The following is a 114,887-nucleotide window of genomic DNA, read 5'->3' as shown; positions in this document are numbered from 1 at the left end:
GCGGCACCACCATCCGCCGTTTGTTATAGTGCAGGCGGAGGTATCTGCGGACCCTTTCAAAGGCCCGCAATTTCACCTCGTTAGAGATGTATCTTCCCTCGGGCATGTTGTCCATGCCTTCCGTCAGAGCCCGCAGTTCTCTCCTCGCAAACACGGCAGCCCTCATGTGCTCTGCCTGTGACAGATCACATGATCGCAGGGGGAATGATTCCTCCACCCCTGCGATCGGATCCTGGTGCCTGGCTGTCACGGTGACAGCCAGGCTGAAGACAGAATAGCGGAGACCAGCGGCGGGCCCCAGGTAAGTATGTGTTGCTCATGGGGGGGCGCTCATGGGGGGGGGGCGCTCATGGGGGGGGGCCCGTACTGGGCCCGATTTTTTCTGAAGGCGGCCCTGTATGTATATATATATATATATATATATATACATATATACAGGTGTAAAATATATATATATATATATAGATATATGATATATATATATATATATATGATAGAACCAGCATTTCGAAATTAAGGTGCATGTGCTTGCAAACTAGGTTGGAGTCTGAGGAATGCATTCTTTAGTTAAAGTATACAATAAAGTAAATTAAGGGGGTGGGGTTGTCAAAATTCCAAACTTTAACATGACTGTTTGATTTGCCAATGAACACACTCCATTTCTATTCTAGGTAACTATGTCTGACGCAGGGCCAAGCTCGGAGGCCGCGCCGGGTGTGAGAAACTGGCGGTGCCACAATTTTTCTGACCGTCAAGTGAGAATGAAATTGTTCCCTCATAGTGCTATTATGTCTAACACTTTGAAAGTACTTGTGACACATCACATTTAGACACATGTTGAAGCAGGCATTGGTCTTACTATGGCACGAAGTATTCGCACATATTAATTACACACACACTGACAGATCCTACTTGCAGATATTCCCAGCCTGAGTCTGGTTTAAGGCTAATGTTTGTTTCCTGGAACCAACTGAAAACTGCATGCTATTGCAAAATAATGTTAACATCAGACAACAATATCCCATATGAACATGTGAGTTTACATCTATACTACTTGTCTGCAAGATTTGACAAACCAATCCCCCCACCCCCCAAAAAAGCCAGGTGTGTGCAGGATAATAATCTGTGTCTTCATCAATATTTTATCTTGTTTCTAAGTGTGTACATGTGTGTGGCTGGAATGGAACATTGCATGCCTGGGGCAAAATAAATAAAAAATGCTGGTTAGTATGTCAAAACTAGCTTAGGTAGGCGGACAAATATGAAAGGGGTGGGTAGTGTCATTGTTTAACTGCAGGGCCAAACCGGATTTTAGGGGAATGTTGATAAGTAATCCAACAGATGCTGAACTTGCATCTGACACCAAGGCGTTGGACTGGATTGTGTGGAGTTAGTGTTTTGCATTTGGCTGTGGTCAAAAATCCAAGCGAAGTGGTGATTCTGTCTGCAGTGTATTTTTGACTTTGTGGTTTTAACATGTACTAACCTATGAAGTGTTGTTGGCCACGATTCTAACATTTATGGACCCTACTTTGACAACATATACAGCGTTTACTAAATATCAAAATCTAAATAAGGTCACATAACATCTTGATCTAGAGCAATAAAAACTCCTAAAAAGGGGACCATGAAAAGAGAGCATACATAGTAAACACACAAATATATCTAATCTTAAAAACTTCAAAAACACTAAATAGAGAGTGTCATTTAAGGGGACGGCCTGTATGTGGCTTATGTTCAAATAAGCAAGGATCATTACAATCCATGGTACATGTCTACATGTCCTGAAATGGGCCACAAAGGACTATGTAGTGATTGTTGTGTATACTTCTTTGTCACAGATTGCTGACACTAATGCAGGGTCAGATTTGTTAGGAACAGACATTATTAAATATTTGAAGCACAATACATAGCAAGTAAGACAGTGGTCTTGGAGAGAAAGTTCCTTGGATGATGAGTAAACAATCAGGCCCATCTGAAGAAACACATAGGCAGGGTTGTAGCATTGGATAAATACTTCAGCGTGTAAGAAGACACGCAATTCAGAACTCCAAAAGGCGGGGCAGCTTTGCCTGTTGAATGTCAAGGCAAAAAATTATTCAGCAATATTAGCACGCATGTAACTTTAATGCATGTACTTAGTTTATGCCTTGGTGCACATGAAGGTGCCCGCTGTAATGTAACTTGCAAAGTGTCTTGTAAAGCTCAATACAGTACTCTCTGTAATAGCGGCTTGTGGGTTTTAGCTATATCTTGGTTTCCGAGTATGGTTTGTGTTGATTTTGTCTGTCTTTGGGCAGCACGGTGGTGTAGTGGTTAGCACTTCTGCCTCACAGCACTGGGGTCATGAGTTCAATTCCCAACCATGGCCTTATCTGTGAGGAGTTTGTATGTTCTCCCCGTGTTTGCGTGGGTTTCCTCCCACACTTCAAAAACATACTAGTAGGTTAATTAGCTGCTAAAAAAATTGACCCTAGTCTACCTGTAATGTCGGTGTTTGTCTGTCTCTATCTGTGTGTGTGTGTTAGTGACTTTAGACTGTAAGCCCCAATGGGACAGGGATGGATGTGAGCGAGTTCTCTGTACAGCGCTGAGGAATTAGCGGCACTATATAAATAAATGGTGATGATGAAAGTACACCAAAAACCCTCAGTTATTAAGATTGTGAATTGCCTAACATGGCCTAGGCAGACTCACAAATCTAGTGGTTCTTAACAGCAATATTGTACGCAGCTCCCACACTTGAGAATTACATATCCAAATTGCATTGTTTGTTATAAGAAACGTTGATGATTTCCTTCTAGTCAATTTCATGCACATACTGTTACACCTTGAACATCGGCGTAGTATTTAAAGAATACACTTTTCCTCCGTGGGTGCCTGATTTTGATGCTTGCCCCATTTTGTGGAATATGGCTAAATGGTTTTAAATTGTGTGCAGCTACAACACAAAGAAGCAGCTGTTCCAAATAATTTGCTTGCAAACACTTAGGAAATTTTCCCAGATGAAAGTCCCAAAAAACTAAGTGGGCCCAAAACCCCCCCAAAAAAGACAATCAATTGGAAGTCTTAGGGCTAGATTTACTAAACTGCCGGGTTGAAAAAGAGAAGATGTTGCCTATAGCAACCAATCAGATTCTAGCTGTCATTTATTTAGTGCACTTTACAAAATGACAACTAGAATTTGGCAGCTGGAATGGATGGGGAATGCACTCAGCAAGCCATTTTGGCTGCCGGAATGGATGGGGAATGCACTCAGTAATCCATTCCGGCTGCCGGAATGGATGGGGAATGCACTCAGTAAGCCATTCCGGTATACATTACGGCAGGTAGAGAAGATAACTTGAATATATAGGTGGGATCTCCAATATATATGCACTCAGCAATCCATTTTGGCTGCCAGAATGGATGGGGAATGAACTCAGCAACCCACTCCGGCTGCCGGAATGGATGGGGAATGAACTCAGCAATCCTTTCCGGCAGCCAGAATGGATGGGGAATGCACTCAGCAATCCATTTTGGCTGCCGGAATGGATGGGGAATGAACTCAGCAACCCACTCCGGCTGCCGGAATGGATGGGGAATGAACTCAGCAACCCACTCCGGCTGCCGGAATGGATGGGGAATGAACTCAGCAATCCTTTCCGGCAGCCGGAATGGATGGGGAATGCACTCGGTAATCCATTTTGGCTGCTGGAATGGATGGGGAATGCACTCAGTAAGCCATTCCGGCATACATTACGGCAGGTAGAGAAGATAACTTGAATATATAGGTGGAATCTCCAATATATATATATATATCTATGCAATATTCTAATATGTGTCCTAGTTGTTCCACATATTCCAGAGAACATATCTGTATAGCATAAGAGAATGCACTATCATCATCATCATCATCATTTATTTATATAGCGCCACTAATTCCGCAGCGCTGTACAGAGAACTCACTCACATCATTCCCTGCCCCATTGGAGCTTACAGTCTAAATTCCCTAATATAGACACAGACTCACACACAGACACAGACAGACAGAGAGGGAGAGAGGGAGAGACTAGGGTCAATTTTTGATAGCAGCCAATTAACCTACCAGTATGTTTTTGGAGTCATAGATAACACAGCAAGCTTTACTCAAGACACACCAAGCAGCAGAGGGCGCTATAGTAAGCTGACTCATTCCGGCATTGAAGGCAGTTCCGACTTTAACCACAACCCCAAATCTCTGCACCTACCTGTTGACACATCAACCACTTTACATTGCAATTTGTTACAATGTTTGGTTGTGAGTTAAAGGAGGGTGGGTTTTTAAAAAAGTGTAGGTCAATGTTTAATGTTTGATATATCTCACAAATAAATTTGAAAAGCCTCTCCCCAAAAAATAGTGAAGTGTATTAAGAGATGTATGTATGTAGTGCATAATAAGATTAGATTGTGAATACTGGCAGATGCAAAGCCTAAATACGCGTGTATAATACGGAACGCGGGTTGCGCTCAGAGTACGCACCTTGATTAATCAGATCCACTAATCACTTCAATGTGACCTCTAACCAGGTTCATGGAAAGGTAAATATTTGTGTATTAGATACTTGTTAAAAAATGTAAGGTATTTCCTCATAACCAGCATAAGAAAGTAGGAGTGGTTCGCTTCTAACAAACTTAACAATCTGTTCTCAGAATTTAAAATAACGCAGGTTCTTGACAAAAAATGCTTCTAATACCTCCATGAGTGTTATTATTAAATGCAAGAAGCCTAAATTATCATGAGATATGAAGGAATGCTTGCTTAGTGTGTACAGCAAGAGATGTATCCGAAGGCATGACTGTCGTACGAAGCTCTGGTAGAGATGCAGCGGACGTACACGCTGGATCTGCGCAGCAAAGAGTCTTGTTTTTACCCTGATGGTCTAGATCAGTGTTTCTCAACTCCAGTCCTGAGGACCCACTAACAGTGCAGGATTGCCAGGTGACCAGTGAAATAATTATACCACCTGCTACAATGTGTCAGTCAGTAATGAATACACCTGTGCTCCAGCAAGGACATATGGAAAACATGTACTGCTAGGGGGTCCTGAGGACTGGAGTTGAGAAACACTAGTCTAGATGGTCCACCCTGTGCACATCAAGGTATACGCCTACCTTCAGATCTTGAAATGAAAAAATATTGAATACATATAAAGACATCTGATTTGCTGTCAGTCCAGAATTCATTACCGATTGAGCCTACAACCATTGGATATTTGCACTATACCCTGTTTATATCATTTGTCCTTTGATCTTCCGTTACAATACGCTAATTGCCCATATCCACTTATCTGCCATACTAGACCCTTAGCACTCGCCTTTCTTTCTCCTCCTGCAATTGAGCGCTTTGTGTACCATTTCTTTGACTGTTTCATAGAGGAGTGTGGTTGACCCCCTTTCACTCAGCAGCTCGTGCAGTCTCTATCCTGATTGCTTATGTGCATCCACCATCAGGGCCATCTTAACAACATTATGGGCCCCCGGGCAAAGCAGTGCACCGGGGCCCCTAGATATAGATATAGATATATAGATGTATACAGATACAGATATAGATATATAGTGATAGATAGATGTACTTGCTCAGTGACCCTTGAAGGTTTTTTTTGCAGGTTTTTTCTTTTACAGGATTATTTATTCTCATTAAGAGCTGTGCCTATGGGGCCCCCTTGCCCGTGGGGCCCCTGGGCAGCTGCCCATCGTGCCCAATGGAAAAGATGGCCCTGTCCACCATACCCAGGAATTATATTACACATATTCCTGTGTGTATCCTGCAGTCCGTACTGTGGGTCTAACACGTAACGTTTAGGCAGAGAGTACTTACACCCAGATTCAAATGGAAACGTATCTTGAGATCCACTTGTGTTTGAATATGGTCGGAACTACGCGCAAGTTCCGTGCTTGTTTTTTAAACCGTAACGTGGGAGTTTTCTGCTTCTCTCCTAAAATACCTCTAAGTTTATCCTCAATTGTAAGAGTTATGTCCTCCTAGACATGTGCTTCTCCACCCAAGTGTAACTGGAAGGCAATAAATGCAGTTTATGCAGAGTTGCCACTCTGTGTTACTTAAAAATCTCAAAGTGAAATCTTGTTTTTGCACTGTTCCACAAAACCAGGTTATCATTCCACCCACTTCCCCATATTGTCTTGCGTTCTGCAGACACCACAATCTTGCTCCATAAACCTATGGACGCTGGCAGAAATCTGGGAGCGATGCATTAACAAAGAGGATTTTGCGCTGCTTCCTGGCCATTTCATGCATCGTAAATGCGGTTCACTGAGTGCAGTTCAGAAATTATTTTATTTTCAGACCTCTTGTTACAGCACATTGCCCTTATTGTAAATTGAGACTGTAGAAAACATGTATTTAAAGCAAGGATCATTTGCAAAGATGCAGCCACGCATTTTGTGATCTCATGCGCCTATTTTGGTGCAAATATGCCCATTTGTATGGAAAGTGCATAGATTAATGCGGGATAGCCGTAAATACTGTGAGTCCCTTGTAAAACAAGATTACATTTTGCTGGAGAAGAAGATATTCAAATGAGATTGAAGGGGCGGAGAGAGCACGGTTAGGTTTCGTGTTCCTGGTTGAGCAAGTGGCTGCAGGGGCTTTACACAGGTGCCCTGGTGGTGCTGGAAACTGGGCGTTACCCTATACGTCCAATAGAAAGTACTTTCTTGTGCAGGGGGTGGAGTCTTAGTGATGGGATTTGCATCATTAAGCCTGCCCATGCAAGGATGTCATTCACATCATCTCGCAGTAGTTGGAGGGGCCTGATGAGGCAAATTGTATCATCGTTAACCCACCACCCACTGCGTGATGATGCAAATCATCCCTCCACACTTGCCCTTTGAATCTCCCATAGGGGCGGTCCAAAATTTAGCCAAGTATGTGTAATGGAGACATTACAATTTTAAAAAAGTGACCTGATAAAGCCAGTCTTACCGTCCTCTTTCATCACTAATATAAAGTGTAGACAAAACTTGTACAAGTAGTATTTTTTGATAAAAAATAGGGATTATAAAATTTTGCAAAGAAACCAAGAAATGCTGTAACCTACAAAAACCAAACAGTATTTATCAGACTAGTGTAACCCGACCAATGACAGCTAACATCTGATTGCTATGGGTTTACGTACATATGTCCTAATTACATTATTTTATTAAATAAGGGCTATTGTATCCCTAAAGTCAAGTCAAAAACATGCTAATGAATTATGACCCTTTTAAATAATTCTAATGTTCAAATATTAGATTTCTGGCAAAATGCTTGGTCGGCTGTGACAGTTGTCTATCGTATCCGGATCCAGGAATTCCTGACACAGTAATAGAAAATGTACTCTTCCTAAGCCTGCTTTACTGACTAAAAGGGGATTGAGAGGCTAAATTCATTAACGTATACATCTCTTAATGCATTATCTCATCTTAACTGCTGATAAGCGGAATTTAAAGTCAAAGTCTAAATTGTCAGTCAGATTATTGTTGACATCTAACCAAGTGAAGCTCAGAACTCAGCAGAATGTTCGTTTCCACATGGAAAAGCTTAAAGAGATATAATACCAATTTTTTTTTATGTAGAGTTTATGTTGTGACTCTAAGGATAGAACTTGCAGCTAACAGCATACCTCTGGCAATTGTAAGTACTGGGGATTTTGTATCTATGGGGGGGTGACACACACACCGAAAGATGTATGGATGTGATAGAAAGAGAGATTGTCCCACTGGAATACACTGAGTGCAGCACGGTGGCTCAGTGGTTAGCACTTCTGCCTCACAGCACTAGGGTCATGTGTTTGATTCCCAATTCTGGCCTTATCTGTGTGGAGTTTGTATGTTCTCCACATGTTTGCATGGGTTTCCTATGGGTGCTCTGGTTTCCTTCCACACTCCAAAAACATACTAGTAGGTCAACTGGCTGCTATTAAACATTGACCTTAGTCTCTGTGTGTGTGTGTGTGTGTGTGTGTCTGTCTGTCTGGGTGTATTAGGGAATTTAGACTGTAAGCTCCAATGGGGCAGGGACTGATGTGAGTGAGTTCTCTGTACAGTGCTGTGGAATTAGTGGCGCTATATAGATGATGATGATGATGATGTGTTTGGCACTGTAGACAAAATGAGCTATGTACACGAAGTGTGGGGGTTTGGTAATGTACAATGGAGTATACAGTTTGTAGGCACGGCTGGTGTAGCGTGTACTTTGGTATACAAAGGTGTTGGCGTTAGTTGGACAACGCCTAGCGTGCAATAAGGTACACAGAGGTTTTGGCACTGGTTGAACAGCTTATAGCAGTGTTGGCTAACCTGTGACACTCCAGGTGTTGTGAAACTACAAGTCCCAGTATGCTTTGCCAATATATAGCACCTTATTGCTGGAAGGGTATGCTGGGACTTGTAGTTTCACAACATCTGGAGTGTCACAGGTTAGCCAACACTGGCTTATAGGGTGTAATGAGGTACACGGATGTGTTGGCACTGTTTGAACAGCAGCATGTGTCATTTGTCCAGATTCCCCAAAATCAAAAGTTGTGAGGTATATAAACGTAATATAACTCATCATAAAACCTAAAAAACATATTTTGGCATTGCATTGTATACCATTCAAGGGCTGGCTGGCAGACTTTAGCCCGGGGGGCAAGCACACAGGACTGGCCCATAAGTAGCAGCCCATCCTTAAAGGGTGGTTTTTGGTACAATATATATTTATCAAAATAAAAAGAAGCTATTTTAGTGTTGCTTAAACCAGTGATGCTTTATTATTTTGAATGATAAATCTTAAATAATGAACACAAATAATGCAACAAAAAACAAACCTCACTTTATATTGCATTTTATTGACTTATTTATATATTTCTTTTATTTTCATACCTGGCTGATTATAATGGGGTGTATGTCATAGTATATCAATAGATTATTTAATAATGTTCTATTACAGTACTGAACACATGTGCTGATTTATCAAGATGCAAAAAGCCCTTTTACTTCAAAAACTAGAAGTTTTTGCCAGCAAAAGGTTTGTTTTTGCCTCGCCCTATATTCTATTAGGGTTATTATTTGTTTTAGTTTTAACCTAAAACAAAAAATATGAGGTGTGGTACTGGTAGGAGGAGCAGAGCACTAGGTGTCAATCTGACACCCTGGCCCAGAGCTGGATTAAGGCTCTTGTAGGGCACAGGGAATTATAGACAGGGGGGCCCCTATGATTTAAGATGGTTATCATTTTAGACAACTATACAGGCACTACTGTTAGGTGCACACAGCTCTGCCTGTACAAGCAGTTCAGTGTGAGCGGGACATACCTCCCAACTGTCCTTGTAGTCGGACCAAATCCTGACTAAGCGAGAAAGTCACCCAAATTCGGGACTGTCCCACCAGATTCAGGACAGTTGGCAAAATGTCCGCTCTCTCCTCCTGTTGTTGTCACATTTACCACCTGTGGCTGCTGGTGTCATTAGCTCAGTTGCTGCTTGTCTTGATCCTTGGAGGCCCCATTTGGTAAAAAAATAGGTACATGAAATTTAGCTTCAACCATCCCCGGCATTAAATCAGTATATCACCAACGTTTTATAATTAGGCCCCCCTCAAGCCCTGACATTAAAATAATCTTATTCACATTTGATAAATAGATCTAGTTCCCTACAACTAGCCTGAATATTAAATTTATAGTATTCCCTTTTAATAAATAAACCTATTTCCCTTTAACCAAACAGCCACAGCAATAAATTAAATAGCATTTTCGTTTAATAAATATAACCATTTTCCACAACCATCCCCTGCATTAAAAAAATTCATATACACATTTAATAAATAGCACTCCTCCCCAAACTCAGCACCATATTCAATTAATAGCCCCAAACCGCCCCAGCATTAAATGAAAATTCCTGTCACCTCACTTTAAACTAATAGGCCCCACTACTAAAAGCAGTGCACCATGGCCCATATATATATATATATATATATATATATATATATATATATACACACAAGTTAACCCATGCATGATACTCATGCATTCTAGTCAAATCAAGCTACTTGAGGTGTTAAAAAGGTTCTTGTCATGCATTTGGGCCATAGCCCAGGCCTCAATCACCAACCACTCCCCACTGTCACCCCCGGCAACCACCAACCACTCCTAACTGTCACTTCTCCTTCAAGAAATATATATATATTTTTTTTAAATCTTTCTAAACACTTTTAACAATTAACAAATTAAAAACATCTTAGTATACCAAATTTCAGCCCTTTCTGAATTTTTTCCCCCACACACACTAAGAATTTAGTAGGTCAGTGTATAACTCTGGCCAGCAGGTGGCGCTGCAGCTTGGTTTTATTTTTTCCACACACAGACAGACTAACACACGCCACTGGACATTTATATTATATATATATATATATATATATATATATATATATATATATATATATATATATATATAAAATGTGTGTGTAAAACAAAAAAGGTGATATATACACAAATATATATATATATATACACATATATATCACTTTTTTTTCAAATCCCCCCTAACTTACCTTTCAATCGCCTTGTTCTCCGAGTCTGACCCCCATCTCTTCGTCATCGCTGTTGCTGTCCTGTGCTCGCTGTGAATGTCGGGCGTGATGATGTCATCATGCCAACATTCACTGCAAGCTCAGCACGGAAGAGGGGACCAGGGAGGGAGCCACCTGTCAGGTGACCGCAAGAGGAGTCCTGCCTTGGGTCCCCTTGCCCGCTGGGCCCCCGGGCACCTGCCCATCATGCCCAGTCGGAAAGACGGCCCTGAGTTTGGCACCTAAGAGAAGGAAGGAGACGCATGGGAGAGCAGCCATGGAGAAGGGAACATTACAATGCCAAGTGGAGTCGATAAACAAAAGGAAGCTGTGTCGACACAAACACTGAGCCTGCGAATGAGAGAAGTCACTGTGAGAGTGAGTAAAGTGGGGACAAGAGCTACAGAGCAAGGCAAACACATAAAGAGCAACCACAGCATAGAGAGACTGCAGGAGATGAGAAGGGTTACTAATCCCTTAGAGAGAGCAGCAAGTCTCACAGAGAAAGCTGCATGTCTGGCAGGGAGAGCTGCCAACCTTACTGAGAAAGCTGCCAGTCTTGTCGAAAGAGCTGCCAATCTATCAGTAAAAGCTGCCAAATTCCTAGAAAAAGCTGCCAGAATCACAGAAGGAATTGTCAATTCCTGAAGGGAGTGTGTCATTGCCAGAGAGTAAGTTGCCGGTGAACCAGTACAAGCTGCCAGGGATCAAGTCAGGCGCAGAATAGTACATTCCCGAGCCCAATAGTAAAATTTGGGCAGTTCCCTAGGTTTCTCAGTCCGTATATATACCGTATATACTCGAGTATAAGCCGACCCAAAAAACTGGGAAAACTTATTGACTCGATTATAAGCCGAGGGGGGGCTTTTTCAGCATAAAATATTATTAGACGGTGTGTGTGTTGTTGTTTAACCAGGCTGTTTACTGTGATTAATGAAAGGAACAAGTGACATGAATATGGTAGATGGCAATACATTCTCCTATGTACACATCCTGTGTTTTATTTAGACTGTGTAGACTAGAGTACTTGGCAGTTGATACGTACCACCGTGTTAGCTGGCATCTCCTCCCAGTGTTAGCTACACCCCTGCACTTGACTCTGTCCTTCGATAAAGAGAAAGAAACAGTTTATTTGGCTATTCTAAATGTTTGCTTTGAGGTCCTGTATTTCACCTGGCGATTTCTATGTGATTTGTTTTCCATGCTTTTAAACCAAGAATACTACACAATCTGAGTTTAGAACTACGAGTTCAAGAAAATACTGATTATTATTACAATCTCTTATTTATAAGCGCCACAAAAGGTCTGCAGCGCCATATATGTCATACACAGTAGTGTACAATACAGAGGCAGCAACGATCCATAACACGCTACATAATACATTGAAAACAAAATAATACAAAGACCAGACATCTACTATAAAACAAATTGCACACAGATAACTTGGTAATGCAGATCAAATTGTGCATGGGACACTGAGTGAGAGTGAAGGTAATGTCCAATTTTTAAGATGAACCGTTGAATGTATCTATCTTTCTAACAGCTATTGTACTAATTCATAATTAATATTAATAATAATATTTATTTAATAATGTGTAAATACATTTCTGACCAACCCCTGAAACACTGACAAAAATTAACATAGGATTGGGAGTCTTTGTATCTCTAGCCACTGTTACAACTGTCGTAAAACGTGATACCAAACGCAAGAAAAGGGTCTCCAAGCCCTATAGTAGTCCTTGGCCTTTTGCCCCCCATGAAAATATTCGTTCCTACGCCCCTGCCCCCATAAGATACAGGTTATCCTAAAACATCCCTCTACCCGGCTACAAAACAGAGCAAATGAAAATAACATAACAGGTGAGTAGTATTACATTCAGGAGCTTATGGGACACCTCTGGAAATCCATGGAGTATAGTCATCAGTTTTCTTAGACAGTTCCCAGTTTTTCTTTAACCTGACACATTATTTCTGTGTAACACTAAACACAATGATTTCTTCAACTGTTGCAAAAGCACAAAGCTGGTTCCTAGGTGACACAATGTGTCCTTGAAATTACACATCCTCTTGCAAAACTGGTATTACTGTATATTAAAGCAGAAGTTACCTTTAGCACTCCCTTTCCCATGCCAGAATTGTACATTAAAAAGAAGATGCCAAAATTGCAACATATAATAACATACTACATGTATTCTAATAATCTACATGTTAGACTGTTAGCTAAACTTTTCCCCAACCAATATGGCCGCTCTGAGGTGACGACACGTGATAGGAGAGGTAGCCACGCCCGTTCATGACGCAATGCCCCGCCTCTCTCCTGGATGCTTTATATACAATCCGCAGTCAGCCAGTTCTTCAACTAAAGAAATTGGTGGTGGCCGGTGAGGGTCAGTTTTAGCAAGTGCGAGCTGTCCGGTGACTCAACGCTAAAATGTCTTTCTGCTCGTTCTTTGGCGGAGAGGTTTATAAGGATCACTTCGAGAACGGTAACAGAGTGCTGCTGGCTGGGTGTGAGATCTGTTATGGAGGGGATCAGGGATTCTGCATGATGCAATGATGTGATTGGCTGTCTGTCACTCAAAGTCTGTTAGTAAAAGTTACCCATGCACCAGTGCAATGCAATTATTTGCCTGGTGCTAGCTATAGTACTATATTCTTCATGCTGTTTGCTTTAGGACTTTGCAGTATATTAGTTGTATAATGTGCAATGCATTGGACAAGACCTTTATTAAACCTCACAGGCTGTATAACCAAATGCCAAGAATAGGGTGTCCCAGTAATAAGGGGAAGGGGTCAGACAGGGAAGAAGGTCCTGGTGGGAAAATATTTGCCAGAAGAGTTTGTAGCATTGGAGGAACAGAGTATGTTCAAGCAATATAGATGTATTAGTGAGTGACAACAAAGCTGCCTGAAGCATTTCTGGTACAGCTGTTATTCCCAAATTCCTTCTCTGTAACTTTCAACTAAATATTCCAGTATACTTTTCTTTTTCAGCGACTGATAGATAAATCCTGTCTATGTAATGCAGTATAAGAGTGTTATTATACAAACTTTTGAGTAATCATGTAGTTTAGAGTTGTGAATATAACCCCCACCACTGACCACAGGGTACGGATTTATATTCTCTGCAGTCACCGGCCACAACTGTCTATGACGATGAAGTAAATTATGACTATATATACTCTAATATTTAGAACCCGTTTGAACTTTGATTGCATATCACCATTTTGATGTGTTCTTGGTACAAATTTGAAAAGACCCCGACTTGATTTTGTTGCTCACATTAAAATTGTATTTCAATAATTGTATTTATAAATACTATTTTAAGTAATTTTATAATTCTAAAAAAAAAAAAAGTACTCTGGTGTATCTTCTAATTTGTGAAACGGTTCGAGAAACCATTTGAGACCGGTTCGAGCATCTCTACTTGTGGTTTTAAACTACTGAACATAATTACGTAACATAACCAATATCCGTTTCCTCTTTTTATCTGCATTGGTTATAATGATACAATGCTTGGGTGCAGGATCATATTGGGACCTTGCGGTCACTCTTTTGTGTTATAACTGAAAATAAGTGCAAAAAAAAATTGGGCATTGTCGAAATAGCCACAGCAATAGGGTATAGGGTTAAGTAGCAGTTAGTGAATGGGTATATGAAGTTTGATAGGGTAGTCAACAGGAAGGGATAATTAAAATGTTTGGATCATGGACTGGCTACATGACCAGGACACTTATGATCATACTTCCCTAGAGCTTAACTTTCTCAGACACCAGCCTAATATTCTTGCATCACCATAATTAGAGATCCCACATGTCTTGCATAACCCATTTCTCATGCTCACACCCAAGAAATCCCACAACATATGTTGCATAACCCATTTCTAGTGTCCACAAACAAACTACAACACTTCCAAAGAAATAAATAGAAACTAAATGGCTGCAACCACTTCATGGCGTGGGACTAGGCAGGTGTTAAATCAATCAACTGATTTGACTTTCCAAGAAACACTATTTGCCCAAGGGATAGCGAACTACGACTTTGTCTATCCATTTAATCTGACTTCCCTTCTGGCCCAGCACTACCAGTGCAGTAGAGCTCAAATTAGGCAGTAATTGTTCTTTTAACGTGACAATGATCCAAAGCACATTGTAGAAGTTACACTGTAGTGGCTTACAATGGAGAGGATAGATGGTCTTCATCTACCCAGACAGGCTCACCGAAAATCCATGGCAGGAACTCAACCTCGCTGTCCATTACTGCTCCCCAATTTAAGCAATTTGGACAGGACTAATGGCCCTGCTCGGTGTTCAAAGTTGACTTGTATAAAAAGGCCACTGGTTCTAACAGAGGTGGTTCAAGTATTGACCGAGGTGGGAAGATACTTGTTAAATAGAAATTTTATTTCCATTTTAACTTTTATTACTTTATTACTTTGGGGGGGGGGGGGGGGTCGGAGGAGAACATTGAAGTTAAATATTTGGCTCGCGCAAAAAAAAAACCTCTGTCTAAAATATTAAAAGCTGTGCGAAAAACGTACGTCTTATGTAAAGTCATACGTCACTCGTGATTGATTTGATAGTGGCGTGGGCGGTAACGGGGGACCAGTTTTGTAATTGGCTGGAGGAAATCTATTGAATACACTGTGTAGAGAGAAAAATTTGTGTGTAACTATTGTGAACCCCTTTTTACAAAATAGATTCTGTTAGCATGTGACTGATTCTTGTTTAAAACCTCCCATCTCACCTTCCACCTTGTGTCCTTGATGGGTATATGTGGGGCAATTAGCATTCTGGTATAAAAGATTTGAGAAATAATTTTACATGGTGGCAATATCTGCACCAACGAGCACTATGTATTGTAACACTTCTGTAACTTAAAAACCAAAAGTGATATGTTTGGTAAATATGCAGTATTATATCATAGCTTTTTAGGAGCCTCCCATTGGGAGTGGTAGATGGGTGATGAAGGAACTTTTGGATGTTGTGGAAGATGAATAATGCAGGACCTTTTCGGGTGTAAGAAGTTGGGGGGATGCTTGTGATAATCACTGATGGGAGTGAGTTCTCTGTACAGCGCTGCGGAATTAGTGGCGCTATATAAATAGCTGATGATGATCTCGGGAAGGAGCCAAAGACTCCTGTTTTGTATGCTTAAATTTCCTATAAGCACCCTGTGAACGGGACCGCACAGAATAACATAAGAATCGTTCCTATAGAGTTTTCAATGGCAGACCTCTGTTCCAACGTTCACCTGATTATGTGCGGTACAAACAATGGGAATGGTATTTAACCAGATAACGCCTCAATTAACATTTGAAACTGGACTAAAGCACAAGCAAGGCTTCTCTACAGTAAGAGCAGTGGGATGGTGGTATTCAGTCAATACAGTTCATGGTCAGTTCATAACGTCAAAGTTCCTATCTGTAGTGGAGAATATATTCAATATTATGATATGGCAAGATAGTAGCTCTGGTCTGAAATGGAACCATTGTCTTAATAAAATTAAATGTTGCATATAATATAAACAAGGTTGTTTGTATGAACCTCTGGTAACATTTTCTTTCTGGATGTCCTAATGCCTCTAGTACAAACTGTACTGCCAGGACCAAGTACACAAACTTTCATGTTTGGCTGGAGAACAGATAACTGAGATTCCTGAGCAATACTTTTATAGAATCTAATATCATCAAATGAAAATTGAATGTGATAGAGATGAAAGTGGCTGTTAATAGCAGTAAGTGATAAGATAAGCAGAGAAGCTTTGAAATGTAAACATTAACTTAATTTAAACATCACTTAACTTAAAGAGAGTGCCTGATTATAGTTCTATCTATACAGCAGAACTCTAGTCCAATCTTGAGCTGTGTACTCGCCCGGGCCTCTCAGTTTTGAGCATACAGGTACATAGACGTGTGCTGCCAAATGTGAAAGATTTGGCCGTTTACCCGTTAGCACGGTCATCTTCTATTCCAGCAGATATCTAGTGACCTTCCAAAAGATGTTGAGGGCCAAGACTGCCTAATTCTCCATCAAAACCCCAGCATGTATGGGCTCCTTTTTAGGGGCACGAAAATAAAGAAATCTGTCTGGACTATAGAATTCTGCGATGCTGGATTTCCCCTTTAAAGGAGCGACACTAATAGAAGGTGGAAATGCCGCATGCATCTGTCTGTTGCACAATATATGCACCTAAAGAGGATTTTGCCCCTGAAAAAAAAAAAAAATGCGATGCCTTGCTAACTCTATAAATAACAACATTCGTGCATACTCAGAGGGAAATTACTAATGATTACACAATCAGTTACCCATTAACACGGTAAGTTAAGTGGGTACAGTGCACAGAGTTTGTCCTGGTGATTGTATGGTGATAGCTGTCATACTGACTTATGTAAGGATATATCCTTCTGTGCACAGGATGTGTATAAGGGAAGTTTGAAGCCCCTGCTCTTTGCAGTTACCTGGGGCTGATTCCACTACTCGGAGAAAATAATATACCCGCTTGCTACCAGTAGTTGGCAACAAAACCTTTAACCATCAATACATGATACATGGCATCCTGGTGTGGTTGCATTGGACACATGGTTGGTTAAAGGTACCAAGTTGGGAATAGACAATTTTGGTTATTGGGGTACAATAAAAACATCACTTTTACCCTCTGTGTTTTTGGGATTCAAATTATTTCATCCATGTGGACACATCTGTGATAAGGTCCATAATGCTGTTGTGCACAAATTGTCATTTCTGGATTTAATTGCTCACCAAATTACCGGTATATCAAAGTTTTGTAACTTCAAATGTCATGTGTGTTATTTAACACGGATGGGTAATTGATTGTATTTTTATCATTGTCATCAGGAAAATATGTATGTGTCAAGTGTGGCTATGACCTTTTCTCTAGCCGCACCAAGTTCGAACATTCGTCCCCCTGGCCGGCCTTCACAGAGACCATCCACGAAGACAGCGTGTCCAAGTACGTGGAACGGCCCAATGCTCTCAAAGTAAGAGACTGTTCTTATTCTGTCTATAGCTCCCCGGTCTTCATTTCCTTCTACCCTTGTTCCTTTACTGTGATATCCTAATCCTTGGTGGTATTGGAGGGCGACTAAATGTGTTTCGTGTTTTCCGCAGGTTCACTGTGGAAAGTGTGGTAATGGGCTTGGCCACGAGTTCCTAAACGATGGGCCAAAGAAGAATCAATCCCGCTTCTGAATATTCAGCAGCTCGATCAAGTTCGTCCCCAAAGGTAACCAGCATAACGTGTCCATTCATGCCAATGAGTGGCCTGTGTAATCGTGTGATTAAATGCTGTGAAATTATAGTAACTGGGCTCTGTGGAATCTGCAAAATGTTATCACCGCACCACTCTGTTGTGTCACTAGATATGTTCTGATTTACCATCTCAGTACTTGTATTTATACTTCTGTACAATACAGCTCTCTGCTGAGTGTGTGTTTTTTATGGCCTCTGATAAACTCGCCTGCCCTGCATATGTCTATATAGGTTGATGGATAACTTGGTCATGCTGCAGTAAGTGAGTCCAGCATTGCTGAACTTTATACAGGGTGATAGAGTTCTCCGATTAGTATCTATGCACTACACGCTCTCAGCTCGACCTCTGAATTCTGGTTCATTTGTGACCAACTGGGTTTAACTATCTTATGTTTTTAAATAGTTGGCTGTATTATATATTTTTTTTTTTCTTTTTATAAGGGACATCCACTAAAATTTAAAATTCTATTCACAGAGCATCAATTAGGGTCAGGTGGACTTAAATGAATCAATGTCTTGCACTCTAAATAGAGAAGGTGTTTAAGAACAAGTAAAGTATTAAAGTATACTTTACACCAAACCGTGTACCTAGTCCCCTCTTTTAGTTTTTACTTTTCTAGGCTTCATTTGCCATAATCTGGTAATTTCTTATAAACCCCCCCTCTTTATGTGATGAGGTATAGGTGAAAATAGAAGGGGGGGGGGGGGGGGGGGCTGAATCTACTCTGTAATCTTTTCAAGGAACTATGGGTGGATAAATGCAAATTGATCTTTTTATGACCCTCTCGGCTACCTATGTATCTAGAAACTGCTAGTTAATCATGAATATACAGTCACATATGTAGTCATTGATCCAACTTGCATACTGACGTTTCAATCTTTATTCGATCTCATCAGTGCAAGATATGGCTTGTACTGTGTTGGGCTTGTAGCAAGTCATTAAAGTTATGATGAGCGATAAAAGAAACTAAACTAAAAAGCCCTCCTATAATAAAAAACAAACAAAACATTAAAAGCTTCTTTAATACAGAGGGTGTAAATGTTTAGACTAAATGAGAAAATGTATATTGACTGTTATTGTTGTATTCATCCCACTACTCTAACTGTGGCTTAATGTTCTGAATACTGTTTTCTAGATACGGTAAGAGTCTGTGAAGAGAAACCATAGTGTGGGGGGTAGGAGGTTTTGGAGAGAGTGTTGAATATTGCCCTTAAATTGATATTAATAGGACTCTTCTGGCCCTGACCCCTGTGGTGAACACACTGTGCTACTTGTGTCTTCCAATCATTTATTGCATCAGGAAAGTGTGTTGTACAACTGAAAAGTAGATTTGTTTTCTGGTGCGGATCACGAAAACGGTCGCCTCTCTCTCCTTGTACAGACAAAGTCGATGGGGGAGCGAATCGAGCTTAAAGATGAAAAGAATGTTATGACCTGTCTGACGTGCGGGACCTTTCCTGATGCTCCATCACCGAATGAATCGGCCGAGAGAAAACCTTTGCGGGCGTCTCTGCTGAAGAAAACTTGTGCTGGGGTCAGATGTGGTTCTGGCCGTCTCGCCTGAGCAGCTATACTGTGACCGCGCCAATTTACACGCACAGCCTCCTCACGCTACAGAGAAGGTTTTTTACCAAGATCCTATATCCTGGGTCAGAACAAGTTATTTTATATGGACAATACTATGTTAGGATAATGGCAGAGGGCTAACCTAAGCTATACAACCGTTATTATTCTTGCGTTACACATGCATTTCGCTGTTTATTACATTCTTATCACAGTTGTCACAATACACCGCAGCCAAATTGTTCAATTAACTTCAGTCAAGTGATTGTAGCATGATCATTAATCCTACTTACGTGGTGGGTTTGCTGAAGCCCAATCTCCTTGCCAGACAAACGTTTTTATTTAAATTTTTAGTAGAAATCAATATTTATTCAAGTAATTGGAGTAGATGGAAGAAGCTCAGTTTGTACAATGTAAATTCCCAATAGCTGTTTGGTCGTTAACTATCGGCATACGGTACGGACACATTGCAATGAGGGAGGTGGGTACAAATGGAAGAATCTAAAAATGTATTTCTTGGCGCTATTATCATTTTTCAATCCTCTTTCTCCACTGTGGCAGAGTGGTTAGCATTGCTGTGTCACAGCACTGGGTCCATGGGTTCTATTCCAACCAGGGCCCTATCTGTGTTTGGAGTTTATCCCACCCACCATAAACCTACGGGTAGGTTAATGAAAATGTGACCTGCGTATGGGATCACGTGGTAAAGAATGTAGACTGTAAGCTCCACTGGGGCAGGCACTGTCAGTAATAAGTAAATATTCTATATAAATCACTGCACAATAAGTTATATGAAGGATAATATATAATCTCTTTAGACTGGATGATTTCCAGCTATTTTAATATGGACCGCTGATTCAGTCCAGGGGAAATACGAAGATTACATAACCTGTATTCTCTAAAGTGACTTGTTGACTAAACCGCTCTACTATTTACACAAGAAGCGGCACTGGAGAATATATAACGTTCTAGAATATAGAGTTAAAATAATCCTACGGACAACTTGGCACAAAACATTGTAGATTCCGCTGAAAAAAAACACTGCATAAGGGTTTGGCAGGCAATGACAAACCAGGTATATTAATGAATGACTTTGTTTTCTCACATATGATCTATTACTGGCCTTTGAGACCTGGAGGTGTTGCCCATAGCAACCAATCAGATGCTGGCTATTCTTTATCTAGTACATTCTAGAACATGATAGCTAGAATCTGATTGGCTATATGGGCGACAACTCTACTTTTCCTTTTATAGAAGATTTCTACCCCTTGGAGTTGTACAGCAATGTATTCCAGGGTATCTGCAGGTACCGTGCTTTACACAGAATGTATAAAATGCTTATGGTTTCTTTCAGGACATTTTGAATAATACTAAAAAAAAACACAGCAATACAAATGGACATGTTCTCTCTTATTCCAAAACTAGTTAGAAAATCATCTAAAATGGTTCATGAAATCCTTTAATAACGGTCACCGTGCAGTTATATATGTGACTTATTTCTAAACCATTTTGTTCCTTTGTCATTTCATGCCGTGATGTGTCCTTTGGATTTACCGTGACATTGAACATCCCATTTTTTTGTTTGTATATTTCTCGGCACTTCTAAAGGTATCGGGGAGTTTACTGAAAGGATTCTGTTGTAACAAAGTGCAATGTACACAAATGCCCTACAATGCACAATCCAATGTTTGCTTCTTTTGTGTAAACTAGCTTGGGGAAAATGGATGAGTCTCACTGGTTGCTGTGGCTTCCAGCTCCTGGTGTACATTATACTTTGTTATTATGTGAGCCCCGTTCTGTGCACTTTGCCACATCCCATAAAATAAGAACAACCTACAAAAAGCACCGAATTGTGACCTATAATTATATTTTTCTGGAATTATATAAATGGTTTGATTTTTCAACATGTGTGCGCTTGTTTGTTTTTTTTTTTTAAATTTCACAAAAAATAAACACTCATATGGAAAACAAAGGGAGCACAGAAAAAAACAAACAAAACAAATATGGGGACAAAATGTAAATGAGAGCATGCACAATCAGATCAATAGATGACCAGCAAAAGACATTGCAGCTAAACGGGAAACATGTGGTAGGGGCTCTTGTTGGTGAGCTTACCTTGGACGTCTGCGCTTGACAGGGGTTTGTTAGGGATTGGTGCTGCCGTTACGGATTCTTCGGATGTTCCGTTTGCCGATCTCGTTGTTTGTCTTTTTGTTTTTGCCGTGGCGCAACCTGTGGAGAGAGAAGAGAAAAGAGAGAGGGGGGAGGGGGGCAGATGTGGCGTGTGGAGAACACAGAATGGGCTGGTACCGTCAATATACTTTTGGGGCTTGAAGTGGTTTAAAGCTCTTTGCCCTGTTTACAGCCCTATTTGCACTGTATATTGTGGGGGTTAGGTACCTCCTGTGAGGGGTGTGACTAATGTTATGACTGGGGGGTTTTAAGGAGCTCTTATATGGCTAGAGCTAATTATAGAGGCAGTATGTATTGTAATGGCCTCTATTTTATGTGCTGTGATGTGTTAATAGTGTTTGAATGAGGCGCTACAATGGACTTTGTGTGGTTGATCTGTGGGGGGGGGGGGGGGGTGGTAATGTATGTTGTGCGGGTGTGTAACTTTTGCTTAGGAAGCTCTTATAAGAGCAGTTTGATCGCTGTCAGGCGGTCTTTCTATCCTGGAGTGCGGGCGCTGCAGTCAGAGGGTTTTGTAGCGTGTCCCGAGCGGTATTGTAGCTGTAGTTAAATGCTGGATCACCTGGCAGACGCTTGTACCGGACTTCCGGTTTTGGTGGAGCGCACTCTGCGGGCTCAGTTTTCTTATTAGTTTCCCTGCTTACCCCTTCGGTCCTGGAGAGTTGTGTGAAGTGTGTTTCCAGGGTAGAGGTGAGTATTCAGGGAGTCGCTTTGTGGGGTGTGTAGGGGGACCAACGCGTTTCGTCCTTAGACTTTGTCAGGGAAACGTGTTTAACATAGAGGTCACAGACGCTACATCAAGAGGGAGAGAGTAGAGTTAAGAGATGGAAAGGGGCTGGGTGGGTGCAACTGCCCCTCAACCATGGGTTGGTCCCATAGTGGCATACCTTGGGCTGGGCAAACTTTTTTTTTTGGTTCCTTTAAAATGTTCCTACGGGCTAAAATTTGCCAGCCCTCCCCTGGGGATGAGGTACTGTTTGAAGAAGATAAGAATGAGGGGACAGCAGGCCAACAGCAGAGGATAGGTCCAGTAGTACTCAGTCCAAGGACTCCCAACACAGGAGAATTTATTGGAGGTGTAGGATCGTTGCTCGAGATAAATTCCATTTGGTAAACTTGGCATATGTGGTTAATAATGGATGAAATGGAAGGTGGCTCCGGTTTCCTCCAGGAGAGAGCAATTTGTCATTTCATAGAACGAAGTCTATGGGCTAGATTTACTAAGCTGTGGGTTTGAGAAAGTGGGGATGTTGCCTATGGCAACCAATTAGATTCTAGCTGTCATTTTGTAGAAGGTACTAAATAAATTAAAGCTAGAATCTGATTGGTTGCTATAGGCAACATCCCCACTTTTTCAAACCCGCAGCTTAGTAAATCTACCCCTATGTGTAATAAGCTTCTGGGTATGTTTAGGAACATCTGCAATATGGTGGGGTAACAGACTAGCAGAGAATCGGGGATGGTGACAGAGGTAAGAAAGCGATGGATATTTTTCCACAGAAGAACCAACTTCGGGCAATGCCACCAAATGTAAGACAAAGTCCCCATGTGACTGTGGTGATGCCAGCAAAGCGGGGAAAAGGTCGGAAATATAACCTGGAGATGGTGCGGGACCAGGTACCAACGACAGGAGATTTTCTCAGCACTCTCACTAAGTTTGACATAAATTGAAGTTTTCGATAAGTTTAGTCGGATGTTATCTTGACCCTTGGGGTCAAGTGTTTCCCCATGTTCACCTCCCATCTTTAGGTGGTTGATGATATTTTAAAATGAGGTGGTAATAAGTGGAGGGGAGCCCCCTAGAGGAGGCTCTCCGAATATAGAGTGATACCAATGGAGAGGTTAGGTGAACTTCGGGACAGGGTCGCTGAATGGTGTCATAGAAATGGTGGAGGAGTAAGGGATATGGAGACTTCTCTGTAGGTCAGCAACAGTGTTAAGAGTTTGGTAGGAATTGGGTCATGAAAAAGTCAGAGGGTGAGTCATGTACCAGTCATTAGGAGCAGGGTCGTAAGAGTCAACAGTATGGGTCCAAAAAGCTACAGAGAATGCAGGCGGGGGAAGGAGATGATGTAGGGGGTCTACATTGAGATATACAAACAAAGGGGAAGAAATGTTGGAGATGGTCTTCTCAGTGTTGGAGAGGTGGGTGGTGCGGTAATATTTAAGGAAGTGGAAAACACAAGGCAGTGTTTGGGAATATATATATATATTTATATTATATTACACACACTGCATATGTGTGACTGTTTTCTCGGCCACATTTAATACTTTGTTTTGTTTTTCTTTTCCATATTCTTGACATATTTGGTGGGTTTTTTGTTAACTCAACACTGTTGCAGCAGCTCAGCACTATTTATGTGACATCGTAAAGCTTCCTTCCTGTTGTGTTTTGAAACATTCTACCCGCCTCAAGTTAATCTACAAAATGCATCTAATTGAGACTTTAAATCAATTTAAAGTTATTAAGACTGTACAGCACATAGAATGTAGTCTTTGATTTCATAGATGTAATATTTTCACTTCGGGGATTGTTTTGACAGGTGTAACAAGATAATTCATTCAGCTCTTCTTCCATCAAATGTATCTGTTAGAGATCATACTGTCCACATTAACCCTACCCGGCCCTTGCCCTATGCAGCAATTTGGCACAGATACCTCTCACAAACACAATTATGTAACCGTTTTACATTATATCATTAACAAACCTGAAAAATATGCAATTAAAAGGTAAAAACCCAAAACAAATTAAATTCACTAATGTAACTTCTAATATCCTTAAATGTTGTAATCCAGCATGTATTATCCTATATAACTCTGATATTATCTCTAGAGATTCAGGGGGTGGCTTTTAATTGCAGATAGTTTTACTGGTGAGAATACATTAGAAAGCAAATCTGTGTTGCCTGTAAAGACCACTAGATGGTGCAATTGTGTTAGAGATACCGTAGGACACTTGTATACACAGTATATTCTCTCTCTAAGGTACAAGTAGCAGTCACAAGCCGCAATGAAGGGATTGGTCCTCCGCTGCCAATTTAAATTGCTATTTTTTTTTTCTTTCCGGTGGCCACCGCCCAAATCCAGCCCTGGGTATCTTCAGCTGCATTCAGTGTTCATAGTAAGAAGGCAAATATTTGGCACTGTTGATGAAATCAGAGACTACTGGTAGCCACTACAGTGTCGGACAACCTTCGGTGCGCGTCCTATGCTGTCATCATAACAATGTACATGCTATGCCACCGATCACGAGCACGAAAAATAACGTCACAACGCAGAATGAGGACATACTTTAACATAAGCAACTGAAGGACCGATGGGGGAACTTGTGTGTGAAATATGCGCTGCCCCTCTGCACTCAGACCCTAACTGAAGGCTCACAATTTGATATTATGAGACTTGTGAGATAATTGTAAGCAGTGGAATTAATACTAACCTTTATAACAGGAGTTTCTTCACAAGTTGAGGGTTGGTGCAGCACGGTGGCTTAGTGGTTAGCACTTCTGCCTCACAGAACTGGGGTCATGAGTTCAATTCCCGACCATGGCCTTATCTGTGAGGGGTTTGTATGTTCTGCCCGTGTTTACGTCGGTTTCCTCCGGGTGTTCCGGTTTCCTCCCACAATCCAAAAACATACTGGTAGGTTAATTGACTGCTATCAAATTGACCCTAGTCAGTCTCTGTCTGTTAGGGAATTTAGACTGTAAGCTCCAATGGGGCAGGGACTGATGTGAGAGAGTTCTCTGTACAGCGCTGCGGAATTAGTAGCGCTATATAAATAGCTGCTGCTGATGATGGTGCAGAATTTTTTGGGGTTTTAAACTCCCAGGACCCCACTTCTCTCCAGCAGTACCCCAGTTTCCAAATACTGATCAGTCCAAATATATTTATCATGGACGGAGTGTAGTGACAGTGCCCACATTATATCACTACTTTTCCTGTCAGTTGCCAGGAAGGAATAGGCCTTTCTTTGAAAATATAATTGCTGACATGTTGAGGCAGAATAATTTGGGATTAGCTTAAACGTCTGCTGATTTCCTTAAGTGGCCGTGCTATCCGCTGTGCCTGGCTACATCTGATATGTTAAACTAACAGGCAGAGCGATCAACTGAGTTAAACAGTTGCAAATGATGCTGCCAAAACCGATCGCTCCCCCCAGTAAGGGGCACTCAGATTTCAGTGACTGAATAGGAGCACGGTGGGATATATGTCAGTAACTTGTCACTGCCCTGCAGAGTATCTGCCTGTCGGTTCTATTTAATAGTATATTTTCCCAGAATTAATTTCTACTTGTCCTTAGTTATCATTCCTATCAAGTAAGAAAATAATGGCAGTGCATCTGTACCGCCTCACAATGCAGCTGATTGAACGTCCCCCTTTTTATGTTTGGAGATCTCACTGAAAGGATAGCCGGGACTTTGTGATCTGATTTGTATATTTGTGGCATGGACTAAATCAGTTGATCCTGTTCTTATATACAACTAGCAGCACACATTCACGTTACAATTAAGTGTATATTTGGAGATATCCTAAAGAATTGGCTGCTGTCCATTTTAATGTATTTTCAATGGTTTATTTATCTTTAGAGTGAAAATGGTGTCGACCGTGGGATTTCCGTTCAGTGCAAGGGTCTGCTCTCAAAGCAGTCACGATCAGATATACACAAGATGGTTTCACCAGAGAACTGAAGAATTCAAGAGTGCCACCTCTTATGTCCACACCACTTAACTTGAGAGTAGAAGACCTCCAGGTCATTGGTTCACAAGCAGTCCCAGGATTTAGGTCTCCCTTGCCTATAGCAACTAGGCTGAGCATGCCTTAGTTATTTGATTAAGTTCTTTCTTTAACTCTAAGTCTGCTCTGCCCAAAGATATCTCTGGAAGAATATCGTTTCCTAGTATTATCATTCAGGACTGTCCCTTGGAAGCATTCCAGTCTACAGTGACCAATCAATGCACTTATGAAACTTTGTATTTGGTGTCAATATGCCATCTAATCAGGGGTTTGCAAACATGTCTTTGCGTAAAACAAACAAGCGCTAAATGCTAGACATAATAGGCCATGTTCAGTGTGCTGCAGGCCACACTTGTGGCTCACTGGGCATATTACCCCATATTCGCCCTCAGGATGGGTCCAGAATTATTGGCTGGTCCATTCAAAATCCCGATTGGACAACATTTTGCTTTGACTGTTGATTGGCCAATTGGTGGGCAAGAAACCTTATGCTGCTCGCAATCTGATCATTCAACCGACCCCAGGAACATTTCAATGGGTGGTAAGTTTTTATATACGTGGCCAACGACTGAATAGTAGCATGTGTGACCGGCTTATGTTCCTTCAGATCCCTTATGGGAGCACCAGCAGGAATTTAATAAAACTAATAGTTTGCCCTGGGTGGGTGGTAACACATTTATTGTTCTCCGTCCAAAAAAATACGGGTGCTCCTACGTGAAATTCTTCATTCAAAATGATTTCTTGGCAAGGGAGAGTTTATGTCCATCCAAAGTTCTACTTTATTATATTATGATTTATGATTCTCATGTGCCACATATGGGCTGATCCAGCCAATCAGCTTCAGTGGCTGGATTAGTGTTCATTTTGGCCACACATTTAGGGTGGAATTCAATTCCCCCCGAAGTACCGTTGTGTTAACTGTATTACCGTTATTACGGGAATATTAACCCGGCTGCGAGCAAAAAGCCGGCGTTAAAACTACCGTAATAACAGTAATTGCGCGCACTATTACCGTAATAACGGTAATAGTGCGCTGCCAATTGAATTCCCCCCTTAGGTGGCAAATCATGTGCGATCTAACTCTTCTCCGCACGGACTAATTCTGAAGTCACTGGACACGTTACTATTATAAGAAGATGACCATGGAAAATAGGAACAGGATGTGGTCTTGATATAAATGGGCAGGTATGGAAGTGGTTGGGTGGATTAGGGAGTGGCCTAATTTGTCCCGATTTTCCATGATGTTGGGAGTTATGCAAAAGGGACGTAACCAACAGCAACTCGGGGCCAAAAGTCGTGATTTGCCCCAGCCCAATGATTGGGTCTGTTTTGTCAGTTTGATATCAAATAACTGAATCCTTATATATTTTTTAAATATTACCTATACGTCCCTTTAAAGTTACAGCTAGTCTCCAGTCTCCAACCATTACAGTGCATCGGTGCTTTAACGATTAGACACAGCACTAAAAAAACAGCTCGTGCGACATTACCCTAAGTTTTATATGTATGTTGTAACTATAATAACAGTTTGCTTGTATTTCAATTTAAATTCTGATTTTCCAAGCAAAAAAATAAATAAAAAGACCTTAATTAAAGTAAAGTACTGAACTCGGTAATGAGCCATAACTGGTCCGTAGGGGGCACACCTGCCAGCGAGAAATCGCGTAACGTCTGGATGAAATTAAAGAACCAGAGTCCATCCTCATCGTACGTGGAAAAACAATTTGTCTTAATTTCTTGATGGCTCTCTACAGAGGAAACCTGGTTTTAATGGGTTCAATGGAAAATAAAAATAAAGCTATTATGTGAGTTGATGCCACACATATGTGTATGATATCTTCTTTACGTTGCTAGCAGCTGACATAGAAGTCTACATGGCTGCTGCATCTGAGGTTGATAAATGATAATAAAAACAGTTCCACCACCTAAAAAAACCATATCATACATTACATTACACTCCATGACTAACATTCCATTTAGGTACAAAATGTGCACTGAAGCACAGCAGCCAATCAGCACTTGGCTTTTATCTGATTGGTTGCAATGATTTTAATGTTAGTATAAATGTTGCCTTGAAGACTTCAGAGTTGTTTCCAATTCCTTGCCACATATATGGAAAATAATTGTAATATTGCAAATGAAGTTAACTGTTTTTTCTTCAGTCTTTCCTCTTATGTTTTAGTAACATCTGTGTGTGTTTTTGTTCACTTATTGCACTTTTTTTTATTATGACTTTTTTACATTTTCCTCCTAAATGCTGCTCATCCACGCCTCATATATGTATCGTTATTGAATACATTCATTGACGTATTACATGGCTGGTTGTAGCATACCTATGTGCGCTCCTGCACCAAAAGTGTCAGGAGGGTGCCAGAGTCATCCCAGGACAGTTCCTGCAGGAACTCGCGCAAAAGTGCAGGGGAAAAAAAACATTTGCGGCCACCCACTGATACAGCCATGCCCCACTAAAGACACTCTTTCCACCCCTTGAACCTCGTTTAAATATTTTATCCTGCAAAAACACAAACTCATTTTGCATTGGGTGTGACACCAAGTGCATGTGTGCGCCCATCCTACATTCAGAAGGAGACACCCCAATGTGCCTAGATCCTACACTACACTATCTGCATTTCCGACCACATTGACCCGCTAAGGTATAATCTTCACATATGAACTTTGTGGATCCAGTCACAGAGCAGAATATGGTATTCCAACCCCCATCTTCACCTACCCAAAGCTGTAATTTAAAATTTTAGTGTCTGGGGCATGAATGAAAAATTCCGCCCGCTTTACCCTCAAGTTTATCCAAGTGAACCTAAAATATTCATAAACTGCTTCCCTGATGAACTATTATAACAATTATTATCAGTTCTGATGAATTTCTAAAACCTGTAAAGGGACATTTTCTGCAGTCTTTAAAAGACATTGCAAAACAAGTATTGCGACTGCCGTCTGTAGTTCCTGCTCTCCCCACAAGAGGTCTCCATATTACACAACAGCAAACTCCCCCATTGGTTGTCGATCACATCCTGAACTTTTAACTGATGACCTTTACCTTACAGACCCAGACAAGATGTGCCGGGGGCCAAAGGAAAACAAATTAATGTCAAATAAAAAAAAATACAAGATTCTTTGTTTGAGGGACTTATATTTCCATTATTAGTTTAGAGGAACATGAGTGAAGTTTTGAACATGGGAAGAATTAGCTTTCTAATTCCATTACAATAAGTGAATGAAATGGTTTGATGCTCCTAAAATTACATTTCAACAAAGAATTCCGTTTTTTTTTTTTATTGCAAAACATCATGTTTTTGCAGTTTGCCATGGGAACCGATGCGTTACTCCAAAATGCCAGACAGTGAGTCTCATTTTGAGATTGGAGCTAAGCAAAAAAAAAAAATATGAGCAAATTAGCATTGGTAGAAACCATGTTGCACTGAAGGGGGGGGGGCAATTCATAATGTCTGGATAGATATAGAGCTAGGAGGGAGATGTGTCCTCGCTGAGCTCTAAATCGCAGTGTAAAAATAAATTTGTCTAATATTTGTGCTACATGCAAAAAATAAATACCACCCCCCCCCCCCTTCTGCATTGCAACATGGTTTGTCCAGGAAAAGTTTTGCTCCTCATTATGCTTTCTCATCATGGGCCACGTCCTGTAGTTAGCATTTTATCAGTAACTATGATCTGAGAGCCCCAAATTAATTCCTAATTTGCAGTCTTTACTTGTATATATGAAGCTGGAGAAGTTAGTGTTGTTTTGGAAGGATCTGTGCGCCCTAAGGCGGTTGCCTACTTTGCCCACTCCTTGTCCTGGCTCTGTGCTTTTATTAACACAGACAGGCAGTGCTGAATAGTATTTACATTCACAGGGTCATTAGTATTTCTACCTTTGTTAACAGCAACATGCATTTAAATATCCAGAGAACATATGTCTTAATCTCTGTTTGCTGTATGAGCACTATACTGTCAGAAACGTGCGCTACATAAGAATGTATAGAGAGCCATGTTTAAGTATATACTGTGTAGCCCTCTTCCAACAGAGATTGGTCCTCATATCACTAGCGGTTGTCCCCATGTTGAGTTCATAAACTATCCCGGCTCCTCTTTTTTGCAAATGGAGTAAGCAAGGTTGCTTCCCGCCACTTCTCCCTCAAATACGCACTTCCTAGCCCTTCACATTTTCACTTTTGTAAAATAAAAATAATAGCTCTTACCTCCGCTTGGTTGGCCGGCTGCCGTCCAGATGCACTGATGTCTGACGCAGAACGCTGTGCAGGCTTCACTGCTGCCCAGGGGCAAACGCTGGATCTCTAGATCGAGGTTGCTCCAAATGTTAGATTGTGGAATAAAGCAAAAAAAACACCTATGTGCCCACCAGATTTTCACTCGCATACCCCCTGCCTACAAGATTTTCTCTAAAATGCTCCCTGCTGCCGACCAGATTTTCTCATACAATCCCTCTGCCCACCAACTTTACTTGCACAAGCATCCCCCTGCCCACCAGATATTATTTGTTTATGTAAATGCACCTATAGAGACACTATTACAATGGAGTCTCTAGATGACCCCAATCACAATATATATTTCCAACTGCACTGGTTCAATATTAGCCTCAATATAACAGTTTGCATTAGAGGTAGAATGCATAATGTACCTGATATATAAATATTTATTATAATGTGCATATAGATCACACCTTATATGCTAATTTTGAGTATTTGTATGCCCAGTTTCCTTTTTCCTTTTTTTTCTTTACTCTCTATGTGTCCATTATCTATGAAGCTACAATATATGTTTTATATCCTACCTAGTGCATTTAATCTGCTGATAAATGTCTGTACAAAATAGATCACCTCATAATATATATAAGGTAGAATATCTACTCAAATACTGCCTGTACAATGCAAATCAATGTGTTCTAATACTGGCATAATCCAATATATTTGGTCTGTTTATATTTCGAACGGAAGACACTTGTAATGTAACCTATAGGTTCATCGTTTATTAATTAGTCCAATACGCATTACATCATCTACGTCCCAGTATAAGAATCAGGAACACCTTAGGCAACAACATTCTGCCTTGAAAAAGTCACCGGAAGTGACGAAACGCGTTGGTTTGCCCACATATACTACAGGAAGGTATCATTGACGCGTGCGCTCCACAGTGGAACGCACAGGGATTCATTGCAGTTCACACAGTGCAATCCTGATTCACCGATCACTGCAACTTTGCCTGTCAACGGTTCAAGAATCGTCTGATGGCCGCTCTATCCATGGTTACCAACCGTAAGTATAGAGCCTTTCAATATACCTATTTGGATACCCCGATCAATTCTATTACGGACCTATGGTTACTTACTATCAAATTGACACCCTAATTTATTAACCTGGATGGTACTGACATATGGACATATCATTATCATCATCATCATCATCATGTATTTATATAGCGTCACTGATTCTGCAGCGCTGTACAGAGAACTCATTCACATCTGTCCCTGCCCCATTGGAGCTTACAGTCTAAATTCCCTAATATAGACACACACTCACAGAGAGGGAGACAGACAGACAGACAGGTAGAGATTAGGGTCAATTTTGATAGCAGCCAATTAACCTACTAGTATGTTTTTTGGACATATCTGTGCTATTATAGCTGGACTTTTACTCCGATGTTTTCTATGCATGTTGTTGTGTTTTATTATATAAGTTGCTGTTAGCCTTTTAGATACCCATTTATGGTATATAGTCTATGGTTTATAACTCTTTGAATTAAATTAACGTGATTAATAGTGACACAGTACAAGACTCATAGTACGTATATTACATCAGTATTTATTATCAGCAATTACCACACCCCACAAATCCTACAATCCTAACGCTGGATCAACCCCCTTAATTTTGGAGGTGAGGAGGTCCTGGCAACGCTGTCCCCGCCTCCTTTCTAAGGCCTTCCCACCCTCTAGAGCGGAGTTTTGCCCCCAAAAAAGAGTAACCAAAATATTTAGTAACCTACAAGACACCATGTCGACAGATTAAAGTTGTCTAATCCTTGCAGCCTGAATCTTGTTGAAATTAAAATGTCCAGTGCCAAAAAGTGGGACTGTCCTGCAAAAATAAGGACATATTTGTGCTTAGATATGATACCTGGACTGCATTATTGTATCCTGTTTGCTGTTGTTATTGCATTTATGTTGGTTTTACAGGACCGGATAGTTGTCGTTATTTATTATAAAGTGTTACTATGTTACACAGCGCTGTATAGACCCTGACCCATTGGTGCTTGCAGTCTAAAGCCCCTACCACACACACACGTGTGCACACATACAGTTTTAGCTTAGCATAGCAGTATCTCTGCTTGAGCACAGGTGAATCCATTAATACTTCTAGGGATATTCATTAGACTTAGTATCAGGCTACACAGTGCTCTGCATTTCTTAGGAGCGCTCCGCAATTTCACACAGCATCTTCTCCGTCTCCATAGGAAGCTGTGTTCTGCAGAAAGGTCAAGAAAATAAGATTTGTTTTCTAATAATCTGGTGCAGCTTTTAAGTATGTTGCATACGGCTCTATAGGACTGTGGGGAATGACGAGGTTGGTAATAGATGGCGTTCATATCCAGATAATCTACCCTTTGTTGCCCCCAGTACGGACATCATCTGAGACTCTGGGTAAACACACACAGTACAGTGTTAGGCTTTCCTTCCATCCGGCAGAGCGATGATGAACGGCAGAGCGAAGGAACCATATGTGTATGTGTGTGGATCTTGTGGCTACTGAATAAAGGATAGGTCATGTCATAGCTTTGTCAGGTCAGGTGATCTCTTCATAATAATACTCGCCATTAAACGCACAGAGAAAGCAAATCTCTTGCTGGAATGTGTTAAAATGATGTATAAATGCGTAAATGACATAACAAACAAATGCAATATGAAGATGCAGGCAAAAAGTAATAATTTCTACAGAGGTGTGATTGACAGGTGACTTGTGACTAATTCAGCATGATTCATATAGTTAGCTGTCCAAAATAATCCTCAAATAAAGATATTTTTTATCTTCCTATCAAATACAAAACATATTTAAACTAAAGGCTTTATTTAGGGTGGAAGGTAAAATTGCGACTTAAGTGTAGGTGCAAACATTTGCCGGTACACGTGTATTTCTGCGTCTGGATTTGGAGCCACACATATAGTAAGATTTCAGCAACTTTAAATTTAGCGCTTAGATGTGTCCGATTCAAAAATGCCGCCATACTCGTAATCATGCAAATTTGCACTTGCAATTGGCCTCGTCTCTAAGGGGCGTGACTTTTGTGCGCCTCCACAACTTTATCGTATCGAACGTACACTTGAAAGCCGATGACCCATCTCTCCAATCGGAACTGAATGCATGTATACGATACGCTCAACTCAAGATGCGGAGGCCAATTGTGCGGAGGCGCAGCGTGACAAATTTTACACAAGGTTTTGTAACAGTGTTTTTAATTCAAGACCATTAAAACGAAAACATGCCCAGCACGTACATTTGTAAGTAGCATGTAAAATAACGAACATTATCAAACAGTGCAAACAAGCGTGTATTATTTCTTTATTTTTTTTAAAAAAAATAATAAATAAATTATGTAAGTGCATAGGTTCAGGAAGCGAGACATGGTCTAGAAAAGTATAATGTGCCAACAGTATTATACATGAACTGATAACTGTAAAGCGTGACATCATTATTGAGAGTAGCGATGTTAAAAAAGTTTTTGGGGGGGATATTCAGGTCCATAGGGAGTGAACCAAGGTTCTCAAATCTGGTTGAATTTGTTTCCATCGTTATGTATATAGTGGGTGATTTTTTCCCATTGCGGCTACGAACAAAATTGTATTTTAGAGTATATGGATGGAAAGTGAAAGAGGCTGTATCCAGACTTTTGCCACAACAAGTCGCGTTTTTGAGTGGTACAAATGAACTTGCATCCAGGCGCGGGCTGGGAGAGGGAAGCCCGGGGGGCACACAGGCGGAAAAGGGATGCGGCCGCGTCCCGTCATGTGATGCGGCCGCCTGCGCGCTGACGCGGCCGCATCTGATGTCATCAGATGCGGCCGCGGGGGAAAGTATTGTATTTTGCATCCGGACGGCCTACCCCCCAGGCCCGAGTAGCGGCCTGACCGAGCGGCCCCCTGCCCCCCGGGCCAGCCCTCCCCTGCTTGCATCCAACGCTAAATGAAGCCTTAAGTGTCAATTATGAGGACATGTCCTGTCTATTAAGAACAGACGGTTGTCTCAGAAACGTCTGGTTCTTACATCGCCTTGTGACATACACGTCCGGGAGACTCCTGAAGTCCAGGTACGTCTCTCGGGAGAGCAGGCCATTCTTCCGCATCCTGTCCACATCCTACGCAAATGGCGTCATTTTGGCCCCAACCCTCGCAAAGAAATGATGTGATTGCATCACAGCGTCATGGGGGCGTGGCCAAAGTGACGCAATTTGTGGCATCCTGCCCACCACCTCACTCGCACTTCAAATGTCGGCAAGTATGCTTTACGGGCTGAAGTTTGTCAGGCATTTCCGGCTACATAACTGAACATAAACGTGCTGCTACCAAACTTAGTTTCCAAATGTTGTGCAGCCAATTAACAAAAGTATACAAAAATAATTGTCTTACCTGCCACAACATGTTTTGCTCAGAAGACTTTTTTATACACGTCCCACACCCCATACCCTGCTGTCCCTCTTTTGTACAGATCTGTATGCATAAGCATTTCTATTGGCTATGTATAATGATTGGTCCCATATTGAATAATGTGAAGTATTTTATATAAAATGTCAAACAAAGTCAGCTAGGTTTTGCGTCTGAAACTTTGCTGAGTTTAGTGGGGTTTTTTTTACAACAAATACCATTTATCAAACTTTCTAAAAAGGAAAAGTTGAGGTGTTGCCCATAGCAACCAATCAGATTCTAGCAATCTTGTTCTAGAATGTCCTAGATAAATGATAGCTGGAATCTGATTGGTTGCTATGGGTGACGCCTCAGGTCTTCCTTTTTAGAAGGTTTGCTATATTTACCCCCAAGCCTCTATTTGGTGTTTTAAAATATAAGAAGACGTTTAATTAGCAGACTGGTGGCACTCCTTCGTTCCCATGTGCCACCACCCAGCAGAATGGGCAACATCATTGCCAGCTACCTAAGCCCCTGATCCAACCAGCTGCAATCCTGACCGAACATTGTCATGCTCCTGAACCCTTATATTACACCCCCAAAGTGCTGGGCCACACCCCCTGTTTGCAGCCGATAAATGGGACTCTCCCACAAAAAATGGCACTGTTTGGAGTATTGGTCTGATGGCAGTCCTCGTCCCTGAAGGCATCAAATTAGATGCCATAATTCTCCAGGCATGGGGTCCTAGAAAATGTGCTGCATGCTGACCAGTAATACGAAACAACATAAAAATATTATAACATATAATAAATATTGTACAGAAGTACCTTAAACATTTGTCTGTGCATTAACAGCTAAGTGCCATCTTTCAATGTGTACCCAAAAACCTCACAAGACAAAGCAAATCATCTATTATATGTGTCTTTCCTACTTGAATTAAATAAATTTACCCCTTACAGCCTAATTTGTTAAAATTGATTGGAATGGTCGCAATAAATCAGTGCAAGGATGCTGGGATCGTTTATACTTTACCGCTGCATCACCCTGGGAGAGTCAGTTGTGAGATGTAACTGCTTTAAGTTTTGTGTGTGAGATTCCCCTCTGGTGACAGCGTGAGCAAACTGCTTATGTGTAAATGGCTATAACGCAGTTTATAGTAATGTCACCGGGTCACCGCGGCTTCGTGATGTCTCCCATGCAATGGAACGCAGCCTTCCATCATAAAACTACCTTGGATTATTAGCCAATAATTCCTCAGCACAAACACTTGGGATTCATTGCTGCCTTTTTAATGAAGTCTGTATATCAGAGAACCAAGCATTCCTCTGCTAAGTTATTATACCGTGGCGGGGTGGACAGCGAGCGGTTATAAGTTACTAACCCTTCTGTCTATAATGCATAATATCCTGTCACCCAGGACACATTTTACTGTCTGCAGAGCGCCCTGGGCTCTGATTCTGGCTGCTGGGATACAGGAACTGGTTCACTGCTGAACACAACTTGTTTTTACGTTTTATAGGACTCTTCTCAGACATAAAAAAAAGTGTTTTATGTGAAATTAAATGCTATAGTAATTGGTAAGCTTTTTTAAACTTCAAAAAAACCTATTTACTGGAGTAGGGAGTCAGTAACAGCATAACAAAGAGTCACTCGCCTCTCCCCAGTAATGCTGTCTGCTCCATGCTATGTGTGCTGTGCTCTGTACAACAATACAACAATATAACATGACATTCCGTCTATGTCTTTTTAATTGACACATACATAACATTACTCTTACTGGGGGGGAACTATGCCCCTCTGGGGTGTCAATTACATGAACCAAACAAAGGTATTAAACTCTAGTTAACATATATTAATCATTCCCCCTGCACACTTGCTCACATTGACAGCCACCTTTTCCTGATTAAGCCATAGAGAGCACACTAAGTGTAACATTGGCAAGTACAGAGCTTGACGTAACGATGGCCCATGTGGTAAGAGCGGGCAAGCTGGGTGATCACTAGGACTATGCCACTTCTGAGGCTGTTCCTTGCAGACAGTCGCAAAAAGTTACTATACGCTCTGTCCCGGGGATGTCATAGGGACTGGTGGACACGAAAATATCTGGGCGAATCTACAAAGCAGTCCCTCTCAGCATCTCCCTGTTTGGCAGTAATAATGGACTAGTACACATGATTGTATAGCAAACCGTCTGTATCTGCAGCGCCCCTCTGTCATTCTACTGATGGATGATGTCCACACAGAGGATTTCCTTCATCACGGCACGCATACTGAATACAACCTACGTTTGGTATAAAACGCACGTATTTCGGTTAAGCACATACCCAAATTCATCAAGACATGGATCTGAAGATACGTGCGCTGTTGAATTTGGATGTAGGTCTGCTGTACTCTGCTCTAATACACAAGACATTACAGGATACGTCCAATACCTGTGTGGATTACAAATTTGCAGAGGAACACATAGAAAATAATAATTTCTTGACATGAAATTCATTTATTAGGATGTTCTTAATGTCTACTGAACATAAAATACATTTTTACAGTTGCTCCTGATTGCAAACACATGTTATAGCATGCATACGGGACTGTCATCACTAGTAATCAGGACTTAGACTAGCCCTGTAGCTGGAGCAAGAGATATACGGCAGAAAAACAAGTAACTTTGCGATGTCCAGAGCTGGACTCTCACGTGGCTGTGTGCGCCTAGGTTTGGCACGCCCCTACTGTACATTGACTATGGCCAAACGCCTCTTCCTTGCCCCATTTAAGCTCCGAAACTGTAGGTTGTAGTCGGTGTCCTTTGCGTACAAAGACTGAGCTGTCAGGGCTGCTCTTACTGGCGTCTGTCCCGATTCTGGGCATGCGCAGAGTGATTTTGCGTACGATATACTCAAAATCAGCAGATACGTGCCGCAATAAATCAGCCCTAGAGTCTTTACAAAACATAGTACAGGCTTTTTAAAGTAAAAATATTATTGCTTGTACCTTTAGACCAATCCTGTAATTAATTGCAGCTTTTCGACTTTTTTTTCTACTAAAGTACTGCTCAATTAAGCATAATTTATGTCTAAAGTCATGAGATATTGGGGCTGTCTTTATATCTGTCACATTTGTACATTAATGCAGTCAATTGTTTTATATATATATATATGCTTATAAAATTATCTTCCAAGCATAAGTTGATATAGATAGAGCATAGGGTATTCCATTGAAAGTATTGGCCAACGTGTGATTACTGTCACCCCAGATGACGTGTCTATCAGGCTCTGCCTCCCCCCATAGACCCGAAAACAGTGTACCACTTCTTCACAACCTCACGCCTCCCAAAATTAAGTCTTGTTATGTGTCGGTAAAATGCACATATAATAAAAACTGTATTCCAACATTACAAATCACTGCTCGGACCCCCTCCCCCCCCCCCCCCCCCCACACACGCAGGACATTGGGCACCCTAGTTTGAAAGAGCAAATAGTTATTATGTCTAAAAATATTAAGGCAGCAAATTTCTGTACCCTTCCCATTTGCAAGGTACGTGGAGCCCCCACAGGTGAAATAAGAGGTTCCCTCTTTCAAACAAGCAAGTCATTTTATTTATTGTCTGTATAAGGTGCATATTTGTACTCCTGCACCTCTTTGTCAACTGATACAAATGGGGAGATCAGCAGCTATTCCGAAAGGTTTGACAATCCCTCTTTTTCAACTGTTTTCCCAACTTTCAAATGATAAATTTAAAATAAATACATGAAAAATATAACAAAAAGTACTCTATAGCGCAACCTCGTGGAAACTGTTGTGTATTCCAGGCTTGGGTTAGAAAAAGAACTCTGATTTGTTTCCTAGATTGTTGCCTTCTCTACCTTATTCTTGTTTTTGTGCCTCTGCAATCTTCAGAATACTTCTATCTCATAACTGAAAGATATAAATAAATCACACAAAAAGTGGTAGTAGTAGTGTAGGGGCTACCGGGAGTACAAATATGTAGTGTCATCCATAGAAATGGGGTTCTATACTTATCGGGAGATCTGCAGCTATTTTGGAATGACAATTCATACTTTGCAACTGTTGGCCCAATGTTTTTTAGTAAACAAATGAAAAATTCATTATTTTCTGTTATTATGCTACATCCCAGAAACTACTGTACATTCTGAAAAGATACAAGACATGGGCGGTGCACACAAAAATTACTGATATAGAAAGTGGGAATGTGAGGACCCCAAAATTGCTATAACAGTCACAGCAGAGGGGTGATACAAATTTGCTAATTTAAGACCTAAGTATAATTGACATTAATGAAGGAGGTATCCCTAAAGAGATGGTAGGCAGTGAAATTTTTGCTCTTTCATCCATGCACTTTTCCACGTGAATCCACCATCGGACAAAAGGACACACAGAGAATTTTTACAGAGGCAGTTCCCAAAAGCAGAAGGGTTTTTGTTCAAAATGTTTTGTGTCTGCATATTTTGAGATTAATAAATTAACTTTAAATTCTCTTAAGGGGGCTATCAAATTGTTTCATACCCCCCACGACAAAAACGGAATTATGCTGCGTGGGGCAGGGCCAAAATGGCGAGTTTCACTGCATTTTTCATTTAAAATGGTCAGAAGACATTTATAATTAAAGGTAAATCAATACATTATAAAATAACTCGTCACCTACATGTGCTAACCATGGCAGCGCAGTGGCTTAGTGGTTAGCACTTCTGCCTTACAGCACTGGGGTCATGAGTTCAATTCCCGACCATGGCCTTATCTGTGAGGAGTTTGTATGTTCTCCCCGTGTTTGCGTGGGTTTCCTCCGGGTGCTCCGGTTTCTCCCACACTCCAAAAACATACTAGTAGGTTAATTGGCTGCTATCAAATTGACCCTAGTCTGTCTGTCTGTCTGTCTGTGTGTGTGTGTGTGTGTGTGTGTTAGGGAATTTAGACTGTAAGCTCCAATGGGGCAGGAACTGATGCGAGTGAGATCTCTGTACAGCGCTGCGGAATTGGTGGCGCTATATAAATAAATGGTGATGATGATACATTGAGGTATCCATGTTTTTGGCTGAACCAACATTCAGCTTAAGGGATAGAATCAGTTACATCATAACTACCAACATTTCAAAAGCAAAATTTGGACACAAATAAGCCCCTTCCATGTTTCGCCCCAGATCCCCCGTAGAACATCATTTATATGTAGGCCCTTGCAAAATTTTGCTTTGGTGCCCACAATTGTCCATGACGCCCCTACTGTCATGTTTACATTAAAGGACACACCTTAAAAGGATAACTCCGCATGTAAGTTATGTTAAAAAAAAACCAAAAACAGCTTAAAGGCAACATTTGGACACCCCAATCCTAAAATTTATGATGAGTAAGATTTTGCCAAAATGGATAAGATCCTATGTCTGTTGGGTTTCTTGTGCATTTCACATACTGGTTAAGATTGTAATTCGTTGTGTCCCCTTACTAAGTGATAACGACAGAAACTGGAGAGAGTGGACAACCGTCCGTAAAAATGTTGACGGCATCTTTATTAAACGACCCCACATTTCGGCGTCTGGTTTGGAGCCAGTCCCTCCGCACCTCTCGCCTGTGGAATGGACAGGTGTCCAGAAGGGAGGGTTAATCACCAGGATGAGGACAGTCTGACAGGAGAAGAGCAGAAGGTCAGGAGAAAGAGGGACAGCTGCCAGCTCACCCAAGAGACTGTATTATCTGGGTGGGAGTCAAAGGCTGGACAAGGAGAGACCTGTTCATCTTGTCCTCTGACGAGGAGTCTGCTGTTTCCTATTATTATTTATATAGCGCCACCAAGTTCTGTCTAACCCCAGCGTAATAATGATGCATGCAGCAGGAGGTGAACGCGGACGCCTCAGCCACTAATGAGAAACACAGAAGCTCTGTGATCGACTTGCATCTGGTTTTATACTAAACCAAGCATTTTAAATGATTATTATTATTGATTTTATTATTAGTACTAATTCTATTATTATTGTTATTGCTGTTAACATGCAAGTCTGCGGTTTATGGATGTATTCTTATTTTTCTGCAAACTAATTCCTAAGTCTTTATTACTGGATAAAGCAATGTGATAAAAGATGTGTTAGAGAGTTTATCTTTTATTCTTACAATATATATTTTTTTGATACTGGGCTAACATGTACCAAGGCAGTTGGTACCAGACAGGGCATCGTGTTATAGAGAGCTGTCTGAGGAGATTATCTATCAGTTCTAGAATGACTCCTAACGGTGTTTCTGCAGGTCTGTATAATCCGCGTGTGTGTGAACACACATCTACTGTACTCGGACAAATTTTGCCTTAATAACATTTTAAAAAGTTGAAACCGCTAAATGCAGTTTAGACCCATCGCCTTACATATATAACTGTATCTGTGCTATTAAGTTTCGTTAGCCAAGAGGCACATAAGAAAGACAATTTGCACCCTCTCCACACACAATAGCTTACGTTAAGATTACATTTTTGGGTTTTTATTAGGCAAAGCTATTTTATAGCACAGACACGGGACGGCTATTACTTTATTCTAACAAAAACATACATCTAAAATACAAACTGATCATATAGGAAAGTATATAATATATATAAAAATATAAGTAACCTTGTTGTACTTTGGCAGGTCATAAAACATTGATATTTCTTGATTTGTGTGGGAGGCACAATATTATCTGTAGAGGAGAGGAGGTGCTGTTGCTGTTGCTGACTACAAAGCCCTCATGTTTTTGTCTACTCGGAGACATATCTGCTTAGAACCTTAGGGGTTAATATCATCATCACCATTTATTTATATAGCAGCACTAATTCTGCAGCGCTGTACAGAGAACTCACATCAGTACCTGCCCCATTGGAGCTTACAGTCTAAATTTCATAACACACACACACACAGACATAAAGAGAGAGACTAGGGTCAATTTGATAGCAGCCAATTAACCTATCTGCTTTTGGAGTGTGGGAGGAAACCGGAGCACCCGGAGGAAACCCACGCAAACATGGGGAAAACATACAAACTTCACACAGATAAGGCCATGGTCGGGAATTGAACTCATGACCCCAGTGCTGTGAGGCAGAAGTGTTAACCACTGAGCCACCGTGCTGTCCAATACATAAACACTCCTTAGCCAAAGCCCTAACATTTGCTCCCGGAGTGACAAACACAATGCATTTGAATAATGGAAATAAACCCTAATTTAGCATTTGAACAAAATATCTTGCGTATACATCATGTAGGATGTATATGTATATGAAGCACTCTGGAGTGGAACTTGCGTCTTGGCCGACGAGAGAGGACACGCTTCTCTTGTATCTGGTCATAGCGTTCTAATATTTCCAGAACGCAGCTGCCCCAAGATCCCCCTCTATCCCGTAGGTTTGGTTTGTAAGATGCATGGGGGTCATCTAGAGTTTACTACTGCAGGGGGGAGTCCAGTGGAGGTAAATGGTTAACTCTTATTGTAATAGCAAGTCATGCTGTGTAAAGACCAATGACAACAGTCGATGCATGTGCAGCGTCCCCCCCTCCTCTAGAATTAATGGGAGTCCCGCGTTTGTCTCAGGAGAGCCTGAGAATTCTGACCAGCACAACAGACAGATAATACTGCAAACAGTCTCTGGGACCAAACTCCCTCTAGTTCTCCAGGATCTTCTGCTCTGGTCATATGGGAGGTCCGCTGTCTTCTACAATGACTCCAAAACAAATAATGCAGCTGCTGCACAACATCTTGGGCAGCATTGGTGCAAAGCTTCTCTTGTGGTGTTTTTTAGACATATTGTTCCTGGTGTAACACAGACATGTGCTGTAATATGGGGTATACGCATGGCTTTTATATATTTATATATATATATCATCCTCTTAGTTTCAGGCTATGTTGATCCAGATGGGACCTCAAAAAATAAAGTCTGGGACTATAACTCATTGAGCGACCTAAGTACGGATGATTTGTACTCACTGTCTGCCCTCACTTAGCCATCAGCTGTCTGTGATTGCAGCCTGTGCCATTTGATTGGCATTCGACAGAAGCGTCTAGTGAGTAGGATGTTGCTTCAAATGGCAATGGGTGCAAACATTTTGCGCAATTGTTGGCAGAGCTGGCATTGACATAGTTGGCAGCATTTTATAATTATTCCTAGGGACACCCTCCTGCTGACGGGTATATTATGACAAATGATTGTCTAGGTCAGCGATGGGTGCTTCAGTGCCCAGCTCTATGCCACTACTCTGGTCTTATCTGTCCTTTATGCCCCTACTCCCCTGAGCTTCACACTTGGCGTCAGCCAATTTTCCAGTTCCATCTAGAAAAACAGGGCGTGGTCTGCCCACCATGTAGTCACCGCAACAACGTCCTCCGGAGACCAGCCCACTTGGCATAAATCAACCTCCAATTGCTGAAACCTGGCACGCCGCCCGTATTGGCCCAACCATTGAAGCTGGAACCAGGCGTGCGTCCGTCTTACCGGGGTGATACTGCCCGGCCCTGCTGGCTCCCCACTTTCTATGACTTGCTCGCCGCTTTCCCGCCCTTCCAACTGTGACAAAGCAATTTGAGCAATAAGTTATATTCACAAAGCATACAATGACAACGACATTATTTGTCAGACATTTACAAAGATTACACATATAAAGTGCTTAATATATATTTTTATTTTTTACATTTATTCATTAGTTATTTATCTTTAAAGAAATACCTGTATGTACTGAAGGGGATGGGTGGGTGGGAGACTGAGAAAACTATGTTTAATAAATTTCCTTCCCCCTCTCCTGTAACTACCCCCAGCTTCTCCTGCCTCCTGTCTCGCCCCCTCCTTTCCCTGAGTGGCTTCCTGCACTGCTCAGGTGTAATAAAATAGGACGGACTTCGTTGTCTGCCCCCCTTTCTTCATGCTACTTGCACCTGGGCGCCTAACGACCATCCTCCCTTATCCCTCTTTGGCGCCATTGTTGTGCCTGCGATTCCATTAAGATAATCTTGTTGAGTGCTGAGTGGGGGTCAGCTGGGGGGGGGGGGGGGTGACTGACATGGGGAAGTCTGAAGTGAGTTTTGGAGCACATATGGGATCTGGGGGCATGTGGGGTATTATAGGGTTAGTAATGGGTATGTTATTGTCAGTGTGAGGACTGAGTAGCTTGTGGGGGTGTGAGGGGGCATTTTGTGACAAGAGGAGGTCTAAGAGCGCGTGGAGGGTGTCTGAGTGGAATGTGGTAGGTCTGAAAGACATATTGAGATGACAGGGTGGCTGATATGGGGATGTGGAGGTAATTTTGGGGATTTATTTGGCTACTGAGATTAAAGGTGTGATTAAAAATGTGAAGCCATCTTGAAAGTTAGAGAGTCACTCATGCAGCCTTTAAAGGGCATCAGGTTGCCAATTACAGGCATATTAATATTATTATCTTTATTATCTATAATTTAGGCGGACCTTAACCTCAAGGCACGTTTATCGAGCATGTTTGCAATGTCAGTTCCTTGTATTCTAGCTACAGTTCAAAGTTCCCTGTTTGTGTTCAAGGTTCATCCTTAACCAAAAAACTCTGAAATGTCTGAATTTAAGTTTGACCGTATTCGGAACGAATCCGGGATGAACATGTTCGAATTTGTGAATGTCTCAATTTTTTTAAATCAATCAAACATTCAAGAAATTCCAGCAATTTTTCAAATGTTTGTATCAATTAGTTGAACTGGTTCCAGGATCGGTTCCGTGGGTGGTTGTAGTATCTCTAGTGGCGAAATCGCACAGAGGGGCAGCTTTGCTGATCATACCACCAAAGATTTCTTAAATTCCAAACAGCTGTTTACAATATGATTCATTCTTCTTTCCTATCTGCTTCTGCTGCGGTGTCAGAGAGAGTGTATTGGGACTTCCATGGCCGGGCCTCCTAACTCCCAATTTTCAGAGGCAAAAAGGGGCACGAGCAATCCTGAAAGGGGCACTGCTTCCCAATATACACACATAGCATGGGAGGATCAGTCGTAGGTTGGGTGGAACGGAGGCATGGTCTGATTTGTCGTGGTTTTTCCATATCTCTAAGCATTAAAGGATATCCACAATAAATTTTAATGGCTTATTAAAAATGCATATATTCCCTTTTATACAAATAGACTTTAGTAGGGGTTGCGGCCATTGAACACGAGGTTGGGTCTGCAGATCCAGGCGCGGACCGTATGACCATGGATAAGTAATATATTATGTAAAGGAATGTGTAGTTTATACAAAGAACTTATTGAAAATATCAAATACAGATGGAGTTTTTTAAATTGCATTTCGTTTCTATACAGAAGGATTTAGTACACTGTGCAGACACCTGGTATTAGCGCGGACAGTGAATCGATAAATTATATCTTACAGGTTTGTACAAGGAAGGGACCCCCAGGAATGAAACTGATACGGAGCAGAGAACAGGTCGTTCTCCCAGTAACAGAATCCCAGGGACGCTGCTCATCTCAGCCTCCGCTGAACACATGTTCCTTATCTCCCCAATCTCAGCCGGGCTTAATGCAGCACTAAGGAAACTTCAGCTGTGAGACAAAAAAGTCCTGTGGTCCTTGGTGTCCCCCTGCCCAATCTTTCCCACCTTCACCCTTTATCGCTGGAACGTGAGCTGGGAGACAGGGCAGAAGATTGTGTTTACTCTGTACGTGGCTGATGCTCTCAGATTACAGATAGCATGCAGCTGTTTGTCCATCCGCAGACTGACCTCTCCTGTGGGTACCTAATCTGGCTGCATTACAGTTCTCCTGTTGTTGCTTCAGCAAACAATACAGTTAGTGAAAGAAAAATATACTCTATGGGGGGAGATTCAATGGCCGGTGGTGTGGCGCGCAGACATCGCGCAACAAATATTGCCGGCATTTATGGTGGAAAGCACCGGTCATTTTCCATCTAAAGATATAGATATACAATGGTGGAAGTGAACTGGTACCACTTCCCCAGCTTCTTTGAATGTAAAACTAACAAATTCCATTCACTTACATCATACTCCGGGAGGACAGGTCATGTGACAGGGGGTTGGAGGGGGCGTGGCGACGTCTTTGCATCACCATAGCTCCACCCCCACTATAAAATGCCGACATTCACGGCACTGAGCAGCGGGGACGGGGCTTAATGACACGGTTGAGCCCCGCCCCCGATATTCAATGCCGCGAATATCAGCAATTTTTAGGATCCGGGAGGTTTGGCCACTCTCTCGGGAGGACTCCCCGAAATTCGGGAGCCTCCCAGAAATTCCGGGACAGTAGGCAAGCATGACTTACATTTTCCATACCGTCACTTCTAAATTTCAACTAAATCAGCTTAAACATATATTGCAATATGTGGAACTAACATTCCCTGTTTTTAATATAGAACAGTACTTGATATAGCATTAATTATGTGTTTGGAGAGTGCAGAGTATCCCTGTTTTCTTGTCTATACAATGTGGGCAACCCCCTCTTGCACCCCAGTCTGTACATGGTGAGTGCAGAGGACCTATGTCTGTTTTTGTTTTTATATATATATATATATATATATATATATATATATATATATATTATAAGGCTTTGCACATAGCATGTGACTGTGCCCCAGAACTGACACAATGCACTGTACTGCATATTACAAGTAAGAATATGTAAGTTCTAGTGTCTGAGTAAAAACCTCCATAGAGACAGCGAATTCCACGATTAGCATAGAAGATAAAAATTGAATCAGACTTCCAGAAAAAAATCTATATAAATGTTGTATGACTGGTCAATATTAAAAAAATAGGGATGTTTCCAGGGACTAATATTTAAAACTTTGAACTAGGGACGTTTGACAACTATGGTGCTCAAAGTAATCAAATGGTGTGAGCTGAAACAGAAAATAATCTGTGAAAAATAAGAGCCCTCCAGAAAGGCTAAAAAAGTTTAAACTAACATGGAGCCTGTGGTTATATAAACAAGAGAACCAGCACGAGCTCTGACCAACTGGCAGGAGTAACGTAACCTGGACAGCGTGCACAAAGCATGCAGATATTGTGTGAGTGGGTTATAGTGGCAGGGGCTCAATTCTGTAATCTGATGGGGTCTCTGCTGCAATTAGAGATAGTCTCTGTGCTGTAAGTGAGGGGTGGGGAGGTGGGTACCAGTGCTACAATTAGGAGGGGGTCTCACTGCTAAAATTAGGATGGTCTCAGTTGCAAAGGGTCTTTATTCTGCAATGGAAGAAGGCTCTGTTCATCGGGGCACCTGTGTAAGGGGGTTATCCCTGTGCTGTTTGGGGACCCCTGTGCCATTAGCTGCTTGAAAAAGGGGCACCCTGACTCAGTTATGATTGGGCAGCACAGTGGCTCAGTGGTTAGCACTTCTGCCTTACAGCACTGGGGTCATGAGTTTGATTCCTGACCATGGCCTTGTCTGTGTGGAGCTTGTATGTCCTCCCCGTGTTTGCGTGGGATTCCTCCGGGTGCTCTGGTTTCCTCCCACGCTCCAAAAACATACTAGTAGTTTAATTGGCTGTTATTAAATTGACCTTAGTCTCTCTCGGTCTGTGTGTGTATATTAGGGAATTTAGACTGTAAGCTCCAATAGGGCAGGGACTGATGTGAGTTCTCTGTACAGCGCTGCGGAATTAGTGGCGCTATATAAATAGCTGATGATGATTTACATGATCCTCTGCTTGTCAACCTTATTTGTACTACCAACTAGTACACTAATTAATAGTCACGACTTAATACTATTTTGTGCAATCATTCATTTCATGTTAATTATTCATTGTACTTTTTAACAACTAATACAATTATTTGTGGATAACGACCAAAAGTAAGTATGTTACAGGGGTTTTCCGCCTTCGTGGTGTCTTAAATCCATCAGCATGTCCGCCAATGCACATCATAGTGTCTGTGCATTCCAGCCACGTATTCATAGCATCAGGCAGAGTTGTTTAATATCGTTGTCCCAGGATACAAGGCTCTGCCATGCGCTCTGCACTGGATATAATTGTATCTAGAGAGCAGCTCCGTGTCTTGTCTCAGAGCAATGAACACGAGGAACTGCACCCATGTAGAAGGCAGTAAAAAAAGGAATGCACCTAGTGAAAGTCACAGGAGGGTATGTGCAAGCTAATAAATTACCCCTTTCACCTCCTGCATAGTTTGCACCCCAGGAGCTCACACTAACATGTGTATATAAATATATATATATATATATATATATATATATATGCTCAGTGCTATAATGTGTGTTTCCACTGGCATTTAAATAAACTGTTCTTGATATTTTTTTTAAAGTCTCCTGCAGGTGGGGAACCACTTTTATGAAAAACTGAACGAGTCGAGAATTCTGATTCACAGACATAATGATAAAGGTATATGACCAGGGATAAGGTGCGGTGACACTGGACATTGTATTTAAATATTGCAAAGTTCTCAAGTCCTTTCTTTCCACCAGAGAACCTGTCTGTACGAGCCAAGCTGTCTACCCCCCCAGTAATTCCCTTATTGACTTCTGTGTGTAGGAATGCATGGTGTAGCTGTTTTCAGCTATTTTTGTCAAGCCTGCTACAATCTTTTCCTGATGTAAGATTTTTTTTTACATGATGTTCTGCGCGAGTGATCATTAACAGTCATTTCCTGATCTACTAAAATAGAAACTACACCGATAAATAGTTGAAAATATGGACATCCGCTGAGACTGCACCAGCAAAAGTATGAGGACTATAAAATATGAAATGGACTCACGACCACAAGTCAGTTTCCTCTTCCTCAACGTCATTTAAGAAGCTGATACACTCCAGTATAGTTTAGTGACACTACACGCCTGTTACTTTATGGTCAAGCACATGGTTTAGTGACTGTGGGGTGTAACATTTAGGAAACCTTCCTGGATTATTTAAGATGTATTTAACATGAGTAATATTTTAGGAGATAAATGGGAAATGTGATATTATTTAAGGGGCGATCCAAAAGTGCCCAGGACTTTGTGTGGATTGACTTAATTTTTTCAGGCATGCCCATATCTAATACTTGCCAATTCTCCCGGAATGTCTGGGAGACTCCCAAAATTCGGGTCCCGGGAGAGCTGGCAAGTTTCCCGCATCCCTCAAATGCGGGGCTAAAATTACGCAATTTGCGGTGAATCACTTCATTTTGCCCCCCCCCCCCCGCTACACAAATGGCATATTGGTTGCGGGGGTGGGGCCAAAATAACGCGTTTTGCCGTGCCCCGCCCCCTTCCGCCCTCTAGGTACGCCCTTCTCCCGGACAGACCTTGCCAGAAGTCGGCAAGTATGCCTTATCTATCATTGGAATGTGGGTGGGCACCATGTAATTAACAAAGGTACAAATTCGGATTTATGCCCCCCAAAAATGACACAGCGCACCTCATTTTTGCAGCTTTGTAAATGACCCCTGTGGTGTTGGTGAGGGCACAGAGCCGGCATGGTCTATTCACACTGCTGCTGCATCTCATTGACCCTTTAAACAATATTTAATGAATATATTCAGCCAATCCTGGATTAATCTGGGATGTTCAAAGTGATGCTCCTGTGACACAATGTATCCTATTTATTCACTTCATTGTTATAATGACAAACGTCTAAAAAGGAGAAGTGGAGTTATTGCCCAAAGCATCCAATCAGATTCTAGCTATAATTTATAGCAGGGCCTGATTATCCAACCGCCTGAATAGACTGCAGTCTAGGGCGCAAGGTTTATGGGGGATGCACAACGTTTTTTTGGGCTGCTAAATTGTGACGGGGGGAGGTATAAACTGAAATTCATTTTAAAATATAAAAGAATAGTTGTTCTCCAATGTTCTTCGTTCTGATATACAGTTCTGATTTTAATGACAGCAAAATGAGTGACAAAGATTTCTGTGACCCTTTTAAAGAGCCAAGTGGAGTAGAGATCCAAAAACACAGGAACATAAACATTGGTTAGGGTGGGGGTGAAGGAAGTGGATTTTAAATTTTTAAAAAAGATTAATTTGTTTTAACCTACCCTGTGCGTGGTAGGAGAGGGGACAGCGCTATTAGCCTAGGGCGGACTGAACCCTTAATCAGAGCCAGCATTTATCTAGTACATTAAACATGATAGCTAGAATCTGATTGGTTGCTAAGGGCAACACCTCCACGTTTCCTAGTATTAGTAAATCTCCCCCTGGTTTAAATGACCTAACTTAATCTATATCGCATGTACACAATAGTTTATTTATTTTTTTATTTTACTTATTGAACAATTTTAGTTTTCTAATCAATAAGAAACCTGCCGCTTTTATTTGCTGTATTACAAGACGTTTATAGTAAAGCCCCGAGTGTTTCCCCCCCTTATTCTCAAATGATCTTCCCTGGTTTTGCCGTTTGCCTTCCAAGCGTATTATTTCCTTTGATTTGTGACCCCTGGTATTAGTGCAGGAAGCTCGGCCGGTCTTGATGTCGTATAAAAGTTCCCGGCTAACGACCTGCAGAAGATGTGATAAATTTCAGCAAGTTTGTTCTGCTTCATGCAGATACAGCAGAAAATACCACTCTGCATACACACTCCCCACCCAGCAGATAATGAAATGTTCTCATCACTAAGTCGCAGTCTCCAACTCTAAATAAACAAATTATTTATAGCCTTCTAATAAAGATTAATGGGGGACACTCTCTATCTGTTGGTAGGAATAACTTTCACTTTATTTATCCATAAATGTTCAGGAGAGTATAGGGCAATAGGCTACTGCCTATATATATTTATCAATCGAAGCCAGAGATGTATTTACCATATTGTGCAATTAGGGACATTCCTAGGGCATCACTTCTATAGAAGCAGTTTTATGTTCAGTTTACTTACTGGTTTCCTTTTCATTTAGATAACTTGGGGAGTTCATGATGAGTTAGAGGCAAATTGCATTTTCGGCATATAATACACTTTTTTTTACTTCTGCGTAAGTGTACAAAGCAGTAGTTCCGAAACTAGTTCCGAAACTCGACACGACCCCTTGCTCCTTACATAACAGGAAAACAATGGAGGGGTGGGGATTGGGGGCATAAGCACGTGCCCATTGCTACAAATTTAGGTTGTATTCACTCACAATCCGGGAGACTGCCGAATTTCTGGGACTCCCGGGAGAGTAAGGCAACCTCCCAGATCCCGGTCAGTTCGATAAGTTAAATGGAGGGGGCAGGACTTAGTCATGTGATTCATGCGTCATTATGGCCCCGTCCCCCTGCTGTTATGGGCCAAAAATGCCGATGACCGTTTAGGGGGGCGGCGCCAATGACACCATTCTCCATGTCCCGTCCCCACACGCCCACCTCAGTTTCTCCCCCCCTTCAAAAAAAAAATAGAGAGACAAAGAGAGAGCTGCTGCGCATGCGGCCGCTCATGCGCAGCAGCTCCATTTCGGCGATTCTGAATTGTACAGCAGCCGTGGCGCTGTCAAAGAAGCGTCTGCGGCAGTGCTGTATTGTACTACAATACGCGGAATATTTTGTGGAACCATTTTTAAAAAAAGTCTCTCATCTCTGTGGCATGTAAAACCCCCTAACGACAAGTCCTATATTATACTGATGGCGATCAGTGAAAGGTTGGGTATTTTATTCCCATTTATCCTTGTACCCATGTGTAGCCAAAAGCTTTTAGTAATAAGAGTTACTAAAAGCTTTTGGTTCAAAACTCATTTGTTGGATGGTTTGCACCAAAGAAAATAGAAGTGACAATGGTTTTAATTCATGAAATACGGAACTTTGTTCGTCTATAAGATAACTCTAATGCTGCAGTTTTTGGGGTGTTCCGGAGCTCACCCCGCCCCCCCCCCCCCGCCCCCCCAGACACACCCTTTCTTGTTCAACTATAATCCTTTTAACAACAAGATATATTCGGTGAACAGTCATCTCATCTCTCATCCCAGCTCTACTACAACACCCATTGTGTTTAGTGAGTGCCGGGATGCCTACCCAGGCGTGTGCAGCAAACAGTTGTGATGTGACAAGCTGTGAGCCACAGGCAGTAACATTGTGTGTTATACAGTCAGCATTCCTCCCAGAGACTCAGCATCAACAGCTGCTGGTCCCACAAATTCAGGTTTCTGACACTGTCGCCAGCGTTCGGTGACCTTCCAGGCTTGACATGACGACCCCAGCAAATGCCCCCTCACTGTCAGGGAGAAAGGACTAGTCCGGAATGTCGGACAGTCTATGTATAGTGTCTCTGCCGTAATAACTGTCCGCAGGTAGACGTAACAACAGGACATAAATACGTAGTTTCCAGGGACGCTGCGGATGAGCCGCCACATCTATGTGGGGCCGTAACACATTGTGTCAGAGATTTTACGGAAATTTCTGCTCATTTTTCCTCACGTCCCAAAGAGTTGGACAGGAAAATGCGGAAATTTCTTACTGTAATAGACAGAAATAGGCGCATCTGAACACTGAGGCGATATTCAGCGGCATCTCGTGCCGAATTGAAACTGTCCCTCACACATTTTCACTGTTGTATTATTAGAGATGAAGATGGTTCCGCAGTTGTGTTTTTAATATGAACGTCTCATCCCTTTTTTTAACTATGCTCCAAACAATAGGTAATGAACCAAGACATCCTAACGTGAGATTGCACCGCTGGTATAGAAACACAATAAACCTGTACACACAAAAAATATTAACTTGATTGCTTGCTATTGTTGCAACGTTGATAACACACAGGTATTCTATTTGTAAAAGTGTAAGGCTGGCGTACATAGGATTCTCAGACGATTGTCGGGTCAATCAATCGATAAATGACCGTTCAGCCCGATATCGCATTAGTGTGTACTCTGCAACAATGAACGTTTATTGTTCCAAAGCTTATCATACCTTTTCATTTTGTTTTTAAACTGGACTAAAAATCTCATTCAACGATGGAACAATGTCGTTCCAGTTCTGCAGTGTGTACGCACTCAGGACCGGCAGTGTCCATAGATCTCTATGGAGTGTGCAGAGTCACAATCTTTTCAGCCGATGGTTTTGATAGATGAAGAGCACAGGTCTGACGGTAAATCATGTAAAACTTCAATAGTGTGTACACAGGAATCTCCATGCTGATCGGGACTTTTCTGTCGTTGGTAAAATCGTTAAAGATGTCGCATCGTGAGGAATTTTCTGCAGTGTGTACTCAGCCTAACACGTAAAAAATGTTTTTGTCGTAGAATCTCTTTAACCTTTAAGGGTGTTGTCGGTCTGAGCAATGCAGGGAATCAACAGTTGTTGAAAAGAAAAGATCCACTGAAATAAATACAAATCTCTTCACAAATTCTGATCTCATCCATTTGTGCGAGTCAGACTGAATGCATTACTAAGATTAGCTAATGTAAATCTAAGTATTCTTATCTAAGCCCCATTCAGTGTGTGTATCACATCAGTCTGTAGAGGAGGTACTTGTGTGCAAATAGACCTACAAAGAATTATTAGAAAACCATCAAAAAGGCTTTCCTAATGTTCTTTTTATCTACTGTGTTGTTATTCATTATTGCCTTAAATAAATCCAGTTGTATATCCTTCCCTCCAGGAATAATTAATGTATTTTCTGCCATTTTTATCTGTGTGGTGGCTTAAAGGATTTTTTTCTTTACATTTTGTAATAAAAAACATATATGGAATTACAGAAATAACGAGAGCGCTGGAGAGTATCAATGAAAACAGTTCAAAGTATCTGAGTTTATTTAGGATGGATTCTGCTTGGAAGCCAAATGCTGTAAAATATTCTACCGACACAAGAGAAGGTAGAAATGTTGGCTGTGTGCTTCAGCGTTGAAAACGGTCACCCTGCCACAGACAATGCTTTGGAACTCTTTTTTTTAATGTAAGTGTGGTCTATCAAAAGATTGGTGTATACCAGCCCTCAGCAACCTTTGGCTCTCGTATTTATACACACATAATACGCCTTGATTTTACACCAGTGTGTCTACACCTTCTCATCGCTGTCAGGAAATGCCTCTGCCAATTGGCAAATGGACGGTGGAAAATGCATAAGATTAAAAACATAGAATGAGACGGGGAGGTGGGGACGACGACGTACTAAAACTTCCAAACAGGACATGTGAAAGTATTGCCCATAGCAGCCAATCAGATTCTAGCTATCATTTATCTAGTACATTCTATGAAAGGAAAACTAGAGTCTGATTGGTTGCTATGGGCAACTCCCCCTGATATCTGCCAGCTAAGTACTGGTGAAAAATCAGGTCCTTTTGTAGAGTGGAAACGGCGGTGTATTCGGCACAGCAAGGATCGGTCTTAAAAATTTGCCCCCTCCCTTTTTCTCCTTTCAATAATCTTTCAAAAATGACATCTAACGTATTAAAATTCTGCAGGACACACAGGGGCGTCCACGCTCTGCACAAGTTTTCCCATCAGCCACCCCAAACTCCTCTGCCAGCGCCGCCATGTTGCTCCACAAAACCATTAGCGCTGCTGGATATTGAGGTGTACCTATACAAATCGCGATGGTCGGCTGCATCCACCGGTCGGATTGAGCATAGTAAGGCTGGGTACACATTAGAGAAAATTATTACAGATGCCACAATTAACAATTTTACCAACAGAAAACAAAAGTCCCGATCAGCATTCTGATTCATTGTACACACTATACACGTTTTACACGATTTACCTTTAGATCTGTGCTCTTCATCTGTCATAACCATCGGCTGAAAAGATGGTGACTCTGCACACTCCATAGAGATCTATGGACACTGCCGGTCCTGAGTGCTCACACACTGCAGGATTGGAACGACAACGTTCCATCGTTAAGCAAAATTTTTAGTCCAATTTAAAAATCAAATGAAACAATGCGATGAGCTTTGGAATGATAATCGTTCATTGTTGCAGTGTACACAGTAATGTGATATCGGCCGAACGGTGGTTTATCATATGATTGCCCCATAATCGTCTGAAAACCCTGTAGTGTGTACCCAGCCTTAATGAGACATAGTAATGCTGAGCATACTGCTGACTATTGGTAAAGGACAAATGTTTACACAATGTCCTTCTTTTAATCAATACAATTAGATTAGATTGGATTAACTGATTTAAACAGTTTGTCCATTTAGTTAATTTGGTTTGATCAATAAGCAGTGAGTGTTGTTTTAACTTTCACATACCAGCCTTCTGCCAGTGTAGGTCAAAAATAAAACACGCTGGGACTTACTCATGTTCGAAAACAAACTGCTAGTATCTTGCGTTTAAAAAATGAGCGACCGTATTCGCATTCAATCGGATATCAATATACGTTTCCATTTTAATCTAGGTATATATACTCTCTGCCTAAACATTACTTGCCGTATGTAGATAGACAGAACACAGAGAAGGATAGGCACATGTATATGTACAATATAAATTCATAAATAAAAAAAATACAACGTGTTTATAAAAAATAAATAAAAAGATTTCCATTTTTTTTTTTTGACAATAGATACATAAATCAAGATGTACTGTTCATACATGGGCCTGATTTTGAGTTAAGCAAAGAAAAGGAGCAAATTTGCACTTTGGCAAAACCATGTTGCGTTGGAGGGAGAGGTAAGTTTAAATCCTGCAGACAGATTTATAGCTGGGTTAGGGTATGTCCTAGGACCTAGACCGACATTAATTTCAGTGTAAAAATAAAGCTGTCAAGTATTTGTGTGCTACATGAAAAAACAGCCAGTACTTTCCTTGCGTCCCAAAAAAATAAGTCAATTTGTACCCCTTGCATTGTAACATGGTTTGTCCAGGTGCAAACTTGCTCCTTGTTTTTACTTTGCTCATAACTCAAAATCAAGCCCACAATGTGCATGATTATCTCTTTCTACCTTACCTAGTGGCACTCATATGTAGTTTTTAATATAAAGACTATACCGTGACAGTCATTACTATCAGTCAGCACTTACACCTGCGCTGTAGCTGGTGCAAATTATATGGTTAAAATAAACCTACTTAAGAGACCCAGGACTTAAATCGGATGCATCTGCACTGGCATGCCATCAGTACGTCCTCACTGTACCTGTACACTGCCTACGTTCATCTCTTCTTCCCTCCCCGTCTCCCGTCCTTCGGGAGAGATTTAATTATCCGCGATGTTCCTCAGAGCATCGCGGCTGCGGGATTTTTACAAGAACTCTCCGCTGATTTTTCCTCGCGCCCCATAGAGGTGCGAAGAAAGCGCTCTTAGGAACATCGTGTCTAGTTGAATCTCCCCCTTCACATAGGCAAACCGAGGGGGAGTTTCCTAGTGCCTGGAAACCCCCCTCCAAGTCTGGGGAACTGTATAATTGGCTGGACCCTGGCCCCGCTTCACACGGCTCTGCTTGAAAAGGGAGAGCTGCGTGCACCTAACAGTAGTGCACGCAGCATTGCCCATGTATATTATGGTGATAGGAAGAGTTGGAGAGCAGCCAAGCACTGTCTAAAATTATAGCCATGCTCCCATGCATGCTGGTCACGCCCACTGGCGGCGTGGTGTGGAAACCCCCCTCTACAAATCCTGCGTTTGCCCCTGCTTCAATTCATAGGCAGTGTCATTTACGTTCGATGGCGTAAGGTCTGTTTGTAAGCATGAGCAGGGGTCTATAGATACGGCACACAAAGGGTGAATCAGGCTCACTTTACCGCGTATGACTTTTTACTTATGCAAAATTATCACATTTTGATTTCACAGATGGAATTTGAAAAAAATAGGTTTATAAATGTGTTTTGTTTAATATTCTGGTAATATGGAGTGCAACAATTGCAAATGTTACATATATAATTTTGCATAGTTCTTACATGGAAAAAGCATATACACACACACACACACACACCTACTATAAAGTCATTAAGGACAACAGCCTCAGGGGATATGCTATAAATACCTTGGTTTGCAACATATAGCCTATAAAGATAGGTCAGATCAGCCTGTAATCCCGTAGCAGTTATGAGTATGAGTTATGGGCTCCTATATCTGCAGGTGAATAGTCACATCCAGCGCAGTGCTGTCCCTGATGGTGGGAGACTGGAGCAGTTCGGTGCAGCTGTACCCTGCATCTTGTAGGAGGGGCTGTCAGATCTCCGGCACTGGATCCCTGCCTCTGCCTCTGACACTCCCCCCCCCCCCCCCCCTGATGTAGCACAAACCACGTTTCATTCCAGACATGAAAATACTAGTAGTGTGAGCCCATGTGTGGGGCAGGATTGCTGCTCTGCTGTCACAAGGGGGATCCTCTTGTATTTCCTCCCTGTCATTGTCAGCCACTTGTGTGAACTCACCTGGATCTTACAGAACACAATAATGTAGGCTGCTCACTAGACAGCTTGCTGACAGCTTGGATTATCCTGGTGCGCTCCTTCTCCAAATGATGCCGATTTATTGTACTGCGTTTTTATGGGACTTTAAAAGACAGTTTATAGCCTGAAAAGCAGATTCCTGCCTAGGATTAGACCACAGTAAAGTGCTGCCATAGAAGACATTTGGTTCTGTGGGCACAACACCGTGCCATGTCTGCCCTCTGCATATCTGGTCTTCAGTCCCACACATGGGATGTGGCATCCTAAAGCCTCGGATCGTTTCTGGGCACCTGGGGGCACTGAGGGCTCAGCCCAAAGTCTCCCTCCTGCTGACTATGATCTTCCTCTTCACTTTCTTCTTCTACTGCCTCAGCGGCTCCTGCTGTGACTCCCAGTTGAGCTTTGGATCTTTGCGCGTAGCGCAGCCAGTTACGCCCGTGCGCTCTGGTTCCATGGAGACTTTGGAGAGCGGTGCTGGGGAATTGCTGCGCTCTGGCTTTGCGCAAGAGAACTCCCTGCGCCCTGGTTCTGTACAGAGAGACAGCTTGCGCTCTGGTACTGCAAGATCCATTCATATGGATACCGAGGACGCAGCGCATTCTGCCACAGTGGAGTCACTGGGATCTGTCATCTCAGGCACCCCGGGGAAGTTAAACAGAACCTCTCCCTCCACTAACTCAGAGCAGATATTACCCCACGCTATGTCTTACCACCACAGCTTTGGAAGTAAGAAATTTCCCCAAGCAATAATCGTGGGGGTAAAGAAGGGAGGAACCCGAGCTCTGCTGGAATTCCTTAGGATTCATCCAGACGTCCGAGCGCTGGGGGCTGAACCCCACTTTTTTGACAGGTGCTATGAGAAGGGCATGGAGTGGTACAGGTAAGAATCCTGACAGTCTGAAAAAAATGCACAGTAGCTGACCTACAAACACTACCAGTGATTTCTATCAATTCCTAATATGTTTTATTTATGTTCTTCATTATTTATACAAAAATTCAATATATGTAAAACTCATAACACAGCCAAAAAAGGTTCATGATCTTATAAATATGATTAAAATAATTTTCAATGCAAGACCCCAGGAAAACTGTCTGCTTTACATCTCTCAGTGAGAAACAATATATCCTTAGAAATGAATGATTTTATTTTACTTTCATAATTATATAAATAAATACCAGGAAGGAATCTTACTGTTTATTCCCAGAATCGGAGTTCCCTGAAAGTGTACACAGGGCCTGATTTTGAGTAGCAAAGAAAAGGAACAAATTTGCACCTTGGCAAAACCATGTTGCATTAGAGGAGGAGGTAAATGTAAAATGTAGGGACAGATTTATAGTTGGGGTAAGGTATGTCATAGATCGACTTTAATTTCTGTGTAAACATAAAGCTATCAATAGTGAGGCAGATGTCTCGGGTAGTACATTTCCAAATGTATTTATTTATTTTTTTGCTGCAAAAGTCTAACTTTTTTCTGCTTCATTGGCAGGTTTAATAATAATATCAGCGAAAATATCTGGGGGTATATGTATTAAGCTGAGAGTTTTCCGGCGGGTTTGAAAAGTGGAGATGTTGCCTATAGCAACCAATCAGATTCTAGCTATCATTTTGTAGAATGTACTAAATAAATGATAACTAGAATCTGATTGGTTTTTCAAACCCACCGGAAAACTCTCAGCTTGATACATTTACCCCCTGTACTTAATAGTGTACAACATACTGATAACATGTTTATGTTGATGTGTATACAGTATGAGGGAGGCATAATGTCATTTAAAGCCTCAGACAGCATAGTGGCTAAACCAAAATTAGCCATAATGCAGAATATTAATTTAGGAGGAACTAGTGACATTACTAAAACATGAGGTACAAAAGTACCATATGCCTCAGTAATATGCCTAGTTTCCAGCAAATTGATAGGGTGGATACTGGTATAGCTAACACGTGAAGAACTGCACATGTTCCTCAAATCCAATTTTGGGGTTATTAAGGGTTTCTAGGCATGAGGTACTCTGTAAGACATATCTCTTTGTATCTGTCAATAACAACTTCAAACAGAGCAATACTCTGCTAATTCATTAGACAAACTCTATCTGCGCCCCTGACATTACTGCAGACCCTTTCATTCTGTTTTGTTATTGTCATATGTAAAAAATGTGTGTTCTAATTAACATTATGGTATTTATTCTGTGTGCTTGAGCAGTACAATTGCAACTCAGCTTAATACAACCCCATTCCCCCACCCAAAGAGTAACTTCACCCAATGTCTTTGGAGTCATTTTTGAAGTGTCTTTCTACAAATTAATTCTGGGATATCAGCTCTGCTGATTTCAGCATCAACATTATACTGCGGTAAAATACATCTGTTATCCAGAACTTGAAATGGGCAGCAGGCACGGCCATGCCTTCGTCTCCTAGTTGGATACACTTTGCTGCCACCTGGAAAAAAAAATGCCGCTTTAGAGTGGTGTCAGACAGGCGCTTTGGCCGCTAATAAAAATGCTGGTGTTTATAGCGCTCTAATCACGCTATGCTGAAACATTGACGTGGACGGGGGATTGCTCTTCCTCTGTCACACAGGCAGCGTAAGGAGACATTCACTACTATGTATCAGCACATAGTGATTTGAGCACTAGTATTCGGCAGAACTCTAGAGAGCAGTAGCCTTGGGGGATGATGTGGGGGCCCCAATGGCCCTGTAGCAGCCACAGTCTTTGCAACCACAGTAGTTCTGCCACTGGTTCAAAGTGCTCGGTCTGACATCACCCCATTGGCAAATCCAGGGGGGGTTCCTAGTGCCCGGAAACCCCCTCCAAGCCTGGGGAACTGTATAATTGAGGTGGCTGAACCCTGCTCCTGCTTAACACGGCTCTGCTTGAAAAGGGAGAGCTGTGTGCACCTAACAGTAGTGAACGCAGCATTGCCCATGTATATTATGGGAATAGAAAGAGTTGGAGAGCAGCCAAACACTGTCTAAAATTATAGCTACGCCCCCATGCATGCCGGTCACGCCCACTGGTGGCGTGGTGTGGAAACCCCCCTCTACAAATCCTGTGTTTGCCCCTGCACCCTATGAGTCAGTGTACAAAAACAGCCACAGACTGCGTGAAAATGAAGAGGAAAGGTGTACAATGTGTAGCTGCTTACCCTTAACTTCTGTATTGTATCACAGACCATTATTGACTGGCATGGAACATCTCATAAAAGCTTACACACCACAGATCAGTATATAGCGGTGTAGGGTATATGTCATCACAGAGCGGTATATACTTTATATAAGAAATGACAGATTGCCACACATTGTCTACCTTCCATAGGGAAAATGATTGTATATAGCCATACCTCAACAGACCTCTACAATTCCCTCTTGCCAAGAAATACTAAACTTGAGAAAGGGCAGATTCACTAGCACATTCGGCCTTTAGGTGGCGATGCGGAGCCTGTTCATTCATTAACTGTCGAATATTTGGACCCTGTGACTTGTAGTGTATTCTAGAGCTAGACCCATTTACCATTTGTATTAAGTACACTCGCTAAGTGTGATTGGAATGTGTATGTACCTGAGCATAATAAGCTGTGTATATATATATATATATATTGAGGAGTTTGTATGTTCTCCCCGTGTTTGCGTGGGTCGCCTCCAGGTGCTCCAGTTTCCTCCCACACTCCAGAAACATACTAGTAGGTTAATTGGCTGATATCAAAATTGACCCTAGTCTTCTGTCTGTCTGTGTGTGTTTTAGGGAATTTAGACTGTAATCTCCAATGGGGAAGGGACTGATGTGAATGAGTTCTCTGTACAGCGCTGCGGAATCAGTGGCGCTATATAAATAAAGGATGATGATGATTATATATATATATATATATATATATATATATATATATATATAATATACATAGATGCATCCCACTCGTAATACCTTACCAAGCTGCGACCAGTTCCTGCAGCTAGCTAACTACTTGCGCAAGCTAATTCTTGCCACACTTTTTCAGTCTTGTTTTGACATGTGTTCCGTCTGCGTTATGATCCGACTAGGGTAGTTTTTACGGGTAGACGCCCATAGTATCACGCCTACATAACTCCGTGTTCCACCCTTCCCCTTGTACTGAGACGCACACTGTCGAAAGTGTACACAGCGTCTGAAAATCAGACGGAACTGATGCTTACTGCGCATGTCAGTGGAAATGTGCAGGATGCGCCTGAAATGGACTTTGCGTCCGACTCTAAATGAGGCCATTAGTGGCAATTAACACAGTTCATTTTGTGCACTAACAGAAAAAAATGTGTTAACTGTTTACACAGAGAGCCCTATGAATGTTTCAGTGCCCCATTTATGGAGCAGAAGTGTGCCCTATGAAATATTTAGTTGTTCTATATAACACAGTTCTGTTCAAAAAAACGTGACCTCCGCCATCTCAGAGGTGACAGAGAATTTTGGTGCAAATAGGAGGGGAGGAAGCAGAGCAGTGCAACACGCCACAGGGTACTGGCATGTACCCTTGCTGATTTACACGGCTGATATAGCACCAGTCGTAAACGATCCATATGAAATGACTGCAGAGCAGCTGCACAGTGTGCATATTTCATATATCATTTGTGTCACATGTTTAAAGACAGATAAAAGTGAATAAGTGATATATGACATATATGACATATGAACTTATATTGCACTTTTAGAACTGGGCACATATGAAATGGCAACTTTGCATTTAGCGATACGCAGGCTATTTATTTCTATAACTACATAAAAACAGCAGCCATGCAGCATGCATGTCAACAGGGTAAAGGTCTATTTCAGAGTCTCTCCTCGTACTGATGTTGACCGTATCCTAGCTACGTTTTTAGGTTATCAGCACACAGATGCTTAGGGCTAGATTTACTAAACTGCGGGTTTCAAAAACTGGAGATGTTGTCTATAGCAACCAATCAGATTCTAGGTATCATTTATTTAGAACATTCTACAAATTGACAGCTAGAATCTGATTGGTTGCTATGGGCAACATCTCCACTTTTTCAAACCCGCAGTTTAGTAAATATACCCCTTAGTCTTACCCTAGTTTAGAGGCATTGGCCCTATGTAGTGTGCGCCGAGTCCAGTCTCTGTTTTAACTTCTCTTCGGCAGCTGTTATGCATTGAAAAGGAAAAGCTCACTCTTAAAGTGTTTGTAGAATCAAACGTTTCCCATAGTATTGTAATAATTAATAGCGTTTGATCTTCTGTGTGTGTTCTTGCCAAACAGCTTTATAAGTCTAAAAAAAACCCCCAAAAAACACTCTTCGAGAAATAACAGATATAACTGTGAATTGTCCAGGCTACGGCAGGAAGTTTTTATCCCGTACTTTTATTTGGTCATTGTACGATGTGAAAGCTGCGTTTGATTTCTCTAAACCGAGACGCAGGCTTGTCTTTGTTTCTTACTCTTCCATTGCCAAAAATGTGATAACAATACTGCATTTTATGGATATTTTAAGCTGGTGTTCATGGGTCTCAGCTGGCTGCAGTTTGAAGCTAGAAATTCAGAGAGTGCTTTGTGGATCATGGTTGTTGAGTGTGAGGTAGAGCCGTTCTCTGCCTGAATAATATTTTTTTATGCATAATATGCACAGGTAGCTCAAACAGGCATTTGCTCTCATTGTGTAGCTTGTACCAGTAGAATAAAGCTAATTGCTGATTGGATGCTGTGCTTCAGTACAAATTTTGCACCTGAATGCAATTTTAGTGAATGAGCCCTGTTTTCGGTGTGGGCTAGGACTGGTGTGACCATTAAGCGAACCTAGGCAATCGCCCAGGGCGCCATGTATTAGAGGGAACCTAAGGCACTGAATGACAGACCTAGGGGTAAATGTGTCATAGTGCAGGTTGTACAAGTCGCTGAGATGAAAGCTTAAATTTAAAGTGGCGCTGCCTTGTCGGCGAGATGACAGCTTAAATTTAAAACGGCGCTGCCTTGTAAAGGGAAACTTTGGAGCTGTGACGTAATGCCGCAAACGCAGCAGTTTATAGCAGGGGGCGGGGCCAAACGCTGCAATTCCCGGTGAATCGCGGCATTTTGGACCTAATTCTGCCCACTTCACAAAAAAGTGGGCAGATGCAGGAGATTGCCACACTCTCCCGGGAGTCCGTGAGACTCTCGCGAAATGCGGCAGACTCCCGGACATTCCTGGAGAGTTGGCAAGTATGAATTAGACCACAGAAATGCACTTCAAGTTTTACGTCTGAGGAACAAGGTTACTGCGAAGAGTGAACTTTTATAATAGAGAAAGATAAAAGACACATGACTCGTTTTGTAGGGTGATCACTGGAAACGTGACCATCATTTTCTTCTGGCTATTTTTTTGTCAGGATCGTACGAGTCTAGGACAACATACTAGCAAGACATAAATAAAGAACAGTCAGCAGTAAGTTAAAGCATTTGTAAGAAATTGAGGTACAGCCAAAACAAAGGCATTATATGGCTCTTTCTCTTCATTTACAAGCTGCAGGCTCCTGCATAGCGTGTGTGGGACATTATCTAGGTCTTCGTTGCATTAAAAAGTCTAAAAAATCTCAGACCCTATCAGTATAACATCTACTCGTTCTTCTACGACAGGCTGTATTTCTAAATTTGGGGCCTGGTTTTGTAAACTCGTCAGGTTTCGATTTATGAAACTGTCTTGTTTATACTTCTGCGTGTGATATTCTCCAATGACTTTAGTCACAGATGCCGCAGATAGAACAGGGATTTTGTCACAAATCTGAAAAGGGTATTAGTGATTTCTGTACACTTCTGTGCTACACTGAATTGCATCTTTGAAGGAGTATTTTTACCCACTAAGACCATATTGTTCACAGTGCTGTTCCATATTACAAACTGCAAGCAAATATTAAACATACAGTTTCTGTGGTTTAATCTGCTGAATGTAACATTTCGGTCATGGTTTCCTAGTGTTACTAGTTTGTCTAATAACCTAAACTAATTTAGGTTACATATTTTTATAGTTAGTAAGGTTTACAAAAGACACAGGTCCTTCAAGTTCAACCCTTCATACATTCTAAATGTGTGGATAAGAGGGGGAAACCAAACAAACATCCCAAAGCCCCCCCCCGCCCACCCCCACCCCACCCCCAAGTGTGATAGTTGTTAATTTTCCTGTACAGGGGAAAGAAATTATTTCTGACCCCAAAATCAGATAAATTTACAATCCAATCTTAGTTATTTTGTTAGTGAATTTGAAACCACTACTCATGTAGTAAAGAATTCCACAACATAACCACTCAACAGTAAAGAACCCTTCCTATGTTAACGGAGAATCTGTCATTCTTCCATTTGTAACCAACGACCCATTGTATTCTGTATGAAACTTGGTATGAAAAGATCACTAGATAAATATTTGCATTGTCCAGAGATATATTGCAGCACAGTGGCGTATTGGTTAGCACTTCTGCCTCACAGCACTGGGGTTATGAGTTCGATTCCCGACCATGACCTTATCTGTGTGGAGTTTGTATGTTCTCCCTGTGTTTGTGTGGGTTTCCTCTGGGTGCACCGGTTTCCTCCCACACTCCAAAAACATACAGGTAGGTTAATTGGCTGCTATCAAAATTGACTCTAGTCTGTCTGTGTGTCTATATTAGGGAATTTAGACTGTAAGCTCCAATGGGGCAGGGACTGATGTGAATGAGTTCTCTGTACAGAGCTGCGGAATTAGTGGCGCTATATAAATGATGATGATGATGATGATGAAGGCTTCATTTTCAAAATGATCTAACGTAGTCTTTCTAAGCTATCTTTAAAATTGAACTCTTTCCTTACATATTAATGATGTGTCCCACCCCTGAACCCTGTTTCCCATATTCAAGATGTGGTCTAACTGAATGACTCAGGCTGGGTACACACTACAGTGTTTTAGTCGATTATTGGGCCAATCACACGATAAACGACAGTTCGGCCCGATATCGCATTAGTGTGTACGCTCCAACAATGCGCGATTATCGTTCCAAAGTTAATTTTATCGTTTCATTTGATTTTTAAACTGGACTAAAAATCTCGTTCAACGATGGAACGATGTCGTTACAATCCTGCAGTGTGTGAGCACTCAGGACCGGCAGTGTCCATAGATCTCTATGGAGTGTGCAGAGTCACCATCTTTTCAGCTGATGGTTATGACAGATGAAGAGCACAGATCTGAAGGTAAATTGTGTAACATGTGTTTAGTGTGTACACAGGAATCTGCAAAATCGTTTAAGATGTCGCATCATGAGAAATTTTCTGTAGTGTGTACCCAGCCTTACTTAATGGTAATACTATGTTTAGATGACAAGCTTTTCATGCATTCCATGATTTTATATTTCTTTGCGGCTGCTGCGTTGAAATGTGTGTCATTTTCTATCTCAGTTTTCCCCCCTTGTATTCTTTTTATCATGCAAGTAAATTACACAGTTATGACAAAGGACTATTTGCAATAGCCTATATGTATGTACATTTTTTTATGCACAATGTTTAGTAATTCACATCAGTTCCTGCCCCAGTGGAGTTTACAAGGTTTTGGACTCTGGCACTCAGAGCACACAAACACGTGGAGAACATACAAACCTCACACACATAGGGCTGGATCAGAATTGCACCAATGTCTCTTGGTCTACAACACACATGACGACCATTAAAACGGCTTGTTTAGGGTCTTGTAAAATGAAGAACTCAGATGTTTTCATCACATACATCAGTGACCGTTTTTACATACCCTGCTTGTCAGATACATGCACTGGGCGAGAGAATGAACGGGCAGGATATACAGACTCGTTAAATAGAATGTTTGTTTGTGCTGACATATATTGCACAGTCTTACAATAGGTCTTTAGTGTGACACCATCGTTAGGTCAGGAATTGGAAGACCTCTGACCTATGCTCTGGGCAGTTGTTATTTTGGATACTGTTACCTATTAGGGCTAACAAGAGGGTCATAGCCTTTGTAATGTGAGAAATGGCAGCTCATAAATACTTACATGTCCTGACACTTAGAAGGTGCCAAGTTTATGAGGGGTCTTTATTCATTGTGTTCAATTACTGCAGTTCTAAAAGCCTCTTTAAAGACAGCCTGTCGGTATTGTCCACCTTAAAGTACCCGTCACACAGTGTAAGTGCCTCGTGCCTCCCTGATATCACTAGCCAGTAAATTGATAGGGCTGCATACTCATGGATATAAATTCATCACATAAAATGGCTAATTCTACTAAAGGTGACAGATTCACTTTAATGATCTCTTTTGGTGACTAAATTGATTCCAGAGAACAGAATTGAGCATTTTGTTAGCCAAAAAGTGCATTATTATCATGGGAATAAAACTGGGAAACTGGTACATTATTATGAGTTAGCAAGTCTGCTACACCATATAATACCTTGTATACCAGAATGTGGGAGATGTTTTGCTTGGCTTTGTTAAACATTAGGAACAAGATTTGAGTACCACTGACGGGAAGGACAGGCGCTGAGAGGACCATGTGTCAAAATCATCCAGAGGACCAAGAGACAGTGCATAAGGCTATGAGATTAATGCATTCGTTAAATGCCATTGCCAAAAGATTATGTTAAACCTCTTCATGGGTGCACATTTTCTGCCTCTCCCCCTCCCAAAAAAACCCAGAAAAGGCGTAAGTCCTATCCTCAACAGTGCAACTCTTAGAGCTATTGTAAATGGTACATAAGTGGATTAGTCTAAATGACAGACACAGCAATTATACCACTTGTGCTCAGGGTCGTTTGATGGGAGAACTTAAGGTCACTGTTGAATAACAAAGAACCATATACAAAGAAATCTACCAACTCCTGGGTGATTTTATAGACACATTGGTTTCACGCACTGGCTAATGACAATCTCTGTATATAAGAGGTCAGGGGGGACTAAATATGAAAAACTACACAGAACAGACACTAAATATGAAAAACTACTATTCAAACAGTAAAACATATTTCTGAGTACTGATGCACAGTAAACAGTGAAAAAAGGTGATGTAGCCCATATCAACCAATCAGATGCTAGCTGTTATTATTCTAGCACAGTTTAGAATATAAAAGCAAACATTTGATTGGTTGTTATGGGCCGTGCACTATTTTACACAGCTATCTTTGCACTAGTTTTCATAAATATTCCCCGGATGTTCTTATGCAAAACACCATTTACAGAAAATGATAAAAGAGAAGAAATATTAGAATGTAGAAATGAAGAGATAGGTTTACAGAGAAGAGCAATCTTACTAAGTTTCATTTCACATTTTCATTCCGAGCCACTGGCCAATACTTCTATTTTCATTGACTCACTGACTCATAATTTGGATTATACAAAGAGAATAATTTTAAAACGCATTCTGAAATTGCAAAAAGTCACTCATAGTAACGACGGTCATTTAAAGAAGTTGTGAATCTTTAGATAACCCCGTTAGCTCTTACAGAAGTTGCTTTTTGTGATTGTATACAACAGTTGAATACCATTTTAAATATCCCCACTCCTATAGAATAACAGCCTGTCTTGAACTCCAGGGGATAAATGTATCAAGCTGCAAGTTTCCGGCTAGTTTGAAAAGTGGAGATGTTGCCTATAGCAACCAATCAGATTCTAGTTATTTATTTAGTACACTCTAGAAGATGACGGCTGGAATCTGATTGGTTGCTATAGGCAACATCTCCATTCTAAACTCTCAGAACGTCCAAAGAAACTCGCCAGGTATTCCGCCCTCCAGTGTGCCACTTCTCGCCAACCTGTTCCTACTTACTGTACAGCGCTGCGTAATAAAGTGGCGCTATATTAACCAATAATAAATAAATAAAAAGAAAGGTAGACAGTGTCTTCTTCACGGTTATTCCAGTCGAGAAGTGTCGATTTACGGACAAAGAATCCCCATTAAACATGAAAGTTCTATGTAACATGAGTAGGTTTAAAACTTTTCTCTTTAAAGTGAGTATAATTTCTCAGCCTTCAATCTGTATTTTTCATCTGGTCTCCATTATCTTTTCAAATTTACTAATGCGTCTAAGAGGCTACTTTTTTTTTTTTCACTCTTAATCCTCAGAAGATTAGTGGCCCAGTGTAATGTTGTCTGTGTCATTATATACCAGAGAAATAAAGGGATTTCTGATGGTCTTAGTGTCAATCTGTCTATAAATGGAATTAGGCTCCTGATAAATACATAGCGTACCTCCGGCCTGCTTGTCAGGCTCGATATCTGCTCCTAGCCCTCTTGTCTGTCTCCGTACATGAGTGCTAGTGTCAGTTCAATACACCAGGCAAATACCCCCAGGACCACTAGTGACATGTTTAGGGTTGTTTGACATCGGTTGAAATCCGATCCATAAAGTTTAATAAGAGTTTACATTGCACATAATCCGCCAAGCACATTGACGTGTAGAAACCAGAATACATGTCGGTGGTTAAGTAGAATTTGTGGGAATGAGATATTTTAAATTAAAAATGCACTTGGAAAATAAACTTTTTCTTTTTGTGGCTTTCGAAACTTTGTACATGGAATAAAATTATGAAAATAATCCGTTGGCTGCTATGACATAAAGCGGGAAATTGTGAACTGAATAGACCAGAAAGGATTGCAAATAATATTCTAATATGCAGAGATGATGAATTCTGTGTGTATTTTGCCATATTGGACTGTTTATGCTCTTAATTTGTCATTGTGTTTTCTTCATCTTTTCCTTTTTGTTTGTTGCTTTTTCATGTATTAACTGGGTCACTTGTAAATAGCCTTGTAGACGCATTGGCTTGCTTGTATTTTCCCACTTATTTTCTAGTTGTATTTACCTGTGCCAAATTGTACTTAAAAAAAACAAAACAAAACAACCATTAACATTAATTATTTAATCAGTACAAGTTGTTGCAATCGAATCATAAGTGCTAGAAGAACTTAGGTGATGTTAGGTGGTTTCTACAAAGGAAAACAAATTTCGTTTCATAATATGTCATGAAGATTACTAAGTCATCAGACATTATATAAGGTATTTCTTTAGCTATAAACTTGAAAAATAGTGAGCCAGAAACACAATACTATCATCGTGATTTATATAGCGCCACTAATTCCGTAGCGCTGTACAGAGAACTCATTCACATCAGTCCCTGCCCCATTGGTGCTTACAGTCTAAATTTCCTAACATACACACACACAGACAGACAGACAGACAGACTAGAGTCAATTTTGCTAGCAGCCAATTAACCTACCAGTATGTTTTTGGAGTGTGGGAGGAAACCGGAGTACCCGGAGGAAACCCACGCAAACACAGGGAGAACATACAAACTCCTCACAGATAAGGCCATGGTCGGGAATTGAACTCATGACCCCAGTGCTGTGAGGCGGCAGTGCTAACCACTGAGCCACCGTGCTGCCCAATACTACGTATCTTCCAAATGTTCCGATTTAGGCGGGACAGTCCTGATTAGAGGGTTCTGGCCAGTCACCTGGTTGGGACATTTTTGACCCATTGGCCAGAAAGTTGGGTGTTATGACTCATTCACTTACTTATTCATATGCATGAGGATATCTTTTATTTTATAGCAATAGAACGTGGTCATTAATATATTTCAAGGAACGGATTAACGAACTAGCCCTGAGTATTTAGCTGGGTCTATAGAGATGGCTGTATGTGATGAAATATTTCCTCAGTGTCCGTTACTATAGCAGACAGGAGGAGGATAGATTTTCCGTTCATGGTGGCAACGGAGAGTACTCAAGTTTTCCATTTGGATGCTATATGAATCCTTGTCCCCATGCAAACAAATTGTATAAACCGGTGCCAGGGGTTGAGGACCCCTGTTGGATGGTCACCTAGCAACATAATTGAAGATTGGCGCCCAGAATCTTGTTTATATATTGGTGTAAAATCTTGTCCACGAGCTTGTTGCGAAAGGACACTTCCACCATATGTGTCACATGGACCCTGGGGAGATCAGGGGCAAACGCAGGATTTGTAGAGGGGGGTTTCCACACCACTCCGCCAGTGGGCGTGACCAGCATGCATGGGGGCGTGGCTTTAATTTTAGACAGTGTTTGGCTACTTTCCAACTCTTCCTATCCCCATAATATACATGGGCAATGCTGTGTGCACTACTGTTAGCTCTCCCTTTTCAAGCAGAGCTGGGTGAAGCAGGAGCAGGGTCCAGCCACCTCAATTATACAGTGCCCCAGGCTTGGAGGTGGTTTCCAGGCACTCGGAAACCCCCCCTCAGTTTGCCTATGGAGATACAACATCTGTTGATTAATAGTGCGCTGGTGGGGTAAAACCATTGCAGTTGCTGGACACTAACTAAAGAACTTTCTAGTTCTTACTAGTAAACCTATTTGAAAACTTCCCTTTGACTAGGTCGTTCGACATCTGTACCATAAAGTGGAATTTGTGTCAGGTTGAAAGATATTAAATTAAGAGTGTAGAGTAATATATAGGTTATATCAATATACAATAATAAAAAAAAAATAACGACTGCATATAGGAATGGACAGTTAAGGCTATGGAACACCATCTGCATTTCCAGTGCCAAAACACACAAAAGGACTATTGAATTTAATCAATTTTTCTACGGGTATTATCGAATGCCATTCTAAATGGCCCTCATATCCTAATGACCCTAGAACCTTATTTAGCCTATGAGCCAAAACGGAGCCAAGAACATTTAGAAAGGTTTTGAACATATTTGTGGTGTAGGTGATTCTTTCCTAGTGTTAAAGTAATGGTAACGCTGGATAAGTTACTTTCAAGTTGATTGTTTCCCCGCCATAATATTATTGTAATCACGAGCCAGATATGGTGCAAAGACATTTCGGAAATCTTTATAATACTGAGGAACCCATCGCAACTGGATTTATAATAATCACTAGCATTTCCTGTACTTCCAGCTCTTTATTGAGTGCAGGAAAGGGCTTCATGTTTTAGGGAAGGGCGGGAACACTTGTTTAAGTATATCAAAATGTCAATCATAGTAGGCATCTATAAAGATATGTAATCATTTTGAAAGACCTCATTGATAGAATCCAGGCTGGATGTTATAAAGCCTTCAGGCATCCTAATGCAAAACAAGCTATTTATCAAAGCCTCCTCTCTCAAACGATTAGACTGGGTACACACTATACAAAATTTCTCCCAATGTGATATACTCAATGATTTTATCCACGTTCTAAAGAAAGAAAAAAAAAGTCCCGATCAGCAGCCGATTCCTGTGTACACACTATACACGATTTACCTTCAGATCTGTGCTCTTCATCTGTCATAACCATCGGCTGAAAAGATGGTGACTCTGCACACTCCATAGAGATCTATGGACACTGCCGGTCCTGAGTACATACACACTGCAGAATTGGAAGGACATCGTTCCATCATTGAACGAGATTTTTAGTCTGATTTAAAAATTAAATTAAATGATACGATGTGCTTTGGAGCGAAAATCGGTCATCATTGCAGTGTACGCACTAATGCGATATCGCGCTGAATGGTTGTTTATCGTTTGATTGGACGATAATCTGCTGAAAACCCTGTAGTGTGTACCCAGCCTAAGTCTAAATGATCTTGCTTTATTCTCTGTCTCCTGTCTAAATCTCTTATTTTATTTCTTTTAAAGAAAGAAGGATACACCCACCCATGCTTCACTCAGTTCAAAAGTTACTGCTTGGTCAACCAATTATCCTATCATCATCTATAAATGTAACTAATTAAGAGAATTTCACAGGTTCGTCTATTAACCCTTATTGAGCGTCCAGGGATTAGGGTTAAACTGCAGCTTTTCTCCCTTCCGTTTTGTGCGGGTAATTGATAGGTAATATAGTGATTAACCAGTCTCACAATCCCTGGGAGCCCACGGGGAGGGTTGGATGTGTTGTGATTAATTAGAGGTAAGATGTGTGCTCCTGTCATTCCTGCCATTAATTGCCTCAACCTGCCAATAACAGCTCAGAGAATGCAGCGAGGAGCCGGCAGCCTGGTCAGCGTCCTGTCAATAACACTCTTCAGTTTATTGGCAGCCGCTACTAAATGAACGTTCTCTGCTGGAGTTAATAGATGGATTTAGCTCCATGCTTCTGCGGTACTTGTTGACACTTTCAATCCCCACACCTTCATTTTCATGATTTCTGAGCAAGGAGTATATTTATCAAAAGGAGATTAGCCCTTAATCCGTTGAAAACAGGAATTTTCAGCAGATTTAGGGCTTCTCCCTATTTATCAAAGCCACCGGGCACGTAAGGACTATCGCCAGGCTTCCGGCAAAGCTTCCCCAAGCAAATTATGAGGAAACCTATCAAATAAAGCATTTTAAACTTTTTTTTTAAAATAGCGTTGTTTTTCTATTACTTCTTTTTTGATAGTCAATGTATTATATTGTTTGTAATGAATCTCGAAGTGAAAGACTAAGGGGTATATTTACTAAACTGCGGGTTTGAAAAAGTGGAGATGTTGCCCATAGCAACCAATCAGATTCTAGGGCCTGATTCATTAAGGATCTTAACTTGAGAAATTTCTTATTTCAGTCTCCTGGACAAAACCATGTTACAATGCAAGGGGTGCAAATTAGTATTCTGTTTTGAACATAAGTTAAATACTGACTGTTTTTTCATGTAGCACACAAATACTTGATAGCTTATTTGTACACTGAAATTTAAAGTTGATATTTGTGTGCTACATGAAAAAACAGTCAGTATTTAACTTATGTGCAAAACAGAATGCTAATTTGCACCCCTTTCATTGTAACATGGTTTTGTCCAGGAGACTGAAATAAGAAGTTTCTCAAGTTAAGATCCTTAATGAATCAGGCCCCTAAATTTCATTTATTTAGTACCTCCTGCAAAATGACAGCTAGAATCTGATTGGTTGCTATAGGCAACACCTCCACTTTTTCAAACCCGCAGTTTAGTAAATCTAGCCCTAAGTCTGGCAAAATTTTATTGATAAATTGGGTGGTCAAAGATTTTCCACCCCTGCGATAGCACAATAGAAAATCTTCAATTTAGAAGGGTCTTGATAAATAGAACCCCAGATTTTGATATTGAAATCCAACCCTCCAACCCCCTGCCACTAAAACAGCAGAGATCCCTGTCTCAGGTCCATAGATGCTCATCAATGGTCCATCCCAAAAGAGCACAAATAACCAAAATATCTTTGCATAAATCATTTAGTTATATTACTATCTTAGATTTATATTCTTATAAAATTGTCCGTGGGCCGCAAGACATAAAACACATATCACATATGATAAGGCATGATGTAAATTATACAAAAACGTGCATAGATACTCCATTAAAAAATAAATATATGTGTGTATATATATATATATATATATATATATATATATATATATAGACCCCCAGTATATCTCAAGGTCCAGATTTGTATTTTTTGGGCTACAATCTATATAACCGCTTTCGACAGATCTCCATAGTCCCAGAATCCACTGCATCCCATATTTATAAAATAAATGCATGGAGATACACGGAAATAATTAGGTTCTACTTGAGCCCAAAAAGAAATATAATGATATGCAAAGTGAGAGGAGTTCTGACCTGGCTTCCCTATAGGGAATCATGCCTATCTCACATCTGGCAGGTTCCTGATACATTCACTTTTATATGCATTTAATGCTGCTTGGACCTCTTTAATATAAGTGATTGTAAAAAAACAAAGGTTCAATGTTCTTTAAAAAGTCAAAGCAAACTCAGGATAGAAGCAAAGGGATGTGTTAGTGGGGAGGATCCCACAAATTTCAATTTACTTTACAATATATGAGTATCAGAAGACAGGTTGATGCTTGGAATATATTCCTAGCAGGTGTGGTACAACCACAATGGGTAGTATAGGTGTTGCTCCTAGCAACCAATCTGAGTCTACCTATCATTTATCCAGTACATTCCAGAAAATGACAGCTGGAATCTGATTGGTTGCTGCGGCCAACACCTCCACTTCTCCTTTATAGAAGTTTTAGTAAATGTACCCATAACCTAACAACAGTACTATCCTCAGATTAACTCGAGAACTAAAATGCTCTTTAACCGGAATGATAAAAAACAGGGTTGACGGGCCAGTGGGTCTTTTTTCTGCATTCAAAAGTTATTATTTTTAAGACGGATGCTTAATCTCATGTACCAAGACACAGGAAAAGCAATTATTGTATTTTCTGTCTGAGAATAGTTCTATTTTTTGCTCTGATAGATCTTCGTGTGCTTGTAGCATCGGGGTAATTCACAAACATGACAGGGACAGCTGACATCAGTGCCACAATGGCTGCTTCCACTTTCTCTATCGTCTGATCTTCCTGCCTGTTCCAGTTTACGGCTCGTGGACTGAAAGCAGCCTGCCGGATCTCTGACACAAAGCCCCCAGCCCCCAGGCACGGTCTAGCTGTGGGTTTAAGTGGATGGGCAGAGGTATAAGCATCCTGTTTTGTTAGCACCAGGGATGAGTTTAAATGATACCATATGGGCAATGGGAGAGCTGGAGCGGCACTGTGCTATATTCGTATCAGATTTCATTGCTTCCCATCTGTTTTGCTTTCCCTGGTAATTGTGCAGTGACGGTCAGAAATCTCTGACATTGGATGTATCAGCGCTTGTTTGAAAATTTGACCAGTCAGCCGTGAGGGGCTTCTGGGCAGCGCGGCTTCACGGTTAAATTGCACGATACCAATATCAACGTAGGGAACTTCTGTGTTAATTAGAAACTGCAGTCCCGCTCCACACATCCTGCCCTGCCAAGCTTCCCAAATGTGCGGAGATGATAAGATCTGTCAGGGCAGGCTAACAGATGACCTCCGAGATGAATTCAGCACGTGAGAGCTTTGATATGATGGGTTTTGCTTATATGCAAGTCAAGAGTTTTATATTGATTTGATGTTTTTATGCTTTGTTGAGATTTTTTTTTATAGTGCCTGGAAAGCAAACAGTCATGTATGAAAACTGGTGCACTGGAAATGAAAGGTTTTGTGACTAACTAACCAATTGCTTTCATTGTCTGAAAAACTACAGAACCCGTTTGATGTCTGCTATGGTTTACAGTATCTTTTTCCTGTGCGCCAGTTTTCCTAGACTCCCCCCCCCCCCCCCCATGGCTTGTCCAAGACTACAAGTACCTGGCACAATATGAGTATGCACTAAAGCTGAGGAGGAAAAAAATTGTAAAATCACCTAAAGTCATACTTGCCTACTTTGGGCAAGTAGTTTCTGGGGGAGGAGCGTGGCGGGAGGATGGGAGGAGCGGGGCGTGGCCAAACGCATCATTTGGCCAAAATGATGCCATTCACCTAGAATCGCGTCATTTTGGTACGGCAGTACCGGGATGCGGGAGATTTGCCAGCTCTCCCCACTATATTAAATAGGAAACACTGTTTCAGTACATGCACACGGTCATTCAGTACTCGTTACCCCTCCACTTGAGCTGTGTTGTGTCCATCTATTGTTGAACGGAACAGAACGCAGCTGAAACTGAACTTTAAAAAGGGATCACTGATCCCCATGAGGATCGTAAAGGACTGTTCACCCCAGTGTCGCCCCTGGGTCAAAAGCTCTTGCACTCCTCATAGGGATTAATGATCCCTATAAGGTTCAGTTTCAGCTGTGTTCTGTTCCATTCAAAGCAAATCAAGTGGATCGCAACACGGGGCGTGCTCTCTCCCTGTCACACAGGAACATCACATGGCTCTTTGTGTGACTGATTGACCAGAAGCACTGATTGGTTTTAATTTGAACATCACCCTATGTTAATTGATCTTAATTGATATCATTTTTGCATAACATTTTGACCATCCCAAATCAATACGTTTCCTTTGCAGTGTGAATGAATAACGTGAGTTAGAACTAAGAGATTATAGTGGAAAAATTACTTTGAAATCAATAAGCATTTTGCATGCATTCTTTTACTCAGCAAAGGGTGGCTGGGCTGGGGGCAAGGGGGCATCCGGCCCCCCAGGCCAGTGGCATAGTGGGCTACCTTGGGCTGGGGCACTGGGTCACCTGCATATTGTTCCTTTAAAATAGGCTGCTGAGTCAACTGGCTAAAATTTGCCAACCCTCCCCTGTTACCCAGTCCATGTAAGAGACAAGCTTAGTGCAGAATATGTACTGCTTGGCCAACCACGTTATGTACCATCTTTAGTGATAATTTAACCACATGGACGCCCTATGTCATCGGATCATATGGGTAAAACCTAATTTATAAGTAAAAACAAATTGTATAGACAAATTAGTTATATTTTGCCTTTACTGTGCATATTTCTGCTGCATGCGGAAGGTAATTAGGAATAATTTGTCTAATTTAGAACATGCTGTATATCTTCCAGCTGATGTATTTACACGGTATACATGTTGCCAGCACATGGCGATGTCCTTATAGGAAATTGAACTCTATTGTCTTAGTAAAATGTTTCACTATAAACTAAATGTTGTATGAATGCTTTAGTTAGAGGAATGGAACCCAAACCTCCCAACTGTCCAGATTTAGGTGGGACAGACCCAATTTGAGGTCAGGACAGGATTGTACCGTTCACTGCCGTTCTTCATAGCAGAGGGTGCTGGGTGCGTTGAAGAGGTGCTTAGGACTAGTACATCGTAAATGCTGGGCCCGCCGCTGACATATGCGACCACACTCCGATTTCTTATATGGCAGCGTGCGCCATATAAGAGACCGACAGGGATGAACTGCTGTTCATATCATTTCATGCACTATATTAGATATCCAAAAACTAGACATTTAAAATAAAGCTAAATATTTAAAAATGTTGGTGATGGGAACACTGCTGTGGCTGCCGTGAGGCCTGGCGGTGAGGGAGGGCCCGGTAGTGAGTGGAACCAAAAAACAGGGACCATTGTCATACTTGCCAACTCTCCCTGAATGTCAGGGAGACTCCCTGAAAAAGGGGTGATCTCCCTCACTCCCTGAAGAGTCTGGCATTCTCCCTGATGCTGAGCCAGTACAAGACGTGGTTGGCTTCGCCATCTGTGGCATGATGACACAGTTCAGAAATTGTGTCCTATGTCCATGTATTGATGCCTATGGAGGTGACCATTTTCATGGAGACCAAGAGTTAATCAAAGACTGACAGGTAAGACAACATGACTTCAGTAATGAAGACAGAAATGTAAAAGACACTTCAGTCTCTAGAGATTCATTAGCTGCTTTTCTTTAACACATAGTTGCCTACTCTCCCGGAATGTCTGGGAGACTCAGGCATTTCTGGGAGACCTCCTGGGCTCCCGGGAGAGCAGCGCAACCTCCCGGTTCTCGCCCCCGCAATAGATAAGTTGTGTGGGGGGGCTTTATGACGCAAATATCGCTTAATCTTAGCCCCCCCTGCTGTAATTGGCCAAAATTGTGACAATCCTTTAGGGGGCAGTGCCAAAATGATGCGATTCTTCAAGCCCACCTCACCCCTCTGATCTCCCTGAAACAAACAAGGAAAAGTTGGCAAGTATGTCCTATGCTTACACCTGCATATAATGCCACAATTAATTGCTTACATAAAAACCTTCAAATAAAAGCTCTGATTAGCATTTGTTTAGCTGAATGCATGTTCAGAACTGCAGTGACAATGTACAATTATATCATCATTCCTTCCTCTAAGGTTATGATGGAAGCGGCCATATTCATTCTTAGAACCAGCCGGTCCAGATATTCTAAACTAAAATACATAGAGTGTGACTAATGTGAGCCAGCACATTCTAATGCAGCAATGTCATGTAACTAGTGTTGCAAAGCCTGCAGTTCCTCTGTCAACTAAAGCAGTTCTTTAAACCCACTAGTCCTGTGAGCTGATAATCTCCTGGAGAAGCAGGGCGCAGAAAAATAGCTTAAATGAAGCATTTCTGCAACAAATGGCTATTTACTGTATGATGTATGTACTCTTTGTAAATGATTCAAGGCAGCACACCACAAAAAGGTGAATAATAGGGGATAAAGGGAGAGTAGCCCCCCCTTTCCCAAATGTTGTGTTCTTCTGTCTAACAAGTCCAAGGGGTATTTTTACTAAACTCTGTGCTTGAAAAAGTGGATATGTTGCCTATAGCAACCAATCAGATTCTAGCTGTCATTGTGTAGAATGTACTAAATAAATGATAACTAGAATCTGATTGGTTGCTCCACTTTTTCAAGTTATTAAATATAGCCCCAAGTTAGTAACTTGGATGAATGTATAAGATTCTACTTTTTGCTGTCTTTATGGTGTGTTGTATTGGGTCACTTACAGAGTGCGTAGTACTGGTGACAGGATAAACGGTGGTGCTTTCATACACCAGGATAACACAAATAAACAATGCCACCTGCTAATATAAATACATGGCTGAAAAGCATAGACCCTGTCTAGACAGAATAAAACAACGTTTTTGGTACAAGTGGTAGAAAATACATGAAAGTCATTTGAACATGGAAAAGCTCTTTATAGCCCATAGTGAGTTCCAATTATATCCCACAGGCCGAGTAATCTGCTACCAAACTTCAAAGCATCAAGTGCTTTCCCCTTAGCGGGGCGAAGGATCATGTCTGTTCTTTTTAAGGCAGATATTTGGGCAGATGCGATTCATTTGCTTTGCCTCAGAGCATATTATATAAACATCGCTGCTCTGAGAAAACATTTTCCTACTAATCAAAGACATCGCAAAGTATTTAAGGCCAAATTTATTTCATCACATTGTTTCACTTTGTTGTTTCGTGAGATCATCTTCCGTCACATACAAGTAGTATCCCGTCAGGCAGAAGGGCCTTTAAACTGCCAGGGGCGACATAAAGTGTCTGACTCCGAACATGTGGGCCGTAAATACTAAGCGGAAAGGACATTTTCTAATGAAAGAAATGCTTTGTTCTAGTTGTCGAATATGTAAAATAGAGAGAGGGAGCGTAAGTGAAAAAGAAGCCTGCTGTAGCACACTGTATTTAGCTGCTAACAGGCCAAAATGCTTTATTTACTCGGGATGCATTTCATATGAAATATGGCAGCATGCAGTAATCAACTCATAAATTGTTTTCTAAGTAAGTGGAGCTGTTCTCACATTTATACAAAAATACAATGGTAGAGTTTACTCTCCACAGCATATCACAATAGTTTGTTTTTTGTTTTATTTTGTTTTTTTGTTTTTTTTTGGGGGGGAGGGGGGTTCTGTTCCACTGTAAAGTTCCAGGAGTTCTATTGCACAGTATCACTTCCCTTGCCCTATTCTCTATGCTTGCAGTACTTCTTATATGCTCATATTCTGTACCTATGGACAACGGCTGCTACAACCTAATTAAAGCAACTATGCAACTACAACTTAACACTGTTCTCTATAATAACTTAATATTATTCTCTATAATAACTTCTGGTACTTGAACTAAAACTCGAGCACACTCTTTTGACAGATATGTTCTTATGGTCTAACATTCCTTACACCATCTGTAACTATGGAAACAAACCGTGGACAAAACTGATTGTGCAAAATCTGTCAAATTGCAGCAGCAGCAGTTTGTGCTCTGAAGTTTATACTTCGTAGGAACGGATGGTAATTTGATGCATCGACACTGATAGTTCACAAAATGACGCAAGCAAAATGACGTGTACGGAAACGCTTTTTGAGAAGTATTCGCTTTGCGTCAGATTCAATTTTGCCTGAAGAGTTTAAAGGTGTTTTTGCCCAGTAAAATACAACAGAATGCAATCTAGTGAAAGGAGGTGTCTAGATACATACTGCAAAGTGAGAGACAGAAGTAGGTGTGGGGGGCTTGAGAAATGCTGGAATTTCATCTATGGGGCCTGAGTCATTAAGGCATTTATCATCATCATCATCAGCAGCATCAGCAACTATTTATATAGCGCCACTATTTCCGCAGCGCTGTACAGAGAACTCACTTACATCAGTCCCTGCCCCATAGGAGCTTACAGTCTAAATTCCCTAACATACACACACACACACACACACACACACACACACACACTAGGGTCAATGCATCTGCTGATTTTGAGTATATTGTGCGCAAAATCAGTCTGCGCATGCCCACAACTGCCCCATACGCCAGAATGTGTAGCCCTGTCCGCTCCATCTTTGTATGCAAAGGGCACTTGCTACAGCCTATAATTTCAGGGAGGGAACGGGGCTGGGAAGAGACATTTGGTCGTAAACAATTTACAGGGCGTACCAAGCTCGAGCGCACACAGTCACTTCTCAAAGTTACTTGTTTTTCTGCCGCATCTCTTGCTCCAGCTACAGGGCTAGTCTAAGTCCTGAGTTCTAGTTATGACAGTCTCGTATGCATGCTATAACATATGTTTGCAATCAGGAGCAACTGTACAAATGTCCATTATGTACAGTAGACATTAAGGACAGCTTAATAAATGTTTTTCCAAGGGGAATTTTTTAAGTTTCCATTTATAATCATAAATGACTGTATTATTGACAGGTAACATTAATTGCTTACTATTTTTTTTTTCCTGCTCGTTCTTTTGAGATTTTGATAGCTTTATTTTTACACTAAAATTTTATTTGCTCTAGTACATGCTTTATCCCAACTATAAATCCCTCCCCACATTTTAAATTTACCTCCCCCTCCAGTGCAACATAGTTTTGCCCAGCTACAAAATTACTCCTTTTATGTGCTTTACTTTCCTTAATGACTTAGGCCCGATGTGCTCAGTATGCGTGCCTTAATGACTCAAGCCCACGGTGTTCCAAGGTACATAAGTACTAAACACATGTAGTGGACAATCATACAAGAGAAGCAGTGGCTATAGTGTTCCTTGGGAGAAATGTCCACTCCTGTAATCTTTACAGGGTACTTGTCCAGAAAGCTAGCATATCCAAAGCCCAGGTGCTGGTCACAGAACGTACATATTAATATCAAGTAAGATAAATCATGTGAACATGGGAGGAACTATGCATCACTGGGCCCGCAAGCAAAGTTTGGGTTGGGGGCTTGTGATGCCGATGTATCTGCTCTGAAAAGCGGCAAAGGACTCCAGTCCCGTCTGCTGTTTTCAGAGCAGAGTGGTAGCATCAGGAGACACTGTGGGGGACCCAGTACTGAGGGGGTCTCCCACTGGGGGCAATGGCATTGCTGGCCCTCCTTAACTCTGGGCCCTTCTAGTGGTAGCATTGGGAGACACTGTGGGGGTCCCAGGGGTGTGAGGGTATCCCACTGGGGCATCAGAGGTGGGAAGCACCAGCATTCCTGGGCCCACATTACCTCTGTTCCCTGTAGCGCCCTCACCCCCAGCATCCATTATAGTTCCGCCACTGCCTGTGGGCCTGACTTTTGCTGTGAGTAAATTATTTGAAGGAATTCTAAGACATGCAATTCTGTAATACATTGTAGAAATTAATTTGCTTTATACAGTGTCAGTAAAGTTTAATAATAAATATGATTACTTTTTTTTATAAGGTGATATGTGTTAAACGGAAACTTGGATGAACTGAAACTAATATGAATATGTTGCAGCGTGCAACTTATTTTATGCTTGTTTTCCAACACGGTTATTTCAGTGTCTCACTTATTTAACTGAAATGTTTTCCATTGTACTGTAGATCTTCTCTCCCCCATCTCATAAAACTGCTTGGCATGGTTTGAAATATAACCATCTTACCAACACCTTCATTCCCATTCACCGCCTGTAGAAGTTTAAAAATGGCTGAGTGCAAGCCTGTTGCGTGGAAACTAATTGGATGAGTATTAGGCTGGAACCCTCTGTTGATTGGGTGAAGGGTTTCAGCATTTCAGCTGTGTTCACCTTCGAGCATAACCAATGATGGATTTCTGGTTCTCAACCTGACAGTACATGAAATCTGTAGACAGTCGGTGTTAATCACCAACGTGACACCTGTTTTATATCCAACATACTTCAAACACCAGACTCATCTGAACTGTTATACGCGAAATAAATCAGAATTATAGAGTTTCGGTAGCTTTACAGATTGTGGCTTCCAGACTTTTTCTTCATGTTCAGGAGGCTGTCCAGTGTACAGAAAGACTGTGAACTAAACTATGCACAGATCTTCTAACTTTCACAGTAAGAAGTAAGCATGACACACTGCAGAAAATAAGCAGCAAAGCACTCCACGGACTGCAGACAGGAAACAGCTGGGTACTAAAACTTACTGAAATAACTCCTGACACTTGAGGTAGAACTTCTGCCTAAAATTCCCTGAAATTGCCTGTTGATAACTCAAAAACACACTGTTGCTGCCCTTTGAAAAACAGGTTGTAAATATCTGCTCTTCTTTATGGCTCATACATATCGCCATTGAAAACAAAGCTAGTTAAATTGTAGATACAACCTTGTACTTTGTTCTTGCTTTGACAGTGCATTAAACAGTACATTCAGTGATGTGTCTCAAAGTCTCTCTGCAGTGTACTGTACTGTAGTTATTTTTTGGACTACAAGCACCAAGCACGTTTACTAGGTTTACAGAATGGACATTACACACTTTAAAATAACACCCATGTGTATAAGGCCTTAACAACATTTGTAACATTCTGCAGTATATGGTTTGTTTCTGTTATTAAATTTGTTGCTAAGGAAGATCAGTAACTTGCAACCTATCTGTGCAATGCCAGAAAGAGTATGTTTTGGAGTTATCAACAAGAGATTTCAGGCAGAAGTCCTTTATTAAGTATCAAACTTTATTCCAGTAAGTTGTAGTTACCACCACAATTATTTTAGTTAGAAAATATCAATTATGAAGTTGAATTGCACTTTATCTGGTTGCAGTGTTGAGCGTTGTTTTGGGATGGACTAGATGTTGGTGTGTGGGTATAACTGCACCAACAAAGCTGAGTTGGGGGTTATATTAAATGTTATGAAGGCTTAGACATTTAAACTGAATTGCAGTTTATTTTCTGGCATTACACTGATTAATATTATATCCATATATTGGATAAAAATTCAAGTGTCATAGTCATGTTGGAGCCATCAGGACATTAATATCGAAATCGATCTGGAATTTTCCAGAGCATAACAGTAATTATATGATAACTAATACATGATGTATGTGATTTTGGCATCTGGCCATGTATGAATGTAAAGGTTTGTCTTTATTGAGAGATCTGTAATAGCCTCAGATAGCACCAGCCTAGAGCCTCACAACACCCTTCCTGCAGCAGAGGTCTGTTCTTTCCCTAGATATCTCTCCTTGTAGCTCACTAACAAGGCTCCTTGTCAGGCAGACACATCACAATGTGCCATCCTCACATGTAGACAGAAGACTTTATTATGAGAAGCTGCAGGTGGGGTGACTGCAGCAGCTTTTGTTAGTTTGATGTTTAATCCTATAGTTTTGTAGCACAAAGGTGCTTATTTAATAAGGTGTAACTAGCAATAACATGTTGTGTGTAGTATGTGTCTGTATGTGGCAGTGTATGTGTAAGGGTGTGTCTGTTCTAGTATCTATCTATCTATCTATCTATCTATCTATCTATCTATCTTTATCTAATATCTATCTATCTATCTATCAATCTATCTATCTCATATCTATCTATCTATCTATCTATCTATCTATCTATCTATCTATCTCATATCTATCTATCTATCTATCTATCTATCTCATATCTATCTATTTATCTCATATATATCTATCTAATATCTATCTATCTCATATCTATCTATCTATCTATCTATCTATCTATCTATCTCATATCTATCTATCTATCTATCCATCTATCTATCTATATATCTATCTCATATCTATCTATTTATCTCATATCTATCTATCTAATATCTATCTATCTCATATCTATCTATCATCTATCTATCTATCTATCTATCTCATATCTATCTATCTATCTATCTATCTATCTATCTATCTATCTATGTATCTATCTCATATCTATCTATCTATCTATCTATCTATCTATCTATCTAATATCTATCTATCTATCTATCTATCTCATATCTATCTATTTATCTCATATATATCTATCTAATATCTATCTATCTCATATCTATCTATCTATCTATCTATCCATCTATATATCTATCTCATATCTATCTATTTATCTCATATCTATCTATCTAATATCTATCTATCTCATATCTATCTATCTATCTATCTATCTATCATCTATCTATCTATCTATCTATCTCATATCTATCTATCTATCTATCTATCTATCTATCTATCTATCTCATATCTATCTATTTATCTCATATCTATCTATCTAATATCTATCTATCTCATATCTATCTATCTATCTATCTATCTATCTATCATCTATCTATCTATCTATCTCATATCTATCTATTTATCTCATATCTATCTATCTCATATCTATCTATCTATCTATCTATCTATCATCTATATATCTATCTATCTATCTATCTATCTCATATCTATCTCATATCTATCTATCTATCTATCTAATATCTATATATCTATCTAATATCTATCTATCTATCTCATATCTATCTATCTATCTATCTATCTATCTATCTGTCTATCATCTATCTATCTATCTCATATCTATCTATCTATCTATCTATCTATGTATCTATCTCATATCTATCTATCTATCTATCTCATATCTATCTATCTATCTATCTATCTCATATCTATCTATCTATGTATCTCATATCTATCTATCTATCTATCTATCTCATATCTATCTATCTATCTATCTATCTATCTATCTCATATCTATCTATCATCTTACTATCTATCTATCTATCTATCTCATTTCTATCTATCTATCTATCTATCTATCTATCTATCTATCTATCTATCTATCTATCTATCTCATTTCTATCTATCTATCTATCTATCTATCTATCTATCTATCTATCTATCTATCTATCTCAACTAATGATGGTGAAGGAGGGGACATCAGGACCAGCCACAAGCCACAATCTTCCCCCGGGGGCTGGAAGAGGAGTGGAGGATCCCTTAGAAAAAAGGGGAAACAGATATTGTACCCCTGCAGCCAGTTCTGCTACAAAGGTGCTTTCTTGCAAGGTGGGTGAGGACAAAATGCCGCAGTTATTAGACCTTTGCCCACTGAGTGGGTGATCACACACGTTCCACCGCCCACTTCATGATGAGAATGGTGCCAATCACGCCCATCTCTTCTTATCCTCTGCATCTCCTGGGGGGAAGGGGCAAGTAATAGTACAGTAAGTATGTATGGTGCATATGATATAAGTCAGCCTTATTACAGCTACAACTGTGCTTTTTGCAGTATGAACGTCCTATGTCCAGTATGTAAGTCGATGTTGCTCTAGCATTTGAGGTATGTGACACTGAATATTCTCATACATGTAACTTTGCTACTTTGGATTCTCGCTCTGCCGCAGGCCGCACTGTTTTACTGCTCCGTACAAGCCCGAGGCTTTTCCTTACCAGGAATTTACGAGGAAACTCTATCGCTCGCACGACCCTGCAGTACACAGCCTCAGCAGACCTCTTTACTCTTTCTCCAGGGTGCTGCGTGGGTTTCATTTCAGCTTGGAAAAGCAGATCTTTCAGTGAGTTCAGAGTGTGGAGATATCTGATATTCTTTAAATACAACATCTGGAGTTCTTGAAATGTATATAGGAATCTGAGGTTCTGCTTGTGGCTGGTATAACGCCTTAAAGCTGCAGCACAGATGAATCTATTGTTAATACAGAACATATATTGCTATAAATACCACTGTGGATAACACAATTCTATGGGTAGTGGCTTGAAGCAGACTTACCTATCTTTAGGTGCTATCCTGGGTAACTTCTATCCCGCAGAGCGATGATAGGTAGAGTAAGCTGGCTTAAGAGTGACCACTCTAGTCTAACAAGTTAACTCGGCTGCAGAGTCAGACTGTACAATGCTCGTTGCTGGACCAGCTTACTCTACACATCGCAGCTCTACTCCTGGGCTGGTTGGGATCATGTAGTGGCCACCTGTACTGCTCTGGGTCCTGCTGCTTTCTGCAATGACATTTGTAACTGTGACCCTGGCTTGCATCTTACGACTTTTGCACAAGCTCCTTGCTACTACTTACAGCGACTGCGCACAATTATGTCTCTGCCCTGAAATGCACAAGATCTCAGAGCAGAATGGGAAAGGAGACTATCCACCGTCAGCTGTGCTGCTCTAAGAGCAGGAAGAACAATAATTTAGACTTCGTACATAATACAGGTTTTCCGATATCGCATTACTGTGTATACTTACACGATGGACGACAGTCGTTCCAAAGTTCCGGTCGTCGTTTCATTTCATTGCTCGTTCTGTTTAAAAATTTTGTTCCAACCCCCTTCAGATCCTGCAGTGTGTCTGCACTCACATGACTGTGTGCCCAGAGAGCGAGTAGGAACCTGTCACTGTGTCTGTGTCATTAAATGTAGAGAGCGCTGTAGGTGGATTAATTCATCCGTTGGTTCTGAGACTGAATGTTTCGTTTCAGAGTCACAGAACCTAACGAAATTTAGAATGACATTGTGGAAAAGTCAAAAGTTTATTTTGTGTGTTATCATCAGTATGACGGGAGACTACACTGCTCTTGGATCAGATGAAGAGCACAGATAAATCGTGTATAGTGCATACTTACCTACTTTCTTCAGCTCCCTTCCGGGAGCCAGCCAGTGGAGGGGGGCGTGAGGGGGCGGGGCCGCGCAAAATCGCGTAATTTCGGCCCCGCCCCCTGTGACGTCATGACGCAAATAGCGTCATTTGACAGCGGGGGGCGGGGCTAAACGCCGCGATTCATCGGGAATCGCGGCGTTTGGGATCTAATTCTGCCCACTTCACTAGGAAGTGGGCACTTCCTAGTGAAGTGGGCAGAATTCGGGAGATTGCCACACTCGCCCGGGAGTCCGGGAGACTCTCGCAAAATGCGGGAGTCTCCCGGACATTCCGGGAGAGTTGGCAAGTATGGTATAGTGTGTACACATGAATCACCAGACTGATTGGAAAATCAGTCGTAGGTAAAATCGTTAGTGATAACAAATTGGTCGGAAAATTTTGTAGCGTGTACCCAGCCTTACTTTAGAGGGTGCAGATCAAAATAAAGCCTATAGTTCTGCAATTCCATTGCAAAGAATATAAAAGCGACTAGTGTTTTATGAGTCTGGTTACATAATTGAAGGTCTTAACTGTGACTCATGCACTGGTGTACTACTGCCACGCTGCAGGTGAGATGAGTGAACCACCAGCATTCTGTTTAGGCCACATGAGTTGTCACCAAATACAGTTTGTGGTCTGTTGCTCTGTTCTCATTACGGAAATATTCAATTGATTGTTTACATCTATTTAGAGCTTGTGTTTGCACTTGGTCTTTGTGAATGTATACATCTGTAATTAGTAAACTTATATCAACCTCTTTAGCAAAGTGGTTTTCATTCTATGGTTGGGTGAATGCCATACTGACACAAACTCAGTAACAAAAGCGAACAAACAACAGACCTTAATATAACAACAAAACATTTTTCTCTGCTGCTAGGTAAACCAGTTTTACCTTTAGTTTGTACCTTTCTAGCCTTCTATTCTAAGTTATAACACTTAGCCGTTCAAAGCAACACCTAGGGGTAAATGTATCAAGCTGAGAGTTTCCAGCGGGTTTGAAAAGTGGAGATGTTGCCTGTAGCAACCAATCAGATTCTAGCTGTCTTTTTGTAGAATGTACTAAATAAATGACAGCTAGAATCTGATTGGTTGCTACAGGCAACATCTCCACTTTTCAAACCTGCCGGAAACTCTTACTTAGCTTGATACATTTACCCCCTAGTTTAATACATTAATTTAATGACTTAGAAGGTTTATGTTTTACTGAACAAAAAAACAACAACAACCATATGTTGGCTATAACATAAAAAGAATTGAAGAAAAGGTCAGATCAGTGTAAGTGCTTATTACGGATATAAAGGCAGGAATAATACACTTGCGCTTTAAGTTCATTCCTGAGATTTCTGTGTGTGACCACTGCAACTTACAGTGATTATTACAGATGTGGATAAGAGAATCTAGGCTGTGAATAATCTCATGAGACGGAACTAGCAAACTTGAAGGAAGTTGGATGACAGAAGTAAACCAAAAAGTAAAAAAAAAAACTTGTTAAGAAGAACAAGATGAAAATGTTATTTAAAAGAAAAGAATGGAACGTTTTCCTAAGCTATTTTCAAAGGGAAATGAATCATCTGAACATACTTTAAACCCAAGTATTATTTCACAAAATCTCAAGCACTTTCCACTAGGAGAATAGTATAAAATATGTTAATGGGGCAATATAAAACATATCTCACTAAAGTATACACATTGCCTACACGCAATGCATGCAGTCGTCTTGTGGGCTGAATTATATATGTATAGTACAACTTGATGTGCTTAGTACAGACCATCCAAATGCAACATTATAAAACCAGTTGCATTATGTCAGGAGATGTCAGGCCACTTGCTGATATTTGCTCTGCTAAGCTAGAAGGCGCGGAGTCTAAACTCACCCCCGGCTTTCATCAGGGACCCCCGCAAAGGAGTTTGCTGCAGGGGATGTGTAGGCTGCGGCCCTCCAAGTTAGCAATCAGCGAAGTGGAAGGTGAACTGGCGTGGTCGGACAGGCAAAGGTCAAACCGTTCGGACAAGTGAGGTCCCAAAGGAGTAAGCAAATCGGAGTCAGCAAGCCAAGGGTCAGTTTCAATAGGAGAAGTCAGGCCAAAAGGAGATCTAGGAGCAGAACCAGAGGAAGCCGGATCGGTACACAGGAGGTCAGTCAGAGAGCAGGAAGACAGGCAGGAATGCTGGAGCATAGGGAGACCTAGATACTCTGGCACCCTAATGGCGCCAAAGCCTCCCTTACATAGATAGAGAGCTGCTCTGATTGGTGGATAGTGGATTCGGCGGTCAGGACAGTTGACCGCCGACAGGAGCGCCTGGCCCGGTCGGAAGGACCTAGCAACGGGACGTGCGGCTTCAGGAACGCGACCGTCCCTGGCTGCCGGGGAGAGAGCGCAGACGGCGCCTGACAACTACGCATCAACGCTTTGTAAATTCATTGTTTTGTCTATTATGTCTAGATTATATTTTTTATTTCTACTTTTTTTGCACTACTTTGTAGTGCACAAGGCTTTAAAGTTTTAGCCGCTAGCCAGTGCTATTCTTTTTTTTATTTTCAGTGCTGAGATGCCACCCGTTTTCACCTCTGTTTTGTTCTTACAAAAGCTTCCCCGATCCAAAGTGCTTTGCACGCAGCAATTACAGTGTGTAGATAGTGCTTAGCCCTGCAATACTCCTTTCAGAGAATCAATCTGTATCAGGATGAAATAAATACAAATATAGTCAAATTATTCATTTCCCGGGGGATTTATGGTGGAGTTTTCATAACATGTGCTGATTGAGGAAGAGACAGGAATTATAGTGGCTGTCAACATGTTTGATTGTGTTTTAGCCTAACAGAGGGGACCTGTATTTAAAGAGAGGCTCCTGGTGATTTTACTTGCAGCTTACGGAAGATAGATCTGAGAATTAATTTGTATTGCAGCTGTAAAACACCACGGATGCCTGTCCCAGAAAGTCGTAATCAACATTTTTTTTTTTAAATGAGCAGCTCCCTTAATCTTCTCGCCTCATCATAGAAGCATTGAGTACTCTTTTTTAGCAACTGGGACATTTTTTTTTTTTAATTTTGAATCAGCAAATGTTACAGATAATTATTCAATTTGTTTTCAATTGTTATTTGTACACGTATTTTTTAAACATTAAATGTGCTGTTCGCAGGGGCCAACTGATATTGCAATACAGTTTCAGTGCCTCCTGCCTCTGTCATGTAATTGTTCTGCATGAATTGATACATTGCATTCTCATGAATATTAATCTGTTCTCGTTAATGCCTTGGTGATGTGATTAGTTTATCATGAATTTTTAGACTGTAATCTCATGAATATTGCTTCGCAGAGAACCAATATTTTGTGTGGTGAATATAGTTGCCTAGTTTTTGGACATCCCCCATGGAAGACTCTATGGGCCTGATTCATTAATGATCTTAACTTAAGAAACATGTAAGTCTCCTGGACAAAACCATGTTACAATGAAAGGGGTGCAAATTAGTATTCTGTTTTGCACATAAGTTAAATACTGACTGTTTTTTCATGTAGCACAAAAATATCAACTTTAAATTTCAGTGTACAAATAAGCTATCGAGTATTTGTGTGCTACATGAAAAAACAGTCAGTATTTAACTTATGTGCAAAACAGAATACTCATTTGCACCCCTTGCATTGTAAAATGGTTTTGTCCAGGAGACTTAAATAAGAAGTCTCTTAAGTTAAGATCCTTAATGAATCAGGCCCTATATGAGGAGTTTCAAGGGACAAATGCGAGGGGCGAAAAGACGCTATTTGTGCCAATATGGAGACGCCCCTTGGGCACAATACCACGATTAACGTCATTGGGCAAATAGGGACATGGCTTCAAGATGCAACTCCTCTTCAAAGAGACTACTTTGGGACAAAAAGGTTCACCAACATTCTGCCACAGACACACATTCATTTTATTGGAGCCAGGTCCTCATCACTGTTTCTGACTCTCGAAAAAAAAAAGGACTCTCCCACCAAAAATGTAACAATAGGGAGGTAGAAACATGACATATTTATCAATCCAAAATATTCTGTGCCTAAGGTGCTTCCAGAGTTTTGTTTTTTGCAACTGCATGATTTTATTGATGAACCTGTAATCTTGCCCATTCTGACTGGTACTTTTGAGATTACCAGAAAGCAGGGGCGGGCTGGCAAATTTTAGCCCAGGGTGGCGAGACGCTACTCAATAGCCTATTAGCAATATTTTAAAGGAAAAAAAATGCAGGTAGTCCAGTCACCCAGCATGAGGTAGCCCACTGTGGGAATCGGCCCGTGGGGCTCATGCCCCAGCACCCAGCCAGTCCTTACCAGGAAAACTTAAGGGTACGCCGGGCCCTATCCCTCCTTCCGTGTGTGCTGACCAGTGATTGCTCAAATGCATCGTTTGAGATTTCTTTGACAATTGTTTTTCTAGAAATATTCAGCCAGACATATTAGCAAAAGTTAGATTGTACATTAAGAGCTCAATTTATTAAGCAGAGAAAAGCCCTATCTCGGACGAAAAACTGGTGTTTTCGGTAGAGATAAGGCTTCTCCCTATATATCAACAGCTAACACCATGCTATTGCCGAAAGTATTAACTGCCGGCGAACCGATTTGCTGGGCTTCTCCTGCGAAAGCTTCCCCATACAGAGTTACTTTGCAGCAATGTAGCTGTGTAACCATGGACAATAATAGCATACTTGCTTGTCTTTGTCAGGCAATATATTTTATTCCCAAAAAGTTATATTTGGTAAAAAAAAAACAAGTTTGCATCTCACATATTGGTCTGATTTGCATATCTTGTGCTTAATTAGTCACACACCAGTCCTGTGCACATAAGGTAATGTGTTATTGTCATGTCACGGATATTTAGTGCTCCCATGTGGCTTAACTTTCCCAAAACAATCTAAATTTTTCTTGCAGGAAATCTGTAACAATGAATTAACACTCCAGATGTCCCCACTATGAGGATAGGATCGCCAACTCTTAAAAAATATTCTTTACTCATACCTTCCAAAATGTGAAATTTGTAAAGGAGGATTGGGGCGTGACAGTGTCAGATTGTGACGTATCCACGTCTCCTTTGTCTAGATCCTCCCTATCTGCCCTCCCTAATCAATTTACCACAAGCCAAATGGAAGCCCCCATCTCGCCCACTTCATCAGGAAGTGGGTAAGAGAATTGCAGGAGAATTGCCTGCTCTCCCAGGACTCCGGGAGATCTAACCGGAATTTGGGAGTCTCCCATAAACTCCCGGGAGAGTTGGCAAGTATGTGTTACAAGCTAACAAGCAAACATGACAATAAAGCAGGAAGGAGCTGGGGGCCACAATGGAATGCTCAGAGGGCCCCATGCTGACCATCACTTGTCTAAGCGGACCAGTGATGTTTCTTTACGGAAAACACCATCTGTACTCGTGAAATGCGTGAGGAGCCAAAAATAACCCATTTCTGCACATTGCACCATGTTATTAAATACGCCACCATGTTTCATTGACTATATGGATCAGAATAAGGTTATTCAAGGAAGTAGGAGGTCATTGAAATCATCCTTTGAAATGATCACTAAACATTAGTAAATATTGACAATAGATAAAAACGTCTTTAATATATTAGATCACTTTATTTTGAAACGTGTGTTAATTTATGTTAAAATTGCTGTTGCATGTGTCCCAGTCCTACCTCCAGAGCTGCTTTCCTTTCCTTAATATGGTTTTGTTAAACATTTACATCTGTAAATGACAGACTGTCATTGGTTTATACTTTTAATAAAAGAGTTGGGTTATAAACTGACGCCTAATGGCTGTTAAGCTGTCACAGGAATAAAACAACGTTTTTATTTGAAACAATTCCAGTGAATGACTGGCACTTAATTGCTGTTTAACTTGTTCACTTGTAATATAATAGGTGACACGACCTAAATGCGTTGCAAACGTCGAAGCAATTGAAGATGACGTTTTCGGTCTAGAAAATTATGTTGATTATATGATGTAATTATAATGCCCCTGTTTTACTGATGTACTGATGGATTGCTGTGTTTCAGCACATATTTTGCACCTAAATACAAGGTTAGTAAATGATCCCTACTGAGAGTACATTCTCTTTGTTTTCTTTTTGTAATGTACAGCAGCGTCTTGATTTGGCTTAGTGGTTAGCACTTCTGCCTTACAGCACTGGGGTCATGAGATCAATTCCCGACCATGGCCTTATCTGTGAGGAGTTTGTATGTTCTCCCCGTGTTTGCGTGGGTTTCCTCTGGGTGCTCCGGTTTCCTCCCACACTCCAAAAACATACTGGTAGGTTAATTGGCTGCTATCATAATTGACCCTAGTCTGTCTGTGTGTGTGTTAGGGAATTTAGACTGTAAGCCCCAATGGGGCAGGGACTGATGTGAGTGAGTTCTCTGTACAGCGCTGCGGAATTAGTGGCGCTATATATATAAATGATGATGATGATGATTTAAAACGCAATAACATAATGAGGAGGTATAGATGCTAACACAGTGCCAGGGGTGTAATTGGCCCAGAGATGGCCCATGTGGCCAACTTTCTCATGCTTCCCATAGGTCGGACAAGGGGGGGGGGTATGGTTGGAGCTTTGTGAGTTGCGTCATTTCTGGCTCCACCCCATGTGACGTAATGCCCTGAGAATCGCGTCAGTGCGGCTCTAATCCTGCCCACTTCACTAGGAAGTGAACAGATACAGGAGGATGCCCTACTGTCCCTGGAGTCTTCACGGAATTCGGTGGTCTCACGAACATTCCGTGAGATTTGGCAAGTATGTCCTAAGTATGCATCCATTTGCAGAGGCCAGCACGCAGTGTACCCTTTTTGGGCTCTTAGTTCCACATTGAGATTACAAACCAATATAAAGCCCCAATGTACATGACAGCCCACACTCCTGTTCAGGAGACCAGAGTGCAGGCATCTAGTGCGAGATGTAGGAATGCATTTCTGGAACCCCAAAACGTTGGGGCCCTATGATGAATTGTTCGCCTGCACAGTGCATTATTGGACCGCGGATACAGTATCAGGTGGATTGACCATTTGTACCACAGATGGCGCAAAGTTCAATCAATGTGACCATGTTGACGAAACTTCTACATGAATATTAATATAACTGGCAATAACATGAAGCTATAACAACAAGCCAACGTAACAGAAGCATTTTATCCAATAATTAATATTACCTGAACGATGCATGTGTTTTTTTTTTCTTTTAATGAAATACATATTTCATAAAACCTTTTAAAAACTGATATTTTAATAAACTGTTTCCTCTGAGGAGTTTCCATAGTTTATATGAGAAAAGTGTAAACTGTACCATGTAAAGCACCCGTCTATCCAAATATCCGGAGTAATTAGCTTTTATGTATGTTGCTGGTTAATGAGATCATTTAATCCCCGACTCTCCTGGGGATAGCTGGTCTTAGTACAAGCCCCAGCTAATTTTCATTTAGTTGTTTATTGGCCCGCTCTGGCTTAATGAGAGGGAGAGAGCTGCGGCAGGATCAGGTAGGCTGTTTACATTATCATACAGCTGAGTAGACAGCCAAATAGTGGGAGTTTGTTATAGGACCATAAGACTGATACTTACTGTTTTCTGAAAGGTGAACTGACCTTGTACAGGGACCACAGCCAAATGTATTGTCAAGAGGGAAAACAACAGAAGGTGGAGCAGCGTCTTTGCTTCTCACAAGTCTGATGGGTGCATTTATTAAAGCTCCTAAACCAGAAAATAAATTCAGAATGTGCCGCACTCGTGTACCATATTTCCTCCTTTGTGACTTTTTTTTTTTTTTTAATCCTGTTCTTATAGGGGCAAGGACATGACTGCTCAGTGCCCAGATTGCAAAATGTTACACAAAAATTAGATTTTACTGAGACTTTCTGCAACATTTTTCAGCCCAACAATGGTGCACAAATAACGTCAAGATAGACCTGGTATAGGGCTGGTACTGCGGCCTGTATATATATATGTGTATATATATATATATATATATATATATATATATATATATATATGTATATATATATATATATGTGTATATATATATATATATATATATATATATAAAAGCAATGACATAAGGATCATCTGTAATTAGAAATCCTCATAGGCCAGTCTCCAATTAGGCCCAAATCTAGTCAATAAGTGAGATATAAAAAAACAAAAAAATAGCCACAGGAAGAGGCCATATATGTGTAATTGTTTCCAAGACTATTTATTCACAACAGCAGTTAAAAGCTCTTACAAGAATAAAATAGTAATGTCGCTTATCCGAACCATCGCCTGTTATGGAAAGCTGCAACAGATCCAGGCCAGACAGCGCCACTAGGGTTCAGTGATTGACACAAACACAGCGTGCAAAAGGAGCACCCAAAAAGGCTGGTCTTATCGCACGCTGTGTTCATGCAAATCACTGAACCCTGGTGGCCCCGAACTAACCTTCAATGAACTAATCCTCACTTCTCCCATCATTCTCCCTCCATTGTTCCACATGAGTCTTTAATCCAATCCTCACTTCCCCCATTCTCCCTCCATTGTCCCACCTGAGGATTTGATCCAATCCTCACTTCCCCCCTGTTCTCCCTCCATTGTCCAACCTGAGGCTTTGATCCAGAACTCACTTTCCCCATTCTCCCTCCATTGTCCCCCCTGAGGCTTTGATCCAGACCTCATTTCCCCCATTCTCCCTCCATTGTCCCACCTGAGGCTTTGATCCAATCCTCACTGCCCCCCCCCCCGTTCTCCATCCATTGTCCCACCTGAGGCTTTGATCCAGACCTCACTTCCCCCATTCTCCCTCCATTGTCCCACCTGTGGCTTTGATCCAGACCTCACTTGCCCCATTCTCCAAACTGAGGCTTTGATCCAGACCTCACTTCCCCCTTTCTCCCTCCATTGTCCAACCTGTGGCTTTGATCCAGACCTCACTTCCCCCATTCTCCCTCTATTGTCCCACCTGAAGCTTTGATCCGGTCCTCACTTTCCCCATTTTCCCTCCATTGTTCCACCTGAGGCTTTGGTCCAATCCTCACATCTCCCGTTTCCCCCTCCATTGTCTCACCTGAGGCTTTGATCCAATCCTCACTTCCGCCATTCTCCCTTCATTGTCCCACCTGAAGCTTTGATCCACTCTTCAGTTCTCAGTTCTCCCTCCATTGTTTCACCTGAGGCTTTGATCCAATCTTCACTTCCCCCATTCTCCCTCCCTTGTCCCACCTGAGTCTTTGAGCCAATCCTCACTTTCCCCATTTCCCCTCCACTGTCCCACCTGGGGCATTGCGACAATACATATTTCCCTACCGATTTCATCTACTTAAATGAATAGGTTCAAAAAGGGAAATTCTTTCATTTTCCATAGTCTCTGTGGATCTATGATAACATATAAGGAGTAGGTGAGCAGGGAGAGATCAGTAATGTAGTGAACACAGATTAATAAGTATGTGTATATACACATTCTGACATAATGAGGAGTGAGATTTACTAATTGAAAGTGCATCCTATATGAAGCACCTGTAACTAAACCTCTCAAAGTGTGGGGATCTTGTTTAATACTTTCACTGTATCTTTTAATTGAATATCTACCCCCCCCCCCCCCCCACCCATGGGACAACAGGACCTTGCCCAAAAGAATGTAACAAGTGGAGGTTTCACCTTATGGTCCTGAAGAAATCTTTGGCAGATCAGAGGGGATCCATTCGACTGGTTCTGGGGGTCAGGGGTAGAAGGGCCCGTCTCATGCTGCACTTTTTGGGTACTTTTTGCATAGGGGTTTTCATAGGGGATTCAACCAATCAAAGAATTTGGTTATTAAAAAAGGACTCACAATGTTATGATAAATAGTGAAGTGGAAATCTTGTTCCTAAGCTCACTTTCCCATGTGTTTCTGGCACGACAATCTAAGCCCGGTAATCTGAGAGCCGTGTTTATAGCCCTTTGGTGAAGGATAAAACGTTAGCCTTTGCTCCACCAGTAAAACCAGCTGAAGCTCTTACAGTTTACCTGGTAAAGTTTGCCTCCAATCCAGGCTGTAATTAGGAGGCTGGGTCAAAGGGGAGATGTTATGAAAATTATTTCACTAAGCCCCCCCCCCCTCTCTTGTTGCTAATTGAAATGCCTTCAAGTCAGCAGGAGTAGTTTTTATTCCAGACGGATCATTTCCTCATTAAGGGAGGACATTAGCATATGCATCTTGAGCTTAAAGGCAATTAAATTTCAGCCTCTGTAGAGTGAGGTTGAGAGGCAGACTTTGAATTTGGCTGACATTCGGAGTGAAAGAAGAGAAGAAAAAGTAGGAAACAAATGGGGGTACAGTTTCAAAATGACCTGAGAAAACCCTGCTGCGTTTTTAAGTGACATAAAGTAAAAGGTGGAGGATACAAAAAAAAAACCCCAAAAAAACATTGAAGTAATTAAAACTTTAAGAGGAGATTTCCTGTTGCCAATGAATAAAAAAAAAACTGGCTCCACTTCCCGTGTGAGACTATGAGGCTCAGTTCTTCTGTACGGAGGAGAGAGAGAAAAAAGAAATGTAACAGATGCATTTTCCCACCTCTCGGGGGGCGAGATGGGATCTGGCTGGTCCCGCAGTCTCACACAAGCTCCATTAGGAGCTGAGCAGCCGACACGGCTGACCACAGGAAGACTTTGTGCGGCTAATGGCTTGTCAAGGCTGCGTCTTGGCAGCCACGGCACCTTGGATGACCCGTTTGAGGTTAATTTTCTCATTATCGCACAGTGTGCGGCCGTGCCCCAAACCCCCCTGCTGCAACGCACGGAACAATCGCTGCATGCCGACTGAAAGGATCGCTCTCTCACCCAGAAATAACGACATATGCTATGTGTGGAGAACAGATAAAGGATGATTGGCAAATGAAATGCAGAGAACGAGTCAAACTTTGGAGCCATCAATCAGAAGGAAAAATAGTTTCATAAATTATAACCATACAGTTTAACATAGGCAGCCGGCTTCCTCCTGGTGAATATACTAAGCTGGCAAAACACAATGGGCTAGATTTACTAAACTGCGGGTTTGAAAAAGTGGAGATGTTGCCTATAGCAACCAATCAAATTAAAGCTGAAATAACACAAAATTGTAAGTCTACCGATCAGTTTGGCCTTATTGAATATAACAATTGGAAAACACATATAAATAGGACTTGCACCAGAAATCTTATATTCAGCATAACAAATCTGACCAGGCATTCGGTGTTTGTTTTTATAAGACACCAGGAACTTCCTAGTGAGAATTCTAATAGCAGATGTGCATTGAGTGTATTAGTTTATAGCACAGTCTTGTTTTTCCCATTTGGGATATAATAATATAATGAAGACCAAATTGAAACAAGTATTATTATTTTACTTTAATTAATCTATTGTTAATTTTAGAATTCTGTGACAGCCATTGTTTCCATAGTTTTATATTCTTTCTTACCCAACCTGAGATTCCAGGATCGATCAAGTCGTGTACAGGCACAATACATTGCCCAGGGCCGTAACTAGGACTGTTCGAGAGTTTATGAATATTTTAAGTTCATTTGGTTAAAATTGAGGTCGGAAGGGAAGGGGGGCAGTTTGTCTTCTTGCCCAGGCGATAAAATTTTAAGTTGCTGTAATGTTCTATATGTGATAGCACATTACAATGCCGGATTCTACTCCCTTGTCCTACACGTTAGTTGATATGTTATATAATGGTACCTATCTCTACGCAGCAGTGGTTTTACCTGATGACATCAATGCATTAATTTAAAATTTCTGCGGCAAGAAAAACTTCTCTTTTTTTTTATTCAGCGGAGCTGTACTACTGTACATAAGAACATGGATGAAGATTTTACACTAAAAAAGAAAAATAGATAAAAGTAAGAATTTTCTGAGCAAATACATAGCTTCTCGATAGGAAGCCTATTATGCTAGTGGGTGAGAACATGTAACTTTTTGTTACATTCATAGTCTTCTATTGATACAATGATCTGCTAAAATTGTTATTCATTGTCTGCGGTCTTAGACTTGAAAATATTTTGAGCCTGATTCATTAAGGAAAGTAAGGCAAAAATAGGAGTAAATTTGCTCATGGACAAAACCACGTTACAATGCAAGGGGTACAGACTAGTTTATTATTTTGCACATAAGTTAAATACTGGCTTTTTTTTGTCATGTAGCACAGAAATACTTGATAGTTTTATGTTTGTACACTGAAATTTAAAGTTGATCTAGGACATGCCCTATCCCAACTATAAATCTGCCATGACATTTTAAATTTACCCCCAACAAAGTAAGAAACATACGGCCCGATTCATTGGGACACACAAAACGAACGCATTGTGTGTTTTTTGTTTTTTTTAAAACACCCGTAAATTGGGCTTGCACACGTCTATATTCAACAGTGAGCGGATGGAAATACGTCTGGTGATGAATAAGGGTCTAGCTGCGTCCGGCTGTAACAGTCAATACACCGCAGCTAACGTCCAATACAAATGTGGAATATCAAGTCTCAAATGAAAGCACAGAAAAAATTCAATTAATCAATTCACAGTCAGAATTAACAGTCACCTGTTAATAATATAGTCACTAATGACAAAACTTTAAAAAAAAATATTGAACAGTTTATTCTTCTCTCTCCATTCAATACATTTATCATGATGTCATGAATGACTACTGTACATAAAATGCATTTTTACAGTTTCTCCTGATTACTATCACTAGTAATCGGCACTTACATCTGACCTGTAGGTGGTGCGAGTGTTCCGACAGAAAAACACGTACCTTTGAGTTGACCAAAACTTGAATCAGACGCTGCTGTGTGCGCTCGAGTCTGGCACGCCCCTTACCGTACATTGACTACGTGCATACGCCCAGTCCCCTTCCTGTTCCGCCTATGAAACCGTAGGTTGTAGTAAAGGTCCTGGCGTATGATCCAGTGCTGGGCACCCGCAGAGCAATTTTCCGCAAAATATGGCATTTACTTTCCTTAATGAATCAGGCCATAGTGGTTGAGTCACATGGAAAGAAGGATCAAAGCCCAGATTTAAATCCACTTAATAAATTGTAAGCTTGCGGGCAGGGCCTTCATACCTCTCTGACTGTCTGTATTACCCACCATTGTTCCATTACTGTGTTTGTTCCCAATTGTAAGGCGCTACGGAATGTGATGGCGCTTTATAAATAATGTTGATGATAATGATGATGTTCCACTTAATAAATGTTGGCTAAACAAGCAAGTTTGGGAACATATTTGATACATACATTTTCTCCCACCAGATGCAACTATAAAGTTAATAAATTGCAAGTAGGTGTAATAAAAGCATATGATTGTTTGTATTTTTAAAGTGCATCATTCCCTTTAAATTGATGGTTCTAAGTCCACACTGATTTTTTTCTGGAGTGCAGGCAGTGTGCAAACATAACGGGGTATGAAGAATTATGCAAGCATGTTGCATGCTCCTATCTGCTCCAATTCACACCTACATCCCCCCACTCCCCCAAAAATGCTGTATATAGAAACGTACTACTAAAATAAATCCTAGCTAAAAAGACCCTAAGACCCTACCATAAAGCATACTTGCCAACTCTCCCGGAACGTCCGGGAGACTCCCGCATTTTGCGGGACTCTCCCGGACTCCCGAGAGAGTGTGGCAATCTCCCTGATCTGCCCACTTCCTAGTGAAGTGGGCAGAATACGGTTCAAATGCCGCGATTCACGCCCACCTCCTACTGGCAGCTCCCGGAAAACAAAAATATTAAATGTTGGCAAGTATGCCATAAAGGTTTCATATAAAATATATAAGAGATTCAAAGCAAAGCGATTCTTGGTCATCTGTGACTCCCACTTATCTCTATGTTTTGCCGTTTCATGCATTTTTCCTTCTTGTTTATTCTGCATAAGGAGATTTTTTTTTTTATGCTTTTTCAATTCAAAGTCAGCTTCCATCAGCCCATTAAGAATCATTAGGACATTGCCTCTACTGAGCCAGTAATGAGACCTGGGGATGTGAAATCAATTGTTTTATATAACAGGGTAAAGCGAAGGCCTTGGAAAATCTATTCATGCTCTTAAGGAAAGAAACATGATAATTAAATTATGAGTTATATTTCTGCATTGGAGAACCTGTAGTCTCTGAGGTAGGGCATGGGGCTGTTCTCTTAGATTGTAAGCTCTTTAGGACAGTGTAAACTTTACCTTCTGTTTCATGTCAATGTATTTTATTTGTTTGTGCCATGATTATTTTTCTAAATGTACGTTTCCAGATCAAAGAACATAGCCAAAACATTTTGTAGCTTTTTCTTTGTGTTTTGTGACAATCATGTCTATAATTTTGTAATATATGTACTAAAAGTGTAAGCAAACAAATAATTGTAGACATTTTATTTGAAGGCACAAGACCACATTTATAATGACAATTAAAATACTTTTGCAGGAATAACATAATGTTAAACACTGCAGATTTTTGTGAATATAATTATTTTTTTAGGGGTTGCACTTGGGTGTTAGTGACTGATTGGCTCTAAACCAACCTTGAGCCAATCAGTTAAGCATCCACAACATAAACGTGAAACTAATGCGAATGTTTGTTTTACCAGCACCTACAAGATGTTTCAAGAAGCAGCTATCAGAGGTATGGATTGGCTTTGTAAAAGGCCCTTGTAATTGTGTGCCTCATGCCTCAGTGATATTGCCAGTTCCCAGTGAATTGACAATCTGAAAATTGGTAAAGCCGACCATAAGAATATTTACGTCCAAATGCTGAGTCTTAGGCATCTCAAGATTCCAGTTCTGCCTATAACATGCACCAAGTTTACATAGGGTATGAATTTACTTTGATTATGAAAAACACATTCGCTATTAGACTTGACATAATACAGTAGATATAATATATTCCTTCTCGCATACAAATGAAAGTAGCATAAAAAATATATATCCTATAATATATGCACAATTAATACAGAAAGCACCAATCAGCTTCAGGGGTGTATTTGCAATCAGCCAGTAAGAAGTGGCTAGCTAGTATTGGCGACCATCATTATCATCAAGCCCTTACCATACTTTATCTACGTTAGACCGTTCCCTTCACTCCCTGGTTCCACCTATAGTTTGTAGAGAGAAGTTAGTGCCAGATACCAGCAACTCTGCATGCCTACATATATGTGTGCTCTTCGTGAGCACGCACAGTGCAAATTGTTGCCATTTACATGGGCGTGCATTCAACTCTTCATCAAGCCCAATGTGTATACGAGACAGAATGAATTCCCCTCTGCCCATAGAGCTATTGTCGCCATAAGATTTACCATTCTTTAAGTGGTTGAAAAGCTTATAAATCGTACATTAATTACAAATATATCTTTCATATAAAAATAGTGAAAAACACTGAGATTTTTTTTTGCCAAATGTTGAATAAGCTTTTGTTATTAAAATAAGATTTATTTTTTTTAGTTTTCCTCTCCTGGCTTAAATTATCCAGTTTCCTATTCTTGTTTCTGAGGAAATGTGGTGTTAATAGAGTTTGGATCCAGTTGTGACATCTGTCCTTGTTGGCATCAGCTAAGATCTGGATGTATAAAGTTACCAACAAGGATGAAACGTGCAAACAAGACAATTCGTGTACAAAGTGCACATAATAAATAATGAAACTATTTTTCAATTTTGCACCTTGACAAACCCTGTTGCCCTGCATTGGGGGGCGAATCTGAAATGTGTGGACAGATTTAGAGTTGGGAGGGAGGGGGAGTGTCCTAGCTCAACTCTAAATGGCATTGTAAAATTAAAGCTGTCCAGTATTTGTGTGCTCCGTGCCAAAGCGGGAAAAGGAAGAAAGAAATGAAATAAAAATGCATCTCCACCCCTAGCATTGCAACATGGTTTGTCCAAATGTGCTCCTTTTTTTTTTTTTTTTGCTTTGCTCCTGTCTCCATGTTGACTGGAGACAATAGCAGAATAATGGCTCTGGAAAGTGTGCCACAATATTGCCTCCTTTTATGTCAGACAGCTAAGGGTTAATAAGAGGCTAGCGGACACTTCTTAGGTATTTCTGTAATAGCATCAATGGTGATTACCTTGGGATGAATAAATGGTTCAGCTCATAGGCAAACCGAGGGTAGGGGGGGGGGTACCTAGTGCCTGGAAACCCCCCTCCAGGCCTGGGGCACTGTATAATAGAGGTGGCTGGACCCTGCCCTCGCTTCACACGGCTCTGCTTGAAAAGGGAGAGCTGCGTGCACCTAACAGCAGTGCGTGCAACATTGCCCATGTATATTATAGGGATAGGAAGAGTTGGAGAGCAGCCAAGCGCTGTCTAATGTTATAGCCACGCCCCCATGCATGCTGGTCACACCCACTAGTGGCGTGGTGTGGAAACCCCCCTCTACAAATCCTGCATTTGCCCCTGCAGCTGGCAATCGGCAAGCGACTTAAGAACAGTGTCCACCATAGCTGCCAACTGTCACAAATTTTTGTCTCTATGTCCCTATTTTTTTTTATGTCGACCGCATGCGACACCCTGAATCAGCAGCATAATGTCTCTGTACACATTGTAAAATGTTGTCATCTATGGCATGCAGCACTCTTGAGCTTGGCATGACGTTAATTAGTGCATTTAGTTTATGGACATTTGAACCTTCCGTGTTCTGCGCTGTGCACTGCCCCACGAAAGAGTTGTACAGCTGCTCGGTAAGAGTCTACATAGGCCTATGAATTTTACTTTGCAAACGATTGAGGGTAACTATTAAACATGAAAGGCCTTTGATTTTAAATGTGTTTTTTTTTTTTCTCAAATGCACCAGAATCATATTTTAGTAGTCAAAGCTTCTATACGAGATGGGATTAAACCCAATACTTTGATGTCAGGCACATGTTAAAGATAAATAATTTTATAAACACTCCACTGATGATGATTTCCACAATAGGACTTGTTGAAGCTATATCCATTTTTTTTTGCTCTTTAAAGTGCTTAAACCACCTCCCTGTCTTAACTCACTTTAAAGTTGATCACTGATTTTTACCAGCAATTAACTGAAAATACTTGAAAACAGTAGGTTGTTCCAGGTGAAGAACACTGGCATGTGATTGGTTGGTTTTTGCGGAGAGCGGGGAGGGAGAAGGGGTGCTCAGTGCCGTTACTTATTTCTATTTATTGGACTCCTGCTATATCGTATACTACATATGAGGCTTTTGTATTCAATAACAGGAAACTGATTTTCGAAACCTGTGGTGCAACTATAGAATCAGAGATTGACTATCCTTGGAGTGAAGCATAGTACAGCGCATACATTAATTCTAGCATAACTTGCATTCTGTCATGTTGTCGAATTTTGATAGATATGTACTACCAAAACTCTTAATTTTTGCTGCAATTGGATACAACATGCAGCTGCTCTCTGAACACAATTGTATCCAAAGTAGAGAGCGTAGCAGAGCTGTGTCGTGTCCAAGAGCACCTAAAATAACTCTGATTATATAATAAATAAATGTTTAAAAAGATACAAGGGCGCCAAGAAAAATAAAGCAGTGTATTTAGTAAAAGTTGCAGGGAGGCACATACAAACCAATAAGTAAAGTCATCCGCAAGCTGGAAAACCCCATTAAAAGCAGTGAAATGAATCCAGGATGATTTTAGTAAACAGAAACAAGCTTTGTCCATAGCTTTAGTGAATCCATCCGATGGTTGAAGATTTCTGCTCTCTCAGCTATGTAAGGTTTAATGTCAGCTGCACTGCTAGTTGTGTGCCCTGCTCTTTGCTTCAGATACCTGTAGGCAATGCTTAACATTCCAAAATAGAACTCTCCTAAGGTCACTGTATTAGCTGTAATTGTAATTAAAGTTATGAGAACACACAGAAAGGGAGGTATAATGCAAACTCAATGTTTAGTGTCCGTTGTGTATCAGGTACAAATGAGCACTATCAATAATTAAGCAAGGCAATTTAGAGAAAAGCATGACAGACGTTAATGAAAATTGGTACTGAAAAGGTTACGAGTCAGTAGAAAAGGACAATTCTTTCCAGCTCCGCGAAAAGACGGGAATAGATAGACACAATGTTTTTTTGTGTGGAAGATTTACCGACACCAAGGGGTTAATTAATACTGTGGTCGGTTATATATAGGAAAATCTTAAAAAATTTGGTACCGGCCTGTCTCTAATATAGAATGGTTATATGACTGCCAACCTTAATGTCTACTGTCTCCTGTGTATAATGGAAGCAGCCATTTTTGAGGGCTGAACCAATATTCCACAGAGTACAGCCGGTTAATTCACTATGAACCAGTAACAATTATTCTAACCAACAACATCAATTAGCGTTTTGCCTGTAACATAAATCTCATAATAGTGTGGTATGTCTAGTAAAAGCACAACCTAAACACTCTAAGATTGCATGTGTTACATAGTCCCGTGCTCAAAAATAATTTCCATAAGTGTAAAACACCAAAAACTTCTTATTTTCTCAGCACCCTTTTGGATGTGCGCTTACTTTGTTTCAATTGAAAAAAGCGCCCATAAGACTCTGATGTATATTCGTTATCCGCTGACTTCCTCCTCCTTTTGTTCAGAGAGCCACACTCAAAATAAACAGAAAAAGGGAGCGGTATGGCGCATTACCTTTTTAATACACTTATCTAAAAACATATAAACATATAAAAATGTACTCGTAGCAGAGAACGGGTGTGAATAAGCGGTCAAACGTCTTTTTCCGACTGTCTCTTAATATCCTCCCGTTGATCTCTCCTCGACCCTGGTATAGTCCGTGTAAAACCAAGGTTGGTATGTAACACATGCAATCTTAGGGGCGTATTCAGTTGTTAGCGTTAACGCTAACAAACGAGCGCTCAAAATATCTTACGGTTAATACGGTAATTACTCGCGGAATTTCAGCTCGCCGCGAAATTCCGCGATTAAACTACCGTATTAACGGTTTTCGCGCGCAATATTACCGTATAAACGGTAATATTTTTTGAGCGCTCGTTTTTCAGCGTTAACGCTGACAATTGAATACGCCCCTTAGAGTGTTTAGGTTGTGCTTTTACTAGACATACCACACTATTATGAGATTTATGTTACAGGCAAAACGCTAATTGATGTTGTTGGTAAGATCGTTTAGGACAACTTCCAAGGTACCTAACAGAAAAACATTCAGTGATATGCTGGGTAAGAGTTTTTAGGACATCATAAGAGTGCAAAGAAGTAAGCGCTATATGTATACAACCAATATATTGTAATTATGTGTTTACGAGCAATAGTGGCTGCTTGAAGTTGTATAGAAGGCTGCTTACAGAGTGGAGCGCTGGACCAACAGATCTGATAAGTTTTGAAATATTGTATTTGGCTGAGTCTATCTTTCCACAGTAACAGAATGCAAAAAAAAGTATTTTATTTGAATTATTTTTATTTAAATAAAAACAAAACAATTCTGTATTCTCTCATTTACATCAAACCAATCATTCATGAGTCGATCTTGGCCAATTTTAACTACAGATGTTCACTGACAGCCCGTGCTCCTGTTTTGGTTTTGGATCTGGAATAACTTTGTGTTTTGGTTTTGGCAAATCCGCCCTTGCGTGTTTTGGATCCCTATTTTCTTTTCTAAAATCCCTATTTTTTTTTGCTAAAATCACGTAATTTTGCTTTTTTCCCCTCTACATTATTATTAACCTCAATAACACTAATTTCAAGTCATTTGCAGTCAATTTTGACCATCTCACAGGTCACAATATTATTTTCATACACTTTCAAACAAAGACAGCAGTGACCTGGCTGGATGCTAAGCGACAGAGCAATGACACAAACACCCATTCCTTCGATAACTGTGGTAATTCTACAGCTATATGGCGACGAGCGCTGACTTTCTTCCCCGGGATGCGTGCTTTTATCAGACCCAGACCAATCCAGGGTGCCAGACAATGCACTAAAAGAGCCATTGTAATTCACAGCAAAAAGCAAGTTCAACACTGGGCTTCGAAATCAGCCCCAATTCCCCAAAAATTATAATATAGTTAGGTACATTTGACGTAAAGTGCAGATTATAAACACTTTGTGCAATACTGATGAAACAGCAGCAAAGTGGAAGGCAATACATTTACACGTCTATTTAGACATCCATGCTTACATTGCTGTGGCTTTACAAACGCTACAAATGGCTAGACAACTGTTGTCAGGATTTGGGTTAAAATAAATTCCACACATAAGAGGTGGATTTTTTGGTTTTATGCCCAGGCATGACATTGGCCTTCTTCTTATCACGTGCAAGAACTGCTTCCACTGGTGCAGGACTTACACAAAAAACATCATCCTCATCAAAATCCTCATAAGCGCTCTCGTCAGCTACACAAATATCCCCCTCATTCTGTTGCAATTTCAAAGTGGCATCCTCAATTTGTGTATCACCGGCTACACTTGGGCTGTTCATGCACACATCTGCAGAAATGCTGAAAGGGACCTTCTTTATGGGTACACTATCAGACAGGTCAGGATTACACATAGCACTCGTGGATAGACTCAGGGATTTGTGTAATTTCTGAATCTGAACATACATTTTTCTCTGATGCTTTACTGTTTTCTTCCAGCTTGGCTTTTACACATAAAAGTATTTGAGCACCACTTTTGGAGTCACAATGACAAGGTCTTGCTTGGTCATGACTGACCTTACAAGAAGATGCCTCAGTGACAGTTGCAGAACTAGCACTCATAGAGAAAGGCGAAGGCCTCATTCTTTCCTTGCCGCTGCGTGTGTAGAATGGCATGTTGGCAATTTTATTTTTTTTCTGCAGATAACTTTGCCTGGATTACAGGTCTTTTTTTCTAGACCAAGGTAAAAGGTGTTTTTTTACATTTTTGTTTCTCTGACTCGGCTCGGTACTCGGATCTGCTAAGTTCGGGTGTGTTCGGTTCTCGGGAAACCAAGCCTGAGTATCTCTAATTTTAATTTGATATTCCCATTGGTGAACACTATAAACTAACTTAACTTGTTGCTATATTTGTTTTGTTTTTTATTCAAGTTAAAGGACATCCACAGATTTCAATGAAACAATGAAGCAGTATATTTTGTGACCTCACTTATACAATAATAAAATACATTTTCACAACTATTAATTACTCAATAAGAGTCTTAAAAACATTGTTTTGAAATATTCATCAGATACGTCTCTCTGCCGGAGACAGACACACAGTGGTTCAACCCAATCTCCAAATGGTCAGATCTTTGACCATACAAATGTATACGTTGTAATATTTTAATTGTTTTCATGTGCGATTCGGTTATTGTTGGTTAAAACTGAAAGTTTCTCTTTTTTTTTTATATTTAGGAACCTGATGCCACGGACATTAGAGGGGCAGATTACTATGGAGAAGACACCTAGTTACTTTGTAACCCTGGAGGCACCAAAACGAATTTACGACATGTCCAAGGACACTAAGCTTATAGTGGTAGTCAGAAATCCAGTTACTAGGGCAATCTCTGACTATACGCAGACACTGTCTAAAACTCCATCCCTACCCACCTTCCAAGCGTTGGCCTTCAAAAACACCAGCACAGGGACGATTGATACTTCCTGGAGCGCCATCCGCATTGGTATCTACTCCAAGCACTTAGAAAACTGGCTACAGTACTTCCCTCTCTCTAAATTCCTTTTTGTCAGTGGTGAGAGACTGGTCAGCGATCCTGCCGGAGAGATGGCCCGGGTTCAGGACTTTTTGGGGCTAAGGAGGGTTATAACAGATAAACATTTCTACTTCAATAAAACCAAGGGCTTCCCCTGTCTTAAGAAACCGGAGGGAAGTGGCAAACCAAGGTGTCTGGGCAAATCCAAGGGACGCCCTCATCCTGATATAAATAAGAAACTTTTGCAAAGACTCCAGGAGTTCTATAGACCATATAACATGAAGTTCTATCAGATGACGGGCCACGACTTTGGCTGGGACTAAAGTCTTTCCAAGCAACCAATAGCACTCATATGTTTTATATACCAGTGTAAGGAGCCATCATTTTCCTTACAAAACTGAGAGTATTAACTTGGTGCAGTTTTACACCTGAACTGAGACAAGTGCACGCTCGCCTTAGAGGCCATCGCTTCAACAGCTGGGAAAAAAAAGCATCCACCAAGAGCCTATACTCACAATGGTTTTTGCTCATTCATCGTATGGACCCATACAAATGAATTGGACAAGTATAGGACCTTTTTACTATTGTAATACGTATTTATATCAGAGTGAACATTATATATACCTATGGTGTAGAGACCAATATTTCAAGCACAAATAAAAGGAAAGAAAAAGGGAAAAAACATTTTGACATTAAATTTATTTGTATTGTATATTTCTATAATAGAAATGTGTTATGCGAGGTTATCATACATCAATGTTTTGTTAAATGCAACTGTAATGATAAAAATGCAAGTGTACTTAGCAATGGTTTATAAATAGACCATTTTGGCCCGTGTGCTTTGATTATTGTTACGTCTTTGAGCTGAACCACCTAATGCGCAGTCATATAGTGGAGCCAATGCATAGAAGGCCTTTCCAGAAGTCACATGACTGAGACACTTTTCCAACAGTCACATGACTGAGACACTGCTTTGGTACAGTAGAAGGCATTCCAAGCATTTAGATCTACAGTATATGGGTCTCAGCTGGGATACTAGGTAGCACTATGGCTACACCACTGTATGTGGGTAATAAACTCCCACAAAACTTGCCTACTTACAAAATCAAATGTTAGTACAATCTTTCCAGGTTATCATAATAACTGCTTTTTGAAACACTTTTTACTACACTACCTACACAAATCAAGGGTATAAGCAATGGGGCATTCTATTATACTTTGTACAAGATTTCACAAAATATTAGTTCATCAATATCTCTGTAAAGTACAGAAATTGTTTGTGCAAAGCCTGGCACATTATGTAGTGAGCAGAGGGACTTTGGAACATGCTTATGAGCTCTATCTGCACTGTTATGCCCCCCACCTTCTGCCATCACATGACATGCTGAGAGCTGTGAGCCTGTGTCTGTGTAGCAGACTGACTGTGTCTGTGTCTGGCAGCCATTTTTGTGTTCCAAACAGAAATATTTTGACATTTTATAGGAGGATTGGTAATAAAGATGACAATCATATAATGACTTAAAATGTGCTTAACTTGCTATTTAAAGAAAAAAAGTGATGTGGGATTGCTGCTTTAAAGAATCTTCTTATGGTATGTACTATTTTTTTCTTATTCATGTGTCCGTGTTCATGTAGTCTAAAACTTTAAATGTACCACTAGGATACAAATATCTTCTTTGCTACATTTCCCAGTGAGCCCCATAGCAATAACACTCAAATAAAAATAACAAATGGCCATCCTATATATTCTTCTGGTGAAACCCAAAGAGTAGCCAAAACTCCCTTAATATGTTTGTACCAAATAATCATCCCTGTGGGAACGCTCAAAAAGGGGGAGGGAAGAGGAGGCACAGGAAAGGAATCCTGGCATATTGCTCTTGATTTGCGTAAGTGTTTACAGATGCTTGAAGCAATTATGATAACTGTCTATTGTTCAACCTGTAAAGATCATACTAAATTTTTATTTTATAAATACACAGGTACTATTTAAAGAAAATATATGTGAGATTGCTGCTTAATGAGTACTGATATAAAACATCACAACTGACATTGTGCGGAGAATTCCATTATTTTTTCCTTGTGACTTTGGACGAGTATATTTTATAGTCACCATTAGAATTGTCAACAGTCTGAAGATTTCTGAACTAGAAGAGTTCTACAAAGAAGAGTGGAAAACAATTAGAAAATAGAAACACTTCTGGCTACAAGAAATAATTGGAAGCTGCTATTTCTGCTAAATGAGGTGTAACAAGCATTGACTGGCAGGGTGCCCAAAAATTTTGCACATCCATTGTTTTATTTTCTTTCAATCTAGCAAATTCAATAAGTGATTAGTAATTAAATTGTTCAGAAATATGCATTTTTACATTTGTACCCTGCAGAAGTTGTGGTAACTTGTTTTTTTCTCGCAGATTTAGTGAAGCATGCAACTTGACACAGGGTGCGCAAACCATTGGCATACAATTGTTTGTATAGGCCACACATTTAACAGGGTGCAAGCGTTGGAACAGTCTGGCCAAAATTCTGGACTATAGGATCAGGAGGTATAAATGGCTGACCTGGCAATCTTAATGCAGAAGGTGCTTCTTGTATGCGGCAAAGAAGATCTTAACATTAGTAGTTGACATATCCTTCTTTTAATGATGTGTTCTTTATTCCAGAACCATTAAGGCATATTTAATAGTGCAGAGTAAAATGGTATAAATATCAACCAGCAAATGTATGATTGATTGTTCTCAACGCTATTTATGTTATTGCATTTTGAATTACCCTGAGAGTGGAATATAGGAATTCATCAAGGATTCAGAACTTACACATTCTCACTCACTAATAATAATAACAAAAACATAGCTGTATATATCTGGCATTCTATTCATTGGTGTTAATTTCATCATACTTACCTACTTTTGAGACCAGCTGTCCGGGAGGGGGTCCGTCGATGGGGCGTGGCCACGCATGATGCACCGTTAGGCTCCACCCCAGTCAATCTTACGAAATTCTGGCCAATCGTAGCAGGGGGCGGGGCCACGATGGCACGGTTAGCCCCGCCCCCACCATTTACAACAACGGGGAGATGCTGGTTCCGAGATTTTTGCCTGCTCTCTCGGGAGTCCGGGAGAACTCCCAAAAATTCGGGAGTCTCCCGGACATTCTGGGAGAGTAGGCAACTATGATTTTCTTGTGTTCATTAATGTTTTTAATGCTTGTACAATACATGGAAACAGGTCTGACAGTAGAGCACATTGGGCCTGATTCATTAAGGAAAGTAGGGCAAAAAAATGAGTAAGTAACCATGTTACAATGCAAAGGGTGGATGTTAGTTTATTATTTTGCACATAAGTTAAATACTACCTTTTTTCATGTAGCACACAAATACTTGATAGCTTTATTTTTACACTGAAATTTAAAGTGGATCTAGGACATGTCCTATTCCAACTATAAATCTGTCCCCTCAATTTAAATCCCCCCCCCCCTCCAATGCAACATGGTTGTCCCAAGATGCAAAGTTACTCATTTTTTTGCCTTATTTTCCTTAATGAATCAGGCCCATCGTCTCTAATGTCACCATAACCACTTTTTTTTTATTAGTGTTGGGTTTATTTTTCCGAAACCTTCCTGCTATACCAGTGGTCAGGGAACAGGGGTAAATTACCCTAACTGGGATAAAAATGAAATTCCTGGGGGTAATGCTGCCGATTCACATGCTGTCAGTTGGATTGTAGACCCCTTTAAATGTGAAATTGTTGTTGTACCAGAAGAGCCTCAGGGGTTGGCAGAGGCACTTCTTGAGCTTTGATGCAATAATGAAGCACATATTGCATTTGAAATCAAAGCAGATCTGTTATATTTTTGATGTCAACAGCTGCAAAGTCATTCAAAATTGCACATGAGGAGGCAGTCAAAAAGTTGCTGCCTTTTGCAACAACCTACCTTTGCGAACAAGGATTTTCCACTGTAACGAACATAAAAACAAAGCAGAGAAATCGATTGGATGCTGAAGACTGTATCCAAATTGCTCTGACATCAAAATGCCCCAATATTAATGCTCCCGTATCAAAAATTAAGCAACATCATTTCTCCAAAACCTGAAGTTTTGAAGTTGAAGCTTTCAAAGAAATTTTGAACAGATTCAATACAATTTTGAATTCCAAGAATTAATAATATATGATTTCCTTCCTTTCAAATCAAGGGGGTAACGTCGGTGTATCTAAATATATTTTGGGGTAAAAGGTAAAAAAGTTCACTGACCCCTGTGCTATACCCATATGCGTTTACTGCAGGTAAACTCCTTGGGAAAGTCTACGACCTTCGATGACCTCAAAACTCCTGTTTGTGTTGGGCATACATTTTCACTTGCATTTGTATTAGCATTAAAATAATGCGTGTACCTGGCCTATGTCACCTCTGACGCTGCGTTTAGAATTGTGATGATTGCAGCAGTACGATCATGCAACCTGAAGTTCTTCTTGACCTATTTCCTCTTCTCTGCCGACTTGCAGAAACTAGAACACGTTTGTATCTTTGGGGACACATTCCTGCAGTCTTACCTTACTGAGCCTTTGTTCCCTGGGCCATATTTATTTGAAGCTGCCATTGAGCAAGAGGCTCTGAGCGGAAAACAATAGCTGTCATCCGGGGGAATAAAAGCACTTTGAAATACAATCACAGTGGAGAGCAGGTGAAACAGGAGAAGGGCGGCCACCCTGTTAAACGTGGGGCACATGAAAGGCATCTGGAATAAAGTAGCAACCAAATATGACATACCTCAAACTCCTTTTATACTTTCGGATGAGGAAATATGTCCTTTCATGTGATGTACAAATACCACTGAAACATGCCAGTACTTATGTTTCAACATTAGATGTGTTACATGTTGCTATACGCCTGTCACAGATCACAGCCCTATTTAGAAAAAGCAATATTAGCAATGGAATTAAGCTGGGTACACACTACAGAAAATTTCTCCCTGTGTGATATCTTTAACGATTTTACTAAAGACTGAAAGTCCCGATCAGCAGCCGATTCCTATGTACACACTATTCACGTTTTACCTTCAGATCTGTGACGTTCATCTGTCATAACCATCAGCTGAAAAGATTGTGACTCTGTAACATCTATGGAGATCTATGCTGGTCGTGAGTGTGTACACACTTCAGAATTTGCCAGACATCGTTCCATCGTTTATTGAAATATTTAGTTCATTTGCAAAAATCAAATCAAACAATACGATGTGCTTTGGCACGATAAGCATGATCGTGGGAGCGTACACACTAATGCAATATCGGACCTTACAGTCGTTTATTGTGTGATTGGTACGATAATCGGGTGAAAAACCTATAGTGTGCACCTAGCTTAACACTTCAGTAACATTTAAGCAGCTATAATTAGTGTTGGCTAGATGTGAAACGTTCCAATAGGATTTAGCTTTGACAATGGGCGCTTATTACACTTATAGTGAGTTTCCCTCTTTTATTTCTGCCACACAGAAATGGGAGAAATTCATGAAAACTGGTGCAGTGATTGGTTGTCCATATCAACCAATCAGATTCTACAATTTAAATGAAGCAGTCCGCACTCCAAAACGTGTGTCCGTTTGGTTTTTTTGTTCTGTTTTTTTGTCAAATGTCATTTTTTATCTAGAACAGATTATAAAATGCAAACAAGCATTTGATTTATTGCTGTGAATAACCCCATATTTTTCCTTTGCACCAGTTTTCATAAACGTCTCCCACGGTCTGACTCTCTGCTTTACTTTACACTCTTCTGTGGCTATGAGAAATAGCATATTCATAGTATCTGCTATTTCCCATCAGAGTTCTGATCAGTGTTCTTTTAGTACTTTAATAGGTTCAATTTAAAAATATAGTTCCACCAAAAACTGTTTTGTATACTTTCCTACTTTTTGGACCTCCCCTCTTACCCTCCAAAGGACAAGTGCGAAAGCATGATGAAGTAATTTGCATAATCACAGTCCTCTCCCAGTTTTACAACGATGCCTTTCGGATGTCATGCATTAGGGTGGGACCATGTTGGATCATCAAGGCTGCGCCCACTTCAGAAAAAACCCCTGTAGGAAAGTATACTGTTTTAAGTGGAGTTCAATAAGTTGTACCTGAAAACCAGGGTTTCCTCCAGTTCTGGCGAGCCAAAAGCCAACAAATAGCACAATTCAGATTCAGCTACAGTCATCTCTTATACAAACTATTGTAAAAATGAATATATGGGTTGTGAGCGCTATAAAAGTCAGATAATTTAAGAATTATTAGCACTCCTCATAATAGACACACATGTTCCTGTCCTGATCACCCTTTTCCACTAGATATCTATAACACAGTTTGTTTCCCATAATTCAGACTTCTAAGGGTAAATTTATCAAGCTGTGAATTTCCAGCAGTGGAGATGTTGCCTACAGCAACCAATCAGATTCTAGCTGTCATTTTGTAGAGTGTACTAAATAACTATTATTATAATTATTATTATTATTTATAAGGCGCCACAAAGTTTCCGCAGCGCCGTACACAATACAAACAATGGACAATACAGGGAAAAGAGTACAGAACAATAAATGAGTAATACCATGACTTCAGAGGCTCCAGGCAAAGCAAGAAGTTGGAGCAGAAGAGAAGGTAGAGAGACAGGAGGGAGGA

The 114,887-nt window shown here is 40.8% G+C and overlaps 2 protein-coding genes across 2 annotated transcripts; both read left to right on the top strand.

Annotated features, from left to right (window-relative positions):
* Positions 1-12,914: 12,914 nt before the first annotated feature.
* MSRB1 (methionine sulfoxide reductase B1) lies at positions 12,915-21,309 on the top strand. Its single transcript, XM_075179288.1, has 4 exons — positions 12,915-13,052; positions 17,424-17,566; positions 17,697-17,811; positions 19,220-21,309. Exons 1-4 carry the CDS (start codon positions 12,998-13,000, stop codon positions 19,249-19,251), a joined length of 345 nt encoding a protein of 114 aa, XP_075035389.1. The 5' UTR covers positions 12,915-12,997; the 3' UTR covers positions 19,252-21,309.
* A 35,745-nt stretch (positions 21,310-57,054) lies between these two features.
* Positions 57,055-110,010, top strand: HS3ST6 (heparan sulfate-glucosamine 3-sulfotransferase 6). The gene is made up of 2 exons (XM_075181473.1): positions 57,055-58,059; positions 107,945-110,010. The coding sequence occupies exons 1-2, from the start codon at positions 57,428-57,430 to the stop codon at positions 108,561-108,563; spliced, it is 1,251 nt and encodes a 416-aa protein (XP_075037574.1). The 5' UTR covers positions 57,055-57,427; the 3' UTR covers positions 108,564-110,010.
* Positions 110,011-114,887: the final 4,877 nt, after the last annotated feature.

Source organism: Mixophyes fleayi, chromosome 7 (genome assembly GCF_038048845.1).
Source record: "Mixophyes fleayi isolate aMixFle1 chromosome 7, aMixFle1.hap1, whole genome shotgun sequence".
Taxonomy (NCBI): Eukaryota; Metazoa; Chordata; class Amphibia; order Anura; family Limnodynastidae; genus Mixophyes; species Mixophyes fleayi.
Note: the sequence above shows the minus strand (reverse complement) of the source record. Positions and strands in the feature narration are given on the sequence as shown.

Bases quoted from the DNA above. Each gene is read 5' to 3' on its own strand.
- HS3ST6 (XM_075181473.1), top strand. From the start codon at position 57,428: ATGGGATGTGGCATCCTAAAGCCTCGGATCGTTTCTGGGCACCTGGGG. The intron at 58,060-107,944 runs GTAAGAATCCTG...TTTTATATTTAG, and splicing joins AAGGGCATGGAGTGGTACAG to GAACCTGATGCCACGGACAT.